The sequence below is a fragment of the Arabidopsis lyrata genome (genome assembly GCF_000004255.2).
Source record: "Arabidopsis lyrata subsp. lyrata unplaced genomic scaffold ARALYscaffold_1, whole genome shotgun sequence".
In the NCBI taxonomy this organism is placed as follows: domain Eukaryota; kingdom Viridiplantae; phylum Streptophyta; class Magnoliopsida; order Brassicales; family Brassicaceae; genus Arabidopsis; species Arabidopsis lyrata.
This window is the reverse complement of record NW_003302555.1, coordinates 13,671,081-13,796,776: the sequence shown is the minus strand read 5'-3', so window position 1 is coordinate 13,796,776 and position 125,696 is coordinate 13,671,081. Positions and strand designations below refer to the sequence as shown.

At 35.3% G+C, this 125,696-nt stretch overlaps 23 protein-coding genes and 4 long non-coding RNA genes across 49 annotated transcripts in view; 14 read left to right on the top strand and 13 right to left on the bottom strand.

Moving 5' to 3' along the window:
• Nucleotides 1-926: 926 nt before the first annotated feature.
• On the bottom strand, nucleotides 927-2,490 carry LOC110225117. 2 transcript variants are annotated; one of them, XM_021013952.1, is made up of 3 exons: nucleotides 2,223-2,490; nucleotides 1,561-2,102; nucleotides 927-1,448 (listed from the first exon to the last, which is right to left on the bottom strand). In XM_021013952.1, the coding sequence occupies exons 1-3, from the start codon at nucleotides 2,341-2,343 to the stop codon at nucleotides 972-974; spliced, it is 1,140 nt and encodes a 379-aa protein (XP_020869611.1). In that variant the 5' UTR covers nucleotides 2,344-2,490; the 3' UTR covers nucleotides 927-971. The 2 variants fall into 2 exon arrangements, with proteins under 2 accessions (XP_020869611.1, XP_020869612.1); XM_021013953.1 differs by having other exon boundaries at nucleotides 2,247-2,490.
• A 3,425-nt stretch (nucleotides 2,491-5,915) lies between these two features.
• LOC9326947 (probable WRKY transcription factor 14) lies at nucleotides 5,916-8,777 on the bottom strand. Its single transcript, XM_002890839.2, has 3 exons — nucleotides 8,016-8,777; nucleotides 7,211-7,351; nucleotides 5,916-6,661 (listed from the first exon to the last, which is right to left on the bottom strand). The coding sequence occupies exons 1-3, from the start codon at nucleotides 8,573-8,575 to the stop codon at nucleotides 6,085-6,087; spliced, it is 1,278 nt and encodes a 425-aa protein (XP_002890885.1). The 5' UTR covers nucleotides 8,576-8,777; the 3' UTR covers nucleotides 5,916-6,084.
• A 3,153-nt stretch (nucleotides 8,778-11,930) lies between these two features.
• Nucleotides 11,931-16,002, bottom strand: LOC9329700 (serine/threonine-protein kinase tricorner). Of its 2 annotated transcripts, none has more exons than XM_002890838.2 (14): nucleotides 15,889-16,002; nucleotides 15,238-15,506; nucleotides 14,884-15,058; nucleotides 14,714-14,797; nucleotides 14,355-14,596; nucleotides 13,905-14,136; nucleotides 13,566-13,645; nucleotides 13,400-13,484; nucleotides 13,043-13,174; nucleotides 12,831-12,944; nucleotides 12,682-12,729; nucleotides 12,512-12,596; nucleotides 12,363-12,419; nucleotides 11,931-12,260 (listed from the first exon to the last, which is right to left on the bottom strand). In XM_002890838.2, the coding sequence occupies exons 2-14, from the start codon at nucleotides 15,459-15,461 to the stop codon at nucleotides 12,124-12,126; spliced, it is 1,695 nt and encodes a 564-aa protein (XP_002890884.1). In that variant the 5' UTR covers nucleotides 15,462-15,506; nucleotides 15,889-16,002; the 3' UTR covers nucleotides 11,931-12,123. The 2 variants fall into 2 exon arrangements, with proteins under 2 accessions (XP_002890884.1, XP_020867388.1); XM_021011729.1 differs by lacking the exon at nucleotides 15,889-16,002 and adding an exon at nucleotides 15,756-15,852.
• A 459-nt stretch (nucleotides 16,003-16,461) lies between these two features.
• On the top strand, nucleotides 16,462-18,435 carry LOC9326946 (coatomer subunit epsilon-1). The gene is made up of 7 exons (XM_002893592.2): nucleotides 16,462-16,769; nucleotides 16,860-16,949; nucleotides 17,142-17,293; nucleotides 17,399-17,534; nucleotides 17,628-17,783; nucleotides 17,969-18,048; nucleotides 18,135-18,435. The coding sequence occupies exons 1-7, from the start codon at nucleotides 16,599-16,601 to the stop codon at nucleotides 18,226-18,228; spliced, it is 879 nt and encodes a 292-aa protein (XP_002893638.1). The 5' UTR covers nucleotides 16,462-16,598; the 3' UTR covers nucleotides 18,229-18,435.
• Nucleotides 18,436-19,251: 816 nt separating this feature from the next.
• Nucleotides 19,252-23,025, bottom strand: LOC9326945 (UDP-arabinose 4-epimerase 1). 3 transcript variants are annotated; one of them, XM_021013570.1, is made up of 10 exons: nucleotides 22,665-23,025; nucleotides 21,970-22,096; nucleotides 21,598-21,722; nucleotides 21,363-21,476; nucleotides 21,068-21,267; nucleotides 20,832-20,973; nucleotides 20,659-20,753; nucleotides 20,436-20,565; nucleotides 19,881-20,025; nucleotides 19,252-19,768 (listed from the first exon to the last, which is right to left on the bottom strand). In XM_021013570.1, exons 2-10 carry the CDS (start codon nucleotides 22,028-22,030, stop codon nucleotides 19,524-19,526), a joined length of 1,257 nt encoding a protein of 418 aa, XP_020869229.1. In that variant the 5' UTR covers nucleotides 22,031-22,096; nucleotides 22,665-23,025; the 3' UTR covers nucleotides 19,252-19,523. The 3 variants fall into 3 exon arrangements, with proteins under 3 accessions (XP_020869229.1, XP_020869230.1, XP_002890883.1); XM_021013571.1 differs by lacking the exon at nucleotides 22,665-23,025 and adding an exon at nucleotides 22,185-22,604; XM_002890837.2 differs by lacking the exon at nucleotides 22,665-23,025 and adding an exon at nucleotides 22,475-22,604.
• Nucleotides 23,026-33,660: 10,635 nt separating this feature from the next.
• Nucleotides 33,661-35,435, top strand: LOC9326944. Of its 2 annotated transcripts, none has more exons than XR_002329450.1 (4): nucleotides 33,661-34,015; nucleotides 34,467-34,822; nucleotides 34,904-34,962; nucleotides 35,163-35,435. It is a non-coding gene; the product is annotated as an uncharacterized LOC9326944 (long non-coding RNA). The 2 variants fall into 2 exon arrangements; XR_002329451.1 differs by having other exon boundaries at nucleotides 34,459-34,822.
• A 2,374-nt stretch (nucleotides 35,436-37,809) lies between these two features.
• On the bottom strand, nucleotides 37,810-41,536 carry LOC9326943 (pentatricopeptide repeat-containing protein At1g30610, chloroplastic). Its single transcript, XM_021013747.1, has 9 exons — nucleotides 40,403-41,536; nucleotides 40,009-40,200; nucleotides 39,789-39,870; nucleotides 39,516-39,707; nucleotides 39,295-39,408; nucleotides 39,122-39,212; nucleotides 38,870-39,027; nucleotides 38,354-38,785; nucleotides 37,810-38,249 (listed from the first exon to the last, which is right to left on the bottom strand). The coding sequence occupies exons 1-9, from the start codon at nucleotides 41,497-41,499 to the stop codon at nucleotides 37,896-37,898; spliced, it is 2,712 nt and encodes a 903-aa protein (XP_020869406.1). The 5' UTR covers nucleotides 41,500-41,536; the 3' UTR covers nucleotides 37,810-37,895.
• A 156-nt stretch (nucleotides 41,537-41,692) lies between these two features.
• On the top strand, nucleotides 41,693-43,452 carry LOC110225139. The gene is made up of 2 exons (XR_002329551.1): nucleotides 41,693-42,813; nucleotides 42,976-43,452. It is a non-coding gene; the product is annotated as an uncharacterized LOC110225139 (long non-coding RNA).
• Nucleotides 43,453-44,464: 1,012 nt separating this feature from the next.
• LOC9329698 lies at nucleotides 44,465-45,531 on the bottom strand. 2 transcript variants are annotated; one of them, XR_002329500.1, is made up of 3 exons: nucleotides 45,457-45,490; nucleotides 45,035-45,370; nucleotides 44,465-44,957 (listed from the first exon to the last, which is right to left on the bottom strand). It is a non-coding gene; the product is annotated as an uncharacterized LOC9329698 (long non-coding RNA). The 2 variants fall into 2 exon arrangements; XR_002329499.1 differs by having other exon boundaries at nucleotides 45,035-45,531.
• A 669-nt stretch (nucleotides 45,532-46,200) lies between these two features.
• Nucleotides 46,201-50,321, top strand: LOC9329697 (subtilisin-like protease SBT2.1). Its single transcript, XM_021013835.1, has 10 exons — nucleotides 46,201-46,757; nucleotides 47,135-47,267; nucleotides 47,369-47,766; nucleotides 47,849-47,944; nucleotides 48,022-48,094; nucleotides 48,183-48,465; nucleotides 48,552-48,877; nucleotides 48,963-49,233; nucleotides 49,319-49,600; nucleotides 49,699-50,321. The coding sequence occupies exons 1-10, from the start codon at nucleotides 46,543-46,545 to the stop codon at nucleotides 50,118-50,120; spliced, it is 2,499 nt and encodes an 832-aa protein (XP_020869494.1). The 5' UTR covers nucleotides 46,201-46,542; the 3' UTR covers nucleotides 50,121-50,321.
• A 226-nt stretch (nucleotides 50,322-50,547) lies between these two features.
• On the top strand, nucleotides 50,548-54,773 carry LOC9329696 (RNA polymerase I-specific transcription initiation factor RRN3). Of its 3 annotated transcripts, none has more exons than XM_021010413.1 (16): nucleotides 50,548-50,772; nucleotides 50,985-51,104; nucleotides 51,219-51,326; nucleotides 51,417-51,488; nucleotides 51,596-51,667; nucleotides 51,762-51,995; nucleotides 52,082-52,192; nucleotides 52,274-52,378; nucleotides 52,559-52,684; nucleotides 52,778-52,846; nucleotides 52,957-53,063; nucleotides 53,173-53,256; nucleotides 53,352-53,439; nucleotides 53,627-53,740; nucleotides 53,856-54,040; nucleotides 54,281-54,773. In XM_021010413.1, exons 2-16 carry the CDS (start codon nucleotides 50,988-50,990, stop codon nucleotides 54,543-54,545), a joined length of 1,857 nt encoding a protein of 618 aa, XP_020866072.1. In that variant the 5' UTR covers nucleotides 50,548-50,772; nucleotides 50,985-50,987; the 3' UTR covers nucleotides 54,546-54,773. The 3 variants fall into 3 exon arrangements, with proteins under 3 accessions (XP_020866072.1, XP_020866071.1, XP_020866070.1); XM_021010412.1 differs by having other exon boundaries at nucleotides 50,934-51,104; XM_021010411.1 differs by having other exon boundaries at nucleotides 50,931-51,104.
• Nucleotides 54,774-55,005: 232 nt separating this feature from the next.
• On the top strand, nucleotides 55,006-58,890 carry LOC9326942 (obg-like ATPase 1). Its single transcript, XM_002893588.2, has 12 exons — nucleotides 55,006-55,179; nucleotides 55,533-55,700; nucleotides 55,808-55,931; nucleotides 56,266-56,357; nucleotides 56,525-56,623; nucleotides 56,725-56,838; nucleotides 57,160-57,224; nucleotides 57,384-57,500; nucleotides 57,613-57,688; nucleotides 57,861-57,953; nucleotides 58,284-58,334; nucleotides 58,532-58,890. Exons 1-12 carry the CDS (start codon nucleotides 55,093-55,095, stop codon nucleotides 58,628-58,630), a joined length of 1,185 nt encoding a protein of 394 aa, XP_002893634.1. The 5' UTR covers nucleotides 55,006-55,092; the 3' UTR covers nucleotides 58,631-58,890.
• Nucleotides 58,891-59,004: 114 nt separating this feature from the next.
• On the bottom strand, nucleotides 59,005-62,259 carry LOC9326941 (probable receptor-like protein kinase At1g30570). The gene is given in 2 exon segments (XM_021010410.1): nucleotides 59,005-61,044; nucleotides 61,046-62,259. Coding segments are annotated over 2 exon segments (2,550 nt in total). The 5' UTR covers nucleotides 61,706-62,259; the 3' UTR covers nucleotides 59,005-59,154.
• A 3,908-nt stretch (nucleotides 62,260-66,167) lies between these two features.
• LOC9329695 (putative glycerol-3-phosphate transporter 3) lies at nucleotides 66,168-70,046 on the bottom strand. 4 transcript variants are annotated; one of them, XM_021011274.1, is made up of 3 exons: nucleotides 69,910-70,046; nucleotides 69,137-69,210; nucleotides 66,168-67,904 (listed from the first exon to the last, which is right to left on the bottom strand). In XM_021011274.1, the coding sequence occupies exon 3, from the start codon at nucleotides 67,870-67,872 to the stop codon at nucleotides 66,343-66,345; it is 1,530 nt and encodes a 509-aa protein (XP_020866933.1). In that variant the 5' UTR covers nucleotides 67,873-67,904; nucleotides 69,137-69,210; nucleotides 69,910-70,046; the 3' UTR covers nucleotides 66,168-66,342. The 4 variants fall into 4 exon arrangements, with proteins under 4 accessions (XP_020866933.1, XP_002890878.1, XP_020866935.1 ...); XM_002890832.2 differs by lacking the exon at nucleotides 69,910-70,046 and having other exon boundaries at nucleotides 69,137-69,343; XM_021011276.1 differs by lacking the exons at nucleotides 69,137-69,210; nucleotides 69,910-70,046 and adding an exon at nucleotides 68,401-68,847.
• Nucleotides 70,047-70,228: 182 nt separating this feature from the next.
• On the top strand, nucleotides 70,229-71,682 carry LOC9329694 (trimethylguanosine synthase). 2 transcript variants are annotated; one of them, XM_002893587.2, is made up of 6 exons: nucleotides 70,229-70,312; nucleotides 70,410-70,644; nucleotides 70,757-70,892; nucleotides 70,989-71,080; nucleotides 71,218-71,341; nucleotides 71,428-71,662. In XM_002893587.2, the coding sequence occupies exons 1-6, from the start codon at nucleotides 70,267-70,269 to the stop codon at nucleotides 71,494-71,496; spliced, it is 702 nt and encodes a 233-aa protein (XP_002893633.1). In that variant the 5' UTR covers nucleotides 70,229-70,266; the 3' UTR covers nucleotides 71,497-71,662. The 2 variants fall into 2 exon arrangements, with proteins under 2 accessions (XP_002893633.1, XP_020866939.1); XM_021011280.1 differs by lacking the exon at nucleotides 70,229-70,312 and having other exon boundaries at nucleotides 70,567-70,644; nucleotides 70,798-70,892; nucleotides 71,428-71,682.
• A 1,220-nt stretch (nucleotides 71,683-72,902) lies between these two features.
• LOC9326940 (N-acetyl-D-glucosamine kinase) lies at nucleotides 72,903-75,624 on the top strand. 2 transcript variants are annotated; one of them, XM_021011278.1, is made up of 7 exons: nucleotides 72,903-73,385; nucleotides 73,802-73,949; nucleotides 74,041-74,232; nucleotides 74,529-74,657; nucleotides 74,842-75,011; nucleotides 75,098-75,228; nucleotides 75,311-75,624. In XM_021011278.1, the coding sequence occupies exons 1-7, from the start codon at nucleotides 73,154-73,156 to the stop codon at nucleotides 75,362-75,364; spliced, it is 1,056 nt and encodes a 351-aa protein (XP_020866937.1). In that variant the 5' UTR covers nucleotides 72,903-73,153; the 3' UTR covers nucleotides 75,365-75,624. The 2 variants fall into 2 exon arrangements, with proteins under 2 accessions (XP_020866937.1, XP_020866938.1); XM_021011279.1 differs by having other exon boundaries at nucleotides 73,732-73,949.
• Nucleotides 75,625-76,469: 845 nt separating this feature from the next.
• On the bottom strand, nucleotides 76,470-78,238 carry LOC9326939 (UDP-glycosyltransferase 78D1). The gene is made up of 2 exons (XM_021011277.1): nucleotides 77,651-78,238; nucleotides 76,470-77,498 (listed from the first exon to the last, which is right to left on the bottom strand). The coding sequence occupies exons 1-2, from the start codon at nucleotides 78,144-78,146 to the stop codon at nucleotides 76,633-76,635; spliced, it is 1,362 nt and encodes a 453-aa protein (XP_020866936.1). The 5' UTR covers nucleotides 78,147-78,238; the 3' UTR covers nucleotides 76,470-76,632.
• Nucleotides 78,239-80,964: 2,726 nt separating this feature from the next.
• LOC9326938 (2-succinylbenzoate--CoA ligase, chloroplastic/peroxisomal) lies at nucleotides 80,965-84,193 on the bottom strand. Of its 5 annotated transcripts, none has more exons than XM_021014256.1 (10): nucleotides 83,922-84,193; nucleotides 83,731-83,803; nucleotides 83,444-83,615; nucleotides 83,259-83,357; nucleotides 83,070-83,167; nucleotides 82,781-82,974; nucleotides 82,566-82,693; nucleotides 82,097-82,482; nucleotides 81,812-82,014; nucleotides 80,965-81,254 (listed from the first exon to the last, which is right to left on the bottom strand). In XM_021014256.1, exons 1-10 carry the CDS (start codon nucleotides 84,173-84,175, stop codon nucleotides 81,125-81,127), a joined length of 1,737 nt encoding a protein of 578 aa, XP_020869915.1. In that variant the 5' UTR covers nucleotides 84,176-84,193; the 3' UTR covers nucleotides 80,965-81,124. The 5 variants fall into 5 exon arrangements, with proteins under 5 accessions (XP_020869915.1, XP_020869914.1, XP_020869912.1 ...); XM_021014255.1 differs by having other exon boundaries at nucleotides 82,566-82,696; nucleotides 83,922-84,188; XM_021014253.1 differs by lacking the exon at nucleotides 80,965-81,254 and adding an exon at nucleotides 81,583-81,738 and having other exon boundaries at nucleotides 82,566-82,696.
• A 1,705-nt stretch (nucleotides 84,194-85,898) lies between these two features.
• On the top strand, nucleotides 85,899-86,960 carry LOC9329692. The gene is made up of 2 exons (XR_002329590.1): nucleotides 85,899-86,381; nucleotides 86,637-86,960. It is a non-coding gene; the product is annotated as an uncharacterized LOC9329692 (long non-coding RNA).
• A 969-nt stretch (nucleotides 86,961-87,929) lies between these two features.
• On the top strand, nucleotides 87,930-88,513 carry LOC9329691. The gene has a single exon (XM_021013692.1). The coding sequence runs from the start codon at nucleotides 87,991-87,993 to the stop codon at nucleotides 88,435-88,437; it is 447 nt and encodes a 148-aa protein (XP_020869351.1). The 5' UTR covers nucleotides 87,930-87,990; the 3' UTR covers nucleotides 88,438-88,513.
• Nucleotides 88,514-92,000: 3,487 nt separating this feature from the next.
• LOC9329690 (ferredoxin--NADP reductase, root isozyme 2, chloroplastic) lies at nucleotides 92,001-94,181 on the top strand. Of its 2 annotated transcripts, none has more exons than XM_002893583.2 (5): nucleotides 92,001-92,224; nucleotides 92,520-92,579; nucleotides 92,767-93,108; nucleotides 93,202-93,421; nucleotides 93,516-94,181. In XM_002893583.2, the coding sequence occupies exons 1-5, from the start codon at nucleotides 92,201-92,203 to the stop codon at nucleotides 94,013-94,015; spliced, it is 1,146 nt and encodes a 381-aa protein (XP_002893629.2). In that variant the 5' UTR covers nucleotides 92,001-92,200; the 3' UTR covers nucleotides 94,016-94,181. The 2 variants fall into 2 exon arrangements, with proteins under 2 accessions (XP_002893629.2, XP_020867053.1); XM_021011394.1 differs by having other exon boundaries at nucleotides 92,002-92,224; nucleotides 92,764-93,108.
• A 559-nt stretch (nucleotides 94,182-94,740) lies between these two features.
• LOC9329689 (nuclear transcription factor Y subunit A-7) lies at nucleotides 94,741-96,926 on the top strand. Of its 3 annotated transcripts, none has more exons than XM_021011395.1 (6): nucleotides 94,741-94,953; nucleotides 95,248-95,306; nucleotides 95,483-95,625; nucleotides 96,063-96,137; nucleotides 96,216-96,380; nucleotides 96,460-96,926. In XM_021011395.1, the coding sequence occupies exons 2-6, from the start codon at nucleotides 95,279-95,281 to the stop codon at nucleotides 96,631-96,633; spliced, it is 585 nt and encodes a 194-aa protein (XP_020867054.1). In that variant the 5' UTR covers nucleotides 94,741-94,953; nucleotides 95,248-95,278; the 3' UTR covers nucleotides 96,634-96,926. The 3 variants fall into 3 exon arrangements, with proteins under 3 accessions (XP_020867054.1, XP_020867055.1, XP_020867056.1); XM_021011396.1 differs by having other exon boundaries at nucleotides 94,837-94,981; XM_021011397.1 differs by lacking the exon at nucleotides 94,741-94,953 and having other exon boundaries at nucleotides 94,988-95,306.
• A 5,676-nt stretch (nucleotides 96,927-102,602) lies between these two features.
• Nucleotides 102,603-107,621, top strand: LOC9326937 (homeobox-leucine zipper protein ATHB-9). Of its 2 annotated transcripts, none has more exons than XM_021011392.1 (18): nucleotides 102,603-103,147; nucleotides 103,648-103,807; nucleotides 103,988-104,103; nucleotides 104,189-104,279; nucleotides 104,370-104,465; nucleotides 104,552-104,665; nucleotides 104,742-104,825; nucleotides 104,903-105,058; nucleotides 105,142-105,216; nucleotides 105,289-105,395; nucleotides 105,468-105,657; nucleotides 105,749-105,937; nucleotides 106,021-106,101; nucleotides 106,187-106,327; nucleotides 106,409-106,698; nucleotides 106,803-106,920; nucleotides 106,998-107,147; nucleotides 107,235-107,621. In XM_021011392.1, exons 1-18 carry the CDS (start codon nucleotides 102,930-102,932, stop codon nucleotides 107,379-107,381), a joined length of 2,523 nt encoding a protein of 840 aa, XP_020867051.1. In that variant the 5' UTR covers nucleotides 102,603-102,929; the 3' UTR covers nucleotides 107,382-107,621. The 2 variants fall into 2 exon arrangements, with proteins under 2 accessions (XP_020867051.1, XP_020867052.1); XM_021011393.1 differs by lacking the exon at nucleotides 102,603-103,147 and adding an exon at nucleotides 103,496-103,516.
• A 4,937-nt stretch (nucleotides 107,622-112,558) lies between these two features.
• LOC9329688 (DNA-damage-repair/toleration protein DRT111, chloroplastic) lies at nucleotides 112,559-114,831 on the bottom strand. Its single transcript, XM_021011185.1, has 2 exons — nucleotides 113,851-114,831; nucleotides 112,559-113,029 (listed from the first exon to the last, which is right to left on the bottom strand). Exons 1-2 carry the CDS (start codon nucleotides 114,712-114,714, stop codon nucleotides 112,736-112,738), a joined length of 1,158 nt encoding a protein of 385 aa, XP_020866844.1. The 5' UTR covers nucleotides 114,715-114,831; the 3' UTR covers nucleotides 112,559-112,735.
• A 72-nt stretch (nucleotides 114,832-114,903) lies between these two features.
• Nucleotides 114,904-116,699, top strand: LOC9326936. Its single transcript, XM_021011187.1, has 5 exons — nucleotides 114,904-115,019; nucleotides 115,317-115,406; nucleotides 115,620-115,777; nucleotides 115,995-116,070; nucleotides 116,315-116,699. Exons 2-5 carry the CDS (start codon nucleotides 115,319-115,321, stop codon nucleotides 116,494-116,496), a joined length of 504 nt encoding a protein of 167 aa, XP_020866846.1. The 5' UTR covers nucleotides 114,904-115,019; nucleotides 115,317-115,318; the 3' UTR covers nucleotides 116,497-116,699.
• A 673-nt stretch (nucleotides 116,700-117,372) lies between these two features.
• On the bottom strand, nucleotides 117,373-118,408 carry LOC9326935 (protein transport protein SEC31). Its single transcript, XM_021011186.1, has one exon. It carries the CDS (start codon nucleotides 118,241-118,243, stop codon nucleotides 117,569-117,571), a length of 675 nt encoding a protein of 224 aa, XP_020866845.1. The 5' UTR covers nucleotides 118,244-118,408; the 3' UTR covers nucleotides 117,373-117,568.
• Nucleotides 118,409-119,039: 631 nt separating this feature from the next.
• LOC9329687 (serine/threonine-protein phosphatase 6 regulatory subunit 2) overlaps nucleotides 119,040-125,696 on the bottom strand; it is a 7,295-nt gene continuing 638 nt past the window's right edge. Inside the window, exons 3-20 of one of the 2 annotated variants that reach the window (XM_021011184.1) lie at nucleotides 125,235-125,338; nucleotides 124,796-124,882; nucleotides 124,600-124,675; nucleotides 124,429-124,503; nucleotides 124,263-124,316; nucleotides 123,848-123,907; nucleotides 123,357-123,473; nucleotides 123,117-123,211; nucleotides 122,813-123,012; nucleotides 122,542-122,639; nucleotides 122,336-122,439; nucleotides 122,084-122,252; nucleotides 121,881-122,009; nucleotides 121,464-121,546; nucleotides 121,000-121,141; nucleotides 120,408-120,437; nucleotides 120,104-120,186; nucleotides 119,040-119,996 (exon numbers count right to left, since the gene is read on the bottom strand). In XM_021011184.1, the coding sequence (XP_020866843.1) occupies nucleotides 119,267-119,996; nucleotides 120,104-120,186; nucleotides 120,408-120,437; nucleotides 121,000-121,141; nucleotides 121,464-121,546; nucleotides 121,881-122,009; nucleotides 122,084-122,252; nucleotides 122,336-122,439; nucleotides 122,542-122,639; nucleotides 122,813-123,012; nucleotides 123,117-123,211; nucleotides 123,357-123,473; nucleotides 123,848-123,907; nucleotides 124,263-124,316; nucleotides 124,429-124,503; nucleotides 124,600-124,675; nucleotides 124,796-124,882; nucleotides 125,235-125,338 (2,436 nt within the window). In that variant the 3' untranslated portion in view covers nucleotides 119,040-119,266. The remainder of the gene's footprint in view (nucleotides 119,997-120,103; nucleotides 120,187-120,407; nucleotides 120,438-120,999; nucleotides 121,142-121,463; nucleotides 121,547-121,880; nucleotides 122,010-122,083; nucleotides 122,253-122,335; nucleotides 122,440-122,541; nucleotides 122,640-122,812; nucleotides 123,013-123,116; nucleotides 123,212-123,356; nucleotides 123,474-123,847; nucleotides 123,908-124,262; nucleotides 124,317-124,428; nucleotides 124,504-124,599; nucleotides 124,676-124,795; nucleotides 124,883-125,234; nucleotides 125,339-125,696) is intronic. The other variant, XM_002890826.2, reaches the window with a different exon arrangement.

Genomic DNA, 125,696 nt, shown 5'->3' with positions numbered 1-125,696 from the left:
CCACTTGTAAAATAGTATTATATCTACATAAAACCCTTTAAAACCCTTTAAAACCCTTTAAAACCACTTGTAAAACCCTTTAAAACCCTTTAAAACCACTTGTAAAATCCTTATAAAACCCTTGTAAAACATATTAACCCTTGTAAAATCTTTTTAAAACCCTTGTAAAACCCTTTAAAACCCTTTAAAACCACTTGTAAAACCCTTTAAAACCCTTTAAAACCCTTTAAAAACCCTTGTAAAACCCTTTAAAACCCTTTAAAACCACTTGTAAAATCCTTATAAAACCCTTGTAAAACATATTAACCCTTGTAAAACCGTTTAAAACACTTTAAAACCTCTTGTAAAACCATAGGATTAGTACCAAAAATGATACTCAGATATCAAGGACTTTTTAAACAAAAGTAGATCAATATACCTTTGCTGTAGGTTCAGCTGTATCATCTTCAGAACGAATCTTCTGGCTGTTTTCATCATCTCCAGCATAGCTCCCGTCCTCTGTGTTAGGCTCACGAATGGAATCTTCAAATGTACTAGGACCACATTCATCATCTTCTTTGTTATCACCATCGACATCAATTTCACCATCTCTACTTGGACCACATTCATCACCTTCTCTGCTATCACCATCAACACCAATATCACCATCTATATTGGGACAAGCTTTGTCAGACTGCTACAGAATCAAAACAATCATATTCAGTAAACAAAAAACAATATGTAACAAAAAAGTTTGGTTCAAGAGGTGTGTGTGTGAACAGTTAAGAACTTTTTAAAAACTTTGGTTCAAGAGAGTGTTGCCCAGCTATGGATCCTATAATAATAATAATACTTAACGGATCAAAAAAAGTTTGAATACCTTTGTAAGAACTTTTTAAAAAACCTTGTAAATTATTTAAGATGAGTTATAAAAACATTCTGAATACTTGTAAAAAGCTATCCGAATTTTGATTGAAAAGGATTTAATAAAATTATTCACATACCTCTTCTGTTCTGGCACATGTTTCTTCTTGTATATCAGACTGCAGAAAAAAGGATACAGATATCTTAATATATACTATATACACATGTAACTGACAAAAAAAAAAAAAAAAAAAAAAATCCCATTTAGTTACCTCTTTTTTTTTGCATCTCTCAGTCTCATCTTTTTCAAAACGGCTTTTAAGAACATACTCTATTACTGCAATCCTCCTGTTGAAGTCTTGAAGTAAATTTAGGATCTTGTCGAGTTTCTGGCTGTCAGACAAGTTGTTATTCATTGATTGTTCCCCTATTTCTTGTAATACAGTAAAAATATCAACAAATCCAGCACTCCAATCAGTTGCTTTGAGTCTGTATCCATTTTGAACAAGACGAACAATTTCTTCGAAGTCTATGTCGTCTTCATGCGAACTAGCAACTAAATAGCTATATTCGTACGGGTTTCCAATCACTGTATTAACCTTGACCTGGCAAAAGAAAAGAACTTGTAAAACCTTTAAAAACTCTTGTAAAAATATGATATATGTTGAACATCAATCTTAAAACTAAGGCAATTAAAAAAGGGGATTCCACACTTACTGAGTTCATTTTTTTGACGACATCGACAACATGAGAAAATCTTGGTGTTTGAGTTGTTTCCCATTTCAAACACAAAGGATACTCAGATCTCGATGTAACACATTCTGTTGCAAACGCTGAGCCCAAAGATGGAACTGCGCTGAAGGCCCATAGTAGTATCGCCATTGCAAATCCCTTTACTTCATATGTGCCTCTTGCCCAAGTATTCTCATTTATCCGTTGGATGCTTGTAGCAAGAACTCTATATGCATGCTTGCCCCACGGTTGAGATGTGTAGATTGCGAATTCTGAAGCATGTACCAGTCTAGACAAAGGGATTTTCTCCAACGAACCTGGTGTAAAGAGAAAGGCTTCTGTCAAAATTACCATACCTAGACTCAGTTTCTCTTCAGCATCCAGCGGATGCAGCTGATTTGGTTCAAACAAACGTTTTTGGAGTTGTTCCAGCGTAAAATGCTCTTTCTGAGTCCAGAAATATGGAGCTTTTGATGGAGCTTTGCCTTTTCGAAGCATTTCACTATCAATCAGGTCACACTGAACACCTGTAAGTGAATACAAATTTGATATTAGAGTTTTATAAAAACTTGTAAAACACATTGTTAAATGTTTTTAAATACATTGTAAAACTTTTAAAACACATTGTAAATTGATTAAAAACTTACAAAACAAAACTAATTTAGATATACCTGTGGTAAGCAAGAATTCTCTCTCTGAGAATCGCATTGGCTGGGAGTCAAATGTGAACCAGAGATTCTTCTCCTTTAAAAGCAACCTTCGCTGCATCAAGAAGTGGAAAATCTTCCCCGAAAAATTAACTCCACTTCTTTTTGCTAGTTCAATAATAGGACCAAGGAAAGAGGCTTTAATTAGATTAAACTGTTCCTCCCCTAGTGCGAGCTCAACTTTTTTGACCAAATGCGTTTCAAAATGTTGAATAACAACAGCTCCAATGTTTGGTTCAAACCCGGGATTATATATACGGGGCGGTAGGTTAAGCACATCCAATGATTCATTGTTAGACATCTGCGTAAAAACCAAGCATAAAAACCATATCAAGAATGTAAAACATTTAAAACGGTTGTAAAATACAGAAAAGGAATAATTCAGCATTTAAGACCTTTTTAAAACGGTTGTAAATTACAGCAAATGAATAATTCAGCATTAATAACGAACCTTTAAAAAATGTTGTAAAATCCACAATTAACGATTATAAAATCAAGAAATGGAATAAATCAGAGAGGATATACCCTAAATCAAGCATTAAGAAGCATTTACAAGTTAAGAACGAACCTTTAAAAATGTTGTAAAATCTACAGTTCAAAATCAAGCAGTCAAATCAAGCGTTATCAGTCAATAATGAGATAAAAAATAGCTTCAAGAAGACCAAACTTTCACAGAAACACAGAATCTAAACCACATAATCAAACCACAGAATCTAACTTCCAAAAGACAAACCTTTCAAAAAAGCTTCTAAAACATAGTGAGGAATCTAACCTGGAATCGATGTAGGACAGATCGAAATAAAACACAGACGGAGACGGAGACGCTGAGAAATCAAAATCGAACAAAAAGATGTTAACGCCGATCGAAATCGAACAGATCAAATCGAAAACGAACAACGAGATTTTACCACCGATAGAAAGCGAAATCGAAAGGAGACGCCGATTTGATATCGGAATCGAGATAACGGAATCGAGATCGGAAAATCGTCGCCGATCGAAATGAGAGAAAGAGAGAGAATGGTTGAGAGAACCGTGCAGATCTTAGGTTATGAAAGCAAGGGTACTTTGGTCATATTTGAATTAATTAAGTGGTATTTTTAAAAATGGCAAGCAAAAAGGGGCAATGTTAAAAAAGGGTGTGTGAAACAGGACATTATTAACAATTTCTCATTTTTTTATTTTAGATATATCAATTATAATATTTTACATTTTATAACTTAACATTTACAATATCCGGTAAAATTAAACAGTTTAACTAAAAAAATGAATTAAACATATTTGAATGCTTATTAAATAACAAACAATATTGCCTTTTTGAATATTCAGCATTTATTCGAATGATTGAAATTTTAAAAAAGAAAACGAAAAAAAGGTGTGTGGGTTTTTTTTAGTTAGGGTATTCCATCATTACTGTAGTTCATATTACCAAATCTGTATTAAAAATCATAATCTTACTCAAATATTTTTTGTTGAGGGATTTCAAATTTAAGGATATTAAGAAATATTTTTTTAATGTTCTTCCTAAGAATTTTGAAAACGGATATAACTAATTAAGATTTTTTTTGTAGAATATTCAAAATAATTATTATTGTTTTTCTAATTCAAAAATAAATATGGCAATTTGGTTGTTACAATTTTTAGAAATAATTGAAAATACTGACAATAATTAACAATTCCAGAATCTACAAAATCTTTCCAAAAAAACAGTTTCAATGTGATTAAGACAGAATTAATTAATCAATTAATGTATTAACATTTAAAGAAATGGCATTCATCCGTAAATACTTCTGAACTTCAGGATTTATTTGCTAAATGTACTCCAAAAATGTATATATAGATTTTAAAGTTAGGAGTTTGTGATGAATCCTTAATTTTTTTTTTTTTTTTTTTTGGTAAGGTCTTTAAAATTTTCTTTGTCCAATGGTAGAGTCTTTAAGTAGGTTTCTTAAAAAAAAAAAATTAAAATGAAAATTATAAACATTTTTATTTGATAAAACTTAATAAATATTACAATTTCCTAAAAAAATTAACATACAAGATATAAAAACATATAAAAATACAAATAAAAAACCAAAATTTTGCCATATACGCTTAACAAAATCAGCTTTTAATTGTTGATGCATAATCCTATCACGAACTCGAGTTCGAATGTCCATAATGTTACTGAGATTTGAAGGCATATTTTATTTTGTCTTTTATTAGTATTTTTGATCCAATCAGAAAACGACACCTATGGGGCTCTTAACAATCCTTAAACCTCTTAACAATCCTTATATTAGAGCCAACTCTTAACAATCTTTAACTTTTCTTTTTTTCATTTATTTTAATTATTTTTAATTTTAAAGATTTTTTTAAGAAATCCATAAAAAATGGTCATTTTTTAGAGTTGAAACACTTAACTTGGTTGTTGAAGTATGTAATCAGTCCAGTCCACCTAAAAAAGAAATTTATAAGAAGTCACCTACAATAAATTAATTTATAAATGATTTCAAAATTTATATTTATTTAAATTTAATTTTATAATTAAGATAAATCGGTATATTGCTTCTTATAGCTTAGTATTGTTATTGGATGCTTATGGTGATTGAACTGTAGATGAACGAAGTTATTCACTTTGTGTCCCATCCACCAAATATTCCTTAGACCCACTTCTCCTGCTCCCATCCCAGCAGCAAAACTTAGACATATATGACTCCATAACTATAACAATCCAATTGCATGTGTAATGATTTAAATCAATCGATTAATGTTTATGATTTATAAAGAACTTTCGAGTCAACAAATGCATGTAAGTCACAAATCTTTTGCATCGATAAAACATATACAACTAAGATTTGGTGTGTTATAGATTATATAAGTCACATCTTGAAATATTTCTGTATCAAGTGTTTGTATAAGATTGGTTGAAATTTCACTCATGGTTCTAAATTTTGATCAAGCTGTAAATTTGTATATCTTTTAGATATCAGTTTTAACCTAAAAAAATCATTTGATCAACTTTTCCACATTAATACGAAGAGAAAAAAATCCAATTAATTGATATTACGGACGAATATCCATTCTGTCAGTAATAACCAACTATACCAACAGTAGTAATATGTTCACCCCATACATATGTTTATACGTGTAACTTACCGATTTTTTTTTCAAAACATGTTTCGCAACAATTTGTGATGGATTCCCGATAAAATATATCAATAATTCAATCATACTATATTTGTCACAAATTCGTTTTAAATTATTGATAACCTTTTTATTTTTTATTTTTAAACTATCAATAATTATATTAGCGACAAGATTCAATATTAATCGATAATCCATTAATCCGTCAAAAAAATACCGGTAATTACATTCTTTGCTTTTAAATTATTTTCGATATTTAGATTAATTTAAGTGGATAAAATGATTTAAAAAAAAACTAAAAAAAAAAGTTGATAAATGTATATGAGGATTTTGATAAAGAATACGTACTCTCCATTTGAAGTTGAATAGAGTGACACACTACTTTCGAAATATGTGTCTTTTGTCTTTTCACATTAATCTATTAATTAGCTAGTCTTCACAAAATAAAAATTAGAACAACGCATAGAAAAAATGCCGACGTTCTTTTTTTTTTTAAACTACAGACGGATCTTCCGGAAGAAAAAAAACAAATGTATAACAAATGACGATAAATACTGTTTACGGTCTGTCAAGTAACCAGCTCATTACCCCCACATGACCAGACTATACATGATCTTTCATTTTAACAAGCTCAACTTAATTAAAAATAATTTCTTTACCTGTAATTAACACTATATATCTATAACGACCTTGAGTCTTGGTCGTGGTAATTATCATTATTATCTCCCGACCAGCCGAAGAAATTGCTGATCCCATCGGACGCGGTCGTTTTATCTTTACCGTCGCCGGTGCAGCCTTGAGAAAGCAACATGCTTAGAGAATCTCCTTCTAGCTCTTCAAGATCTGCGAAGAAATCATCTGGCTGGTGCTGATGATCATGAAGCTCCGGTATATACGGAGCAATCTGATTATCCTCATCGTCTTCTATGTTTTCTAACTGCATGTCGTCCTCTCGTTCATCTTTAACGGCGGAGGATGAGAGAGAAGGAGGAGGAATGGTGGAGGAAGACAAATATATGGTGTTTTGGGAGCCAATGGATGATGAGGTTATGTTTGCGGTTGAGGGTTTGGAAGGATTAGGGTTAGAGGAGGAGGAGGAGGAGCGTGTGGAGCCAGCGAGAGCGTTGCGTTGAATGGGCCAAGGATGGTTATGTTCGGAGGTATATGTAATCACCAACATGTTAGGATCGGTTCGGCTCCTTTCGACTTGCTTTCTTGCTGAACAACCTTTTGAGCTGCTGCATCTATAGTAACCCCTGAGAGCAATTATATATATATATATATAAGTATTCATTATGATTAGCCAAACAAATCCATTACAATTACATGAATATAATTATTTTGATTGGTAAAAAACCATGAATCATGAAATTCATCAAGCATATATATCATTCTGTATATATACAATATATATAGAAAGATAAATTGAAGGATGGTTAAATGTTTTTGTTTAAATTTTGTTCTTTTTAAAACCAAAAAATGTTAAATTAAGAACGAAATTAATTAGTGAGAATTTTGTTTTGGTTTAATTTTGTCATTAATAAATTTCACCAAAATTAACATAATGGCTGACTTGTAATCGTAATTTTAATATTTGTAACAACTTGTCAAGAGAAATATTATTTTCATTGGTGGGTATATTGTAAACCAAATGTCACAATTATCAAGAGAAATGTTGTTACAAGTTACAACATAACGAATATTTGTAACAACTTGGGAGCCAAGAAAAATGTGGTTGTGAAAGAATCTTTAATAACGAATATTATCATATTTATCATACTATGATTATTTAATGTACGTAGTACCTTGGAAAAGGAGAGCCTTTGATGGGTTTCTGACCGTACTTACGCCAAGCCCATAGATCAGACGGAACCACTTCTCCGCTTGATCGGCTGTTCATTGCAGCCGGCGCCGGTATACACACCACCTTCTTTGCCTGACTCTTCCTGCATATACAAGTATATACATCCATACTTACAAACGTGTGGCTTCTAATCTATATATATATATACGCTACACGTGTGTATATATGTAAGTTGTGAAAGCTAAGTTTGATAGTGGACATTATTATCAGTTGGGTTTGAGATATGATGTAACGCAGTTATATGTTCTTTTAATTTAATTGTGACAGTTCATAGATTCTCCTGCATGTGTCTTCAACCTCAACCCTCCTTCCTCTGATGAATCTAAAACAATCATATATATATATATATATATATATATATAGTGTCTATATACACACAAATTCATGATTATGATATTGATCATGATAAAAGACAAAAAAAAAACCCTATAAAAAACTCAATAAAGGGAAGTGTCACACAAACCATAATGCATATTCTATTATTAGCAAATGCATGCATCCAACTTTTTCCGAATGTTTATAGCGATTGATAGTTTCCTAGAAACCTAGCTACCAAGTGGCCTAGAACCCTAATTCACTCTACTCTATATGATATCATAAAAATAATGTAAATTGGATCCCAATTATTTTATACATATAATAACTCAAAACCATCTTTGATTAATTTAATATAATATATATAAAGCTAACAATTAATGAATGATTAGATCCAAGATCAAGAAAAGTTAATATACTAAATTTTGTACCTTCTTTTAAGGCCTAGATTCCGAGGGGAAGATATCTGAATCTGCGACGAGAACGTGTTACCATCGACCAATAGACAGTTTCTAGGACTGTTTGTGTCTACGTTGATGATCCCTCTCGGCGAGGCGGCAGCTGCGGCTGCGACAACGTGAGCCGACATGGCCGGAGAATTACACGGAGAAGAATCATGGATGATGTTACTATGCGAGATCCGGATTCTTGGGAAGATACTACATTGACTCTTTATATGATCCTCCTCAAATACCTTAGGAACCAAGAAACCATTATTGTTGTTGTTGTTATCTCCGGCGTTCGAGAAATAGCTGGAGTTTGTGACGGAGTTGAGTTCTTGGAGGAGAGGATCGTTCATGCTCACAAAGGGATCTCCAAAGGGGTTTATGTGAAGATCTGACGGCGATGGTGGTGGATGCGGCAGAGGAAGAGGCCAGATGTTCGGAGGAGGAGTTTCCGGTGATAACACGTGGCCTCCGATTCCTCGTACAACGTCGGTTAAGTCTCCTTGAAAGTTTTCCATGTCAAGAAGCTCAGAGACGCTGCACATAATCTATAAATGACGACGATTTGGTGTGTATATACAACTATACGAAAGAAACCGATCGAAAATCAAGATAATATGATCATAAAGAGGGAGAGGGAGATAAGCGATAAAAAGAGGAGATTATGTTTCTTGCATAGTATTTGTGAGTGTTTTCTTGGGAAATTTTTTTATTTTCTTGTGAAAAGATTGAGAAGAAGAAGAAGAAAAAAGCTTGATGATGAAGAGAGAGACGCTGACTTTTCGTGATGAGAAGAACATCTTCTACCCCTTCTACATGTTGATGAGAGAGAGAGAGAGATGGAGAGATTTCATAAATATAATATCAACGGATATTAATGTTTAAATTTATGGACGGAAATATATAAAAGTTAAAGTAAGTGAGATACTCTATTTATTAATCATATAGATAATCGGATCGATGGCCAAGTCTTGTACTTTTTAGTTTAGATTATCTTTTTGAGTTTACTTGAGTTTGTGAAGTTCTAATATAATATTGGTTCTTGATTACTCGGCCCAAATAATTCGTTAGAATAGTAGTAATAAATAAACAATAGTACTTCTTTTCTGCCCGCAAGAAGAATAAAGAGATTCATATTATTGTAAGAGAACAATAGCACACTGTTTTTTGATTATACCCGGTCAAGTTTTACTAATCTTTAATTCATTAACGCAATTTGAAGAGAAAGATCTCTCATTATCTTCCATTTTAGATTACGATTTTTTGTCTTGACATAGTTTCATGACAAGATCACTCCAAAAAGAACTTGATCATTCATGTAAAAAGAGAATCATTTAACATCATATGGGCACACACGTATATTTTACGCATTAAATATGGGTATCACTAGCGGAAAGAGAAGTGATGAGTGATAAATCGAGATAAGAGCAGTTTCATTGGGAGGGGAGTGTTTAGATGAGAAACTTCCCATTAAGCAAAAAAAATAAAAGAGGAGAGAAGACAAAAATGTTTATAGTTTGAAAAACTAAAATACTCATTTTTACAGCTGTTTTATGTTGATTGGTTCAAATAATTAAAAATAATTAAATAATACAAAAATTAATATTATTTTATTTCTCAGATATCCAGTTGAGTATGTTTATTTGTTAACCAATGAGAATCTGTCATCCAAACGTTATGATTACATTTCTTTTTGTTGAATAGTTGAAATATGTTTGTCAGATCTATGAAAAAAATTTCTATTGAAAAATAAAATATTGCAGTTCATTTGTATTCAATTTTTTTTTTTTTTTTGATAAAATGTTCAACGTATTCTATATTTAAATGTTATATGGTATATAATGTGCTTGTCTTTTTCATTGGATTTCGATTTTTTTTTTTTTCTGTATAAAATATAACTAAACACCTTAATTAGATGATCATAATACGTCAACCCATCACAACAATATGTGAGATAATATATTAAAAAAGAGTATATTTAACAACTTCGCACAAGAACAAGTAAATGGCTAGAAAGTATATTAACCGTATAGAGAGGAATCATATCTATACAAATATATGTGGGGATAACATAAAGAAAGTATTAAGATTTGAATATTTTGGTCGACTTCATGATGAACACTTATGCCCACGTTCGTTCATTACAACTCCATCAATAGTTTTAAACTACAATGATCCACTTACAAAAATCTCTCTCTCTCTCTCTCTCACACACACAGACATATACAACTAGAATCTAAATATATAAATTAAAATAAATTATAAATTTGAGTCGAGAAAAATGGTCTCTCTAGGTTCGTCCGATCCATTAGATTGGAAATTCTCATGCGAGTTAAACAGAAACACATCAAAAATAGCACGTCATTAAAAGATACATAATCAATCAAATTTTTAACTATAATCAAATAAATTATGCACGAAGTTAAAACCAGTGGAGCTGGTTCCCAAGAATATATACATTCGAAAAGGGCCGGGGTACAATGTGATGCCTATACACAATAACACAAGCTTTCTATTATTATTATTTGGATATAATCACTTACCTTGAGACTATTGTGCACTCGTTCTCTTTGTAAATTGATTAAGATTAGGCTTTTAGGGTGATAACGATGTTTAAGTAATGAGTTATTGGGCTTCGTAGTTCGTAGCATGTAACCTTCTCTAAACACGTGTGCATAAATACTGACTTTACGTGCAATCTATCCATGGCCCTTTAAATACTCCCCAAGTTCATTACTTAAAAAAAAACCCTAGTCACACTCTTACTTCATGAAATCTTAAGTTACTTCAATTCTGTCGGTTTACTATTAAATATTTGGACAAAAAAAATTCTTAAAACTGTAGGTTAGTGAACTTGATTGTTTTTAAAAGATTTGTAGTTTTAAAGAGAAAACTTTAAAACTTGATTGTTTTAAAGTTCAATATTAAATTATCTAGATGATTATTATTGTCTTTTGTTTACCTTTTTTGTTCAATTTAATTTTCTATAATTTAACTTAATCTTTTGCATTTTATTAAAACAAAATTTCTGTTAATTGTTAGTATTATAAATATAAATAGGTAGCGTTTTAAATAAATTTTAATGTATGATTATTTTAGTTTAGGCGGACACCTTCGAAATAGAGAAAACTCTCTATGTATAGTTGCATTCCAATCTAAAAGGCAAAAAAACCACAAATGAAATTATGGTCTAGCTAGCGTACTATGACTTTGCAACTGAAGTAATCGAAATATAATGGCTTAGATGTCGTAGTAGTTGTGTCTCCCTCGTCTAGTAGAAAATACAAAAGTCAAAGAAAGAAAATATGTGTATAGAACAAAACAAAAAGGCAAAGAGTATTGGATCCATAATGATTGGTAAAATTCAAAAAGAAAAAAACAGATCTCCAGGATTGTCAAAAAGATAAAAGACTAAACGGTGAAACAGAAAAAACAAAGTAATTGCAGAGTGGAAATTAAGAACATGATTTTTTTTTTTTTTTTTTTTTTTTGTCAGATAGCTTTGGTTCTTTCTTCCTTTGTTGTGTCAGTACGTTCCATTACATAACTATTACTTTCACTCTCTTTTGTTTTTTTTTTTTGTTTGTTTTATTAAAAAGAAAATCATAAATAAAGTGTTTTATTCGGATTGACAATTCGAGAAAAGGTGAGGCAACAGTTCAATGGAAAAGAAACGATTTGACTAGTTTTGGATGTTTTCTAAAAATTCGAGAAAAAATGTTCACCGGAGCTCGAATCTCAGCTGGATTATTATTCGATTTCAACTCAACATGTAGTTACCAATCAAGGCAAGTCCAAAGCCACGCTTATGTACATAATGTTTATTTCCACGCTTATGTATGTAAATATTTAGAAATATAAAACAATTATAAAAGAGCAAACAAGGTTAGATAATTGGGATTGTATACCTATAAAGTTTCCTATATGCATTTTGGTTTTAATTCTCTTTTGAATGTTCACTGTTTTTACATTACATAGATACATGTATGAAAAGATGAAAAATTTGCAATTGAAGGACAATGACTACCCTTTTTTTTTTTTTTTAATTTTGCTTGGTTTGTTGTTAATCACTTTAAGTTTTCCCTTTTGATGATCATCTCCGGGAAATATTGTGCGATTGATTCGGATGTGAAAATGGTGATCCGGAAGAGCCTCTAGATCCCTCAGAGTAAATAGGTGAATCAAGCAAATCCTTTAAGGCTTGATTCTCAGGAGAAGGATACGGTGTTTCTGCGAGAAAGAAAAAGAAAAAGAATTGAATCTTCAATAGAAGCTAAGACTAAAGTTTTGAGACAAAGTTGAAGTTTAGCAAAGTCTTTGTTATTTTTTTACCGAACAGTGTCTTGAGAGATGGTTTCTTTGCTGTCTTACTCTTACGCTTCAATTCCGCTGTGTAGATAAAGTTCAATAATGATTAATGAGCCTGGTTAGATATAACCAACTCCGGCCAAATTTGTTCAAATGAGAAAAAAGTAACTAACCCATGCCAGGAATATTGTGTTCATCAACGATCTCAATATTCTTGAATGTATAACCAAGAAAATTTACATCTTTTGATGAGATCATCTGCATATATATAACTTAGTAAGAATGGTAGAACTTGATTGAATGTACTGCGAAGAAAACAAATGAAATGTATATATATATATACCTTTCTCCAAGGGCCAGACTTTGAAGAAGTTTGGCAAGTAGATGGCACCTGTAAATTAAAATATTAATCGATATATCGCAAAGACAGAAAAGCAAAAAAAAAAGGGCTGAGAATTATTAGAAGAAAGAAGTAGATGGTACTGAACAAACCTCATCAAACTTTTCAAAGTTTTGGGTATCAAGCTCATGCTTCACTTGTGGTATATATGGAGCATTTGACTCATATAGCCGTTCCCATTCGATTCCTCTAAACCAAGGGTGTGCCTTTTTGATGGGAAACAAATCAGACATCTTACGTGCAAAAACCATTTTAGAATTAAGCAACTTTGTCTTGAAAGGAATGAGAATAATGGTTTAAGTACTTTGATTTCATGAACTCCTTTGGTTCCAAGCCTCTGTTCAACATTGCAGAGAAGTCTTTGGATGAGATCTTTTACCTCGATGGAAAGCTTAGCTTCATCAGGGAATTTCAAGCAGGTTTTCCAGTTTACAATCTGCAGAGATAAACTGAGCAATTGTTTGATAAATATTATACTAGTCAAACGTAGTAGGGATAGGTCTTGGATCATATGCCATACCAAAAGATGGCTCACAACTATACTCTAGTCCAGTTAAATGATAGGCTAATTTTGAGGTAAATCATCAGGACTCATGAATATTCTCATGAATAAACTGGGCAACAATGTACTAGCAGGATATTTAAGCCAATTTATGCATACCTTTCTACAAGTTGCCAAAGGCTCTTCGGAATAGAATGGCGGAAACCCTACGAGCATCTCAAACATGATTGCTCCAAGAGACCACCTATTGCAAAACAGTTTTTAGAATATCAACTGAATAAATTATTTTGTAGAGTGTAAAAGAGAAGGGTTCTGGTTCACTAACCAATCGCACTCCATTCCATACCCTTTCTTCAGCAGCACCTCAGGGGCAATGTAATCAGGAGTGCCTACGGTAGAAAAAGCCTGAACAGTACACGAAACAGCCATCTTATTATGCACGGACTATATGGAAAGGTCACATAAATAACTAAAATAGGACACTTCCAAGGAGATTAAGGCACAAAAATAAAGTAGTTATATAATTTACTTCTCTAAGTAACAGAAAAACATGCCATTACACTTCATTCTAAGTTGGAAAAGAATCGTTCTTTATGGAATACTTCAGATGAACTTCAGGTCAGCATCCACCGAAGATAGAGATATAAGTGAATCTAGTCCATACCAGGGTCCTTCTGTTTTGTTGCCAATGTAAAAGCTGTTCCTGCTGAGTTCGCCTAGGTGCAGAAGGAGGCTTGGAGAGTCTGTCATATTCTGCTGCAGGCTTTGCATTCCTGTCAACAAGCTCCGCCTTAAAATCTGGAAAATTTTTGCTCTCCAGAGACTTGCTCAATCCAAAATCTGAAAGCTTGATATGGCCGTTACGAGTAATCAATAGATTATCAGGCTTTATATCCCTAAAAAATCAAAGGAAGAAACTAGAGTTAAACTATCACCACATATCAAGTGAAAGCTAATTTACAAGCACTGTACGAAAAGATACAAAAGGAAGCAAAAATAGAAGATTGTCTACAAAGATTCAACATTGTAAGGAATTTGATTAAATGTCAAGTAAGATGCAAACACGGAAAAAAAAGAACAATGTGAAAAAGCTTCAAATGCCAGTTGTTAGAACCTGTGGACGTAATTATGCTTATGGATAGACTCAATAGCCAGAATTGTCTGTGCAACATAAAAACGAGTCTCATCTTCTCGTAAGGTATCCTTTCGCATCAGCAGTGTCATCATATCACCTCCAGGGAGGTATTCCATAATAAGGTACAAATGCTCATCATCTTGGAAGGAGTAGCAAAGCTTGACGATGAAAGGACTATCCACTTCTGCAAGCACATTTCTTTCAGCCTTAACATGTTCCACCTAATAGTTACCGCACAAAAGAGGGGATTATTGTATTTACACGGATGTCAATGAATTGCCAATTTAATCACAAATGAACTCTTGGATTTATAGAAATGCTAACGGACAGTGCATTACCTGCCCTCGTCGAAGCATCTCGGATTTCTTTAGCTTTTTCATTGCATACACACTGCCAGTAGATTTTTCTCTACAAATTCTCACCTGGACAGAAATGACATATATTATTAAATCAACACCACGTAAGATTAATAAGATAGGCAACCACAAAAACAAGTGAAGAGATATACCTCACCGAAAGCACCTCGGCCAATGATACTCAGCAATTCAAAGTCATCAACCCCCATTTTCTGTCTTTGTAGACGCATATACTCCATTTCCTTTTTCTCAAAATTCTTTAATATATTCATCTTGTCTTCAACAGGAACATCAGCATCAGCTAAGTTTTGCTCCAAGATGCTCCGACTGTATTCAAGAGCGAGCTGATATCAGAAGGTTCAATCTAAACCAGTAACAGATTAATTCCGGTGTCTAGAAAACAAAGTCGGAAATCACAGCAGAAAAATAAAACTAGTCTCAAGTTCCACTAGTAACAACCAAAGCACAAGAGTACATAAACGAGTCACAGGAAGAATCGAACATACCGCTCTTTTCTTTCCTGGAGACTCTTCTTCTGAGTTTTATAATGATTCTCGATATATTGCTTCGCCGCAGCAACTTTCTGTTTAGTAGCATTAGATGGTGCATCATTCATAGGAGGTCTGCCAATATTCTTCACATTTCCCTCCTGTCCCCTTTTAGTAGGACTGGATTTATCGGGTTTCTGCTGCCGTATCTGGAACCAACTCCTCGTAGGTTCCGTTGTCATTTCAATCCAATATAATAAAATCGATACAGATCACTTCATAAAAACCTGCATAAAATCAAAACGAAATTCCTACGGCTTACTGATTGGTACATCACTCCAAATCCAAAAACCCAAATCTCACCGTAAATTCCGGAAACAAGATAAAACTTTCACTTCGAGTTAACGAATCCTACACACGAATCGAGTCTAATCACTCTAACATAGATACACATAAATCAAGTTCTGGATCACACACGCATGCATTCGAATCAAAACTTGTTTATAATCAAATAGTTACAAAATCAAATTCCAAACCAGATATGAACGAACAACGAAACCTCCATGCGAGATTGGAGAAGAAGAAAACGAAAAGTCAAATTATTCGCAAAGAAAAAGTAACTCGATCGGAGAAGATGACAAATTTCGCGAAAGGATCAAAGAAACTTACATCAACGAAACAACAAAATCAGAGATTTGATTTTTAGCACTCGCTCGAATTCGAACTCTTGCTTACACGCATTCACTTGAAAACGGAAAATTTATTTAATTAAAAAGATCTCAAAAAGGAGAGCAAAACGGATTACGAACTAATAACGTTTTTGGTGTAAAGGGTATTTTAGTCAATAGTTATTTTATCTGGAAGCAGTAAACGCCGTTAAAGTTACAGTCACGATGACTCGGTGGCTGATTAAAAATTTAAAACCAATACCGGTAAACCGGTTTTTAACTATTCCCGGATAGTAATCGGCTCATTTAGAGGAAAGCTAAGTGACACATGTCAGTAATTTGTTGGATTTGTTTGTCGACAAACGTGACAGCACGATCGCACGGAGTGGTTTTCAACGGGGTTGTTAACGTCATTAGAACAACTCCCGCGCGAATTGGATAAAAACGCGTTTTATTGGTAAGACAACATAGTCACCGTTCGTATGTAGGACACGTGTAAAGAGAAGCACAGTGCGAACTATTGGGTCACCGAAAAGCCCATTGGGCCGAAAATAGATCACAATGGGTGTCAATTGTAACATTCAAAATGTATGGGGCTTTATGTACAGTACATTTTTTTTTATTTTTCTCCACACTTCAGTTTTCTCTATTTTGGAGTTAGACACGGATCTGTGAGATCTAGAGGAAGAAGAAGAAGAAGAAGCTGAGACAATGGCATCCATGGCAGGACCAGATCATCTCTTTAACCTGAGAAACCATTTTTACTTGGGAGCTTATCAAGCGGCGATCAACAACAGCGAAATCCCTAATCTTTCGCAGGAAGATATCGTCGAGCGAGACTGTCTCGTCCATCGCGCTTACATCGCTCTCGGAAGCTATCAGGTTTTGCCTCTAATCTCGAGTTTTTCGATTTGGATTTCAATTTGTTTTGATCATTTGGTGATTTACGTTTTTCAAATTTCGTCTTCGTAGCTTGTCATCAGTGAGATCGATGAAGCGGCTGCTACTCCTCTACAGGCAGTGAAACTCCTTGCTATGTATCTAGCGAGTCCTGGAAACAAGGTAATTCTGGAGATTTTGAAATGTTCGATTCATGTTTTGTAACGTTTGCTTAGCGGAATTTCAGATAACTTTTCTATAAATCTAGGATTCTTTTGATTGTGTAGCTTTAGAGATCTGAAATTGAATTGTTCTTCATCTTAAGTTTGTGGTATGCATTGTTGAATACAGAGTTGTTTCTGTGATTTTGGTTAGGAATCAACCATTTCGAGCTTGAGAGAATGGTTGGCAGATCCAACTGTAGGAAACAATGCTATTATTCGGTTGATTGCTGGTACTATATTCATGCATGAGGAAGACTATAACGAGGCTCTGAAGCACACTCATTCTGGAGGAACCATGGATCTGTGAGCCTTTCGATTTGTGTTGTTAGATCTTGTCACAGTGATTGTTTTTATGTCTAAGTTCTTTTCGATTACTCGATAATTGATTGTTGTTTCTGCATATTTTAGGCATGCTTTGAATGTCCAGATATTCATAAAGATGCATAGATCAGATTATGCAGAGAAACAGCTAAGAGTGATGCAACAGATTGATGAAGACCACACACTCACTCAACTCGCGAGCGCTTGGTTGAACCTGGCAGTAGTATGATATGAATATCCATATCGTTTTTCTATATAGTGTAGAGAATATTTGTTAATGTGTTTCTTAATATTAAATTGTTGCGTATGATCTCAGGGTGGTTCCAAAATACAGGAAGCTTATCTAATCTTCCAGGATTTCTCTGAGAAGTACCCAATGACAAGTTTGATCTTGAACGGCAAAGCAGTTTGCTGCATGCATATGGGTAATTTTGAAGAAGCTGAGACTCTACTACTTGAAGCACTCAACAAGGTGAGTGATGAACCTACTCTTTCTTACCTGAAATCTGTATCGACGCAATCCATTCTCAATATCGTGTCATCGGATATCCGCCACTCGCTTTATCAACTATGTGTTTACCATATCTAAATTATTCAACTATTCGTATATTGGAAAATGGATAAGTTTGAAAACATAGATGTTTATGCTCATTGCAGGATGCTAAAGACCCAGAAACTCTTGCAAACCTAGTTGTATGCAGCCTTCATGTCGGGAAATCATCTTCGCGATACCTAAAGTAAAAATATTTATGACCTTGTGCAATTTTTTCATAACGGTGCATCAGTAAGCTGACTTATTCCTCCATTTCTGATCCATTTGCAGCCAGCTGAAACTTTCACATCCAGAACACGTCCTTGTGAAGCGAGTAGCATCAGCTGAAGATAACTTCGAGAGAGCTCTTCAATCTTTCGCCTGAAGGACCTCAAAATCCATGGAATCAATTTGCTTTATAATCTACCAGCAGAACATCATATTCTTACCAGCCCTGTCTTGAAATTATCATATATGAACAGTTTTTTTTTTTTTCCATCGGATATGTTGCATTTGAATTTGATTTCTCACTGAAGCTTTTGTTGTCATTGAGTTTCGAATCCAACAAAACTAGAGATCTTGTTCCTTAATATCCAGAATCTCCATAACTGATGAGACAAAAGCCAGACTTGTGCAAACGAAACATTCACTAATGCATGTAACATTAGAGCTTAGATCTAGTTTTTGCCCATGTTTTAAAAATCGCTAGGCGCTAGTCGGGCGCTCGGGGTGGGCCTAGCGCCTAGCAAAAAAATCGGAGATTAAACGGGGATTAATCGGGGATTAGTTTTATGATTTTTTAATCATATATATAACATTTATGCAAAATTTATTAATATGTTGGTGTGTTCAATATTATAGTTTGAAGAAATTCTACTCAAAATTTAGTAGTTTTATTAACAATATTTTAAATATCTAAATTACACTTTTTGGTTTATTAACAAGATATTTTTTATTATTTTTTCAAAATAAAATGAGGCAAGGTAAGAGATTATGCACTCAAAACAAAATAATATAATTAAAAATAATAATGGGAGAAAGAAACCGTAAGCATGTAATGTTGGAAGAAGAAAAAGACAAAAGCATGTAATATAAAAGTCCCACATCGGTAAGGTGAGTAGGAGTTGTGAAAACTTTGCTTATATAAATAGAAGTTGAGGGTTCACCTTTTAAACAATCAATGGGCTTCGAGTAATTAAAGCCCACAACGATTTTAAAGAAGTCCAGTTTTTTTTTTTTTTTTTCCATTCATCCGTTGATTTTCCGATTTTCAACGATTAATGGTTAATTAATCGGTCAACGATTAAAACAGCCGATTTGGCTATAATCGCGGCGGTTGAGCTGCGCCCAGCGCCTAGGCGGGCGATTAATCGCCTAGGCGTCCGCGTTTTTGAACAGGGGTTTTTGCTAACAAATAAAAGCCAGGATAGCTATATTATTGGACTAATGAATAAATATTGTGAGAGGTACATATACTAATGAATGGCTGCTTCCTAAAAGAACCTAAAGCCATTACAAAATGAATATCAATAAAAAATCTCGTCATGTGATCTCATTTTTTTGTATCATATGGATAATATATCTTATGTTATATTTATATATAAAACCATCTTCTACGCTTCTCTCCTCAATACCATCTGGAATCAAAATCTCCATCCATCACTATAGCAATGAACAAAGTCAGTAAACCGAGACCGATGAGGTTAACCCGTAGCCATTACGGTGCAGCTTCTGCCATCTCCATGCAGTCTCAAGACTCTCTTTGAGATTAGTGTGCTTAGCTGTCCAATTAAGTTCCTTCCTGATCTTGCTCGGGTCACTGTAAACCTCAGCGTAATCACCTGCACGCCTAGGCAAGTATTCGATCTTGATCTCAACACCAGTTGCTTTCTTGCACGCCTCAACAAACTCTTTCACCGAGCTACCTACTCCGCACACAACAAAAAGTCAAAAACACAGTATTTAATAAATCCATTTGCTAAATAGCAAGAGTTTTTCTTCGGTACAGTACTAAGGTATGCCAGAAGTCAATAGTACCTTTCCCGGTGCCAACATTGTAGATTCCAACTTTACGGGGTTTTGCCTTCTGAAGAGCTTTAACATGAGCATCAACCAAGTCAGTGACATCAATGTAATCACGTACGCAAGTTCCATCAGCGGTTTTGTAGTCTGTTCCTTTGATCTGGGGATAAACCAACGAAAAAGAAAAGTTCAATGAAGATCAATGATTAGAGAAGCTTGAAAGCTTATACCCACGTGAATGTAAAAGTAGACTAATTTAATCTTTACTTTAATAAAGGAAACTCAAGAATAAGTTGTCTCAATTATGTATTTTGCTCAGCTGTAAACTACTTATCAGCTTTTTTGCAAACATTTTTGAACATGTTCTACAGCATGTGCCAGCCCCAAGTTATAAACAAAAACAAAAGACACAACTTTTAGGAAATGGATTAAGAATCTAATAGTGTGCCAATCTGTGATGACTTGTCCAAGGAATAATAGTCAAGACCCTGACAAAAACTGAAAGTGAAGCTCTGGGAAAAACCTGACAGAAGTTCAGAAAAAGTTCATGAACTCAAAGAAAATGATTACCTGTAGGCCAGGCATGATGCCACGTGCTGCATCAAAGCAAGCACCGGAGATGCGTCCATGCTCACGCAGCTCAGGCCTTGGGGCTTCACCCAATCTGCCCTCTGGATCGGACCCAATCACATTGAAATATCTGGAAGAAAGCGAACCTTGTCAATTTCATGGGAAGTAAAAAAAATCCATTGAAACACTTGATAGAACTTAAAGGAGTATCAATAAAACAAACCTTAGGATCATAACTGCCATATTTGAGTTTTTCGAGAAATCCAAAATGATATCTTCTGCCATCTTCTTGGCCTTACCATATGGATTGATTGGCACCTGAAATGACGTGTATTGGGGTTAGAGCGCATAAAAGAAGAACCGTGGCTATTAAACAATTGACAAACCAAATTTCACCTGAGGAGTTTCCTCTGTAATTGGCATAGTATCAGGCTCCCCATACGTTGCACAAGTGCTTGAATATATCAAAGTCTTTACTCCATGAGCGGCCATTGTCTCTAATACGACCAAAGTGTTCGATGTAATATTGTGATAATACCTGTAATAGACAGAAAACAAAGTTACTTGTCTCGAATTCACACAACAGAAAAGATCATACATTTCCACAAGGGGAAATAGTTCAATATACTCACTTAAGAGGGAATTGTGTGCTTTCCCCAACATATGCAACAGCGGCGAAATGCATTACAGCGTCAAAGGCGTTCTCTGTGAATATCTTGTTGACAGCCTTTGCATCTCCAAGATCAGCATAAATAAATTGAAGCCTTCCAGGTTCAGGAAACAGTTCTTGCAAAATCTTGACTGCGCCAAGATTCCCACGTGATAGATTGTCCTGTTAAACAGAAAGAGATTTACTTAATTGTGATATCGACATTCAAAATAATGCTGGACAAAGGAACTTAAATCCATGTAAGCCAAAGAAGATACCACAATGGTCACTCGGTATGATTCCTTTAGAAGCCTTAGAGCTGCATGTGAACCAATATAACCAGCACCACCAGTGACTAAAACATGTGTAACCCCTGGCTCATGTCGAGAAAACTGCAAAAAGTAAACACAGAACAACAAAAATGAAGAAACCATTAAAAAACTTGAGCAGTGCTTCACCAGTAACATCCTTCTTTCTCTAAAAACTCGATCAAAGGACAATAAGAAGTTGTACCACGCTCGGAGTATTGAACGTTGGAGATTGCTTTAGCATGAAAATGCACAAGGCTGTAAGAGAGGCTGTCAAAAGAATCTTTCCCAAGTAATTGTTTTTCTTCTTCGGGTCTGCATAATCCAATCCTACATTCCCAAAATCACCAAGATCTGTTACATTTTGCATCCACATTGAAAAAACCACAAAAGCTTCACCCTTAAAAGCTCCAAACCCCAAAAAACTTCAAGTTTATCATCAACCAACCTAAATTTCCAAACTAAATTCTCAAAAACCACTCAAAATTTCAGAGCTAACTGAAAACTTACACACAATCACACTAGATAAACTATTTCCTCAGTGAAACCAATTGCAGTAATCAAGATAATTTCTCACCTCCAAGAGACATAGATCTGTTTTGCCTCCCTTGGCTTCTTGCTCGACCAAAATTAAACATTTTGATTCACTTCAGCTCGCGGAAACAAACACTAGATGTAATTTGATCAGCACCACCCTAAATCAGCTGCAAAAGACCAAACTTTGAATTATTTTCTACAAAACCCCAAAAAGTGAGAACTTTCTCAAGATTAAATTATCTCTACAAAAACAACCTTAGCCACAGAACTCAAACAGAGAAATGCACAAAGAAGAGTTAAGATGGCATTGACAAGAACCAAATAATGAAATTTTTATCCGAAAACCTTAGAAATTAACTGAGTTACATAGCAATTTAAAGATGAAAACTTTCAAAATTTTGCCGGAAAACATATTTGAATTAAAAGACTTGGAAACATATAAAAAAGAAACCCAGATTGGGAAACTCTTGTCGGAGCAATGTCGGTCCCATGACAAAATGACAAATGCAAAAAACATAAATATCTAAAATGAAAATAAGACTAACCCGAATAAATTAAAAAGTGAAATTCAGTAAGAAAGATCCTGATTTCAGAGTTAATAGAAAACCCTAGAAGAGAAAGGTAATGGGAAGAAGAATTCTCAGAAGAAGCAGAAACGGAAGAAGGAAAGAAAACGCAGAGACTATGCATAAAAAAACGCCAAAATAAAAGAAAACCCAATAAGAAGAAACGTACCTGGAAGAAGAAAACAAAAAGAGGGGCATTAATGGCGGCTCACGTGTATCAACAGCAGCAGGGTTTGTGTACAGAAAACAGAGACGAACCAACCACAAGTCGAGGAGATAGATGATCGAAAGCGTGACTAAGAAAGAGAAAGGGTTCGAATTTTCTTGTGGGTTGTGAGAAAGATTCAATTTTGTTCACTTTAAAGGTGAAGAATTTAGAGAGAGAGGAAACGTACGATGTGGAAAGAGAGTAGTGCGACCTCGTAGACGCGTTCCGGTGAGAGCGATGAAAGAGAGAAGAGGAGATGGCGGAAATTCCTCGGTCTTTTAAGAAAAATAAAATTAAAGAAATGAGGAATTTTTTGTAAAAATAAATACTACTAATAAGATAAAAATATATTTGACTTTTTTGTCAGCTTTTTTTTGGCTTTTAGATTCTTTTGATATGAACATGACATGTAGCAAGAATGATGGCGCAGTCTGCAGATTAATTTATATTTTATAATCAAGATTATTAATTCAACCGGCTAATTTTCTATTAACATTTCAATCACATATTTTAAAGAAAATATTGTGTGTGCATAGTGACATTTTTTTATTGATACCGGTGTTCTAGTGACCCTGCTAATCAGAAATAAATATTTGGTGTATTTGATAAAATATTTCGGACCAAAATCTAATAGTTCAAGTGGTCATACTCATACATCGTGTTACGATATTTATGTTTTGAACTTGATTTTTCAAATTCATAGTTGATTTTTATGGTGTGGATTGTGGAATGTTCTTAGAGTTATGTTGACCGTTCTTCATATTCTTGGTTGAATATTCATTGCATTTTTTTTAGTATAAATTGTTTTATCTTGGGTAAATGTGGCATATTGGTATGGTTAAGTTGAGATGTTTTTTCAATAAAATGTGTTTTGATACTCCTGAGTGATTGTGGCATGATTACTAATGCGTCTATGCAAGATATTTAAGTGAATGAATGGTTAAACTGTAAAAATGGACTAAGTAAACAGCAGATTGAAACTGAATAAGCTAGTTAATGATGTATAACATGATCATGAGATGGTGAAAGTGGTAAGTGATGGGTTTTGGACTTTGGACATTGCGATGTGTTGAACTACGGGTTTGAAAATTATGAAAATCGAGCTTTATCAAACTATCCCTTCAAAGATTTTTATTATCGAAATTTGCCAGAAAAAGTTGAAAAACTGTGAGTCTTCTTGGTCCTCTTTCTTGTACAAGATCAAAGAGTCTGTCAGTTGAAAGCTAGTGGAACTACCAGAGAAGGGTAGATGACTAGATTCCCCATTTTATAGCTCAACTTCTTAAATTATGTACAAGGAATTCATGTTTTCTTCACTTATTATATTACATGTTCAAAATTGTATTTTAATTCTAAAATGAATTCTAATAAAATACTAATTTGTATTCTAAAAAAAATCGATGGCTAGACATAATAATAGTACTAGGTTTTGTGGGAGATAACATAATTTTTTTTTAGTTGGGAGCTTTGTACGTACTAATGAAAATACTCCAATAGTAAGTACATTATTAAGTAATTGAGGTTATTTTCTAGGGAAGAGCCTTTATAGGGAGGGGAAAAGCACGATTAGCCAATAGAATTGCCGCACTTGTCATTGCGACGATTACTGGGCGTGGAGACCAACACCATCGAGCTGACATGTCGGCCAGAATTTCATTTAAGTGCTTTTGTCATCACAAATGATTGTAATGGCAAAATGAAAAACATTTTTATTTTTGATATACTGTATTCTTTATGTTTCTGTTTATAGTTTTTATTTACTTACTTACTTCATTAAAAAAATTAAATGCGTTTAGAACCAAATAATTTGTTTTCAATAATCATTTTTTATTATGTTTAAAATAATACTCAATCTGTTTCGAAATATAGGATGATTTTTTAGTATTTTTATTTTGTTTTAAAACATATGATGTTTTATAACTATAAACATATGAGTATATTTGATTAAAAGCTGTTGACAAAAAAAAAACATATGGGTATATTTGATATTTTGTGGCTGTTTATATTCTGCGATATTTTTTCTAATTGGTTAAAATTTTTAAATCATATATTAAATGATAGTTTTAAAAGAAAAACTAAACTTTATTAAAATGTGTGCTTTTAACCAAAACATCATATATTGTGAAACAGATGGAGTAACTTTTATAGCAGCATTTGAATTTTTGATCATCAATGAACTAAAAAATTTATTCGGTGTTTAATGAATATTATTAAGTAAATGTAATTTGTAAAATATAATATGCTTTAGATTTATATATTGAGAAATATTTTGTATATGATTTGATAAAACATGCCAATTTGAATTTAGATAAACTAATTTTAGAACTTGTTTTCACTAATTTGTAGTTAAAAAAAGCTTGTTAATTTGGCTTTTGGGAGCTAGGAAGCACGGAAGCTCCGTCCGTAGTCCGATTCCCGCTTCGGAAGCTAAAACGGAATCGGAAGCTTCAGGAAGCGCCCGGAAGCGTGGTGGAAGCGCGATTCCGAAAAAAAAGAAATCGGAAGCGTTTTGGAAGCTATGATTCCGTTTAGGAAGCGTTCTATTTTTATGCGATTCTGATTTTGGAATCATTATTAAGGAAATATTTAGGAAGCGTGATATATTTTTTGTATTTCTTAATTAAATATGAAATTAGAAAACCCTAATTACAGTTTACTAAACAAGAGAATACCAATCGTGGCTAAATTTCGTCTTTGGCAAAACTCTTGTTGGGATTGACCCATTTGATTGGCCCTGCAAAAGAGAAAGCTAGGTTAGTGATGATGAAGAACAAGGAAGTTCTGAAGTAGAACAAGAAGAAGAAGTTGTCATGGTTGAAGAAGAAGAGAGGTCAACTAAAGAAGAAGGAGTCAACGTAAAAAGAAGATGTGTTTTGAGTTAAGAGATGGAGTGGGCCTAAGTGGTTAAGGTGTGGCCCAACAAAAGAAAGGTATTGTCTAATGGGTCTAACTAAAGCTCATTCGTAGAAGTAATTATAATGTCCAAGTATAACTAAGCGTTAAGTGAGTTGTTGAGAGTGTTTGCTAATGGTGATGAAAATGAAAAGGAAGACAAATCTTTGACTTATGCGTTATGTTTTTTTTTTTTAATCTCTAATCAACTTAATTAAGTATTGGATCTCTTTTATTTAAGACAAGAGTTATTTAATCACATTTGATTATATATATATATTACACGCTTCCAAAACGTACCCATATCATAAATTTTTGAAAAAATCGCTTCCACGTTTCCAAACGCTTCGCTTCCCCGCACCCGCTTCTGATTCCATGCAACTTAGTTGGGAGTGAGATGTGTAATAGTGACCTTTTTTTTGTAATAAATAGCAAAACAAAGCAGGTGTAACTTATAAGAATTGATGACATTTTTTTTTAATGCCAAACTTAGTAACTTGGGGTTGAGTCAAAGAAAAAGAATATAGTATGCATTACCCATATTTAAATTTTAGTGGTGATATTGGTAGAGGGAAAAAACCCGAAAAAACCGCCATCTATTTTTTTTTTGGCCGTTTAATACGTGTGTTTTTAAACTTGGAATAAAAATACCTCATTTAATTTCGATTACCTTTTAAAACTATCGTTTTTTGAAACTCGGTAATTTCAAACCCGAGACTTAACAGTCGTTACTGGACGTAACAGTATTATTTAACAGCGTTAAAATTTAATCCCGTGTGTTTATATAAATATATACCATCTGTTTGCAATACTTACAGCTATACTTAATGTGGCCTGGTGGTAGCAGGTCTCTTTTGGAAAACCACCTGACCTGGGTTCGAGTCGTGAACCTGTTTTTTTTTTTTTTTTTTCTTCACTTCTTCTTCTCAGATCTCTAATGTCCAAAGAATCAAAAAAACATTTCTAAGAATCACATCGGATTTGAAAACAAAATCATGATCTTGTGGGTATTGTGATAACCCATGAACAATTCGGAAAACAACTTTCAATCTGAAAAAAATGAGAGATTTTTGATATTGAAAATTGGAAATCAAATTACAAATCTCTCTCCTTTGCATCATCGGACACCTCTTGGATCTCTTTATTCAATGAAATCTGCTTCGAAACAGCAGATTTCACATCTTCAAACAACACAAATGATCCCAAAACATTCTCCGATTGATTAAGAGAAGGATTCACCAACGTACCATTCCAAAGAGAGAGAAGCGAAAGATGTTGTTGTCTCAGAAGATAAAAAGCACGAAGCTCAGATTCCTTGACACGATTCGACAATGGATCCAGCTTAAAACTCGAGAAATTCGCAGAAAATAGTTCACGAGGACCGGTGAAGAAGACGAAGAACAAAAATAAAAAATAAAAATAAAATAAAATAAGAGGTTGAAGAGTCGAACCCAGCAGCTAAGGTTTGTAAAACCAACGCGCAACCACCAGGCCACATTAACGAACACTGGAAATATTGCAAACAAATGGTATATATTTATATGAACACGTGGAGTTAAAATTTAACGCTGTTAGATAATTCCGTTAAACCCAGTAACGACGGTTAAGTCTCGGGTTCGAAATTATCAAGTTTTAAAAAACGATAGTTTTAAAAGGCAATCGAAATTAAATGAGGTATTTTTATTCCAAGTTTAAAAACACACGTATTAAACGGCCAAAAAAAAAAAAATGGCGATTTTTTCGGGTTTTTTCCCTATTGGTAGATATAATTACAATACAATAATACTTAACCCTTTATTTTCATTGGTTTGAATTCAAATGTTAGGAAATAAACGACAGAAGCTCTCAATAAAAGCAACAAAAACAAAACCTATTTATAATGAAAAAACTGTAATGTGACTGTCAGGTGGGGTTCACATAAACATGGCATAAATCCATGAGATAGCGCCACGTAAGTGTATTGGTGTCTTTAAAAATCTTAAACGACATCGTACGATTGGAATTGGCCTCCCTTACGTAAACTCTTGTAAATGCGATGTCTCCTCTCCTATCCCCTCCTCCTATTGTCGGTTACAAACTTCAAATTCAGAATCTCACGATTTTTTTTTTCGTATAAAGATACCACGAAATTTAAACGCAGAAATCCCAAAGAATTACTAATTACTGAGGTGGTAATTAAGAACTATCGGTACAACCTACTAAGAGTATCTCCAATGTCCATCTCTATAATTTTCTCTATTTTAGAGTAACTCTATTTAATTAAGAGGAGATTTTGCTCTAATGTATGTCTCTAAAATAGAGTTTCTTCTAAAATAGAGGAGAGAAACATTGAATTACTCTATATATAGAGGTATACATTGTCTCTTTCCTCTATTTTAGAGGTATACATTAGAGCAAAATCTCTTCTAAAATAGAATTTCTCTAAAATAGAAGAAATAATAGAGTTAGGCATTGGAGATGGTCTAATACAAGGCTTACGACTATAGTTGGTAATTGTAATTTTTATAGTTGGGCTTCGCGCAATCGTTAGTTTTTTTTTTTTTTTTAATTTATGGAAAAACCTCTGAAATAATTTCTATGATCCTCATTCTGTAAAAGATTCTTTACAATTACTTTTAACAATTACAATTGAATGGAATTCTTGTTATCACTTTGTGGATAGAAGGATAATCAATAATTATTGTTCATTCAATAATTACAAATCATATTATGGTGTCTTTTACATTACGTTATTGTTTTACTACTATTCATATAGTACATTTTTAAATTAAAAAAAAAAAGGTTTTAGTATTTGTTGCTTAGTGCTGATGAGTGATGATTGATAATTTACCCACCTGTTCTAACATGCTCAGTTACTCGCATTTATATTGTTTGGTATCGCTTTTATTTTATTACACTCGTCTCTTTGTCATACAAACTTTTAATTATTCTACTATCCATTAGGATTAGTTATAATCAGTCCGAAAATTATCGAATCATCACAAACATGCATTGTTAATAGCTGCATGTAATGATTATTCAAAAATAAAAAGTATGATCTATTTAAAAGCTGGTTTTTCTAAATTATTACTAGATCCTGACCCGCACGTATGTGCGGGATTTCATATTTTATATTTTTTTTTAACAAATTTTAATTCAATATAGATTATTTTGTTATTTTTGTGATATATATTTTAGTGTATTAGATCAGGATCTACACGGACGTGCAAAAATATTTTTTTAGAAATTGTTATATATATATTTTAAAAATAGAAAATATTTTGTTGTGTTAGTGACCTTTGTAATAGTATAGATATTATAAAATTAGAGTAATGAACGAACTTCAGTTGCGTTAGTACATAGTTACATTTTAAGATCCAGACATACACGTACGTGCAAAATTATATTTAAAATAAAATTAAGATATAATTTAGTTGCAAAAGTTAAGTGATGTTACCATTTTATTTTCTAAACTATATATAATTAAAATATTTCTAACATTTTGGTTACATGTGTTAAATAGGATATGGATTCGGTTTTAGTTTGAGTTATTTCATGTATATTAGTTAGGCGTAACTATTTTGGAACGGGAAACCTATCTCGTCCTATATCTGTCATATATTTTTGGTCTCATAACCCGTCTCGTATACGTGAAATAAAAATATTACGGTCCTGTATTCGTAATAAATAGAATATGTGTAACTGAAAACGTACGTACAGAGTTATGTGTGTAAACAAATTTATTTTATATAGTGCTCATAATCCGAACTCATACCAGTTTGGTATTTAGTTTGATTTTTAGTTTATGTTTCCCTCCCATCCCGTCTAGTAATTCATATTCTCATTTTAAAATCTTGTTCCAAATTCTTGTTTGCTTACCTTTAAATATCATACAATATATAATGTGAGTTTTGCGGATTAATATGTATGCTGTTAATATTTATTAATGTATATTTAACAAATTTATTAATGTTTCTTTCCTTTGCTAAATTTTGCATATTCTTCTTTTCATTGTTTAATCATCATTAATTCGATTTTTGGACTAAAAATAAAAATTTGAGATACATCTATAAAAGAAATATGCTATTGCTGCATAATTTGTTTTGAATACAAAATATATAATTAGTTTACATTATTTCAAAAACTGTGTGCAGTATATTATGGATTTATTTAAGGAAGATTCGGTTGAAAAGTAAAAAATAAAACACAAAATATTTCAAAATTAATATGTACAATTTATTGTTTAGATATTTCCGAAACTTGCTTTAAACGAAGATCAAAATGATAATTACTTTAAATTTATTATTATTTGAGTTTATTTCATAGTTACTATAAATATTTGTTAATATCTAATATCGTTTTTTAGAAATTGTGAATAAAATTTCGTTTTATATTTCAAAATTTGTGAAAATATTTTAACAAAACTGAATCTTAAAAATATTTGTATTTGAGTTTTTTACGAAATTTCAAATTCAAACTTAAAATCTTCCATTGATAAAATGTTTTAAACGATAGTATTTTTAATTTTGAACTAAAATAATATTACTTTTTTTTTTTTTATAGAATAGTGTAATGGGATTGGTTTAGATAAAATCTTAGTTGGATATCAAATCTTAGTTTTTCGATTCTCATTGGTTAACAATTTTTTAGAAATTAATTGCAAATTTTCGTCTATAATTAATAAGAGAAAGAATGTGAATATAATTCTTTGGAAACTAATAATTACTTAAAAAGAATTTTACTATTTTTATTTAAATATATTAATTTTGTGATTACTATTATATCCTTAATGAATTTATTTAAAAACACTAAAAACCAATGGCATCTTATGTAATATTTTACCCTTCATAAAGTTATTTAATATCTAATGATTCCCAATTAATAGTATAGATCAAAATCAGATATATATTTAAAAGAAAGTTATATAGGTTTATGTGTGTTTGACTTCATTACATTAGACAAATTTGCAATTGCATTGTTATGAAGCAAGGCTACCAACGACTCCATGCACGTTGACTCTCTTGTACTATCGTTCTTCCACCATTGATCATCCATATACTGATATACATTCCCACGCGACATGCAGCTTATCTATTTTATTCACGTCTCTTTTTAGGTGGCTTGAGTGAGATAGACGCACCTTAATTATATAGCCCCTTCACAGTCCAAACTTACACATTTGTTTGCTTGCAAGAACCTTATGTTTAATCTAGTTAGATTAAGAAATAGACTAGATCATCACCCGTGCTATACAGCACGGATTTTAATATTTTGTACGGTTTAACGGTTTAAAAAATATTAATCCGCGGTACACCGCGGACCTATATTTTTATTAAATATAAAATTGATTTTTAAGACCTTTCTTTTACATATATGCTATTATTTTGTTTGTTTTAAACGTATATATATTATACATTGTAGGATTAATATGTTTTAGGTTTCATTGAAAATATAGAGATATAGAAAATTATATAGTTCATTACGTACTAATGTATAGGGTATTTAAATATGAATTTATTTTCTTGTTTACATAATATATATATGTGAAGAATATATGAGATTAGAATGGGTTTATAAATTTTTATTGAGCAAATAAATATTTAAAATTGCAGTGTATATATATATATATGTTGTGCAAATAAAATTAAAGTACACTATGTGTATATTTGTTTATCCATTATAAGTAAAATCGATATTGTATATGCATGTTGTTATATATAAGGAAAAAATGTGTATTTCGAATTAACATATGAAAATTTTAAATTTTAAATTATATATGTCTTGTGAAATTTTTTTTTTTTTGTTTAGTGTTTAAGATTGTATGATTGTATTTTAATTGTTAATTCTAGGATTTTTCACCCGTTGTATACCTTCCCATTTTAATGTCGACTCAAATCCGTCCCACCATATAACCTCGTCCCGTAAAATTAAACATCATTTTGTAATTTTTTTAATAATAATTTTATTTAAAATATATAATTCGAGTAAATTTAAAAGTTTGCTTTAAATAGTTCTCATAAGATATAAATTTTTAATTTGTATAGAGTTAAAATATCATTAATATTATAAAAAAAGTTAGTTTGAAAAATGAAAGACAATCAATAAGAAGACACATTACATAACTATATTTGTATATAGTATAAAAAAAGGGTATAGATAATGTTTTTTGCTTTCTTTATTTTTTTGGTAAAATGTCAATCTTTTTTTTCACTTGAAAAAAAGAGTCGATCCAATTGTTCATACAAAAAATCTTTATCCCCTCTGATTATCTTACTGATTCAGCACAGATCTTTTTTTCGATTACAGCTATGAATTGAAGATTTGAAAAAAACATGTTCAATAACATCCTGATTCAACCCATGGATTTCGATTCAGTAACTTATCCCACAATTAATTAGGATTAAATATTTAGAGACTAAACCAAGCCCATTTAATAAGAAACAACTTACAACCACGTGACCTTAACCCAAGGTCCACAATTCCGGTTTAATAATCAAATTCCAAAACCCAAACAAACAATCGCACAAACCACCACCACTACACATGACCATCATCACAAGTCATCTCACGATTCCAAGTTTTGATTCTGGATTTCAATTACACAAGTCATCTCTTGGTTTAGCTTGGTTTAGTTTCACGGTTTAATAATCGCAACAACACCAAGCAACACATACACTAAGACATGGATTTGCAGAATATCTTTCTCGGCAAGTTTTCTCGATGGTTTGATATGACGGTTTGAACGGCAAAGTGGATCTGCGATGGTCTAGATCCAAACCTAATTTCAAAGAGATCCGAGTTCTACACCACCAAGCAAAAGCTCTATTACCCACCGTTGAACCAACATCTCACCGACGGTCGCCGTCACAGCCACTAATTCCCTACCCGTACACAGCATCAGCTAAAGCTCGATGACAAACCGTTGCAACAATCTCTCCATTCGACATCTATCTTCACCATAGACTCAAAAGTAGCAGCCATGTGAAGAGGAAAAAGGTGTGTTAAATGTTTTTCTTGCAAATCGTGACCTTTTTTTGTTTGATGATAAAGATCCACATTTAGGTGTAGAGTATTTTATAGGGTCAAAATTAGGTCACTAATCCCTATCACTTCACGCAAAAAATATTCGAAGTAGCAACAAATTGGAGAAAAAATCTTTGGATTCGTTAATATTTTGGAATATGCCGAGATTTTAATATATTAGAGTCATAATTTTGTTTCTTTAAATGGATTTTGTTGAGATACTGGAGAAAGAAAATCTCCGAAAATAAAGGTGGTGATTAATTAGTTGAAAGATTAGTTGGAATTAGGTAGAATTGAAAACGTTAAATCGAGAATATACACTCGAATATAGCAACATACTCTGAGATTTAGTTTGCTTAATATCTTTATTAATTTTGCAAATTTAAATAATAAATTCTAATGGCATGCCGATAAATGTGGGAATAAATTAAGGAAATAGTGTTAAATGGGTAATTAAAGATTACAAATAGGATCCGAACAAATTAAAACCGGGTCAAAACCCGATCCATTTGAATTAAAAACCAAAATCCCCTCTAAAAATGTATATGTAGATATAATGTAATTTCTTACACTTCTCAAACAAAATATACAATTTTCAATGATATATCACTTTCATTAACATTTTCAATGACATTTTTGATAACATGTTCGAATAATGGATTACTATATAACATTTTCAATAACATTTTCGATCATATTTTCGAATAATATATTAGTATATAACATTTTTACTAATTGTGTTACATTTTCGAATTGATTAGTATATAATTTTCAATTGTGTAATCGTTTGAAGAATTTTTTTCAGAATTATCTGTATTATATAAACAAAATCTTTTAATATCTTTAAACCCGTTGACCCGTTTATATATATTAGTGACATGAAATAAATTTTATGATTAGAATTATATAATGGCATATATTGTAATTTCTTACAAAATCTAAGTTATGACTCTTAGGATGTACTTCCCGTTGTATACCTTCCCATTTTAATGTCGACTCAAATCCGTCCCACCATATAACCTCGTCCCGTAAAATTAAACATCATTTTCCGATTTCATGAGAGCAAACCGATCGGTGAAATTAGTTTGAGAATTCGGAATTCGGTTTTGTTCGGTTCGGTAATCGGAGCCGATCGGTTTAACCTAGACCGAGAATCTGCAGTCCTATATAAAGATAACCATAAGACATTAACCTAATTACTAGGGTTTCTTCTTCGTATTTGCTCTTTGCGACTGCGCCTCTCTCTTGCGATAGCGAAAGAGAAATCTTTCTCTGTTTCTTCAACCTAATCAATAATCTTTAATTCGTCTCTTCTCATTCATCATCTTCCAAGCTTCTTTCATTCTCTGTAATCTCAACCGGTGTTAAGACTAACCCTTTGCTCAGAGATTCAACCCGCAACCTCGACTTTGTTAGGGGTAAACACTTCTTCTTTCTCTTTAATGGCTTTTCGTTTTAGTCTTTGGTCTCTAACCTCTTCCTTTGTCTCGATAATCTCTGATTTGGAAATGAAAAAGCCTAACCCTAAAATTTCAGATTTCAAAAATAAGAGATTACCATGTCTATTTTCTTTGTTTGTGGTCTATTTCTTGTGTCTCTGTTTCGATTTGGAGCATCTTAATGTTAGGGTTTACTTACAAAGTTCAAAATCCGAAATTCTCTTTGTTCTTCTAGGTTCTTAGCTTTGTTTATGGTCTATTACGTGTGGCTGTGTTTTGATTTGGAGCATTTTAGTGTTAGTGTTTAGTTTCAAAGTTCTAAATCTGAAAATTCTCCTTGGTTCTTCTAGGTTATTAACTTTGTTTATGGTATATTTTGTGTGTTTGTGCTCATTCCTTGTGCTAATACGAAATTGTTTAAGTTTTGTAGATGTCTACAGAGCACAATGAGAACATTGAGGAGCCGATGCTTCAACCTGAAAATGCTGAAGATGTTCAAGCAGAGAAGAGGCGTAAAACACCTGCACCTGCTGCTTCTGCTTCTGTTAATCCACAGAGACCACGTAAGAAGTATGCTAATAGAGCAGTAGTTTGGCAACATTTTCTGCTGCTTCTGCTTTAGTACAAGTGGTCGAGTGTTGGACCCTTATAGGAGTTCTTTAACTCCTTACATGATTGAGGTTTTGCTATGCACCCAACAGTGGCTAAGGTGTTCATTTAAATCTGAAGCACAAGTAGCAAACTTAGTGCAAATGTTGGAAGAAGTTGAGTTTTTTGAATCTCTTGGTAAGTACACTTAACTCTTTTATTCTGTGATTGTGTATTTTTAATCTCTTTCCTACTTTGACTTTGTTTTTCTTTTTACAGATTCTCAGAATTCAACTCCAGCTCCTCCATGAATCTTCAAAGTATGACAGGTAGTTAAGGTAAAGTGAACTACTCTGTCCTAATTTAGTAGTTAAAGTAAAGTGAACTACTTTGTCTTCAGTTCTTGTTTTCTATAGATTGTTAACTGCTTCTCTTTAGACTGTTAATTGCTGAAGTTTGCTTTAGAGTTTAGATTGTTAGCTTAGATACTTAAATACTTAAGTTTCTGATCAATTTTTGTTATTATTTTCATGTGTAGGTAGGAAGCTGCACTTTTGTTCTTTTTGACGTGGATATGCAGCCTTAACAATGGACGGGATAGTACTGACTTTGAAGCTTCTTTTTATCTACTTTTTGATGCGATAAGCATGCTTTTGTATAACAAACAACTTTGCTATGAGTTACTAATTACTCTAGTGTTTGTATGGTTCTGTAATATGGTGATTTGATACAATGCTAGCTTGCTAGCTTAGCAGCTTCTGTAATGGTCTGTAATGGTTATTTTTTGATGTATTGTCTGATATTTGTGCTTGATACAGGTTTAATTCGGGTTAAAAAAACCGAATCTCAAAATTTCCGGTTTAATTTCGGATGTGAAATAAATCTTGATAACCGACCCGAAAAACCCGAGTACCGACCGAACCGAACCGAAATTAATTTCGGTTCAATTCGGGAGCTTTTCTCAAAAACCGAATTTTCCCATAACCGAACAACCCGACCCGAATAACCCGTTTTCGCCGAAGACCCAGGGCTATGTATACCTTCCCATTTTAATGTCGACTCAAATCCGTCCCACCATATAACCTCGTCCCGTAAAATTAAACATCATTTTGTAATTTTTTTAATAATAATTTTATTTAAAATATATAATTCGAGTAAATTTAAAAGTTTGCTTTAAATAGTTCTCATAAGATATAAATTTTTAATTTGTATAGAGTTAAAATATCATTAATATTATAAAAAAAGTTAGTTTGAAAAATGAAAGACAATCAATAAGAAGACACATTACATAACTATATTTGTATATAGTATAAAAAAAGGGTATAGATAATGTTTTTTGCTTTCTTTATTTTTTTGGTAAAATGTCAATCTTTTTTTTCACTTGAAAAAAAGAGTCGATCCAATTGTTCATACAAAAAATCTTTATCCCCTCTGATTATCTTACTGATTCAGCACAGATCTTTTTTTCGATTACAGCTATGAATTGAAGATTTGAAAAAAACATGTTCAATAACATCCTGATTCAACCCATGGATTTCGATTCAGTAACTTATCCCACAATTAATTAGGATTAAATATTTAGAGACTAAACCAAGCCCATTTAATAAGAAACAACTTACAACCACGTGACCTTAACCCAAGGTCCACAATTCCGGTTTAATAATCAAATTCCAAAACCCAAACAAACAATCGCACAAACCACCACCACTACACATGACCATCATCACAAGTCATCTCACGATTCCAAGTTTTGATTCTGGATTTCAATTACACAAGTCATCTCTTGGTTTAGCTTGGTTTAGTTTCACGGTTTAATAATCGCAACAACACCAAGCAACACATACACTAAGACATGGATTTGCAGAATATCTTTCTCGGCAAGTTTTCTCGATGGTTTGATATGACGGTTTGAACGGCAAAGTGGATCTGCGATGGTCTAGATCCAAACCTAATTTCAAAGAGATCCGAGTTCTACACCACCAAGCAAAAGCTCTATTACCCACCGTTGAACCAACATCTCACCGACGGTCGCCGTCACAGCCACTAATTCCCTACCCGTACACAGCATCAGCTAAAGCTCGATGACAAACCGTTGCAACAATCTCTCCATTCGACATCTATCTTCACCATAGACTCAAAAGTAGCAGCCATGTGAAGAGGAAAAAGGTGTGTTAAATGTTTTTCTTGCAAATCGTGACCTTTTTTTGTTTGATGATAAAGATCCACATTTAGGTGTAGAGTATTTTATAGGGTCAAAATTAGGTCACTAATCCCTATCACTTCACGCAAAAAATATTCGAAGTAGCAACAAATTGGAGAAAAAATCTTTGGATTCGTTAATATTTTGGAATATGCCGAGATTTTAATATATTAGAGTCATAATTTTGTTTCTTTAAATGGATTTTGTTGAGATACTGGAGAAAGAAAATCTCCGAAAATAAAGGTGGTGATTAATTAGTTGAAAGATTAGTTGGAATTAGGTAGAATTGAAAACGTTAAATCGAGAATATACACTCGAATATAGCAACATACTCTGAGATTTAGTTTGCTTAATATCTTTATTAATTTTGCAAATTTAAATAATAAATTCTAATGGCATGCCGATAAATGTGGGAATAAATTAAGGAAATAGTGTTAAATGGGTAATTAAAGATTACAAATAGGATCCGAACAAATTAAACCCGGGTCAAAACCCGATCCATTTGAATTAAAAACCAAAATCCCCTCTAAAAATGTATATGTAGATATAATGTAATTTCTTACACTTCTCAAACAAAATATACAATTTTCAATGATATATCACTTTCATTAACATTTTCAATGACATTTTTGATAACATGTTCGAATAATGGATTACTATATAACATTTTCATAACATTTTCGATCATATTTTCGAATAATATATTAGTATATAACATTTTTACTAATTGTGTTACATTTTCGAATTGATTAGTATATAATTTTCAATTGTGTAATCGTTTGAAGAATTTTTTTCAGAATTATCTGTATTATATAAATAAAATCTTTTAATATCTTTAAACCCGTTGACCCGTTTATATATATTAGTGACATGGAATAAATTTTATGATTAGAATTATATAATGGCATATATTGTAATATCTTACAAAATCTAAGTTATGACTCTTAGGATGTACTTCCCAAATATTAGTATAGATGTAATCACATTATATTACCCTTCTTCTAATTATTTTCTATTTATAAGGAATCAGAACATTACAGCCTTTGCTTTTTAACTTTAGATTCGCAATACTTAACTTACAACGCCTTGTGTTCTGTTCTTGAGAAACTCTTTACAAGAACTCAATAGATTCCCCAAAACCGAATCCGAAGACTCATTTCTTGAACCCACGCGTCTCTTCACATCGTCCATTAACCTCAAAACTGAATCTTGCTCGAATTGGGACAAGACCCTGGACCATGCGGAAGTCGAAAATGCTCGTAACTCAGTCTCCTCAATTTTTCCATCAAGATCAGCAAGAGACGAGATAGCCGAAATATGATCGCCTTTCTCGAGTTTCCTGAAGAATCTTTCTTTGATTAGAGGCGATGGCGGAATTCTATTACTTCGTCTCATGTGTTCCCATGTCGCTTCCATCACTTCCTCCTGATCACAAACACACACACACACACGACAGATTGTTTAGACAAGATGATAACATAAGAATTCCAACCAAAATGTATAAATTTGTCTCATTTTTATTTTTTTACCTTTCCTGCTCTGCTAGCTTCAAGTACCATTCTGAGATGCCGTTTCGCATTGAAATGGTATCCATGATGCAACATCTCCCGATACGCATAACCAAAATCATCCCACTTTTTTTGTTCAGCACACACGTCTAGCATCGTGTTAAACGTGTACATGTCTGGCAATACTCTTGATTCGAAATCCGAGCTGATTTTTATATGATTTCCATCTTCGGACATCTTCTGGAAAAGTTCCCTTGCTTCTTCAAAGAACCCACCTTGTAAATAAGCTTTTATCATTATGTTGCAAGTGACCAAGTTCGGGCTGCAGACCTTCTTCATGTGATCGAAGATGTAAGCTGCATTCTTGATGTTTCCCGAGTCGAGGCATGCTTGGATCAGGCCAGTGTAAGTCACCACGAGAGGTTTATTTGCAACTCTACATATCTTATTAAGCTGACATTGGATGGTATGATCAAGATCAGCCTTTTAAATCAAATTCTCGATAAGCTTAAGGACTACTGGATTCACAAAATTTACCATATTGAGAGCTTCATTACACCTTCCTGCGCTACAAAGACAGCGAGCAAGGTCGTAGTAAAGAGCAGCTGATCCAACAATACCACGGCTTTCCATATCCTCAACCGTATGTATGGCCTCATCGCTTTTACCTTCTTTCCAAAGAGTATTAACAAGAACTGATCACAGATACAAATGGTTACTCTTCAGTGAGAAGTGAGAAATTCAAATACTAATAATCTAAAGAAAAAGAACAAGGAGTTCACAAAATACCTCTATATGCTAGAGCATTAGGGATAGAAGATTTCTGCATCTTCCTGAAGAATTCATGAACTAAATTGTACTTCTCACATGCTAACATCACCTACTTAGACACAAATACAAATCCACTACTCAATAGCGTTGATATGCAACATTAACTGTTACGAGAAGAAGAGATATTTCACCTCCATGACAAGACCATAGGTTACAGGAGAAGGTTTTTGCCCACGTTGCTTCAACTGTTGCAATACCCAGAATGCTCCTTCCCATTGCTTTCGTTGAACACATGCGTTGAGCACCTGTGGTCAGATGTCCAGCATTTGCATCAGGCGAGTGACTTAATGTTTCCCAGAATAAGTGTAGGCTATATATAATCATAAGAATGAGATAATTATAAATTACTGACTGCATTATAAACAACAACATCTGGTTCAAGCCGGGGATCCCATTTTTCAAGTGTTGTTGGCTTGAACTTCTTTTTAGGTGGAGATCGCATTGTATCAATCACATGGAAGAGTTCCTTGATATGCCCAGCTTGTCCAAGTGTGACTGCAATTGAACGGTATGCTACCATATCTGGATATGATGAAATTTGTAACTGGCGAAGAAAGCAAAAAGATTAACTCAAATTATATCAAAAGCAACACGAACATATACAAGTATGGCACAAGGGTTTTACCAGCATAGCGTGGAATACATTGAGGGCTTCCACAGGCCTCCTTGATTTACCAAGAACGTTTAGTGCAGTTGTATAGATGATTCTGGATCCAAAATGGTAAATTTTTGTTGTCAGCATTACGTTTTTAAAAACAGATTCTGGACTTCTATAAGTGAAATCAAACAGGCTCCCAATGTAGTATATCCACAGCTCACTTTTAGAATAGTCAGTAAATATATACCTTAGCTTGTTCGATTTGTAACGGTCTTGCCTTTGAAGCCACTCGATGACTTGAAGAACTCGTCTCCAGTTTCCTAGTTTCCCTAGAAAGTGGATCAGTCTCATTACGGTGTAATCTGTGTATCTGATTTTTGCACTCCGGATCGCCTTGGAAAACTGCCACTCAGGCATATTGATGTCTGCACCATTCAACCTAGCGAAATAAACTACCTTAACATAAAATTCAGCTGAATATGATAATAATTTCATGAGAAATGTACTGATATCACCCCCTAATTTCATCTGCACTACAGCACTAGCACATAACCAAATCAAATCATTATTTACTCCTAAGTTTTTTCTTCCATATAATCTAGGAACTTGAACCAAATCTAGATAATATCATAAACACATACACTTTTGCTAACTTCTCGATTCTATCTTCCATTTCGACTCGTGAAGTAGCAGGCTTGTCCACTATGTCACTGGACTCATCAGAAAACCTAAAGGCAGGAGTTTCCATGGCAAACAAGCTATCATCATCATCATCATTTCTCTTAGCACCAATTCTCCTGGTTCCACTCAATTTGCTACTTCTTATCTCATGCCTCTCGTTAGCTAATCTCTCAATTCGCCTTTCTTCAGCAAGGAGATCCAATCCATATCCTTTGGAACCTCTCTCAATCCCTCTCGGTGTATCAGAGACACGCTGATACCTCACCATCTCCTGCTTCGGATTCCGTCTCCTGAAACTCTCATCTTCTGACAAAGTCACTAAAGATTCACCACTCTTACTCCATCTTGCATCTTTGGCTATTCTCGGAAATCTCCTTTCTTCAACAACAAGATCCAATTCATCAACTTTGGAACCTCTCGATGTTTCAGAGGAACGGTGATGCTCCTGCTTCGAGTAGCTTCTCCTAAAGCTCTCATCTTCTTGCACAGTCACTGAAGACTCACCACTCTTACTCCATTTCACATCTTTGTTTATTCTCTGAATTCCAATTTCTGCACTCCTATTGACACCTCTCACATTACGTTTATCACTTACAATCTCCTGCCTTGTGTATCTCCTCCTGAAACTTTCATCTTTTGCCTCACCACTCTTAATCTTCACATCTTTATCCAATCCTAATCGCCTCGAGGAAACACCGTCTTTCACTTCCGAATCAACACTATCACTATTTCCAACTCCACCATCATCATCCTCTACTTTAAATCTGTCGAATTTCTTCTTCTTCCTCGCTGTTTTAACCGATTCCATGATTTGCAAGTACTGATCAAAACTGGGTTTGAATTCAAAACCTTTATCACCCGACGTTTGCATCCCAACCTCCTTCGTGTTCAAATTCAAGCAGAACATTACCTTAGTCTTCGATTTCCTCGAATTCAGACGAACGACTCGTCGGCAGTTATAGGAAGGCTGAGGGAACAATGGTTTCCAGAAAAAATTCCGACTTTCATCTAAAAAAGATGCATTTACGAAAGTATTCGTCGAAATCGTCACCGCCATTTTTGTATCTTCACTAAAGCAAATTTCGAAATTATCAGAGACAATCGTCGTTGAACCCTATCGGCTATCGTCAACGGCCGACGTGGCTAGACGAATAAAACTACTTGACGTTTCTTTCTAGTCAAAACTAACGCGGCGTAGTTTTATGTAAGTAGAAACGGGATGTTGTTTTTTTGATATGTGACAGCTATTATTGGGCTTAAGCCTGGTGATCTAAACCCATTATCCTAGTTTGTTATCTTAATAGGTCCAAGTCCAACCCGAAAACGGTTCGAATCGTAAAATGACGAATCACTAACCTAGAAATTCCAAAATGCAAATTAATAACCTTGCGTTTGAGGCCATTGCAATTTTTCACTCATCATCTTTGGCTTAGGTTTTTCTTTTCTTTTTTTGTTTAACCATGGTAGTTTTGTGTCTTCTGTCCATAATCCGTGAATCCAGCATGAACGTTGTCCGGTTCGATGAGTGAAAAATAAACAAGATTTTGAGTTAACCGGTTTGGTTGAATTACTGGATCATTGGTAAGTGGTAACCATAAAAGGAGATGGTTTTTTAGTGTTAGTACGAGTTAAAACCAACGCAAAAGATGATGGTGATAATAGAATCCATTATTTCGGTCTTCAACGGTTAAAATACAAGAGAAGTGATGTAAAGTGAGTATAATGAGTCATGACTCGTGTTAATTAAAAGGTTAAAAAGTATAAGTTGGACCTACTTCTTTTGATGTGGTAATAATTATTGCTTTATAGCTTTTTTCCTCATCTCATGCATTTCTAGAATAAAGCACATCTTATTCTCATGGTCGTAGATTGCTAGCAAATAGGTTTAATCTTGGTTTTTATTTGGTACATATGCTGCCAGTGCCAGGGATGATTATTTTAGTCTTAACCGGATAAATCCGTTATGGTGTGATCGGGTTTTGGTGTTTTGGCTGAAAATGGAGACCAAGGCTTGTTTGCCACTGAACCGGAAATGAGAATCACGACTGCCACTTTAGAGTCTCAATGCCATCCATATAGTGGATAATACTATTATACCCTTAGTTGGTTATATGTGGTTTAAGTCTGGTTAAGACATCAGCTGGTTTGTTTGAAGAGTGAAGAATAAGACAATTCAAAGACTCTTTTTGGTTTAGAGAGTTCTCTTCTTCTTCTTCTTCTCTTTTGACCCGAAACTTTCTCTTCTTCCTGTGAAAGCTTAAGCTCTGATTCTCGTTGTTGCTCTTGAGTGTAACAATGATCTTTCATAATGGTTTTCTGGATAGAATCTCTCCCTAGACGTAGATCTCTTCACATCGACGAATTGAACTAGGTTTAACAATTTCTTATATCTCTTGTTTTTACTTCGTTTGATTTCTTGTTCGATTGATTGTGAGATTGAGAGATTTGAGCTGCAAAAAGTTGAGATTTTGAACCATACTCGCCATAGAAACGAATCAAAAATCAAACCTTTGTTTTTTTCTTTTATGCATAGAAGCTGTTCGACAGATTGCCCAAGAGAGATATCAATCTGCTAATGCATACAAGGTGTTTGATAAAATGCTTGAGAGAGATCTTGTGGCTTGAAATTTTGTGATTAATGGTGTTGCAGAAAACGGTAAACTAAACGAAGTTTTGGCGCTTTATACTTAAATGGATTATAAGGGTATCAAGTCTAATGGGTTCACAATCGTTAGCTTGTTGTCTACTTGTGAAAAGTTTGGTGCTTTGATAGTAAGTAAGAGAGTTTATGTATATATTATGATCAAAGTGGGTTTGACACGAACTTACATTCCAACAATGTACTTTTGAACTTGTATGTCAGATGTAGAAGAGTCGAAGAAGCCAAAACACTTAAGCGATTGAGCTTTTTAGGAATATGGAATTAGGTTCGACTGAGTACAACTAAGACCATAAATGTATATGTATTTCTATACAACAAATATGAAAATGATAAATTAGAGTTAATAAAGATTCCAAAAACATCCTGAACTCTAATAAAATAATTTTAAATAAATAAAAATCGAATTAATTATTTTCCTAATATATACTATTAGTTCAACTAGTTCAACTACGTTTATTGTATTATGATTTTTATTAAATTATAATAAATTGTAAATTAAGATTTATATGAAAAATTCTCCAAAAACATCTTCAAATATAAAAATAGACTATTTGAACCAGAATTTATCAATTTCGTAACTATTTTTTTCATTTTCACATAACATACTTTTTCTAATATAAGGAAGATTTAGTAAGTGATCATCTCATATGAAGCAAAAGAGGTGAAATCTAAGTTTTTCTGAACATTGTATTCTGAAAACCTCTTAAACGATAATTAATAGTGTAACATCATGTGTCCAACTAGAAATTACTAATTTTCATTTAAGTCCAACTGGAAATACATAAAAATCGCAAAAGTCCAACTATGAATATGACAGTACAACTGGACAACTAGGTACAACTATGTTTAAAACAAAACAATTTTTTATTAATATCATGCTGTTTTTGGCCCACCTTACCACACGTGTTACCATTCCGCCGCCAAAAATCATGCTTACGTCATCTTTAATTTTTTTTTTTACTTCGTTTAAATTTATTTAATACCAATTTTAATTAACTTTTTATTTTTTAAAAAGTTATTTTTAATTGTCTCAGTTGTACCTAAATGATCTAGTTGTACTTTTTTATAAGTTGTACCTTTACGTAGTTGTACCTAAATATACCAGTTGTACCTTTACGTAGTTATACCTAAATATACCAGTTGTACCTAAATATACCAGTTGTACCTTTACGTAGTTGTACCTAAATATATCAGTTGTACTTAAATAAACGATTGCATACAGTATGATAAGTATCCATCTGCTTTGTGAGAAATAGATTACATCCGTAGTTGTGTGAAAATAAACAACAAATGAAAAGCTTAATCGAAAACATAAGGCATGGGTTACCATGGACATTGGTGCATTTTACCACACATTGGATGATTTTAAAACATTTTAAATTGTATACCTTAAATAATTTTAATTTCTATTTACAGTTGTACCTAATAATTACAGTTGTACCAAAATATCACCAAAGTACATAAACAAAAGACCCACTTTACTATACATAAACAAAGATTCGATTTCAATTTCTCCGGCGTATGCTACCAAAACATGACTTGGTTTTAAAAACCCTTGGAGAGAACCAACCTAAGCGTACCAAATACATATGTTCCTTTCAAGAAGCATATCAACCTAACCAAGAGGAATTAAGCTACAAATCCACTTATACCAGAAACTTAACTCATCAAGGAATCACGCAGAAGTAGAACTGGTTCAAAAGCTTTCCACATGATGAAGATATTCAAGCTACAAGTCAGCAGACTTCCCATGAACCCGATGGAGACCAACATCTATTACAACTAGAGAATCCTAAGGGAAACTCAAGCTTTATCCTAGCTATTGGATCAGGTGGATTAAATCTCCGTTTATCCTGCCACCAAACAATATTCACGATCACGAAAAGTACCGAGGCAATCTTAAATTTGCAATAAGAATGTGTAGACAAACCTCTTATCCATGTATTGATTAAGCTGGTCCTGAAAATCGAGAGGGAATGCTTCCAGTGCTACAGATATTTGACGCTGGCTCTCAACGCATCTCTTCCTCAAGTTTCTAACGATTTCGAGTTCAAGCTCTTTGTCGTCTTTGGTAGGCACTTGCTCCGCCTCACCGAGGTACACAGCTCTCGCATTCATCAGCTTTTGCAGTTTCTTCAACAAAGCTTGAAACTTTCTTGGTTTTCTTTTACAAACTTCAAAGCTTTCCTCAAAACATGAGGCTCTGATACCACTTGTTACGAATCTATGCTCGATTTCACATTAAACCTAACATGGACTCACGAATCTGCATCAAACAATAAGCATAAAGAAAGAACACACAAGCTGCATCAAACAATAAGGATAAGATTTAGAAGAGAGAGTGAGGCATACCTGATTGAGAGATGAAGAATAGAGAAGTCGAGAAGAGACGAGAGAGAGAAGCGGAGACAGCGAAAGAGAGAGAAGAGGAAGCGGAGGGAGAAGAGGAAGCGGAGAGAGCGAGTGTGGATCTGGAAGAGGAGGAGGAGCGGAGGAGACGAGAAGCAGCGGTGATTGTGCGGAGAGACGTAGACATGGTTGTGGTGGAGAAGTTTTTGGGGGAATAATTGGAGAGGATTGGAAGTGTTTGGTAGTTGAGATAGTGAATTCTAGGTTGGATTTTGTAATTGTTGATTTCTCAAAAGGGCTTTTGGACATTTCCTTAGCTTTTGATTTTAAAAAAAATGTTAAATGAAATTACAAATTCGAAGGTGGCATACTAGAACATTTTTTCTCAGAAAGTGGCTTTCTAGCCATTGATTCCTGAAAATGGTCAAAGAAGAGTCACGGATGCTAATCAAGGAGAGAACAAAAGCTACTTCTCATAGAATCTTACCGTTGGAAAATACAACAAAACGTCACCTAAATGATAAAAGACAAATAAAGAATTTAAAGTACCAAAAGACTCAAAGACATGACCACTTTCCTTTGTTTCACCCATTTAGCATAACAACATCAACATGCAACATTTGATTAATGTAAAATCAGCAAGAGTTTAGGAATTTGTTTTCATATAAAAACATTTAAAGATTGATGAATATTGAATGGGCCAAAAATGAAATAAAAGACAACAAAGATGATCATTTTTTTATGTTAGTAAAGGCTACACAGATGCATTGTAAAGCATAATCACACTTGAAACAATATAGGAAACTACAAGTGAGAACAAGTTAAAAGTCTTCCACCGATCTTTGCATTTTGCATTAATAAAACATTCAGAAACCGAGAACGCCTTTACTTCTTTCTTCCAGCTAAAAGTACTCTCAGACCATTGTACTCTAAAACCCTCTTAACTCTCTCTTTCTCTTTCCTCTTTCTTCTTCATTCTCTGCTTCTTCTGAGATTACGTTTCTCTACTCTACTTCCATGGAGCTCTAATGGGTCTCTGCAATTTCCATTCTTTTCCTCTTTTCTTCTGAGAATTTCAGCTCAAGAACCATGGAGGAGTCTTCTCTTGTTCGTTTTGTGTTCCTGCTCTGTTTGGTTGCGTCGTCTGTGTTCTGTTTGGATGAGTCTGACCAAAACCCAACCACGTCTTCCGCTGTTTACATTGTTACTCTCAAGGACCGTCCATTAGTTCATTTCTCCGGCAGAGAATCGAGTGACTCCAAACACGTCCTTACCCCTACTTCATCCCAAATTTACAGAACATTGTATGTAGCAAAAGTTTACCTTTTTGTCTTCAAAGTTTTAATCTTTATCCAGGGTTTGAATTCGTCTCTCAAAAGTTCTTGGAATCGCTGTTGATTTATCCGGGAGGGTTTGGTCTTTTTGTCAATCTTCATAAGCCGACATTAGTTGAAATTGAAATTTGTCAATTTTGTCTTTGGGTCTAATGGGTCTTGTGTCTTTGGTCTTTTCCTGAAAGTCTAAACGGATATATAGGCATGCTTGTTAAATTGGTGCTCCAAGTTGAAACCTTTATGTTGTTAAACGAAGCTATTAACATTAATGTCTGATGAATTTTTTTCCTTAAAGCTGGAACCTTTATGCTATAGTATGATCCTAATCTCTTTGTTTATACATATAGGAACAGAAGTGCTTCTATCATTAGAGTTCACGATTCTTTGCTGAGAAAAGTATTGAGAAAGGAGAATTATCTTAAGCTGTACAGTTACCACTATCTCATCAATGGGTTTTCCGCGGTTCTTACTCGAAAGCAGGTACTTATATTGTCTTAGAAACAGTATATGTATGTCTAAATGTTAGTGTTTGTTCATTGTTTTGAGCTCATGAGTTTGAAAACTGTTTTTTTTTTCTTTAGGCTGATAGACTTGCGGCTAGAGAAGAAGTGGACAATGTGGTTTTGGATTTTCCGGTTGAGAAAGCAACTACTCACACACCGCAGTTCTTAGGTTTGCCTCGTGGAGCTTGGCTCCGTGATGGAGGCTCTGAATATGCAGGAGAAGGAGTTGTTATAGGGTTTATTGATACTGGAATTGATCCCACTCATCCTAGTTTTAGTGACAAAATCCCGGGGCATACATATTCGATCCCTCCTCGGTTTACTGGCGTCTGCGAAGTTACCATTGGTTTCCCGCCCGGTTCTTGCAATAGGAAGCTCATTGGAGCACGCCATTTTGCTGAGTCTGCTCTCAGTAGAGGAGTCTTGAATTCATCTCAGGACGATGCTTCGCCATTTGATGGTGAAGGGCATGGCACGTAAGTGTATATAAGCCACTCAGATGCTGATTAACTAATTAACTACCAAATGGTTAAGTCTGATATTGGTTGATTTGTTCAGGCACACAGCTTCTGTTGCAGCTGGGAATCACGGGATCCCGGTGGTAGTTGCCGGTCATCACCTTGGAAATGCTAGCGGGATGTCTCCTCGTGCTCAGTAAGTCGATACCACGAAATGATATTCATTTGGAAACAATTCATAGAGAATCTAAAAGTCTTGTCTTTTCTTGTTAGTATTGCTATTTACAAGGCATTGTATAAGAGGTTTGGAGGTTTTGCAGCAGATATCATTGCAGCCATAGATCAGGTAACTAAAAATGTTACCTTTGAAACCGGAACTTATATGAAACAGTTTTTCTTATGCTTGACATGGTTATGGATGTTTTCTTTTGAAGGCGGCTCAAGATGGAGTTGACATAATAAACTTATCAATCACACCAAATAGACGTCCTCCTGGTATTGCTACGTTCTTCAACCCGATCGATATGGCATTGCTTTCAGCTGTGAAAGCAGGGATCTTTGTAGTGCAAGCAGCTGGAAACACAGGACCAGCTCCTAAGAGCATGTCTTCCTTTAGTCCATGGATCTTCACAGTAGGAGCTACATCTCATGATAGAGTATATAGTAACTCGATAATCCTCGGAAATAATGTCACTATTCCTGGAGTTGGACTCGCATGTAAGTTCACTTTTGATTATAGCTTAGCTTCTTCTTTCTTGATTACCACCTCGACCTGACCTAACTGGTTTCTCATGTTTTATTAGCTGGTACAAGAACAATGCACAAACTTGTTTTAGCTACACATGCGCTCCGCAATGGTACAACCATTATGGATGCTATATATGTTGGGGAATGCCAAGATTCAAGTAGCTTTGATCAGAAGCTGGTGCATGGAAAGATCCTTGTCTGTAGCTATACAGTTCGGTTCATCCTCGGTGTCTCAACCATCAAACAAGCCTTAATAACAGCTAAGAACTTAACAGCAGCAGGCCTTGTCTTCTATATAGATCCTTCAGCCACCGGTTTTCAGATGACTTCAACTCCGATGGATATACCGGGAATTTTAATCTCCTCCCCTCAATATTCTCAGGTATGATCAAAATCTGAAAATGTGAAGTAGTCTATTACATTCTGAACAAGAATGTAACTTAGCTCTTCCTATGGTCTACATGCAGGCTTTACTCCGGTATTACAATTCTTCTCTGTTGAGGGAAAATGGTTCAGGCAAAATAGTTGGGTCTGCATCAGTTGCTAGAATTGTTGGTGGCATGAAGCCTACCTATGGCATTACTGCTCCCAAGGTCATGTATTTCTCTGCTAGAGGACCTGACCCAGAAGATGATTCTTTCGTTGATGCTGATATAATGAAACCCAACTTAGTAGCTCCCGGAAATGCGATATGGGGCGCTTGGAGTCCTCTTGCCATTGGTACAACCGATTTTCAAGGTACAAATATCCTCATTTCTCCTTATAAGATTACCCATTTGTGTTTCTGGTAGTCTTTTTGAGCTCTTGAATTGGCGGTGCTTAGGTGAACGATTTGCAATGGAATCGGGGACAAGCATGTCTGCTCCACATGTAACGGGTATTGCGGCACTCATCAAGCAAAAGTTCCCACATTTCACTCCTGCAGCCATTGCATCTGCACTTTCAACAACAGCTTCTTTATCAGACAGAAAGGGTGAGCATATAATGGCACAACGCACTGTCTTAAACCCCGACATTAGTCAGTCTCCTGCAACACCTTTCGATATGGGTAGCGGATTCGTCAATGCAACTGCAGCTCTTGACCCTGGTTTGATTTTCGACATAGGTAAGTGCTTTATTGAACCCATTGAGCATAAAAAAGAGAAATGATTTCGCTGATACTAAGAGATCAACAACTGATATGAAGTGTTGCTGCAAATGTAGGTTACAATGAATACATGAAGTTTCTCTGTAGCATCAACGGATCATCTCCAGTTGTTCTCAACTTCACCGGTGAAAGCTGCTCGGCGTACAACTCCTCCCTTGCAGCCTCTGACTTGAACCTACCCTCAGTCACAATAGCTAAACTAGTTGGTACTCGAACTGTACTAAGATGGGTGACTAATATCGCAACCACGGCTACAAACGAAACATATACAGTCGGGTGGATGGCACCTGACTCAGTCTCGGTTAAGGTCTCACCTGCCAAGTTTACAATCGGACACGGGCAGACACGGGTCTTGAGTCTTGTCTTTCGAGCGATGAAGAATGTTTCGATAGCGAGTTTTGGGAGAATTGAGCTGTTTGGAGATAGAGGTCACATTGTTAAAATTCCAGTTGCAGTCATCTACAAGATTGCTGTCTGAAAAATAGGTTTGTTATACGCAGAGTTTTGGTGTGATGATGAAACAAACTTGAGAGAGTTATAAATTCTTTTCCTTTTTTTGGGGTTAGTTAATGAATGTTTTTGTGCATTGCTTAAAAAGCTTTAGAGAGATTTGTAGTTTGTAAATGTGTTTGGAATGATGAAGTTGATTGAATTAATCTAAAATCCAACCTTTTGATCTTTTGTTGTTTTTGAGTCTTTTAAAGTGGTCTTAATCTTGAATCTTGAGCTTTGTTTCCCAATGTGGGGTGCTGAGAGTACCAATTAACAAACAATAGTTAAATACCCAAACACAACGAAACAAAAAGTACAAGGTCCAAATAAAGAAATATTAAAAATAAACTGAAGGGGTATTTTCGTCATTAGCTTTAAATATGTAAAGAAGAGTTAAAACTAAATTTGAGGGTTTCGCGGATCCATCGAACTTCTCTGTTCTTCCTCTGCCTCATTAGCCGACGACACAGAGAAGAAGAAGAAGAAGAAGACGTTGGAGAATCACAAAAAGCTTAAACCTTTCACGTTTTCCTTCTAATCTTTCCAGGGTTCGGATAAATTTCTGAAATTTCGGAGAAATTTGCTATCTTCTGGTGACTGAGCTAAGTGAAGCAGAGCGAGTAAAATTGTTCATCGTTGTGAGTTCTCTAACCTTTGTTTAATTTTGGTTCTAGGCGTTGTTTCCTTGGTTAGAAGCAAGCTGTTAGGGTTTCGTATAGGCTTATGCATAATTCTTTATCCCCAATCTGGTTACTTTCCTGCTCCTTGCATTATGATGGATTGTTTTGTTCTTTAGTAGGTGAAATTAAGGAGATTCTTGGCAATACCAGCTGTGTTTTTTTGTTGATAGAGAATGGGAGCAGAAGAAGTTCCGAGTGTTCCTTTCAGCTCAAATGCAATGGACAACGCTGATTATACCGACACAGAATTGGTGCATGCTGTTAGAAAGGCCCTTGCATCTGTCCAAAATGTGAGTGTTGCACATACGTTACTTCTTCCAAGTACACTATGTATATATATTTGTGTGTGCTATTGTTTTGTAGTAGCTGTGTTCTTTAAAAGTGTTTTCTTTTATCAAATCCAGGGAGATACCGACGATTATAGTCAGCTTAAAACAGTGATGTGCCATAAAGACTATTCTGATTTCGATGCAGTGGCAAACTATGATTTCGATGCAGTGGCACAGCTTGAGGTGTGTCCTTTTCCTCCCTCATATGACAATCAATTATTGTTTTGAATTTGTTGTTATACTAAAATATCTTTATTTTCTTTCGTTTTGCAGACAGTCTTGAGAATTCTATCAGTTTCTGTTGCTTGCATAGATGTAGTTCACCATGAAGATCTTCTTAGAACTGTACGTTTTTATTGAATGAATGAGCTCACAGTTGAATCCATATATACTTGTCAAAAGACAGGCCCTTCTATCATTCCTCTGAGTTTCATCCCATTTATTGTGATTAGATTTTTGGGATGAGCTTGTGGTTTCAAAAACCTAATGTCATGGATGCATTGGTGGGCCTAATCATATCACTGGTACACAGCGTAGCAACTACCCCCAATGTCAATGAATATATAATCTTGTTGAAGAGAATAACATTTTGTGTTTCTGTTGTTTCCCCATCATTAGGCCGTTATTAGTGGAAAATACCTGGATCCTTGTTTGAATATGCTCATAAGTAATTTCATACAACCTAATTTTAAGCATGAAGTTTCACAAACCCAGTTAGTCAAAAAGAAGCAGGAAGTTCTTCCACGGGTGCATGTAGCCCTTCACAAGATTTCTTATTTAATTCCTCTTGCTCCCTCGAAATTAGTGCCTATACTTGCGCAGAACATGCCTAGTATTTACGAAAAGGGCCCTGTAAGTTTTTTTGGTTATAATTTAGACAATGTAACAGTGAGGTTATATGGTGGTAAACAAATTGAAACTATCTTATTATCTTCTAGTCTGTAGTGACATATGTGGATAACCTGTTGAAGTTGGAGAATAGCTCAATCGGAAAAGTTGTTGGCAGTGTGATTCTCATGATGGTGATGGAGAGGATGCGAGATTTGGATGTAAGTAGATGTAAATTGTTTATACAAATGTAGCTACTAAGTAAAATGGTAAGTGAATGATATGCTGGAGCATATTTGTAGTTGGAAATTGGATGCGATGATATTCTCCAAGATGACTCTAATAGAGGCATGTTTGATATGGAACTTGAAGATGCAGTTGAAAGCACTATGAATGAAGGAGACGAGGTATGGTTAGTGTAATTTTTTGCTATCTTTGCAGAATCCCGAAACTTACTCTGTTTAGTAATGATCGAAAGTTTCTTGATTACAAGATACCATTTTCTCTTGCTGTGAAATGTTGGACATAACCTCTGGTTTCCTGGAGAAGAATGTGCCATCATTCATAAATTTGATACCTTTTTGCAGTTTCCAGTGGGGGATCTAAAACAAAATACTTCAGGTGGAAATGTAGTCTCTGAGCTGTTGGACAAATTGATGGTCCTATTTTTTGATCATCTTGAATCCTGTCAAAACTCTGGTCGTTTGGATGAGGTATGACACCAAATTGTTCATCAACATATTTTTCCTTTCCTTTGTGGTAGATTCATCAATCTTTTGGTGTTTCTGTTTTTCATTTTGACGTAGGTATTTGAAATCCTCTTTCAGTCGTTTGAGAACTATATTCTGAACACGTACAGATCAAAATTTTCACAGGTAGGCATCACCTTACATACTACAAAATTTGTCATTGTAGGCTTCTAGCACTCTAGTTCATTATCGGCATGTGATGTCTTGGCTTAGATTCACTTTACTTTAATCTGCAGTTTCTGATGTTCTATGCGTGCTCACTAGATCCTGAATATTGTGGTGTGAGATTTGCCAGTAAGCTGTTGGACATATATCTCTCCAGAAACAAACCTCGACTTACTAGGCGAGTTTAATCTTATCCTTCGTGGTGAAGATTTCTCTGCATGATATTAAGCTGATACTGTTCTAATCACCACTTGTATATGCTTTTGTTTTCTCCCCATACTAAACAGGATGAGTGCAGTGGCTTATCTAGCTAGCTACTTGTCTCGTGGAAAGTTTTTGCCTGCTTCTTTTGTGGCTAGCATGTTGAAAAGGTACAAATATATTGTTAAAAACGGAAAATGTAATTGTTTGATCTGATTCAAGTTTCACTTTTTGTAACATAGTTTCTCTTTTGCTGAAATCCTAGATTGGTGGACGATTGTGCGGAATATTGCAAAACATGCAACGATGATGTGAAGCCAGAAGCACATCAAGTGTTCTATTCTGGATGTCAGGTATACTCCAAGTTTAAGACCATCTTATGGCTTTTTATTCCTTAAGAACTCTTCTGTGAAATCATTGTTGTCTCTAGTAATCAATCATTGTTAATGTTCTCACCCTTACCAGAAGCTTATTGGTGTTTGGGATCATATGCTATTATGTCATGTATCGCTTAAAGTTGTTACTTTTCTGTGACTGTAGGCAATCTTGTATGTGCTATGCTTCCAGATGAGATCTATACTGGACATTCCTCGCTTTCAGTTGCAGCTCACATCGTTGGAGTCAATTTTATCTCACAAACTAAACCCACTGATGGTGGGTGACTTACACTAATCATTTTCTTCTCATAGCTCAACTGTTATTTTAAGTGGTCTTCACTCCAAGTATCAAATGCATTATGCTTGTTGCACCATTTGTTTTGTGTGAACAGGTGTGCCTTCCATCTGTAGTTTCCGAGTTCCTTAAACAAGCCAAAGCTGGTGGTCTGTTCATTGTCTCAGAAGCCTTCATTTTCGATGACCTACACGAGTCTGAGCTCTCTCGTGCTTTTGGTGGCTTTGAAAGGCTTGACACATTCTTCCCGTTTGACCCGTGCTTGTTGAAAATGTCTAGCAGGTTTGCTATCTTTACTCTTGATAATTTTTCTCTTCCAAAGTAAGCACAAATCAATGTCACTGGATGAATTTACTCGACCTGCATTTTTGATACAAATTCTACTGCATATATCTTAATTGTAGTCTTGAAATGACATTGAAAATTATGTTCAATATGATAAAATGTCCGATGAATCAAAGTAGTTGCATTGCACAGGCTTTACTCTCTTTCTGACACGTTTTTTCTTGTCAATTCTTGAAGCTATATCTCCCCGAACTTCAACTTCTGGTTAATGGAGAAAACGACTTATGAGGAAGATGATGACGATGAGCTTTGTGATGAGGTCATAGTGAATGGAGATGCAGACAGTGAGGAGGACTGTGACGATGACGTGGAACTTGATAGCGAGATGAATAAGATGTTTGTAACTCCGAAACACTCTTTCATGCAAGAAACGGAGAGGCTCTTGAAGATGCCTTCAAGAATCAGACCATCCACTAGTCCTCCTGAATCCTTCTTAATCTAATAGAGAGAGGGAATGCAATTTTGCAAATTAGGTTTCTTATTGCAATCTCTTAGCAAGTGTGTGAAGTCTAAAAAAAAGAAGTTGACATTATTATGAAACATGAGTTTTGTGCGAGTCTGTGGTATTACCTGATCGCATGTGGTGTTGTAGCAAAATTTTGAAGAACTATCTATGAAGAATAATTTAGTCAGTTGGTTAAGTAGAACTCTAAACGGATTATACTTTTAATACGGTTATAATTTGGTTAAGTTGAGTTGCTGAATGATTTTTCTCTTTGATCTCTCGGTTTAGTGTTCAATTTTGGTTTACTTTGTCCACAATTGGTAATACATAGCTCTTTATTTTGGTAAATGTACCGCAAATGGTTCAAGGTAAACCGGGAAATGACCCTCCGATTTAAACCGGTCAGTAAACCAGGTGACCCAATCTCTCCTCTTTAACCTCAGCGTCGGCGTCTTGTGTAGCTTCTTCTGCTAGCTTTTGTTAATCAGCAAAAACCCTAGAATTTCTGCTTCGCTTCACTTTCAAGCTCGACACTTTGAGAAAGATGCCTCCGAAAGCCAAAGCTAAAGATGCAGGTCCCGTAGAGAGGCCTATTCTTGGCCGTTTCTCTTCTCACCTCAAGATCGGAATTGTAATTCTTCTCTTCATCTCTCTTATCTTGCTTTTTTCGGAAAAAAAAAGAAAATTAGTATCCAAGTTGATTCATTTCGAATGGTGAATGGAAGATTTGTTCATCGCAATACTTTCATCGATAAAAGTGTGTGTTTTTATTAGTTTTTCCGGAGGAGATCTATTAACTCATACAGAGGAAATGGTCATTAGTGATGCATGATGAAATTGTGTGTCACTGTGCTCTTTTAGATGGTTAATACATGTTTTAGAAACTGCTTCTTTGATACCGTGATTAAGGTTGATTGTAGAATTCATGGTTGATGTGATGATGTAGAGAAGTATTCATCATGGGCTTTGTTTGTGGCATCGCAGGTTGGGTTACCAAATGTTGGAAAATCTACTCTTTTCAACACTCTTACAAAGCTTTCTATTCCAGCTGAGAATTTTCCCTTTTGTACCATTGAGCCTAATGAGGCACGTGTGAATATCCCCGATGAGAGGTTCGATTGGCTTTGCCAAACTTACAAGCCTAAGAGTGAGGTAAGTTTGTAACTTTATTTCATGACTTGCTGTTATAGAGGAGATTACTACTATCTGAATTACTCCATGAATGAGGAGGCTGACTTCTGTCTATTGTGGTGTCTCAGATTCCAGCTTTCTTGGAAATTCATGACATTGCTGGGCTTGTTAGAGGAGCTCATGAAGGACAGGGTCTTGGAAACAACTTCTTGTCTCATATTCGTGCAGTTGATGGAATTTTCCATGTTTTACGTATGGTTCTTCCTTCTCCCCTTCTCCTAGTGCCAGCTTATTTTTAGTGTGATACGTGGTTGAAATGGTGATTTGATGAATAAATTGGACTGTACATGCGACTTGTACTGGATTGAATTCCTAGTAGGCTTTTCAATGAGAGACTACCGTTGTATTTTTTTCTTCTCATTTGCTGCCTATATGACCATTGCGATAATTATTTTATGTTTTCTCCTCGAATGCATCTTCTGTATATCTGTTATTGAACAACGGAGATATTTTTTAGTAGTTGTTTATAATAAGGTATCATGCCAGTTATATTCGGGTTAGTGACTTTTCGATTGAACATATGCAGGTGCTTTCGAAGATGCTGATATTATCCATGTTGATGATGTCGTGGATCCTGTTAGAGATTTGGAGACCATTACTGAAGAGTTGCGGCTAAAGGTGAATCAAATATCTAAACCGATATTGACTGCTATAACTCCGAACTCATGAAATCCTTTCTGTGTATATTAAATACAGTAGTCTGTTGTTTGTATTAGTTGGATCTTGTTATTCATTTCATCCATTGTTGTTTTGGTTTCATACTGAATTCTTTCCTGGAACTTTAGGATATTGAATTCGTTGGAAAGAAGATTGATGATGTCGAGAAGAGCATGAAGAGGAGCAATGACAAGCAGCTAAAAATAGAACTTGAGCTCTTGCAAAAGGTATGCTTATGAAATCGACAAGCATGCAGTCTTGTTCAGTGAATGTAATTGGTCATTTATTTTTAATTGGCCGAAAAAATGATTGTACCTCTCTGGTATAGGTAAAAGCTTGGCTAGAAGATGGAAAGGATGTCCGTTTTGGGGACTGGAAAACAGCTGATATCGAGATTTTGAACACTTTCCAATTGCTTTCTGCAAAGCCCGTTGTTTACTTGGTGAGTAGTCTTGAATGTTCATCTCTTTTTGTAACCATTGTTTCTATCAAGATAAATGCTTTTGCTTCTTTGATATTAATAGTCTGACAGTTTTGTTCCATCAAAAAATTTCGGGTCATTTTACAAAATATAGAGGCATACTGTATATTTTTGTGACACTATTTGCTCCCAAATTTAACCATGATGTGTTCCTTAGCCTTTTCTGATCTCTATGCTTTTCATGTTTGTTTCAACTATATGTTTCATCTCAGTGTAAGAACTATTAAGGCATGTTGGTTGGACTTTTTGTGATCACTGATTACTCTGAAATTTAAATGACAGATTAACATGAATGAGAGAGACTATCAGAGGAAGAAAAACAAGTTCTTGCCAAAGATTCATGCCTGGTACTAATATATATCCCTTCACAAACTATGCTGAATAATAAGTAAAACATTTTGCCCCTCGGTTGCTGCAAAAGTTTCGTCTACGGCTATGTGCTGACGCATTTACTTACCTGATTATACTTCTCCTAAACTTAAACTATCTGTTTCATCTCTACGTAGGGTTCAAGAACACGGTGGTGATACTATGATTCCCTTCAGTGGTGTGTTTGAAAGGAGTCTTGCTGATATGGCCCCAGATGAAGCAGCAAAGTATTGTGAGGAGAACAAACTGCAAAGGTTAGGAATAAAAGAACGGCATAGCGTTCTAGCAAATGAAGTGTTGCTCCTGAAGATGATTTTCTTTATGAATCTGTTAATTTGAATCTTATGGCCATTGCTGCTTTGACAGTGCTCTTCCGAGGATCATCAAAACTGGATTTTCAGCGATTAACCTCATATATTTCTTTACAGCAGGGCCTGATGAGGTATTCACAATCCCACTTTACTAGTAATTTACTTGGCTTCACCACACGCTCTAGTCTCTATTCCTCTACTATTTAGTAGTGTATATGGTCAGTGTAAAGTGTCAAGTAGTGCATTTTTGCTGGAATTTGATGGTTTATAAAATAAATCCATCAATGATATTTTGATTTGCAGGTGAAGTGCTGGCAAATACGACGGCAGTCAAAGGCTCCTCAAGCTGCAGGGGCCATTCATACTGATTTCGAGAGAGGATTTATTTGTGCTGAGGTTTGCCTTTTTCTCATTTCTCTTGAATCTTGGTCAATTCACTAGTTTATTCCTACCCTAAAATTTACTGCGCAAAGCCTTTTGCCCCCAGGTTTTGATGATTTGTTCTGTTAAAGAGTTTATATAATCTTCTTATGTTTTCACCGACATAAATAATGCTTGCGTATTCTCATATTCATCTTGGTGTTGATTTTCCTAGTATCTATGCAGTCCTGTAAATAATGCTTGCATATTCTCATATTCATCAGTTTCACAAAGAAATCAATATTTAACCTGATTTTTCTCTTTTGAAATTCGAGGTGATTTATTCCAATGTTGGTGATGTCACAGGTCATGAAATTTGAGGATCTCAAGGAACTTGGCAATGAACCTGCAGTCAAGGTACTTGTCTATAACTCCTTCTCCTACTCCCATCTCTTAAGGTTTCTGTGGAGTAAGTAGCCTCTAAAAACAGACATGAAAATGTTAAGGAAGCTCTCCATCGTGCAAGATATCCTCATTAAAGATAGCATGGTTAAATTTATATTGTTCATGGCGTTGACACTTGGTCTAATTTGTAATCCCTTCAAATAATGCAGGCCGCAGGAAAATACAGACAGGAGGGGAAGACATATGTTGTTCAGGATGGAGATATCATTTTCTTCAAGTTCAATGTTTCCGGTGGTGGGAAGAAATGAGATCCATCTGTCTACCTATCCGCGGTGTCCTCTCTGGATCTTAAAGCTTTATCCATTTCCGAGAAAGGAACCAAACTGTATTTTCCGTTTTTGAAAGTTGCAGTTTTTGAGTGGCTTTACCAAACACAAGTATTTGTAACTCTTTACTTTATGCAGTTAGCTAAGACATGTCTTTGCCTTGAGACAGAGCATTAAGCCTGCTGTATCTTTTAGAACTCTTTTCAATAAGCTTTTCTCTATTTGGATAGAACTTCAAGTGATTGTGAGTGAGAATTTTTAAAATTGGGAACTAAGTTTCTTCTGATGCAAGTGGAATGAGTTCAAGAAACCCTAAGCAAACAACTTCTGGTGCACGTATTAGCGAAGGCAACAAATGTAAAGAAAGATAAATCGAATACTTCTAAGAAATTATATTTGCACTGTATATTACAAGCTCTGTAAGAGCTTCTGGATAGATCACAATCAATAATTATAACAAAAGAACAAAAGAATTATTTTGGCGCTGGTCAATCCAATTGCTTCCTCTAGGCCAAGTTGTGAAGAGCTGATCCTGTTTGGCTCTTCTCAGTTTCTGAGGAATCTTGATTGGAACAACCTTGAAGAGTATAGCTCTCTGGCGCTTCTTCTACCGCTTGGCTACTCGAAAACGAGTTTTCTCCATTCTGTTTGCGCAGCCAAGCTTCATGAAGCTGCAAAACATACTCCAAGCTCCATAAAACTTCTCCCATCATTGGCCTGTTCTTCCCTTCATCCGCTAAGCACTTCTCTGCTATCTCCCCATACTTCTCCAACGATTCAGGACTGTAGTTTCCCCTCAGATTTGGGTCGATGATAGACTCGAGAGATCTCTGTTTTTGCCAGCTTAAAGCCCATTCCGCAAGGTTGATCTGGTCTTTAGGCAAAGTCGGGTTTATAACAGCTCGAGCACAAACAGCTTCGAACAACACAACACCAAAAGAGTAAACATCTGACTTCTCTGTTAACTGTTGCCTTCTAAAGTATTCAGGATCAAGATACCCGAAACTTCCTTTCACAGCTGTACTGACATGAGTATGGTCCATGGACGGTCCAGCTTTGGACAGCCCAAAATCAGACATCTTTGCTACAAAGTTCTCGTCTAGTAGTATGTTTGTTGTTTTGACATCTCTGTGAATGATTCCTCTCTCAGAGCCTGTGTGAAGGTAATGCAATCCTCGCGCAGAGCCTATACAAGCTTCAAGCCGTTGCTTCCATGATAACGGAGGAAGGTTGCTTCCAAATAGATGACTCCTCAGAGTTCCATTTGCCATGTACTCATAAACCAAGATCATCTCATTGTGCTCATCGCAGAACCCGATCAAAGACACAAGATGCCTATGCCTAAGTCTTGAAAGCATCACGATTTCGGTTTCAAATTCAGCAAGTCCTTGCTGAGAATGTGGGGTGGCTCGTTTTATAGCTATGAGGGTTCCATCTTCAAGCTCTCCTCTGTAGACCTTACCGAACCCTCCAACTCCAATAGCTAAACCATCATCAAAGTTCTTGGTGGCTGCACGAATCTCGGCTAGTGTAAACTTCCTACCCATTGTAGATGCCGCAAGAGTGTTCAGTCTCAGCGAGCCTCCTGTTGCTTTGGCGTTTGCAGTACTGTTATTGACATGCAAGAACAAAGGACGCCACCCGGGAGGATTGTTTTTGGACTCATTTGATTTATTTCGCCTTTTCTTGCATAAACATACTACCAAGATTCCCAAGAACACGAAAAAAATGATAGTTGCTATACCAGCACCAACACTGATCCAAATAATCCGCATCTTCGAGTCATCTACCGAGTGACCAGTGGAATCAAACCTGATGAGATGAGCAAGATTCCCATTTTTGCTGAGCTTGAAAATCTCAAGACCACTCAGAAGAGCATCTCCAGAAGCACCGACAGATGAGTCAGGTCCGAGTTGAATCCAGAGAACGTCGTTCTTAGAGGAGACCGGATCAAAGTAATCTTGATAAATACCTTTGTTCTTCCCGCCCGCATGAGCAAATATATCGAAATTACCAGCAGCCGTCTGGTTGTTTATGTATATCCTGAATATCCTCTGGTTTTGCTTATCAACAAGAAGCTCACAGAAATGAAGCCTGACCAAGTAGTCGAAATTAGGATCCACTTCAAATTTCCAAGAAATGTTGAACCGTTTCTCCAAGACTTCAGTGTTTGACATCATCCTAGCAGTTTCATAAACAAGAAGAGGAGCCACAGGGGAATCATCAGCCATAGCATATGTGATATTTGAGCTGTTCTTGACTTCTACACCGGCGTTCTCAATCACCATGTAGCTTAAATCTGTTTCCCATGTTCTATAAAGCTTAAGATCTTGGCTTGGACCTAGCTTGGGACCACCAACGTTTAGCCTATACATAGTTTCGATCCCGCGTCTGCCCCAAACCAAGCTCCACTTCACTTCCACCAACTTTAGTAACTGATTCCTTGAAAAGCTTATCATCAACAAGAAGTATCTCAATAGCATTGACAAACCCGAAAGACCCTTTCTCTGGCATGAAACTTAAAACCAGTTTTCCTGGTCCCATAGGTAACAGAAACTCTTTAACCAAAGAAGAGGCAGTAGCATTGTGTCCAGTGCTTTCCAAGATGAGATTTTTATGCGCGATTTCTCCCGCGATGTTGATGTCAAGCATCAGTCTCAGACCATCAGCAAAGACGCTGAAAGAAGACTCATTCACATTGTGGTTTTCAATGGGGAAAGGGCTGAAATGGAGCCTAACAAAGTAATTCCCTTGAGTTATACCTTCAAATGTATAGTTCAACACAGCCTCGAAAACACGAGCAGTCTTATATATCTCACCAAAAACCGAACCTCCTTTCGATGTCGAAGCAGTAATGGCATCAAATCCTTGCAAGGTCACACTCTTGTTGGGAGATAAATCCCCAACCCATGTTCTTCCATCTACTTCGGTTGTAGTATTTGAGCCACAATCTATAAGAAAACTCTTGGACTGAGATTCTCCATAGCCAATAACATAAGTAAACAAAATCAACACACATAGAAGAAGTTCCAGAAACTTTTTCCTCAGCTTCGACATAGGCACTCACAGAATCCTAAAATCAACCAGTAAATCGATCACTGCAACTGAATCTCACAAAGAGAGACAGTGTTCTACTACAGAGAAACAGAAATATCCCAAACGTTTTCTAATCTTCTTTGTACATTAGCCTCCACCAGACAATTTCAGAGAAGCAGCAAGAAGAAGAAAGGCTCAAAAACGAGTCTCAAGACAGAAGTTACTTTTTTTCTCTCACAAGCAGAGCTTTTCTTTTCAAGAAGGCAATGCAAAGTTAAGAAAACAAACCAAAAAACCCAACCACCTTTGTGCTCCTTTTAGCTAGTAGATCTGAAACAAGAAGACCCAGAAGAGTCCAGAAGAAGTACAAAGAAGAAAGTAAGATTCTTTCAAAATGGAGAATGAATGAAACGGAGAAAATGAGAAAAAAAAACAAGAAGAAGAAAGATCTGGGTTTAAACAAAAGAGGCAAATTTTGTTAGAGGGAGAAAGAAAACAGAAAAGCTGATAGCGTTATCTGGACAAAGAAATTTATGAACATGGCTTGTTTTGTTGGCACAGATTGGAAAAGTAAGAGAAAGAATAAAACCTTTCCTTGATTTTTTTTTTTTTTTTTTTTTTTTATATATATTTATTATAACAACAAGTAATTTCTTTTTTAAATCATCAAAATTAAATCTGTGTTTGCTGATTGTTTGTTTGTTCTCTTCACCAAATATAAGTCAAGTACGAAGAACAACCGCAGCGCCATTCCTCTCTTTTCTTGTCACTTGAAATTGATTACACTCATGTTGTTACAGGAAAAGTGAAGCGTTGAATAAAGAGTGACGTGGAGGTTTGAGTGAAGATGATTGGTGGATTAAGGAGAAATGACATGGAAAGAAATGATTGGTTGATCTCAAATTAGAAGTGTTGACCGTTGACTTCGCTGGGAACAAAACAACGATGGAAGATTCAGAAGAGGATATCGAATTCATTTTTCTCAATTTCTCTATAAGTCCTTTTCCTCTGTAATTCTCTGGAGACTCACCATTGTTGATCGAGATCTTTTCTCTTGTAAGATCTTTATCTCTTTGGAATTTGGCTCGTGTTTGTAACGAACGTTAGTCCAAGTATATTGAATGGAGTTTGTGTGGATCGTTTGAGTTTTATCTTTAACAAAGGTATCAAAGCTATTCGAATCCTTGGCATCCATGGCAGAAACGGTTCCAGAAGCTATGGTTCATGAAGTCGACGAAATCTTAGGATCGGGAATAGACAAATTGAAAGAAACAATCGCGAACGACGATGAGAAGATCGACAAACGAATTGGTGCTTTGCTCTTGTTGTTGCGATCAAGGAGCAATGTAGAGGAGAATATGCAAGTTGGCGCTCATCCAGCCTCGCCGCAACTTTCAGAGTCACCAGATCTCAATCGTCCTGAGCCTAAACCAAACTATGTGGTCAACGTAACTCCAGATGCACCTAACGCTTCATCACCGTTTTCTAATCGCAGATACAAGCTTCGGCGGAGAGTCTCGTGTGAAGAGATTGACGAGAGAAGGTTGAAGGGGTTATGTGCGTTTTGCGAAGAGCCAGAAACTCCCTATCATTACCTACAACACAAGAACTCAGGTATTCTCATGATTGATAGTGAAGATCATCTCTCTAATGCTATGGAATTAGAAGATATTGAGGTTGAGATATCTAGTGATATGTGGCAGTCCCATGCAATTGGCTGTAAGTTAGAGACTGGTGAAACAGCTTATGATGAAGATCGATTCCCTAGTGATTCAGACTTGGTAATGAATGCGGTTGAGAAGGTGAAGAATGATTTGGTAGAAATTGAGGCTGCTAAGTCTTGTGATGATGAACAATTTTTGGATAATGGGAAAGTGTTTGGATTCAACATGGACGATAGTGAAACAGATTCTTGGATTGAACAGAATCAATTGAGTCAAGAACAAGACGATATTCATCCCACAGATTCAGTTATGGAACCTAGTCTGGAATCTAGTGATCTGTTGTTGTCGAAAGGAAATTATTGTTTAGCCAGTGATGCAGAATTGATCCAGCAGCTAGAACTGAAAGATTGTGTAGATGATTTGCCTCACGTTGTTCTGCAAACGAAACTGGAGTTGATTCACACCAAGATGATGTTGCCATTCTTTCTCATAAACATCACTGGAGTTGCAGGAACTGCTGAGAAGTTTAGGGAATTGCCAACAATCACAAATAAAAGTTATGCAATTCAATGGTTAGATAAAATGTCTCTGCAGCAAGACAGCCAAAACATGAAGAAAAAGAAGGCGTCAAAATCTTGGATGTTTAAATACAAAAATCAGAAACAATGCAAAGGCAGGGCTGTATGGGAAGAGTGGTTTCATCTTACAAGTAGGGTGACAATACAAAGAGATCCCGGCCTTTATTTTCTACTAGTTGCCGCATCAACTTGGTGTACTCGGACACACTTTGGATATGCAAGTTACCATGTGTGGCATCGTTGGAAGGCTCGATATTTGCAGAGTTTTAACAATCGAATATGGGATCCTGGAGGTTCAATTTTCAGAAATTTCTCTTTTAAGCTGAAGTTGTGGTTCTGATTAAGGGGTCAAACATGGATGAAGATGAGGCTACTTGGGAGTTTATGTATGATCGGTTGCAGCAAAATCCTTCTATAGAAGAACATTTCAGAGGTTGACCATGACGATGCACGCATATATGCAATTGTTTGGTAGCAACAGTTGTGTTTCAAGCTTAGCAATTCAAATCAGCATGGGAGTACCTATTCGATCTGCCTGTAGAGGAAGCTACTTGGGAGTACCTATTTGATCTGCTCAAGAAGTTTCCAACATTTGAACCTTGAGGACAAGGTTCTCTCAACAGGGGAGATTTGTTACAGGAAAAGAGAAGCGTTGAATAAAGGGTGACGTGGAGGTTTGAGTGAAGATGATTGGTGGATTAAGGAGAAATGACGTGGAGGTTTGAGTGAAGATGATTGGTGGATTAAGGAGAAATGACATGGAAAGAAATGATTGGTTGATCTCAAATTAGAAGTGTTGACCGTTGACTTCGCTGGGAACAAAACAACGATGGAAGATTCAGAAGAGGATATCGAATTCATTTTTCTCAATTTCTCTATAAGTCCTTTTCCTCTGTAATTCTCTGGAGACTCACCATTGTTGATCGAGATCTTTTCTCTTGTAAGATCTTTATCTCTTTGGAATTTGGCTCGCATTTATAGCGAACGTTAGTCCAAGTATATTGAATGGAATTTGTGTGGATAGTTTGAGTTTTATCTTTAACACATGTGATGGCAACAAAAACAAAAGAGCACTCATGTAGTGTAATGATTATTAATAATTATAATTATGCCTTTTTAATTGCTAAATTAAAAACTACCGGTTTATTTTTATTTAAATTAATACTAACATTTGGCAAAGTTAGTAAAGAAAAAAAAAAGGATGAAAGAAGAGAAAGAGACAAAAGATAAGAGCGGTGGCAATTATAGGGAAGTGGGTCACATGCATCTGTCCGGTTGATCATCAGCATTCATTAATACCCCTCTACTCCAAATTCCTATTTTACCCTTTCGTCAACCTACGCTTGCGTCTAGACATGTTAAGGTCCTTTTTGTCTTTTCGTTATCGTCTGGTCCGTACCTTCCCCTAGAACTAGAAGTACACTAGTCGTAGTAGTAAGGAAAAAAACATTTGTTCACATTTCATATTCATACAATCAAATCACCAATCGTTTTATTTTATTTTATTACATTTCATATGCTTGTCCCTCATTTATTTCCCATTATTTTTTCTAACACACAAAATTTTTAACTGCTCATATAGCAATGTAGGAATTATCTTTATCATCTAACGTCTAATATATAATTAAATTAATTGGTTTGCAAACCATATAAACTCAGATGATATTGCATGAACATTTGTTGTGTTTATTATTGAGATCACATTTAGTTTACAAATAAATTTTTGTTCCTAATATGAAGTTATAAATTACTCTCAAAGGTCTAAAATTTGTAATAGGGTTGGATTAAAGAGAGATGAAAAATAAATGAACAAAAACCAGAGTCCTTGAGAGAGATTGGATTTTCATATCTTTTTGGTTCTCGAACACAGTACAGAATGGGTTTGGAATAAAGCCCATTTATGATTGTAGGCCATTTTGAGATTGTGGTTGTAAAGTTTAATATTACATGACTATTTGATATACGCTATGATTTTAATTTGTCATGTCAGTTTAGGCATAGAAGTTGATGTGTGAACAAAGTGTCTACAATGCAGCTCGGCTTTATCTGACTCAGAATGTTTTGGGTTCGGAAGAAGAAGCAGAGAAGTTCTAAAACCAAAATCACTCCAACAAGTTTTGAAGTTAGAAAAGATGTTTGTTTTTATTTTTTGGGTAAACATTCTTCTTTGCATGCAATGCATTCCATAATGTATCGCAATTGGTTCTTATGTTTGGTTTGGAGATCTTCATCGTTTTCATAAAGATCAATCCATACGAAATTCAGGACACATTTAAACCAAGAGGGATGTTGTTTTAATTCAAACCTTACAAAAGATAATACAATGACAAAGGAACAAAGTCATGTAAGAGAATACAAGTCAGATTGACAAACAAAAGAAACAAAAAAATATATATATCAAAGTCATGATATATCATCATATGAGGACATCAATGGGAGGTCTTGATGTAGAAGCAGCAGCGACTTCATCTTCTTCAGATGATCCATACAACAAAGTTTTCACTTCTTCTATAATAAGCGTAGTGAGCAACAATCCAGAGATCAAAGCCGCAGTCATCAACATGTAAAACACAGCATCCCAGCTAATCGCAGCGATATAACCTGTAAGAACAGGTCCAATAGCTGCACCAACTGATCCTGTTCCATCTATAATAGCAGTCACTGTAGCCAAAGCCCTTGCATTGCCTTTAAGCGACTTGTGAGTACCGAGATCAGCTGCAACCGCAGTTGTGATGAGAGCGTAAGGTCCATTAACAAACAATCCAGCTATGAACATGAGGATGATATTGATTGTCATTGAGACATGACCGTAGATTCTGTAGAGGAACAGAGCTGGGATTGTTAAGTAGATGAATCCTCCGGCTGTAATTGCTCTCCCGTCGAGCTGATCAGAGAAATATCCGGCTAAGATTCCTCCAACAACGCCTCCAACATCGAAGAGTGTCGATAAGTTTCCCGATGTCTCTTGTGACAAATGCTCTCCTCCTATCTCAGTCTGGCTTACATAGAAAGGAAGCCAATAGAGGAAAGTGTAAGAGACCAATTTGGTGAAGAAGAGACAAAAGGCGAAAGGAGCAACACCGGGGATTTTCCATGCGGCTAAGAACCCGACGGCTCTTCTATCGAATCCAGTACTCGTCCTAGAGCTTAAGAAACTCTCTGTAATGGTGTCACCGAGTCTCATTGTGGAATCAACTTCAGTTCCATCTCTCTCAGATTCAACAGCAACTGGATTCACAGGCAAGAATAGGTAAATCACAATGCCAAGAAACGTAATGAGCAAAGCGGGACCAACAAAAGACCATCCCCAACCGAATTTTAAAAGGCCGGTCGCTATTAAAGTCCCAATGATATTCCCTATTGATGTATGAGCACTCCAAATACCCATAATTACTCCTCTCCTCTTCTTATCAAACCAGTTCCCCAAAACCGCCACCACGCAAGGCCATCCAATAGACTGAAACCAACCTGCCAATGTCTGAATCGCAAGGAAATAGTAGAAAGCATGGATATTTGCCCAGAAAGCGACTCCAAATAGAGCGGTACACACTCCTGTCCCGATCATACCTATAGTTAGAAACGTCCTGAGGTCCAGACGATCACCCAAATGACCAGCCACAAACATTCCAACCGCATAAACAGAGAGGAAAGCCAAATCGATTTGTCCAAGCAAAGCTGTTCCATCAGGACCATCGAAAGGAGCCCATCCACCTTTACCTGCCCCCTTGAAATGTCCGGTTGGTTGTTCAGAGAGCGTTCCTTTGACAATACTGTTCGGCTTTCGGGTTGCGTGGAAGGCAATATAAGCGATGAAGGTCAAGACAAAGACCATTGCTTGATATTGCTTGAAAGAGAGTTTGCCTGAACGCTTGAAACGTTCTAGGAAATGAATACCTGGTGGTTTTACTTCTTCATAGAGGAATTCAGATGAAGTCCACGACGCCATGTCTTTAGCTTCTTCTCACGTGACCAAAATACCTGAATAATGATCAAGACAACATAAAATCAAAAGACAAAACCAACTAGAATCACTCTGGACAATTCAAGAAAATTGTCTCTTCCTCATCTCTTACAAACAGCAAAAACAAAATTGTTTTTAAAATTATAGATTCAACACAGAATTTGAATGACCTTTGAAATTTGAAGAGAGGAGGAAAAGATCTCTACTTCTCCCCCTTCCCTCTGTTTTTTTCTGCAACTTAATGCTTGGAAAAACTTTGGAAGGAAAAAGGCACTACTTAATAGTTAAAGAACGTGAGACTAACTAACTTAAATTACTTAATCTCTAGCTCCTTGCTGTACTTTTAAATTGTTTTGACTTTTTTCTCATATGCTTCAAGTTACTATCCTCCCACTTTTTCTAGTTTAAACTTCACAACATGTACAGAACATACAAATCAAGAATTCAGATTCATCTGAGGACAAAAAAAAAAACTAGAGACAACTAATATCCGTTAGTACAAGGGGAATATACCTAAAAGCTTATATGTTTACTCGAATAAAGGAGGCAAATGAACCACAGATATATAGAAGAGATGCTCTTAATTATATAATCTTTGAATCTATCCTGCAACTTTTTTTATCTTATAATTTAGTTTTCTTGTGAGTAAAGATTACCAAACTCAGTCTTTATAATGATTCAAACATGGAAATATTAATGTATTTGACTTTTCTGATATTAGCATATATCTCATGCTGTGTATCTATCTAATCACGTCACGTGAGCTGCCTTTTGCTGTTACGGGATTGCTATGTTGACCATACCAAAGATTATGCAAGCAACCGTATATATTATATCATTAGACTAACACACCTCACAAGAAACCAGAAAAACTTTTTTTTTTTTTTTTTTTTCAGGTAACACAATTTAAATTCATCAAAAACACTATCATGAATTCAAAGACACACAAAATCATCTTCAAGAATAAATCACACTACGACAGTGATTATCATGATGCTTTAAAGATAAAACATTTACTAATATAGACTCAAATGAAATTATCACACATAATGGTTTCAGTTCTATACATATCTCACTAGGCAGTATGTTTAACAGTTGCTTTACATAATTTAATCGTTGAGAACTAACGAATCGAGAGAACATATATATAAACTATACCAAAAAAGAAATAAACAAAGCAATGCAATAAAAACTAAGTGACTTCAGAATGGCAAGTGGTCTTTAGAGATGCACCAATAGAGAAGAGTACCTCGTTGAGTAGTGAGGATATAAGATACGCAATGACATGACGTACGATGCCACAAGTGCACCAAGCAGTATACCCTGAAAAAATGTAACAATTCTTGTTTAAAACAAGAGAATCTCAGCCAAAACTATCTCCTTCGCGGTGCGGATTACACATCAAACACTAATTATCACATATAAAAGTGGACAGGTTGTTGCAAGAAATTGACAAATGAGTTTAAAACACATACATAGGGATTATGGGAGAGTATACGACACAAAATGGCTACCAAAACCTAGTAAAATCTTCTTTTTCTCAAGATTTTTTGAGACGAGCATGTTCTATGTTAGAAGAGTGGAGAGATGTGAAAAACCAAAGCGAAAGTCAAAATAATGAGGACCAGTAACATTGGAAAGAATCATGAGGTGAGGGGTCACCTACTGACCTACTCATATCTTTCAAGAGGGTTCCATTTTCATGTAAAAAAAAATAGATCAATGTGATCACAAAATCCACAAGTAACAAGGCAAAAGTTGCAATATTCTTCTACATACAAGATGGCAATGTCTTCTTAACTATATAACCTACAAGTAAAACCTAAAGGATTTGCACTCTCTCCAAGGGTAGTCAATTCAACAACATAAATCAATCTAAGGAGAATAAACATAAAAAAAGAAAAAAAAAAAAAAAGAGTACTTCCAAAAAACCCACTAAGCACCACAGATATACATGAAAAACAACATAAAATTTCCTCACTGAACTTGGTAATGAGAAGGAGTCCACAAATGTACATTTACCTGAAAAACTTGAACATTCTGGTACTTTAGTTCCTTTGGTGTTTGGTTTCCCTTCTTGTTGGAAAACATAATGAAGGATTTGATTTCTCCACTCTAACTCTTGATCACGTTTTTTGTTGAGTAGTGAATAATGATCCATGGATCATCAAGTCTTCTCTTGATGAATTTGAAAAGGAAGAGATTTGGGTTTAGGAAGGAAATAGCAGCACAAGTGTTCGACGATATTCCTCACTGATCTATTTCTTTCAGTCGGACCGGTTTAGTACAAACCGGTCAAGAATCGAGTTGTGAATCCAACCAAATAAAACCGAAACGGAAATACACGAGTTGACTCTTTTGACTCACGAGTCACACACCATGACGAGATCGATGAAGCTCAAGAAACGATCGCGCTTGAAGAAAGGTAAAATAGACGCTGCCCAAAATCTCTATGAATTTCTCCAATTTTTGAACTTTCTAAAACCTTTTCTGATGAAAATTCCTCTGCAACTTTTCTACAGGAATAAAATCAACGATAAAGAAAGAAAATGGTTCGAGTCATAAGATCACTAAATACTGGATTCAACGATACCATCTCTTCTCAAGATATGACCAAGGTATCGAATTGGATGAAGAAGGATGGTACTCTGTGACTCCTGAAGTAATCGCAATCAAACAAGCTCAGAGATGTCGTGGTAAAGTGGTCATTGATTGTTTCTCAGGCGTTGGTGGTAACACTATTCAATTTGCTAAAGTGTAAACCTTTTCTTTTTCTCTCTCTCTCTCTCAAAATCAACAAGTGTGAGTGATTTTAATGGGTGTGAGATGTTTTCTAAAGCAGTCTTTTTTTTTATATATATATATAAAGATGTTCTTCTGTTGTTGCTATTGACATTGATCCGGTGAAAGTTGAATTGGCGATGAACAATGCAATGGTTTATGGAGTTGCTAATCGTGTTGATTTTGTCATTGGTGATTTCATCCAGTTAGCTCCATCTCTTAAAGTAAATCTTCTTCTTCTCTCTATCAGTTTTATATATATATCTGCAAGTGTAAACATTTCTTTTGACCCTTTTGTTGTTGTTGCGGTGATGTACTAGGGAGATGTAGTGTTTCTTTCACCACCATGGGGAGGACCGATGTATAGAGATGTTGAGAGTTACAAGTTGGACATGCTTCAACCAAGAGACGGGTAACATGAGAGTTACAAGTTGGATATGCTTTCACCACCACTTTACCTATTGATGTTGATTTTGTGTTCAATATACTTATGGAAATACTCACCACTCACCAGTTTAGATCTTGTAATGAGGTTTTGTTTTTGTGTAGGTACTCATTGTTTCAGATTGCTCAGTCCATTACGCCTAACATCATTATGTTTCTACCGCGAAATGTTGATTTAGCGCAAGTGGAAGAACTAGCTTGGCTCTCATCGCCTCCGCTAACTCTTGAGGTAAGACGAACTGTCAAGAAGAATATTAGGAGAGCTAATTTATTGGAAACTTTACTTGACAATTTATTTATATGCTGTGATTTCAGATAGAAGAAAACTTTGTTGGAGGAAGAATGAAAGCTGTAACAGCTTATTTTAGTTGCAATGCAGTTTAGTTGAGAAATAGGAACCCTTGCATCAAGGGAACTGTCTTTTAGCATCAAGCAATAGAGGAACTGAGAATTGACTCTTATCATTCACTATCTGTTCTTACAATTTTTAATTTCTTGAAAAGATTTTTTATTCTACTTCCAACAAAGACACAAAACTGTCATTCGAATTTTGAATTGTCTTCTACCTTAATTTTAGTTTACTTGTGACTAAAAAATAGAAACTTAGAAAACGATTAACCAGATAATGAATGACAAGATGAGGAGGAGTCGGATGTTGAGTCCTCTATAGTAGAGGAGGAACTGTGGGCTCTGCAAGAGGAGGAGCAAAGGGTAGGTTCCTTTTGAGAATTGTAAGGGTGCATAGAGTCATCAACACTTCTCAAACTCAAGCACTTCTCCTAGAGGATTTGATATCTCACTTATGAACTTCTAGCCTCAAGGGTCCTTCCAAAACTGGTTCTGCAGCGCTATCAAAATGCTAGGTATGACATTGATTCCATTGTACATGCTATGTCGTTAATCTCTTGCATTTTCCCGATGTGAAAGGGTTTCCCATCGCTTAACTTGCTTATTTGGTCATGATGTTTTTTGTGGCTACGCCTTGTGGTGATCTTGGCATAATCACACCTAGTGGAGTTTAAATCTTGCCTTGTTTATATTTATTTGCATAGAAAAGCCTAAAAAGCAAAAGGTAGCATAATTTTTCTTTTCACAGTTTTACTTGCACATATTGCATTTGCATTTTTGCATTCCAGGAGTGAGTGGTATGAGTTGCATTTGCACTTTGCATGTTTAAGGAGGAGATGATCTACTCTAAGAGAACAATGTTCACTTTAGGTGAAATAAATTCTAAAAAGATTAGCTGTGCGAATGCTACCCCGAGTGATAGGAAAAGAAAAGTCTTTAAGCCATGTGTAAGTCACTTGGCTCAAGGACTTGCAATGCCACAGAACTAGGATGTTTCTAGGGATATGCTTTCTTAGCGGTTGTAGTGTTTTGTCATTCATGTCTCAGCGTAAGAAGTAGGAAATTTGATTTGGTTAGGAACTTAGGAGTTGTCCTAGCACATGCAACATTTAATCTACATAATGGGCTCTTGATCTAATCGATCACCAGCATTCAGAACCACTCAGGCACTCCTGTTATGATTTGCAGGTTCACAGAGCCGGCTAGATCTTCAACAGCAGTAGTCATGAAACAAGCTTACCCATTACTGGAGGTTTTCCCTCTTGCCAAGATCCAACTCTTCTCTTCCTTTGACAAAACGATTAGAATACTGTATATAAATTTCATCTGAATACTAATTTTCGTGAATATTTTTTACAAATCATTTAACCGAATTCTATAGTTTGTAGATAAATGTATCCAAAAATCTACTCCTCTTAAAAATTTACCTATAAAAAGAAAAATCGTGTATTAAAGATTTTTGCTATAATTGTTAATCCTTTGTCGTTGATAAACCCTTTAAAATATATTTCCTAAAAAAGTCAACAAGGCAGAGAGATATATCTTTAGACGAAATTGAAATTTTGAGGTAATCACAATTCTCGACCTTGATCTCCGATCGAAAGGGCACTAATTTCTCACTGGCGTGTCTCAACTCTCGACGACCCATTTCCCCATTTTCCTTGATCTTATCTGGGTTGGTGTTTATTGGTGAATGAGGAATCCACATAGCAACGGAAACCTTCGGAAGCTTGAAGCTGATGGAGGAGGAGAAGCCACGGAAGAGAACGGCTTCGTAGATGGCGTTATCTTAGGCCTTGACGGTGGCGCCACCTCCACGGTATGCGTTTGCGTTCCATCTTTCCCGTTTGGAGATCGTTTCCCGGAGCCTCTTCCGATCCTCGGTCGTGCCGTCGCCGGTTGCACCAATCGCAACAGCGTTGGAGGTTCCCTTTCATCTTCTCTCCTCAATTTTGAATTTTTTGTTAGCTTGTTGCGTTGGAGGACTTTTCTGAAGTTCGTTGAATTGCGATAACTTTAGCTCTGGGCTATAGATATCTTTGAATGAATGTTTGGCTTTGATAATGATTGATATAAGTGTGTGTGTGTGTGATCTAATTTAACCAAGTTCTGCTGCAATGTGGTATTTGCCTAAGATGATCTTGGTCCTTGTTTGATTCTGGAATTGAAAATGGATTTGTTCTTAGCTGAATATAAGTATTGTGTGTATTTTTGGTTCTAGTTGTGTGGAATTAATCTATTTTGTGTGTGCGGTATTGGTTTTGCTTGCAGCAAATCTGTGGCACCACTTGGATATTTCTACCCTATTAAAGTCACCTTTCAATGTGCATCGTGTATGCAGAAACTGCAGCAAGGGATTCACTAGAGCAAGTGATTTCTGAGGCACTTGTACAATCGGGTTCTGATAAATCAGATGTTCGCGGTGTATGCTTAGGTGTTTCAGGTGTTAATCATCCCTCAGACCAGGAAAAGATAGAAAATTGGATAAGGTGGTAGTAGTCATGTCAAGTGTTATTCACACTACAGGAGTTTCAGGTGTAAATCATCTCGATTTTACCCTCTTCTCGTAATGATTTGCAGGGACATCTTCCCTAGTCACGTCAAGGTATATGTTCAGAATGATGCTATAGTGGCTTTAGCTAGTGGAACCATGGGAAAGCTCCATGGCTGTGTTCTAATCGCTGGTACAGGATGTATAGCCTATGGCTTTGATGGAGATGGCAAGGAGGCTAGGGCTTCTGGTGGTGGACCAATCTTAGGTGATTGGGGAAGGTATTTTTCTTCCCATGTTGTGATTTATGTCAATTTCAATTCTACCATTAACTAAAAAAAAATCACATCACAATGTCTCTGCTTTCACATCCTCATATCCAGTGAGGTTTGTATATTTCCAGTTCCATCTTGCCAGATGACTATTAGTTTTAATTTTACCTCGTATAAGGCTTCCTAGATGCATGAGTCAAAATTATGATTGCAGCTATAGACTTTGTCATCATATATTTGTTGGAAATACGTTTAAAATGTATGGAGATTCCTTAACCTGTGAATGATGATGTGATTATTTACAGTGGCTATGGAATTGCTGCACAGGCCTTAACGGCGGTGATTAGAGCTCATGATGGTCGTGGCGCACAAACGATACTTACAAGTACCATCTTAAAAGCACTTGGACTTTCCTCTCCAGACGAACTCATCGGGTACCTTCTTTTTCAAACTAATGACTGATCTCAAAACATATGCCTTTCTAAAATTTCTTGGTATCCATCACTGCATTCAAAACGCATCAGACATGAAAAGAGGCACTCCCTTTCTTTTTACTGTCTCTTAGGACGAAAACCCCAACACCACTTAAAAATGCTAGTCTAATGTTTCTGGATGTAGGTGGACTTACGCTGATCCATCTTGGGCACGTATCGCTGCTCTTGTTCCTCAAGTAGTATCTTGTGCAGAAGCTGGTGATGAAATTTCAGATAAGATCTTGGTTGATGCAGCTGAGGATTTAGCTCTAAGTGTGAAGGCTGTTGTACAGAGACTTGGTTTATGTGGCAAAGGTGATTTTACATATCCAACTTACTCTGTTTTTTATTCTTTTTCTCGACACCCGGTTCCTTATAGTGTCAGATATTTCTTGTTTCAGATGGGACAGCTTCTTTCCCGGTTGTAATGGTGGGCGGAGTCCTAAACGCTAATCAGAAATGGGACATTGGAAAAGAAGTCTCAAAGCGCATTAACAGATACTTTCCCGGGGCTCAAACAATCATACCAAAGGTTCAGCAATCTAACTTTCATTTATTATCTCTCTCTCCCCCTCAACAACTGAATAAGTGTATACTGCTATATGTATCTTCAGGTAGAGCCAGCTGTTGGAGCAGCATTGTTGGCCATGAACTTCTTATCAAGTTAACGATTAATCGGCCACGTAAAGCTTTATTATTGAAATCAATGTTTCTTGAATCTTCAGAAATGCATAGTGATATAATTTTTTTCTCTTACTGTGGTTGTGGTACATATGTACAATAGTGCATAAGAATCTCGTTGTCAAATTCCAATTCTTGTTATTGATCATCTCTTTGGTTACTCAACAAGAAGAGAAAACATTGACAGAGGATGCGGATTTACAACAGAAATGTAATGAAACTTGAGTGAATTAAAATTGTTTGATCATATGAGACTTGGTCAGAAGACTGATAGTCTCTTCGATTCTCCTCTTAATTCTCTCCGGACAAGCTTCAGAGCTCCAAAATAGCATAGACAAACTCTTGAAAGTTAAATTTTGAAGCTTCTAGTTTCAACATTGTTTTTACAGTTTATATACAAACTTCCTCGATATTTCTTTTGAAATATTATGATATAATAAGCAGGCAAAGCTGCTGAAGAAAAGGGTAAAAATATTGATGAGAAAAAAGAATGATGGAGGCAACGAGAACAATGTATTTGATGTTTTGTTAGTAATTATGGCGAGGATAATTTGGATGCTAGCATGTCGAATCTGGTACTTTTGGTGTTGTTGGTGCATTCAAATGATACTTGAAATTTGTCCCAAGCTTCATTTGCTCACTTACATCGTTGGTTTGGTTCATATGCAAAGGCCCAAACATAGCCGACAGAGCCCTCGAGTTGAATTTGACTTATGACTTCTCTTTAGCAGTTGAATACTTCCTTGGTTTCGAAACACATTCTTCCTTCTCATTTGTAGCCATTGGTGATGTCCATTTGTCTTCAACAGCACCACATGCATCAACATCAATACTCTCAATCAGTTGCGTTATCTGAACCTTATAATACCCATAATTATGGGGATCGAGTTTCAGCGGTTTCGTCACAAATTGGTTCCAATTTTCCATACTTGTCACAAGATCTCACTTGTTGTTGCAGGACAAAACAATTCGTACAAAAGATTTTGTTCTAGATTTTATTATAAGATAATCTTTTACAATGATCACACTTATTCGGAAGTTATTACTCGCACCTAAAATCTTTCCTTAGATTAAAATAAACATTTAGATCGCTATTCAACATTAACATTTTTATTTAAAAAGGTACTTAACAGAGTAAGTATATATCAAGAACAATGAAAATCAACAACCCTTTGAAATAGAAACATTATTACTTAAAATAGAATGGGCACATTTGTTTGACTATAACTGTGTAAATCACATTTATAGTCTTCAATTAGTTTGTAATAATGTGCAACAATACTTTGAAATTCTCAAAGGAGCTCCCTTTCCTAGAGATATCTTCTTGGAGTTTTTCTTTAAGCTTCTTGGCATTAGCCTTCATCGTCTTACCATCATCATGAACCAAAACTTGATGCAAACACTTCTCAAATCCTTCTTTCGTGAAGACTCCATTATCCATCATCATTCCAACCTTCCACACAACCTCCACTGCTTTTCCGTTGAGTCTATTATCAGCCAAAATAGGTCTGCCGATCATCGGTACACCTGCCGACACACTCTCCAACACCGAGTTCCATCCACAATGTGTCACATTCACACCCGTTGCCTCGTGTTTAAGCAGTTCCACTTGGGGAGCCCATGGAACCACTATCCCTTGCTCTCTTGTCCGATCCAAAAACCCTTTTGGTAGATGAACCATGTTCTTCTCCTTAAGCGACCAAACAAACGGCACTTTGCTAGATTCCAACCCTTGTGCTATCGCCACAAGCTCTGCAGGAGGCGGTTCCATGACGGTGCCGAAGCTAATGTACGCTACAGAAGCAGGTGATCTCTTCCCCATCCAAGCTAAGCAGCCATGAGGATCACGCACTAGTGTCGATGTAGAAGAAAATAACGTGAGAGGGGCGATGTTCAAGAAACGTTTAAGTTTGGATCTTAGGTTATGGGTCAATGTAGGTTCTAAATCTTCAAAGGAACTGATGAAAACCGCAGAGGCACGAGGTAAAGCAAGACTCATTTGGTATAGAGCCTTTGGGAAAACAGAGTCCAAATCTTCAAAAACAACTTCCTCTGGTATATCTTTAACTCTGTAATTCTCCATTCCTGGTATAAACCCTAATGTCTCTTCCATACGCACATCTACTAGGAGAGAACCAAAATTAATAACTTATAAATACATATAAAAATATTCAAGTGTGTAGTAGCGGCATTGTTGAATCATTCAAAAGCATATAAATAGCTGAATTTGTGGAATAATAATCACTAAAACGCTAGTTATATATATATTTTACCTTTGACGCCGATGGTTTCTCTGATGAGATCAGTGTAGAGATGAGCACAGAGGGAGTTTGCTCCGCCGGCCCAGAACGCAACCCAAGTGGCCTTCATCTCAGCAGCCATATCCGCTGCGAACCAGAAGAAGGCATCTGTTAGCATGGATGTCACTTTCTTACCGACTTCCGTCTCTGCCGCCGCCATTTCTCTCCGGAAATTCCGTGGAGCCGCTTCGAGAAACAGCTCGACCATCTCCAGTGGACTCCCGGTTGGCATGGTTCCCTCGGGAACACCGTCAGCGACGTCGTGGACCCTGATGTTTTCTGGATGATCTATGTCGGAGAACAAAGAAGCGTTTGATCGTGCGGTGTTGAAGAAAGAAAAGATGGTGGAGGGAGCAGCGGCGGCGAGACGGCGAGTAACGGCTAAGAGAGGACCGGCATGAGCGCCAACGGGGAAGAACGCGAGAACTGCCACGTGGGAGTCTCTGATTGGCTCGGATAATTTGATCATGATTCTAGTGAAGGGAGTGATAATATGAAGGAGAAAACTCAAAGAGAGTCATTAAATAAAGAATACGGAATGGAGCAAGTGGGTAAAGAGCTTTTTTTTTTTTCTCAGTGGGTAAAGAGCTATGGCCAGTGAAGTTAATAGCTCGTGACAGTGGTTGGTACCTCTTCTAGAACGCTTCCCAAATCTAGAGAGATTAATTAAGCTTGAAAACAAATCTAATTAATTAAGCTTGATGAAAACAAATCTAATTTATTTATAAGCGCATTTATACTTTTACTTTATATACTTTTTTTTTTTTTTATCGTTTTATTACATCATCACTAAAGATATTTAATTTAATCCTATTATGATTATATACAACTACATACAGGCTGCAGCATATGCGATTATAATAAACAGCTCCCACGAACAACGATTCTACAACGTAACTTTCCCCGCAACACTCGGATCTTCAACAGACAGTTCTGCATGTATAATATCCATGTGATGGACAGATTCTCCCCGCAACACTCAAACCACTACGAACGGCTCTGCATGCGGCACTTTAGATCTCTGATAAACTTTACACCATTAATTTGCAAGAAACTGCGTTCTTTGAGACTCGAATCCCTACTTATATACTTATTTTCTAGTTTTTATATACTTTTCTTTCTTTCTATTAAGTATAAACATAACGAACAATGCTATCTCAATTACTTTCTTTTTTTCCTTTAAACATACTTTATATCTTAACTGCAACAAGATGTCTCTCTTTGATTTTATTTGAATTCTTCTTCCTTTTTATATTTTAGGTCAAAAGTCTTGGTCAAATGTCATCGAAAGTTTTCAATTTTCTTTAGATTTTTAACGCAATCAAAATGGAGAAATACATTTTAGGTGGCACACGTTGGGGTAACTTACCAAAATTAACTTCTCACCAAAAATAATTTATTAAATATAAGCAATAATATTTTATATATCTCTATGTTATTTTTGAAATACATTGGTGCGTTAAATTACAATCCGACAAATTTGGTATCCGACTCAGATATTCCATATTTAACTTGAATCAGATCAAAACATATTCAAAATTATGAACTGGGTGTTCCTTATTTAATAATATAGATATTTAAAGATTTGATTTAAAATTATGATTCACTTATAATCTTTGTTTGATTTGTTTTTAACTATTTTGTATCATCATACAATAAATAAATTAAGAAAAATCTTACGTATGTTGTGATTCAAAATTTTAAAAACGGATATATATAACCTAATTAATAAACAATGTGTGTACTCAACGTCCCACATCGGCTAAAATAGTTAGAAAATGATTATAAATCATATTTTAAATAAGATCAAAATTAATTGAAATCTGAATGAGCAAGAAGCTTAACCTAACAAGCATCCAAATTTAAAAGTTTGTATACTGTTAATTCAACTTTTTAGTTAAACTGTTTAATTTTACTTGAAATATTAAATTTAAACTTCTAAAAACTTTTAAACATTATAACTGATATATTTAAAATCCATAAAATGTTTATATATTATAAACATTTGAACGTATACAAAACTAAAATAACACGGGACGGGTTATATTGCGGGACGAGGTTATATGGCGGGACGGATTTGAATCAATATTAATAAAAATTTAAAATATCATTAACCCGCTGTAATACATGTTAAATCTTCATTTTATCATTTTTAACACTACCAATATTAGACATATCTAATTAGTCTGTTTTAGATAAGATTGTATAAAACAAAAATTGGGTCTAGTATACCATTACTTAATAACAATCGTAAACTATAAAATATAAATGTCTTATAAAATTATATAATTTACAAATTTTTATATATAATACATAATCATTAAATTTTAAAAATCACTACTTTTAAAAAATAAATGGTTTCGCGGTGTGCAGGTTAAAATCTAATATCTATTATGAGTAAACGGTAAACCTATGTTGACAGTGGTTTTCTTATTACCAACCTAAAACTTTGGCAGAGTAAAGTTATATTAAAAAAATTGTTGAAGATTTGGTAGTAAAAAGGATATGATACCGTAACTATTCATATCAATATTGTGTAAACAGAGCAATTGACTGAATGCCACTGTTGTTGTTGTTGTTGTTGTTGTTGTTGTTGTTGTTGTTGTTGTTGTTTTGCAGAGACGAGTTAAATCAATTAGTTACCAAGGCTCATGGTCCCATGATAAAATTGTGGTTCATGGGAGTTCTCAATTTGTCATGATTCATTAATGTGTCCATTACTTATGGTCCCATCCCATCCCATCCCATCTTTAAAATAGTAACAGATACATAGTTTTGGTAGGTAAAATTAGTGGTTCATGTTTCATTTTACGTTCTTACACGTTTTGAACGTTAGAAAACTCAGATAATATGGATTCTTATATAATTAGGTTGTGTTTCAAAAAAAAAAAAATACGATTAGGTTTGGATCCACTTTATCCGTAAATAAACTTTTTACCAAAGAGATCACTTGATGAATGTTCGAAATTGAGAGACAGTTGAAATACTAAGCTTGAAAACTATAAGATAGAAGGTTAAATCGATAGATAATAATCAGAAAATTCTTCGAGAGAGCTTGATGAAAATGATCGGCTTGAAGTCGATCGACACCACTTGGTCTTGATCCGAGGGTGTTGCGAGTTCTAAATCTGTGTCCATACTCCTTTCACGCTTTATCTTTATGAACTGACTTTTCAGCAGCCTCAGCCTTGACTGCATTTAACATTCCCTGTGTTCACTATCGAATCTTCTTGAAACAGTTAACTCCTCTTGTTTAAATCATCCAAGTAGGAATCTAAATCCTCAAGAAGATCAACATTCGGATTCTCATTATCCTTAACGACACTATTAATAAGGTTTGATATATCATGATCATGAGAACCTAAAATACCATTATCACCCATCATAATAACCTAAAAGATTGTATCAAACAAATAAAGAATGTTTTACGGTTTCAAAATGTAATGATCATAGAGAGCTAGTCAAGATTTGGAAATGAGACATAACTTGTCTTCGAACTTCATCTCTTTTCACTTTCCCAGTTGTTGTCAACGGAAACTGCTTCTCCCATCGGACAAACCTCTTCGGTATCTTAAACCTGTCCAACAAGATCATCCATTTCATCAAACTAATAAGTATATACTGTATATAACAGAACAAAATTTATTAATATTTTATTCGTTTAGAAACTAGAATATAAAAGATATATTAGAACATATGCAAGGGTGCATCGTTGAAGTTTGATATTAAGGGAGAAAAAATATTAAAATATTGTAAGAGCTTTAATTAAGATCTTTTGTAAAGTAAGTGATTATTGGTAGAATATGTTTAGATCATAGGAATTAATAATTTAATAATCAAAAACTTTAAATGTTTTTTAAAAATTAAAAAAAAATTATTTTTAAAATTGAAAACATAAAAACTAAACTTATATTAAAATTGATTTGAAAATAAAAAGAAACACAAAATACAATTCCAAATAATTATTAAACAAAAATCGCAACCAATCCGCGGGTGCCACGTCGCCACAAGAACAGCCCAAAAACAGTTCTAGCCCAAGATCACTTTCCATGTTCCAAAACCTGTTCTAAGAGATTTTAATATTTTTTTAACATAAGAACAGTCCAATAGATGGCCCGATAATTATGGTCTTACCCGGTTAGGTTCTGTGTTCTACAATGATGTTTGAGTGTCTCACTTGACAGTTGGAAACTTTGTTTGCGGTTTTCAACATCAGACCATATCCAATTCTCATGTAAACGAACACAAGCAACGACCATCTCTCCAAGACGAGCATCAATGACACCTATAACCACGGCAGAAACAATCCCAGGATGCTCTACTAGAACAGCTTCGACCTGCGCAAATTATCGATTCAATCCATGTAAAAATACACAATTTGAGGCTAATATCGAGCAGTTTCTTGTGTTGGAAGCTGACCTCTTCGGGGTAAACATTCTCGCCTCCAGTTTTGATTCGGCCATTGGACCGGCCTATAAGGCATAAGTTCCCAAACTCATCAAAGGTCCCGATATCACCTGTGTCAAGCCAAGCTTCATTGCTTCTGGATTCTGATGATGCAACATTTTCTTGAACTAGTTGATGACCCCAATATCCAAGCATTGTGTGTGGTCCGCGAGTTAGAATTTTCCCGACCCTCGATGAATTTTCGTCGAGTTTAATCATCAGTTCGATATGAGGCGCAGGCTTGCCAACACATGTGCCTTGCTTCGGTTGATTAACCAAAGAATATGTCACCTTAAAAGACTCTTGTGTTGGATCATGGAGAGTCATGAAGGTCAGCGAAGAGCATGCCTCTGTCATCCCTTTAATACCAACATCTCAAAGAGTTTAGGGTCAAAAGATTAATAAAAACGGTTGATTTAGAAGCCAGATGAGAATGACTCACCATATGCTGAAAGTATTTTCGCACATGGGAATATTTTTACAGCTTCTTGAAGAAGTTGGGTTGATAAAGATCCACCTCCATTTAGTATCTTTCTCACGCAGCGGTTTTCAGCTCCATTCTTCGTTGTCCTTTTGAGTTAAATTATTTTAGCCAACCAACGGTTTTAAAGACAAATTTTTATTTCAAGCAAGAAAAAAGTTCATTTCTCTTTTTACCTGTTGACACGAATAAGATCAGCCATCATAGCTGGGACGGTGATGAAGCAAGTTATACGGTTATGTTCCATAACTTGAAGGGCTGTTTTGGCATCAAACTTGGGCAGCAGAACATGGCAAGCTCCAACCATTAGCATGGCCATAGCTGATGACAGACCGCCGATATGAACTAATGGTGATGTATGCAAATACACCTGCAGAGAAATTAAAGAGACTCTGTACTTACGGAAGTATTCAGCTCTGCAGAGTTCATTGAGGACAAACAGATAAGTGGAGGTGAAAAGCGTACATCATCCTCACCATATCCAACAATAGCAATCTTAGCTAGAGACTGTGTGATGAAAGCCAAGTGGCTTATGGTGACACCCTTGGGTCTTCCCGTTGTACCTAATCCCAATAAGAAACAAAAAAAAGAGATCTCAAGTAAACTGACGATTATTATGGAAAATACAAGAAGCAGAAGTCAAACATGGTGTACCAGAAGTGAAGCATATCACAACGGCATCATCAGGAGCCCAAGCGTACATTGGTAAGGAAGGCACCAACGTACGCTGTTTAATCATCTCGGTTGTCAAAACTGGCCAGTAACAAAAAAAACAAATGAAGTCACAATTGCATCTCCTAACTCTTGTTGAGTTTTAAGGTTCATAGAACAAATCATACACTGATTATCATCATTCGCTAATTCTGTAGAGGTAGACTCCATCAACACACGCCATTTCAAGGAAGGTATATCTCCATTCTGAACATGAATGCACCAAGAGACACATGTTTCATCAGTAACCAAAAGCACAGGTTCTACTAGCAGCATTGCCATTTTTGCTTCTTTCAAGCTCTGCCCTTTCACAAAAATAAATAATGAAGAACACCAAATATGTGTCAGGAACTTTCTTCTACATATACACAATCTACTAAAAGGCAGATACTGGACTCTTAAAACAGAGACTGACCCATCTGTAATTCAAAGGAGCAACTATTCCTCCAACTAATGCAACAGCCAATAACCACTCCAAGAACAAATCACTGAAACCATAAAATAACAAAAACCAAACTTTCAACGGTTCAGATTCAAAAATCGAATCTAAAAAAAAAAACAAATTTTAAGTCCTAACTCCTTAGAGAATTTTCGTAGATAATTTACGTGTTAAGAGCAGCAACAGAAACGACATCGCCGTTGCGGAGGCCGAAACGAATCAGTCCGGCGGCGAGGCTCAGTACGCCGTCGACGAACTCCCGGCCGGTGCGCTTCCGGTTTCCGTAGACTGTAACGACGGCGTTCCGTTTGACGGAGGCTAGCTGAGTCAAACACTGACAGATGTGAGGCCGAGAGTGATTAGCCATTCCGGAGAAGGGTATAATTTTGAAAATTAAAAATGTTTTGAATAATAGTATCATCCAAGTTTACTGGAGGAAGAAGAAGAGGGAGACCCAAGAGATTCGTTTCATTGATGACGTGGCGACTTCTCCTTATCCTTTTTTTTTTGGGCAAATCTTATCTGTTACCGTTTGCGTTTGAATTTTGGTAGGGCCAGGCCCAATTGAAAACGGGCTTTAGTATCAGATTAGTAACTGACCAATATCCAAGCTTGCTTCCCCAAGGTCTTCATCTTAATTAGTTTACCTTGTAACCAGAATATTGAACCATAAATAAAAATTCCTTAGAGAATCTATCTATTTTTCTCCAACCGGTACGTGCAAAATGCAAATTGAAAACAATCAACTAAAAGTGTTTCAAGTAAACAATCAACCGGTACGTATATCTTTCCTTCCACGGCATCGATTCTCCAATCATACGCTAAGCTTATGTTAATGTCAGGAATCATCGGTAGGTTTCTCCAAGTCTGACTCGTTATATCGAACATTTCGAACCAACTTGAGTTCCCGTAACAAGTAGTACATCCTCCCATAACATAAATCTTGTCATCAATAAGACATGCAAACGCGTTTATCCTCTTCAACTTCATGTTAGGGACTTCGCGCGGCATAGAGCTCTGGAGAAGAGATGAGAGAACGAAAAGTTTTGGAAACGAGGGAGAGTGAAGGGTAATACATTTTAGAGATACGTGCGAAGCAGTTCACAATGATTTCGTTTGGGAGAGACGAAAACGACTCACATGGTAGATGCTGAAGCTGTGGAAGCGGTGGCTCAACTTCTTCTTCAGGGATCATCATCGTCGGTGTAGCCAAAAATCTTAAATTAGGTTAATATATAAGGGTATATTGTATATAGAGATTATTGCTTTATTAGGTCAACAGAATCAGCATGTAAAGGAAAATATTTCTATTTTTTCAAAAAAATTAAAAAATGGAAAATATTTATGCTGCCAAAAAAAAGTAAAGGATGTTTTTTTTTTCGTCTAGATTTATTATTAATTGCAAATTATGATAACTGTTACATAGACGATTTTACAACTGACAATTCTTTCCGATCCTTACTAGATTCACGACAGACAACACTTCCTTCTTCGTGATTTTGATGAATACCCTTCAATGATCCACGACCTGGCGACACTTCCTTCTCTGTGTAGAATCCTGTCGAACGGCTATAATTGTACATTGCTGGAGATCTCTTGCACACTTGCCCCCATTAATCTGCAAATTTGTTAATAAATCGCAATATCTGGGACACAAACCCCAGACCTCTTGGTGTAGAAGCATTAATCAACCCTTGATCAACTAATGGCCAAGGGGGCTTCCACAAGTAAAGGATGTTAATTAACACGTTTTCATTTGAAAAAATAAGATATTTTTACAATAGATTTTTTTGAATATATACAAGTAGCATATAAGGAGTTTTTATTTTTTAAATTACAATCAAAAAGATTTTACAACAGAGTTAATCATTGAAAATCTGTATAGTTTTTTATTCAAAAAAAATACAAAGTGCAGTTGTTGAAAATAGTTAAAGGAGTACATTCTATTTTCAAAACATGTAGTTTAATTTGTAATATATAATGTTTAAATAATACCCTAAATTTCCTAAAAGAGTTTTATTCCTCATAAAACTTTTTTTTTTGTTGTCAAACATTCCTCATAGAACTCAAAGCTGTAAAATAGATATTCAACTTTTTAAAAATATGTTTATTTTGGAGTTCGACAATAGTTTCATCAACATGTTGAAACAGCGTTAAATTTCGCTAAGAAAAGCCTGATGTTGCAGCCAAAACTTGCAGTATAATCTATTCAAATTAAACAAAACAAAAAATAAGATGAACTCTATAAGTATAACCATCAGTAAACCAAAGAGAGTACTCTCATTCTTTTTTACTCAAATCACGGAAATTGAATATATATAGAGATAATTGGGTGTGAAGTATCAGATCTGAGTCTAATTAAATTTTCGGTTTTATCTTTTTGATCACATGACAATGATAATTTCAACCCCATTTTCTGCCTTCTTTACCCTCACTCGCCAGAATAGAGCAATCCAAACTTATCATCATTTATCTTCATTTTTGTCTCATATTTTCTCTCTCTCAAAACCTTTCTCTCAGTCTCGTCTTCCTCTCATCGAAAACTTGTTTTTGCTCCAACGAAGTACATGATTCCCATCGTTGTCACTATTAAGTCGCCGTCTCAAAGCGTCTTCCTCTCTAATTCGGTAAGCCGGAGCGTAGAATTTACATAAAGTTTTGTTTCCTGATTTCTTTTGTTTTTCTGATCTTACCATCCGTCGTTTCAATTGTTTCACTCTAATTTCGACTGGTGTTTTCCAATCTTAAACTCTATCTTTTCTGTTAGGCCTCTCCGGATCCACTTGAATCTCTACTTATTTTACTTAGATCTACATATAGATACTCATAATTTTCCGTGGATCTCCATTTTTAACTTGCATGTTGTCATCTCCCCTTCGTAGATCTAAATTTCTTGCAGGATGACTCCAACGGAGCTTCCTTCTTGTTTATTTGCCGAGAGAGAAGAACTTGCCGGTGATACGGAGCAGTTGGTGATAGAACTAAACCAGAATCCGACGATGAAGATGTGTTCCCTCTAATTTCTTTGAAATTAGATAAAGTGTGAGAATTAGATGTAGGAGATCAAGTATGTTAGACCTCTATGCGTTTATATAAATGTCCATTCAGTTTTTGTCAAGCGACATTTGTTTAGATATACAACTACATCCTTTTTTAATTTCTATAAATTGTTGTTATAGATAACTATATTTATAAATACATAAATACTTGGTTATGTACAACTATATATTCAATTAGTTTTACTTTGGTTGTTAACTATGTAGACGTGTATATATATATATATTAAAATGTGTATGTCTAAGCAGATCTTATGTTGGATATGCACAGATAAACCGCATAAAGATCAGTTTAACTTGACAAGCATTTAATACATATCAGTTCAATTGTACTTTTGTGTTAAAAGTCAAACCCGCTTCTCTCACGCGCAAGACCAAAAATGAAACTGGTTTTCTTGTAAATATTTTGAAATCTATACCCAATTGTATGTTTTATTTGACCATTGTTCCCTACAAAAAGCCACTAATATCTATTACCTAATTTACTACCCCAATAATACATTTGCACAAATTCACTCATATATATATATATATATATATATATATATATATTTAGCTATAAGTTAAAGCTTTACTTCTTTTGTTTTATCTTTAAATTGATGAAAAAACAACTTTCAAGGATTCTTCTTTGCTTTCACGACATAGAACCTTGGATACCACTCAACTATAACTGCTACTGCTAGTTACTTGTTATTTTACCTTTTTCACGCCATTTTTTAAAAAAGTTATAGCTATTTTCTAAATTGGTGACCAAAATACTCTCGATATACAGTATATGGATTTTGAACAAAAAATAATAAAAATACAGTATATGGAAAACTCAAACTGGAAAATTAAAAATAAAATTTTACAACAAACAATCGGTGGTTTTTTCTTTCTTAAATTGTGTTAGATCCCCGTGAATTTAGGGCTAATCTCCGACAAGGAAACTCACGAGAATTATTTATACCAAATTCAGACAAAAGCACAAGAGTCGAGAGACATTGTTCTTAGCCAACGTGGAATAAAAATATACTATGTTTTGACGTTTTGTCGAATGTAGTGGCAATTGAAGTAACATAAAACGGAGTCGTTTCGTGTTGTTTGGATTCTCGTATAAAGCCTTCCTTCACGGGAAGGTCTTGTAAGTTGTTGTACCTCTTTAAGAATTAAGCCTAAGACAAAAACTTCAACAAGAAAAATGGCTGCACACAAAACCAGTGAGTTTCCACCGTTGATTTCAATGATGATCGTGTTCATCGTCCTAGAATCAACAAGTATCAATGCAAGAGAATTACGACCCTCCGATCACGGTCTTGAGTATTACTACGAACCAGGCGAGTCATCGGAAATGACGTCATTCTTCGGACCACCTTCTTCAAATGAGCTTACCTCGTCGTCATCACCGTCTAGCTCGATATTACCGAGTGCGGTGAAATCTCCAATGAAGAAGATGTCGTCATCAAAAGATCAGGATGATGATCACGTGATGAATCACGTGCTGGTTGTGGGCAGCTTGGTGTGTGGAGTCTCCGGCGTAGCTTTGATGGTCGCTTCTGCTCTCATTTATTTTCTTGGATACCCGAAAACACAAAATTCCTCTGTTAATTGTGATCACATTCATAACAACGTCAATAATACCAAGTAAAATCGTGTTGTTTTTTTTTATTATTATTTGGTTTTGTCTATAACTTGCTGAATCGATTCAAAAAATAAAGATGTTATCATCTGATTTAGAAAACAGATACTAATCTTTTGGTTGGTTATTGATTATGTTTGGACCAGTTTGGTGTGTAACGTATGTTCGGTTCAGAAAACAAGTTTGAATAGGTTCGGTTTGGAAACATTTTGTCACTTTGGTTTGGTTTTTATGCTTAATCTATATATAATAGCAATCTAATAAATACCATTTACACATCTGAACGGTTGCGTCTTTTTATCGCAACCTTTCGTTTAAATCGGTTATTTTTTTACGGTTATTTTGGTTGCGTCTTTTTATCGCAATTTTCGTTTTAATCGGTTATTTTTTTACGGTTATGTCGTTTCCAATAAATACCATTTGCACATCTGAACGGTTGCGTCTTTTCATCTAAACTTTCTGTTAAAATATTGACGGTTATCTTTTCGGTTGTTTTTATCGCAACTTTTTGTTAAAATATTGACGGTTATTTTTTTTGTTGAAGGTTATTTTTCGGTTGTGTCTTTTTATCGTAACTTTCCGTTAAATATTGACGGTTACTTTTTCGTTTGTGTCTTTTTATCGCAACTTTCTGTTAAAATATTGACGGTTATTTTTTCTCGGTTGTGTCTTTTTATCGTAACTTTCCGTTACAATATTGACGGTTATTTTTCTCGGTTGTGTCTTTTTATCGCAACTTTCCGCTAAAATATTGACGGTATTTTTTTTCGATTGTGTCTTTTTATCGTAACTTTCCGTTAAAATATTGGCGGTTACTTTTTTTTGTTTGTGTCTTTTTATCGCAACTTTCCGTTAAAATATTGACGGTTATTTTTTCTCGGTTGTGTCTTTTTATCACAACTTTCCGTTAAAATATTGGCGGTTATTTTTCTCGGTTATATCTTTTTATCGTAACTTTCCGTTAAAATATTGACAGTTATTTTTTCGGTTTTGTCTTTTTATCATAACTTTCCGTTAAAATATTGGAGGTTACTTTTTTCGTTTGTGTCTTTTTATCGCAATTTTCTGTTAAAATATTGACGGTTATTTTTACTCGGTTGTGTCTTTTTATCACAACTTTCCGTTAAAATATTGACGGTTATTTTTACTCGGTTGTGTCTTTTTATCACAACTTTCCGTTAAAATATTGACGGTTATTTTTTCGGTCGTGTGTTTTTATCGCAACTCTTCGTTAAAATATTGATGATTACTTTTTTGTTGACGGTTATTCTTTCGGTTGTGTATTTTTTATCGCAACTTTCCGTTAAAATATTGACGGTTACTTTTTATGTTTGTGTTTTTTTATCGCAATTTCCCGTTAAAATATTGACGGTTATTTTTTTTCGGTTGTGTCTTTTTTATCGCAACTCTTCGTTAAAATAATTACGGTTACTTTTTTTTTTACGGTTATTTTTTTGGTTGTCTTTTTATCGTAACTTTCCGTTAAAATATTGATGGTTGCTTTTTTGGTTGTGTCTTTCTATCGCAACATTCTGTTAAAATATTGACTGTTATTTTTTTACGGTTGTGTCTTTTAATCGCAACTTTCCGTTAAAATATTGACGGTTACTTTTTACGTGTGTGTCTTTTTATCGCAACTTTCTGTTAAAATATTGACGGTTATTTTTTCTCGGTTGTATCTTTTTGATTGCAACTCTTCGTTTAAATAATTACGATTACGTTTTTCGGTGACGGTTATTTTTTCGGTTGTGTCTTTTTATCATCACTTTTCGATAAATATTGATGGTTACATTTTTCGGTTGTATCTTTCTATCGCAACTTTCCGTTCAAATATTGACCGTTATTTTTTTTCGGTTGTGTTTTTTTTATCGCACTTTCCGGTTAAATATTGACGGTTATTTTTTCTCGGTCGTATAATTTTATCGCAACACTTCGTTAAAATATTGACGGTTACCTTTTTCGTTGATGGTTATTTTTTTGGTTGGGTGTTTTTATCGCAACTTTCCGTTAAAATATTGACGGTAACTTTTTTCGTTTGTGTCTTTTTATCGCAACTTTCTGTTAAAATATTGACTGTTATTTTTTCTAAGTTGTGTTTTTTGTCGCATATTTTCGTTATAATATTGACGGTTATTTTTTTAGAGAGTTCTATTTGTTCAATTTATAGTCATATTTTTTTTTTTAGTTTACGGTTGTGTCTTTATAGTTGCATCTATTCATTTAAAGTTACGTCTCTTCACTATATTTCATTGCATTTTTTCATCACAACTTTTTGTATGAATAGTTGTATATTTAAATGTTCGTGACTTTTGAACTCTATATATTTGTCCTTCTTCCTAAGTAGTTCCAAAATTTTTGTTCTTTAACATAGATTATTTATTTCATGATGAATCCAAAAAAAAATCTGTAAATGGTTCCAAATTATTTATTCTCTAAACTATTTCTAAACATACATCATTTGAATATTAAAAAAATTCTTCTCATTTTGATTTAACCAAAGGTTTTTGGAATGATTATATAAATAGAGAAGTTTTAATCAACTTTAAAGATAGAATTCTAATGAAGATACCAATAATTGTTTTCTTAGAATTGGACGGATTATACAGTAAAAAATTATATTTAACTATTTTATATGGTAACAATGATGCTTTCTATCTTAATGCAATATATATGGATTATATACAACGAAATATTGATGCTGAGTTAGAACTATTACAAAGTCCGAATATGAGAAGACATCCTCATGTGACGCTTGTGATTGGGCGCTTTAAATATAGTAAGCATCAAATAAATCGTTTGAAATGGTATAGTAATCAATAAATCATCTCCATTTTTAGTAAAAAACAATGATTCCAATTCGTCACATGAATATTCAAGGAAGAAGTTTTTTTACTCAGTTAATTTATCAATACAAATAGAAATTTATGAGATCTTGTAAATGTTTATTTGTTTGTTATAGATGTAATTTACGTCATCAAATTTTATATTTTCTCTAATATATATAATAGAATAAATATTAATTTTATATTTAAAGAACAGTGGACAAACAAAAAACATCAATTTTCGGGCGAAGTTCTTAGTCACCCACAAGTCGTGCTGAGTACCGACTCCTTCCGAATTTTTGGGTTTTGACCCGCTACAATTTCTCATCTCAACATTATAACTCTTCGTTATGTATTTGTCACTTATAAATAATTTTACATTCATAAAAATTGTTTGAGTCTGAAGTTTTTTTTGTAGACACTACTCCTCCTAATTGGGCAACCAAACTAGGAGTTACTTATTAATTAATGTCTGGTTGACAAAAAAAAAAAATTGTTTCAAAAGTGTTTTTAATCATAATTCTTATTTTTTACATTTTTATTCATAAGTTGTTATAACTTTAAGACATAGTTAATTTTATGTAATAATTCAAATTTTTGAATATATTATCATAATAATTTAATACATAAACATAATCAATTATATTTGTTTAAAATGAGTTCCCCGCGACATTGCGAGGGTTCATAACCTAGTTATTAATAAGAGTGACGATAACAATTAATTAATTTAAAAGCTTAACTATAAGAAAAATTAATTAAGAAGAGACAGAGAGCGTCAGTTGGAGGAGTCCAAAAGAGAGGAGAAACGAGAAGCTTGGCCTTTGACGAGTATCAAAGGATCGTCTTGCTTACTGTATTTATAAACCCTAGTTCTTCCTCCAATCCATTATATTGATTGCTCTAATCAGATTCCGACGGAAACTAACTGATCCTCTCTCCGATCGATAACAATGTCTCACTCTGCTGTTTCTCAGGTCAGATCCTCGCACTTGTTCCTTACTTTTTAGTCAACGATTGTTTCTATGTCGGATTTTTTTGTTTGTTTAGGGATTTGATTTGGGTTTTATGTGTTCCCTTGTCTGTTTTCGGAGAAAACGAGGGAAAGTTTTTGAATTTATTTTATCATCTTTGATCTGTGTTTAGGCTTTTTTTTTTTTAACTCGATTAACGATTTTGGAGTAGTGATCCTGTATTTGAGTTAAATTCGTTTCATTTCTTATCAGAAGAGAGTTTTTTTTTTATCTGATGGGTTTTGAATTTTCTATTCAGGCTGGTGCTGTCTCAGTTTCAATTGGAAACGAACGTTCTCTTAGAAGATCTGTCTTCAAGGTGATGCATCTAATCACTCATATATAACATAAAGATTCAAGATTTAGCTGTGTTTTTAAATAGAACCTTTGATTCAGATTGTTTCTTCATCATGTCTATTTCACATTCCTTGAGATTGTGTTTGTTTGAGTTTGATCTTAAACCATCGCTTGCTTTGTGTTGTACCCTATTTTTCATTCTGCAGCAGAACAATAGCATAAGCTTCAAGGGCAAGTCTTGGTCATCTTCCTTGGCACTGAACCAGAAGACAACAGGCATAAGAGATGCAAAACGGTACACCAACACGACAATATGCATGTCGGTTCAACAGACAAGTAGTTCCAAGGTTACTGTCTCTCCTATAGACTTGGAAGACGCTAAGGATCCTCCTTTGAACTTGTACAAACCCAAGGATTCTTATACCGCTAAGATTGTCTCCGTGGAGCGAGTGGTTGGCCCAAAAGCCCCTGGAGAAACTTGTCATATCGTAATCGATCATGACGGTAACCTTCCTTACTGGGAAGGGCAGAGTTACGGTGTGATTCCTCCCGTAAGTCATGTCCCTTGTACTTTTATATGGTTTCATTGTCTTCAAATTGTTGCCATCATTCTTCTATTAATGAACTGGATTCTGTGCGTGTAGGGTGAGAACCCGAAGAAACCGGGAGCTCCACACAATGTGCGCCTTTACTCGATTGCATCAACAAGGTATGGAGATTTCTTTGATGGTAAAACAGCGAGTTTGTGTGTACGTAGAGCTGTTTATTATGATCCCGAGACTGGAAAAGAAGATCCTTCAAAGAACGGAGTCTGCAGCAACTTCCTATGTGATTCAAAGCCCGGAGACAAGATTCAAATCACCGGTATGTAAACTAAATGACCCAACATACTATATCACATACTTAAAGACCCTGTGGACTAAGTGTTTTTTTGACTTAATATACATTTTGAAACCAGGTCCATCTGGGAAGGTAATGCTTTTACCCGAGTCTGATCCAAACGCGACGCATATAATGATAGCCACGGGAACAGGAGTGGCTCCTTACAGAGGCTACCTACGTCGAATGTTCATGGAAAACGTCCCAAACAAGACATTTAGCGGCTTAGCTTGGCTCTTCTTAGGTGTGGCCAACACCGATAGCCTTCTCTATGACGATGAGTTTACAAAGTACTTAAAAGACCATCCAGAGAACTTTAGGTTCGACAAGGCATTGAGCAGAGAGGAGAAGAACAAGAAAGGTGGAAAGATGTATGTGCAAGACAAGATTGAAGAATATAGTGATGAGATCTTCAAGCTATTGGATAATGGAGCTCATATTTACTTCTGTGGGCTCAAAGGAATGATGCCTGGGATTCAGGATACACTTAAGAGAGTTGCAGAGGAGAGAGGTGAGAGCTGGGACTTGAAGCTTTCTCAGCTTAGGAAGAACAAGCAGTGGCACGTTGAAGTCTATTAAGCTCTTTATTTGTTTTTGCTGTTTTTGATTTTTGATTTAAGAATCGTAATAAATTGAATTGATGTTGTTCTACTTTTCGAACATGATAATATCTGAAATTTGTTGGTCTGAGTAGAGAGATTCTTTGGAATATTCTCAGAGAATAATCAATGGATCATTTACGTAATGACATGAGACATCAAGAAAACGACGAAAGGTATTAAAAAGTTGAGTATAATCTTATCTTTCATGTGCTACACAATAAACCCAACAAAAGGTTATAGAATATTACATATCTATTCGAATCGGTATGAGTCACAGCCTAAAGTCATTTTTTATGAAATTTAGAGAGTTTATATAATAATAAGATAATAATATCATCGGTTTAATTATCAAAACGTAAGGATTTTCAATTTCTGGCTTTAGTTTCGGTTATGTAGCTGAACAATTCGAATTAGTGTAGTGTAAACCGAGTCTGTATCAAACCAAACCGAGATTAGTTTCTTGTCTCTAGAATTCGAACCAGTTCGCTTTCGATGACTCGCAACAGAAATACCAATAAGTATCGGGCAACGGGTAGAGGTTAGGTCCCCGTGGACTTAATCAGTTAAGTGAGCTGCTTCGGTCAGAAAATAATAGATCTGCCCGTAATCTGCTACGTGCAATCTAAAACGCCTCTCTAATTCTCCACTTGTACGATCCATATTGCGTCCGCATCAATTGTTACAAATCCTGCCGTTTCTTTACTTGCTGAAGACCAAAAACGTCATGATGTTTTAGACTGATGGAGAAGGACGCTCTGAAGTTTGGGGATATAAAAAGTACGGAATAACTTGAGGAACAGAGGAAGGGGAAGAAAACGACACTCTCTCGTTCTCTCTCTCTCTCTCTCTCTCTGTTCTTCATTTTCTTCTCTTCTTCAAGAATAGGCTCTAATCGTCATTGAAAATTGCAGAGAGGTCAATTCAAGATAGAAATGTTATTTTGGTTCTGAAATTCTGAACTTTTGACTTGTTTTGCTTTGCTGTTTTAGAATTATAGGTTTATGGTTTATCAGCTTTTGTTGTTAATTATGAATTTGTGGGTTGTGATTATGTTCTGATTTGGTTCCGTGATTTTTCTAAGTAGCTTGACTTGTTTAGTTTAAATATGAGGTTAATGATTTGTGGGGATTTGATAATTCTGGTTCTTGAATTTATTTAATGGGTTTTTTCAAGAATCATGTACTGACTCTGTTCTTTGGAACTTTTCAGAATTCTGCTTCGGACATTAAGCTCATGAGTCATGACTTCTTCAATCCATGAGCTTTCTGGTTTTTGCTCTCTCTCTTCCTTGTTTATATATTTGTCTTATTTCAAGATGGTTCTGCTTTCAGAAGCTTTGTTGAAACATAGATTTTAACCTAAGCTTGTTCTATAGTTCATGTTGTTTTCCTATTACTGATTCGTGGTGGTGCTCTCTTGTTAAGTTTGGTGTGTTCTTGTCCAGATAACGTTGGAAGTCATGAGAAGCAAGAACAGATAGATTCTCATTTCCAACCACCAATTCCTCCTGGAAGAAATTATGAATCAATTGCTACAAGTTTAGTCTACTCGGAACCGGTTCCTCACCCGGGGAGTACACATTCCATGGTAGAAAACATCTCTCAACTACCAAAAACCAAACTTCATTTCTTGAAACTCGCTGTAAAAAGAAATGTTTTATCACACATCTCTTGATTATTATTACTAATGAGTTTCGTCGATTGTTAAAATCCAAATCTTTGATTGCCTTGCCTTTGAAGCTAATTCGAGTTTGCTAATTGGTTTTACTATATGTTTTGTTTCATTTCTTGCAACTCTCTTACTCTCTGTAAAAAAGAAATGTTTTTTTATTACACCTCTCCTGGTTATTGCTAATGCTTATTGCATCGTTGTAGTGTAATTAACCTTAGACCTTCTAGTTGATAATTTGTAGGTTTAACTACTTCTTGGCACCATTAATATCACCTTTCTGCATTTTCAGACGATATAGAAGTAACAAAACTTTGTTTTCTTTTGTGTGTGTGTATGTATTCTTAAAACTGAAGGCACCTGGACAATATCCATATCCAGATCCTTACTACAGAAGCATCTTTGCACCGCCTCCACAACCGTATACCGGGGTATGGTGTATTATTCAGTTCACTACGACAATGCTTCTGATCGTCTATATGTTAACAGCTTATTACAAATTATTTCAGGTACATCTACAGTTGATGGGAATACAGCAACAAGGTGTTCCTTTACCATCTGATGCAGTCGAGGAACCTGTTTTTGTTAACGCAAAGCAATACCACGGTATACTAAGGCGAAGGCAATCTAGAGCAAGACTTGAGTCTCAAAATAAAGTCATCAAGTCACGTAAGGTAAAAACACTTTATACAATCGCGTTTTTGTTATGATATCTTACTTCATTTGGGTAATTCTTGAGAGTGTATGTTGCAGCCATATTTGCATGAATCTCGGCATTTGCATGCGATAAGACGACCAAGAGGATGTGGCGGTCGGTTTCTAAATGCCAAGAAGGACGACGAGCATCACGAAGACAGTACTCATGAAGAAAATTCCAACCTCAGCTCTGATAAATCCGCCATGGCTGCTTCTAGTGGTACATCTTGAGAAGGTCATCCAAGTAGCTTTGTTGTATTTTGGCTCTGTTTGGTCTCAGATCATCTATGTCTTTAGTCTATGATATATACAAATCTTTGTAGAAAGGTATAGATAGGTTCTTCGGAGCAATTAGGTAAACGTGAAGTGGGTTTTAGACTTGTGATTATTAAATAAACCCCACTGAGGAAGAAAGGAAATAAATAAATGTCATAAAGTTTAGTTAAATAGTACAATGCTACTTATATTGTTTTGTTGTAAGAAATTTTGGTAATAAAACGAAAAATGGAAGAATCCACAAACAATGACACCAAGTTTGTGCAATTTTTAGATATTTTTTTATAATTTTTGAAAAGCAAAACATCAAAGAACACTAGGATTGAAATCAGGCCCGGCCCGTGGCAGAAGCTCATGAAGCTAGGGTTTTAGGACATCACATGTCATAAAGAAATTTAGGGGCATCATTTACAAAGTTGTTCATTAGGTCTAGTGGTTAAGCTTGGTTTCTCTCTACTAATGAGTCAGAGTTCAAAACCCAAAATATGCATTTTTTTAAAACGATTTTTTTCCTTTTCAGTCGGGCATCAATTATCTGGCTTGATTTAGGCAGCCCATACATTCGGGCCGGCACTGATTGAAATAATCACTAATCAGGGATGGAGAAGAATTATGATGTTGAAGAAAAAACAATGTTGACTTTAAAGATCAACATCGTCCCAAAAGGTTTGACATTAGTCTTTTTTGTAGGTGAAAAAAATCCGATTTCTTCTTTTACAGATTTTTTTCCTTATCAGTAAAATCATCCAAAAACATTTTTAACAAATTATGAATGTGTACTTTTCTGTTTGTGTTTATGATAATTAATAATAAGTTATGATGTTCTATTTAGCTTTAAACACACTAAAGATCATGTCTAGTAGTACTATCTTTTTAGTTCTTGATACATGTCGTGAGTTTTATTAAGAGAACCGTGGTTTGTAGTTTCCACTTCCAAGAAACAAAACACACATAAAAAGGTAAGAGACACTCACAAACACGTCAAATAATCTCAATCGAGCTATTAATGAAAATGAAAGAATAATCAACTCAAATATTGTAAAAAGCTCTCTATATGTTGCTTTTTAGTGGCGCGAGATATACTCTCGTACGTAAAGTATGCTAATTATTTAATTAGCGTGTTGTTCTTTATTAACAGAAAGGAAGAATTTTATTTAAGAAAGAGCTTTAGTAACACGATTTCTATGTTTATTATTTTTGATTAAGATAACAATTACTGATTAAGTAGTGTAAATTTGAAATACAAATTAAAATGCAAAAGACAGGGTAAAGTGGGTATATCTGCGAAACTGCCATGTAGAAAATCGAAGCGCATGCACAAAGTAAGAACTCATGATGAGACTTCACATGACCTTCTACTTCCCTTTATTATTTACACTTTTTTTTTTTCATATGAAAATTTGTTTTGGAGTTTTCTCGCCCAATATATCAAGAGTTTCATTTTTCTTAGTAATATATATTTTCACTGTTTTGACGATGTTATTACATTCATCAATAGTATTTCCATTTAATATCGTACAGATTTTTTTTTCTTGCAGTGACATTTACTAATCAACTAAAAACGAAAGAAACTTACAAGTTATATATATACTCATCTCAAATATAATGACATTTATAAACAGACAATGCAACATGCATGTATTTCATGATGTCGTTTTCGCCAAGATAACAAAAATATTAATTAGTGATGATAGATTTGGTTCTTGCTCGTACATGTTGAATATTAATATTGGATGTAATATGTTTAGCTTGTTTTCTTATGTTTTGTAGGATCGACTCGAGGCGTCAGAGCAAACCTTCTGAGTAAACCAGAGACATTAGAGGAGCAAAGCACATCCACATGTGTTGCTTCTGCCTCCATTTTGTATTTATCGTTGGAAATCTATTTGGAAGGCAGAAAGTTTTGGATTTAGTTTACTCGGTTTTCGACGAAATAGTTACCCTATCTGAGCAGAAAAATGTGCAGAGATATATATGAATGTAAAATATGATCCTCATAATTAAGAGCTTCTACTTGTATAGTATTTCGATGGATCTACTTCTCCATAGTTCTCTACTTCAACTATCAAATTAACTATATAAGTAAACAGTTTCGTACTACTTGGTCATGTATGATGATCGAAATCCTTCATACTAGGTGATGAATCTTGTATTTTGTGCATATATCCCTATATTTAATTTAGTTTAAATTTCTATCCAAAAACCATAGAAAGTTATAAGAAAACCAAAAAGTATACAAAAGAAACAATGTTTGGACAAATGGATACAAACCAATTGAAAAATACAGGTTGTACCCCCAGCAACGGCAGACCTGTCTTTGTTTTCTCATAATTTATTATTCAAAACTTTTAAAACAAGTTAAAGAACAAAAACTAAAATACTTAACGTTAATTAAAAAAGGTGAATTAAATCAATAACCATATGATAATTTAATGAAGAATATAGCACTATAATGTGTAATATTAAGAAAGTAACAGGTGGTCTCTCTACAATGACATTTCTGTCCCTGTTTTCTCTGAACGCGCGGTGAGAAGAAAAGTGATGAGAACAATAGAATAGACTTAACTTAGATAGTAACTCCTCTTTTTAATTCCATACCCAGCTGCTTCGGTCACACAATTATCTTTATCCCGTTCAGCATTACCATGTAACTCCTCTTGCTGTTCAGCATTTCCATGTAACTCCTCTTTTTGTTCTTCTGCACCATCAATCTCAACATCGTCCATAATTGCTTCTTCTGTTGGCTCATCATTAGAGGATTCTACAGCCTCAGACGCATCAACGCCACCAACCCAACTGTTGTGTTCAAACGGGTGCTCATCTAATATCAGGTTAACCATATGGGATACTTCCTCATCATCCTCCTCATCGGAGAAAGATAAGCCAATCCCTTCCTCGTTCAGCAACGAAGTCACATGGTCCTATAATAAAAAATTGGAAACAATGAATGAATTTACATATTCAAAGACTATATGCGTTTTAAAATAACTATAAATAAGATAACAAGTTTTACTATTTTCAACATACATAGTTCTAAACCATAAAAATAAAAAAATAAAAAAGTCAAGATTACCATGCCACTTTGGTCAATCGTCCGTGCATCTTGGACGTTGATGTTCAAACTCCTATGCACAACGTTTTGCACCACAGCTTCAATAGGATGAGTTATATCCAGAATGTTAAAGGCATCATCTTGAGTATAAATGATGGCTGGACAACAGATGACAGTTACAAGGACTAATGCGTGTGGGAACCCTTGAATTGCTGTGGTTTTTTGTTTTAGTTCTTTCCATGTTCTCTGCTTAGCACTTCGAACTGTTGTTAGGAACGAGTTTCGCCCCCACGGATAGCTGAGAAACACATCAATATTCTTAACCATTTCAACATGTTCAGGACTGATTATAGTGTTGGCACATGTTGGACATAGGATGCCATCAACTAGAAGCAACAAAGCTAACCGAAAACGTGTAATCGCGTCTTTATATTTTTTCCCAAGGGTCAGCTTTCCAACAATCCATTTCGTAGTTGGTTTTGACTCATTACCAAACAAAGACTTGAAAAAACGACTAGGACGCTGCCCCCCTCTCCGTTTACTTCTCCCTTTCTCATCCTCCTTTTTGAATCCAGTTTTACTACAGTTAAGACCCGTCGCAAGAGCAAAATCATCAACAGCAAATCTAATTGGCTTCCCAGCAAAAAGCCACCACATCTCATACTTCTTCTCCGTCACCAACTGCCTAGAAAGTATGTAGTGAAGGAACATCACAGAAAACTGGTGTGTGCCCATATGCATTACATTTCCAAACTGGGAATCCAACAATTTCTTCAAATGCTCATCATCGAGTGCTCCTTTTATTATCTCTATCCACCTCAATGTAAAATAGTTATTGATCCTTTTTCTGCCTTCAGGTTCAGCGCCAAGCCGGAACATACGATGCGGCAAACCAACTTCTCCCATTGACGGTGTTCTTGCAATACAAAAGTAAAAACCTTATTACGTACTCCAAACATGTAAAAATACATAGTGGAATGCTTTCAAAAGTAGAGTGAATACAAACAATAGAATAGACTTAACTTAGATAGTACATATTAGCTTGACTTAAAAGATTGGTTATTTAAAAATATTACTTTGCTCGTTCTCTACAAAATTGCTATAACATAAAAAGGCCTCACCATAAGACATCCAAACAGACAGCTCCTATGTAAGACTTTGCACAGAAAATCTCAATAATTCCCAAACTGAAGCAACTTTCTTTTTTAAAAACACAAGTTCTCTTAACCTCAACAACACAAATAAAAGGAAAATCATATGTCGCCAAACAACAATTCCAAGCTTTAAACAAGTGATTCGATCCTTTGATAAAGAAGATGAAGTAGACAAACTAAACTCAATTTGAGAGAAATTAATCACTTCCAAATCAATAAAATCAGTTTGCCGAATTTGCTAAATAAACCGCCGGCGATGTACGGTAGTCAATCGTATAACCATAAAACATGGTCGGAGAACTAAGGGTTGGGCAATTGGGGTTTCGAAGGTAATTAAAACTACATCCTAAATTCAAAGTCTTTCTCCCCGAAAATCAAATGAAAGCCAGTCACCGAATTACCAAAATTAGGAAAAGAGATCGGAGGCTAACCTTGTTTTGTTCGTCGGAATATTCGTTGGCAAAGATGAAAAATTGCAAAAGGGTTTTTAAATTTTGATCTCTCTCTGCAGAAAACAGTAACTATGGTGAAGATAAGTTTTTACATGTACTAAGAAAAGATGAGAAATTACGCAAAAGAAAGAAGACTCACGTCAAGGTGCGTGAACTTCACATAAGGTTAAAAAAGTCAGATATATAGAAAATACAGACAATATCAATGGACTTTTTTTTGTTTTGGTCATTTACTTAATTAAAGTTTTTTTTGTGTGTTATAGCTGCCAATTTCTCAATTAAAAAAGAAAACATATTTCACGCGCATAGTGACATTGTACATACTTGTCATGCATCATCTCTTCCGCATGGATACAAAAGATAGACATAGAAGAACAACACCATCATCATGGAGATATGTACATGCACATACATACATACATCATCATTAGCATCATCTTAGTGAGCAAGAGGGTAGAGAAAATTTGATGCTATGTTTGGGTAGGCCACTGTCACAGAGCTCAAAGAGAACTGCTTTATTTCCCTAAGTTAGCAAATTACCCCATTTCGTCAAAATTCCGTTTCTTCTGACAACAACACTTACGTTTTACGAATAGAAATAGTTGTAGTATGAATATATTTATCTTACCAGTAAATAAACAAATTTCTCCTTGTTTATTAACATTAGTAGGGATTCTAATAATAATTGATAGTATGTCTTAAAACTTGCAGAGACAACTTTGCGTGTTGGTTTTCTCATCTATCTGTGTTTAGCCTGCCTTACTCTGAAATCTGAATGCATTTAAGTTTTCAAAACTAATCACTTTCAATCCTTTTATTTTGTCAACATCCTTTTAATCTAATCCAAGAATATTGAATACAGAAACATGTTTACACGGATAATTAGGTGATAATTAATGATATGAAATTGGACAAGTAATTAAGTGATTCCATCTCATAGTAAACCTATTTAAATAGATGTAAGAAACAAAAAAAAGTACAAACAAATCAAATTTTTAAAAATGAATTGTTAATCTAATTCAATATTACAAATATTTATTTAACTAATGATATTCACATGTAGTTGGCATTATAAAAACACTAAAACAGTTTGCATAAAATTCAAGCTTTCTCATTTTTTTTTTTTTTACTTTTCCTCAACAGTAAAAGCTTTTAACCAAAAACATTGAATTCAACCTACTCTAAAAAATTTCACCTTTTAAAAATAAAAAAAATAATATTTACCCGTTTAGTGCTTCTTGTTGTGAATTCTTGCTGTCCTTTCTTTCTCAGAAAGATCTCTACTTTACTTTATCTCAGTATTTTCCTCTCTCTTCTCTCCTCTAGTCTCTCTACTTAGCTGCCTCGCTTTTGCTCCTTTACCTCTTTCCATCTTTCATCTCCTTTGAGCAAATGAAAAATACCCAAAAAACTCTTTTCCCCAACCATTACCATCTCATGAACACTCTCAAAGGAGGCTCTCTCTTCTCAGAGAGCCTACCCATCTAATTTCTTCATCTGGGTCTCATTTCTTTCCCTCAAAGTATCGATCTTTACTCTTCTCGTTTGTAACCCTCTCTCTCTCTCTCTGATTTCTACGACTTGTTGGAAGCTATGATGGCTCACTCCATGGACGATAGAGACTCTCCTGACAAAGGATTTGATTCCGGCAAGTACGTTAGATACACGCCGGAACAAGTTGAAGCTCTTGAGAGAGTTTATGCTGAGTGTCCTAAACCTAGCTCTCTCAGAAGACAACAGCTTATTCGTGAATGTCCGATTCTCTGTAACATCGAGCCTCGACAGATCAAAGTTTGGTTCCAGAATCGCAGGTCAAAATGTTTTTGTGTTCTTTGATTGTTTCTGAAATTAAATATTGAATATCTTTTGTTTGTATTTGAAGACAAAAATGATTCCTTTCAATAATTTAAAACGCCTGTTCTTCTCTGACAATGTTTTTTGGTAATCTTCTTGTTTTTGGTCTAAATGGTGTTTTAAAGCTTTTGAATTTCAGATCTATGTCTATTGTTTTTTTTCTCTCTTTTTTGCTTACAGGCTTTGTTGACACAGTTGAAAGTTAAAATTACAAGGAAAAGTGACAGCTAATCAAAAATGTCTTCGATGAGTCTTTTTTTCTTAAAAAATATTCTGCAGAGAATATGTTGGAAATTACATTAGCTTTTGTTCTTTATGTCATTCTGGTATAATTTCTAAAGCAAAAAGTTTGTGTTCTTCTGTTCATTTCCCTATTATTTTCAACACATTTATCATACTAGTACTATAGTTTGTCTTTAACTTTTCTTGTTTCTTTTGTTTGTTTGTTGACTTTTAGATGTCGAGAGAAGCAGAGGAAAGAGTCAGCTCGTCTTCAGACAGTGAACAGGAAGCTGAGTGCCATGAATAAGCTTTTGATGGAAGAGAATGATCGTTTGCAGAAGCAAGTCTCCAACTTGGTTTATGAGAATGGATTCATGAAACATCGAATCCACACTGTAAGTCTTGAAACCCCATTCTAAATGCATTGTAAAGAATCTAAACTACATTCGAATTTGTAGAGACTTAGTTCGATGGTGTTTTGACTTGGTTTTAAAGTTGTTATCTTTTGGTATTTGTTCTTTAAGAATTCTCTGTTGTTAGAAAGTGACTGGTGAAGTCTCTGTGTTGTGCCTTAGGCTTCTGGGACGACCACAGACAACAGCTGTGAGTCTGTGGTCGTGATTGGTCAGCAACGTCAGCAGCAAAACCCAACACATCAGCATCCACAGCGTGATGCTAACAACCCAGCTAAGTAAGGAAGGCTCTTGTTTTTTGTTTGTGAATTTCTCTTTGTGAGATTATGAGAAGAGACTAAATATGGAATGTTTTTTTGGTAGTCTTCTCTCGATTGCGGAGGAGACCTTGGCGGAGTTCCTTTGCAAGGCTACAGGAACTGCTGTCGACTGGGTTCAGATGATTGGGATGAAGGTAGATAAGTTGTGGTATTTTCAGGTTTTCATATGAATGAAGTGGTTTGTAAAAATGTTTTAATATGTATTTTCATGGTGATGTATGTAGCCTGGTCCGGATTCTATTGGCATCGTAGCTGTTTCACGCAACTGCAGTGGAATAGCAGCACGTGCCTGCGGCCTCGTGAGTTTAGAACCCATGAAGGTAATGGTGTTTCGGTTTTACTTTAATCTTGTGTTGTAAGAAGGGGTTATTCTGTGAAGGCACTCTAAACTTTAAGTACTGTGTAGGTCGCTGAAATCCTCAAAGATCGTCCATCTTGGTTCCGTGACTGTCGATGTGTCGAGACTCTCAATGTTATACCCACCGGAAATGGTGGTACTATTGAGCTTGTCAACACTCAGGTCTGTTTCATAAATCAATCATTCTTGTTTATTGCCATTTACAATGTTTTAATCGAAGTTCATGGTGCATTATCAGATTTATGCTCCTACAACATTAGCAGCAGCTCGTGACTTTTGGACGCTGAGATATAGTACAAGTCTAGAAGATGGAAGCTATGTGGTGAGTTGGAGGAACTGGTTTGTTTCATCTATGATCCTGTTTATTAGATGTGCCTTATATTTGCTTTTTGCCTTCAGGTTTGTGAGAGGTCACTCACTTCTGCAACTGGTGGCCCCAATGGTCCGCTTTCTTCAAGCTTCGTGAGAGCCAAAATGCTGTCAAGCGGGTTTCTTATCCGTCCTTGTGATGGTGGTGGTTCCATTATTCACATTGTTGATCATGTCGACTTGGATGTAAGCATTAGATAGAAAAACACATCAAGTCTCTTAGAAGCCTCCTCTTTTGTCTTGATTGCTAAGTTCATTTGGTTTCGTAGGTCTCAAGTGTTCCTGAAGTCCTGAGGCCTCTTTATGAGTCTTCCAAAATTCTTGCTCAGAAAATGACCGTCGCTGTAAGTTCCATATAAATCTGACCCACTCATGAGTCGATTTTTCTATTTCTGAAATTTACCTCTACATTTCAGGCTTTGAGACATGTGAGGCAAATTGCTCAAGAGACTAGTGGAGAAGTCCAGTATAGTGGTGGACGACAGCCTGCAGTTTTAAGAACTTTCAGCCAAAGACTCTGCCGGTAATATATTTCCTTGATAAGCTTAGTTGTATTGTCCGGATCATTCTTCTAATTGCTTTGCACGAAATTCAGGGGTTTCAATGATGCTGTTAATGGTTTTGTTGATGATGGATGGTCTCCAATGAGTAGTGATGGAGCAGAGGATATTACGATCATGATTAACTCTTCCTCTGCTAAGTTTGCTGGCTCCCAATACGGTAGCTCATTTCTTCCAAGTTTTGGAAGTGGTGTCCTGTGTGCCAAAGCTTCTATGCTGTTGCAGGTGCTTATATCATGATTTGATATTTATAAATACCCAAATGAGTCGGTTTCTTTAACTTCTAACTCCATTCTCTAATTTTCTTCCCTTGAAGAATGTTCCACCCCTTGTACTGATTCGTTTCCTGAGAGAACACCGAGCCGAATGGGCAGACTATGGTGTTGATGCCTATTCTGCTGCATCTCTCAGGGCAACACCATTCACTGTTCCATGTGTTAGAACCGGTGGGTTCCCGAGTAACCAAGTCATTCTTCCTCTCGCACAGACACTTGAACATGAAGAGGTAAAAAGAATCTCAAGAACTGTGTCCTTGTTGTCTCTTCTTTGGCCATGTCTGTAATCCTATTTTGTTTACTTGTTTCTCAGTTTCTCGAAGTGGTTAGACTCGGAGGTCATGCTTACTCACCCGAAGACATGGGTTTATCCCGGGATATGTATTTACTGCAGGTTTGCTTCATACTAAAGACTCACGGATTCTTTAAGCTATGTTATTGAAAATTGAATTCGTATTTTTTTTTTTGCCTTTGTCCAGCTTTGCAGCGGCGTTGATGAAAATGTGGTTGGAGGTTGTGCTCAGCTTGTCTTTGCCCCAATCGATGAATCATTTGCTGATGATGCACCTTTGCTTCCTTCTGGTTTCCGTGTCATACCGCTCGACCAGAAAACAAATCCGGTAAAAAGAAAACTGTTTGTGAAAAGACAATTGATATCCTGGAATAGTCAATTGATATTCCTTTTTTTTTGTATGTAACAGAATGATCATCAGTCTGCAAGTCGAACACGGGATCTAGCATCATCTCTAGATGGTTCCACGAAAACCGATTCAGAGACAAACTCCAGATTGGTCTTAACAATAGCCTTCCAGTTCACATTTGATAATCATTCAAGAGACAATGTTGCTACAATGGCGAGACAGTATGTGAGGAATGTTGTTGGTTCGATTCAGAGAGTGGCTTTAGCCATTACGCCTCGTCCTGGCTCAATGCAACTTCCCACTTCCCCTGAAGCTCTCACCCTTGTCCGTTGGATCACCCGTAGTTACAGGTACTCTTCTTAGAACGTTTATCCAAGAACTAGCAACAACAGTGTGTTAATCTCTAGTACTTACTTCAATGAAATTTTTTCTTTCCTATTTTTCGTTGTTTCAGCATTCACACAGGTGCTGACCTGTTTGGAGCTGATTCTCAGTCCTGTGGAGGAGACACATTGCTTAAGCAACTCTGGAACCATTCTGATGCCATATTGTGCTGCTCCCTCAAAACTAATGTAAGAATTTGGTTTATGAGAGCTGCCCAATCCGGTGTTTTTTTTTTGGTTATTGTCTGATTATTTTTGGTTATCAGGCATCACCGGTATTCACATTTGCAAACCAAGCCGGTTTAGACATGCTTGAAACAACGCTCGTGGCACTTCAGGATATAATGCTCGACAAAACGCTTGATGACTCTGGTCGTAAAGCTCTTTGCTCCGAATTCGCCAAGATCATGCAGCAGGTTAAACATTTTCTAGCTAGTTTTTTTCCCGGTTAAGTTTGACATATTCTTTACCTTGAAAATATTAAGTTTGGATTGAATCTTCAGGGCTATGCGAATCTTCCGGCGGGAATATGCGTGTCGAGCATGGGCAGACCGGTTTCGTATGAGCAAGCGACGGTGTGGAAAGTTGTCGACGACAACGAATCAAACCACTGCTTGGCTTTTATTCTCGTGAATTGGTCGTTCGTCTGATGAAGTGAAAAGGTTGGTTATGTTAGATATTAAAGTTAGGATGCTGTTTTGGCTAAGGTTTGTTAAATTAGAGGGTCCATAACTCAATATGTAGTATGGAAAAAATGTGATAATCGGTTATGACATTATGTATGGCAAAATATTTATTTTGTGCTTATGTTATTTATGTTTGACTTGTTTCGTTTTTTCCTTCCTTTTGAGTTTGTAAGGTTATTGATATATGTTACTATGTTAGATGAATTATTTATTAGTAATTTATAAGTACATTCAATATTTATTATCCTTATAAGGTACAAAACAAACACAAAGATTGGCCTCAAAAGCGTTTGTCGAATAAACTATTTAGTCATTATTGTTTTGGTTATTATGGATGTGGTAGCATCATTTGGTATGTGTAAATAACTAAATACATAATTAAAAAAATGTGGGACTTGCGTGATTGGTGAGTGTATATCATATGCAACATGAAAAATGCATGCGCAGTATTTATGTAATAAATTGAAATAGTCATCCAAAAGATTAGATTTGAATGAATCTTTGACATTAAATGAGCTATAATCATTACTAGTATTTATCTAATAAATTGAAATAGTATCTATCACAAGAAAACTAGTCATGATGATGCTGTTCTTTGACTTTATAGGCAGGAGGAAACCTATAAACTTTTCTTTTGGGTAGTCTAGTTAGTAATGGAAGTTGATAAATAGCTTTCCTTTTGGGCAGAAACCTATCAACTCTTATGAAAGTTTTATACCGACAAAAAATGCAAGTTTAATGTGTGTTGCAGCAAAATTGAAAGAAAATGGTGGGATATTTTGATATGATCAATAACATAATTATGTAAGTCTAAGGACAACTATTTTAATCAGCAGTCTGTCTACAAGAGTTAAATCGATGGAGGCTTTTCCATTTACGGATGAATGAGACACACCAACCATAATCAAAGAGTAAAACTATTGAAAACCAGAACTAGGCACTACATTAACCACTATAATGAGTAAATTAACTAAAAAACGTTAATATATGGAGTACTATATAACAGCTCAATAAATGAAAATGTGGGGCGGGTGATTTGACCGCTGCGTGATGAATGTGAATGTGGGGCTCATGCAAAAAACATACAAGTTGAATTTTGTGTGGCATTAACAAAAAAAATAAAAAGAGAGAGAGAGAGAGAACGGTGAAAAGACACAAGTGATTCTGTTTGGGACAGATCTGGCTTTGTGTAAGGAAATGCCTTACCCGATTCTGCCTTCTTCCTTCTTAGTCAACATTGCTGATGTCACCCTCTCACATCATTTAGGGTCTAGATGGTAACCGAGGAATCTGGCTGAATCCGGCTGAATCCTTGAATATGGCTGAATTTTTAGTGATTTTTAGCTGAATTTTTACATTTTCAAATGGTAACCGCTGAATCTAGCTGAATTTTTTTGTGATTTTCAGCAGAATCTGTCAAAATAATTAAAACTTTGACTGAAATATCGTCAAATAATTACGAATAACTAAAGAAAAATATCTAAATAAAATAGATAAAATTATCTAATTGTCTAATTAACTCTTATACCAATAAATAAATACTAGAATTAATATCTTTTTAGCAAAATTGAGTTGTTCTTCCAAATCTAATTTTTAAACTATTAAAAAGATATAATTAATTAATAGAAAGCTTTGTCAAAGTTTTATTGAAAAATTAATTTAAAAATAAACATGATAATATAGTATAGATTATCTTATTGATTTTTCATTGTTCTCTAGTAGTTTAAATCCTTAATATGATTAGGATGATTATCAATTTTTTTTAATTTGATATTTTAAATATTATTTTAGCATAAGTATTAGTTATTTTTGCAAAAATTTGGAAAATTATATTTAAGTATCTAAAATTTATTAAAATTATCTAAAATTATCTATAGATATCTGAACATAAATACGTCTCTTGTCTATTCTGGTAATGATTTTATGTGTATGAATTATTCATATGTGGTATTTGTATGATCTAACTTATTTTAAAATACAAATTTGATGTGTAATTTTTAATAGCCAAAAATATTTTAATTCGAGTTGTGAATCGCTATAATCCAAATTTTTATCTGAAATGAACATACTATGTATCTGTTGATGTTGGAAAAACTGTTGAATCTGGCTGAATTTAGTTTTATGCAAATGGTAACTGCGGAATTGCTGAATCTGGCTGAATCTGGCTGAATCTAGCTGAATATTTTTTTCATGTTACCATTTACACTCTTAATCCTAATACTCAAATATTCAATTTTTTTTTTCCTATATGATGTAAAATCTGTGTATGTACAAACTTATAAAAGAATATTGAATATTTGAGTATATTAAATGAAAGACTGAGATAATTGATATATAAGGAAAAGATCATTATCATTAATTAGCATGAATACGATGAATTCATTTAGTTTTTGTTTTTGTTTTCGGTTATAGCTCAATATTGACTTTCTGGTTTTATTTATTTGAAACCAAAGGCAGTAGTACTAAACCTCGGTAAACAGTCCCGGTTTAGAGAGGTTGAGTGGAAGCACGACGGCCTGGAGTTTTTTTGTTTTTTTATAATTTACATGTAAAAAATTCTCAAATATTTTTTAAAAATATTATTAATATGAGAATTATATTTCAAGAGGTCTAATTCTTTATAAGAAAATATATTAAAAAGCCTAAAATTTTTAAAATAACAATTTTCAATATAAAAATCTGCAAATTTTTGAAAAATTAAATAAATTTTCTCTTTATATATAATAATAGGCAAAAAAAAAAATTTTGCCCTAAGACTCCCAATTATATTGGACCGGGGCTGTCGGTAAAGGAAACGCTCTGGTGCATATATATTTTAGAGCAATTTTTGGTTTTTATTTGTACAAGAAAGTTTTCTTAGAGCAGTTGATTTTTCTTTTAGCTTGCAGAGTTTTATAGCCCATATTTTCTAATTTTCTTTAAGAGCAGTTGGTTTTTTCTTTCTTGTTGCTAGTTGATACTAAAGAAGTGAAGGTTCAGTCACCCAAAAACCGAAACCATATACTAATTGAATTTATTGAATTTGTGAACGGCATTTTAAAATTTGTTTGATTATAATTTTAAATACAATTGTATATCCGATGGGAAGCTTTATCAAACATTACTTACTGACGTGAACTTTTTAAAGTCGTTTTTTTTTGGGGCCAAAAAGTCGTTTGTTTTTTGTTTTACAAAACGAATGGCACAAATTGGGATATGGAAATCTGGTTTTCTATACTTAAACAAAATAGATTTTAAATAAACGAATAATTAGAAACTGACTCAAAATTTAAAATCTAGAAAACCTATAAATCTAGAAACTTTAAGATTACCAACATCCAATATCCCTACATATACGTAATCCAGCGTTGCATGAGCATGTTGCATGTACATACAAGTATAGTAGTATACAACTCATATGCACATGGCTGCCACATGCATGCATGCATAGTTTTGTCTTGGTCACTACTTGGACTCACTAGGTATGACACTAGAGCACAAATATACATACATGTATGCATCTGCCTATGTTTTGTTTTTTCCCAAATTCCGTATTTATTGAATTTCGCTCTGTCCTCTGTGGTTGCGTATTTAAACTCTCGTGGAAAGCCTATATGAGCTAATTTGGGTTGTTTCTTTTTACAATTAAATTTGTATTATTTCAAAACAATGTTGTTATTATGTAGTAGTATATACTTCACTATAATTCGACATAAAATAAGCCACATACTCACCGAACTCATAACATGTGTTGTTTATTTTATAGGTGAAGACTTGTAATTTATTAGTTCGACTTCGATACGATTGAACCGGTCATGAAGAATATGGCGTTTTTATGTAAATCGAAATTAGGGAATAATAGATAGCTATATAGTTTAATAAGTGCAATTATGCATACAAGTATAAAACAGAACCCTACAGGATCTACTATAATTTTCTTGTAATGTCTTTTGTGTTTTGTCTTTTGTCTTTTTCTCTCCTTTTTCTTTTCTCTTTTCTTTTTGTTATATTCACAATACTCAGAACTCGGAAGAAATAAACTAAAAGAAATTTAATACTCCAGAGTGTTGAGTTGAGACTAGGGTAACACTATTTCAGCATTTTCGTATTTTTTTTGGTAAGCAGTAACAAAAACTGTTGGGTAATGCAGTGATATCTTATTGGCTAAAATGTCAGTTTGACCCATTTAATTTCTTTTAGTTTACTTGACCCATTCAATTTCATTTCATGTTTCTGAATAGTTTTTATCAGTGCTCTGGTTCATTTGCATTTTTGTTTTTGTTTTCTGGTAGTTGTTGTAATTATTAAGGGAAGATATCAAGATAGTGACTTTGAAAGTGTGTAAATGCACGAGGGGTCTAATATAGGTCCAAAATTATTCATAAATTTGAACTTTGAATTAAAGTATATTTTGATGTTGAAAATGTAAATGTAGGTTTCATGATTGAGAGCTTTAGCACATTGAATTTTGTGCAGCACCAAAACAAGCAATACTTTTGATTTTTCATGATACGGTGCTCCGTTTCCTGGAGGTTAATGATACATTGTCGTTTTACCTTTTCTAAGCGGTACATATTGTAACATTGACAAATTAACCAGTACAATGATTTCGATTTTTGTTTTGAGTAATGGTAAATTTTAACTCTTATAAGCGTTTATGTTGACCGATATATATTTTGTTAACTTACAAGGTTTATTTTTCAACATTTAAGATACATAAATATTTCTTCTCATATTTGATAAAAAAAAAAATTACTTCTCATACAGTTAGTGTTTGAGAAATTAGATGCCAATAAAAATGATGATCATTACTAATTTTACAATTAACAAAATGAAATTAAAATATGTCTAGACGTTTTTATTTATGTAATTTAAAATATTCCATACGCATGAGTTCTTTCCAACAACAATATATATTTCTCATCTCGTTAAAAGTTTGTACATTTCTGTGTCCTGAAATGATTGAAATCAACGATTTTGGGCCTAGTAGCCCAACTTCTACTAACAAGAAACGTGTACCCCTCGGCCCACTTAAGTCTTTTTTTGGTTAGTATTGTCGCGTGATGTCAGTCAAAACTCGAATTCTTGCCTACAGTTACTACTTACTACATAGTCGAAGAAATGTACTTGATTGTGACTAATTCATATGCAAAATCCAACCATGACAAAAAAAACAGGAACATTTCTTGATCCTTATGAAGCTATTTTGAACAACAATAAACAGAATCCCAAGAGTTTTCTAAGTACTCTACAAATGTTTTTAAAACATCATCTATGGTTTCTTTCTCTAACAAGAATCTTATACAGGATGCAGTTTCATTTTTTTGTCTTAGGATTTGTTAATAGCCAGGGATTTCACCTGGAACTGGAGCCAACTCGTTCTTACTGAATTTCTCCTCATCATAGAATGTTGCACGTACGGTTCTTCCTCCAAAGTATCGCCCATCGAGGTCTACAAGGGCTTTAGTTGTTTCCTCGGGTCTTGAAAACTGAACAAAGATTCTTACTGCTTCGTGTACAGGGAAGTTCGGTTCAGTGATCTCGAATATCAGTACACGAGTGACTGTACCGTATTTGCCACACTCGCCTCCCACCTCGTCTTCTAGCTCATCATCTACTTCTCCTGGTCCAACCTTCAGGCGCAGAAAAAAGATTTGATGGGTCAATCAGAGTGTAATACACGAGAAAAGAAAAATACGATCTTTGCAACAAGTACTTGTTATGATGAACAACAATCAGAATCACATGAGTGATGCCAACATTATGACAAGCGATATGAAGATGCATTCACATACCTATAATTCTATCACACATTAGTCAAGAAATGCTCACAAATCAGAAATAATAGATCATCTGAGTTAATACAGTAATCCAAGAACCATAATTACATCATCATATGCCAACTCCTCAGGATTCATTTGTCAACTCTCTAGTATTTGGCAATCCAAAGTTTAAAGGCTCAGGTTCCAGATGCTTATTTGACTATTTGAGGGGAAGATACTGTAACTTAAACGGTTCCAAGACACTGTAAATTCTATAACAATCCAGCATTTTAGTAGGCTAATTTTCACTAACATAAGTAACACTAAAAGCTACAAACTTCACCAACAAAGAATTACCATCACAAAAGTGCCAAAGCTTTTAAAATTCAAGCTAGCTTGAAAGAATCAACATAATCACAAAAGCTCCTACTTTCCCATGGCATCCCATTACTCAATTCCATTTCCACACAGACATCTTTTTCAACAGTATTCCAATACGCCCTCAAATTCAATCCCCGGAAGATCAAGTAAAGGTTTAGGTTCATTAATATATCATGATTCTAACAACTAGCAGTAACTATTTTCAAACTAAGACCACATCAAATGCTGGAATACAACAATATCATTCTAACAGACCGTTCTAAATCATTGTAGCAAAAATGTATCAGCTGAGATGTTACTGAAACGCATACCATGTTTCTAAGAAGCAAAACCCTGGTTGGTTCACCATTGATATTAACACTCTTAACCTTCTTCTCCGCCGAAGAAGATTTATTCTCACTAGCATTCACAATCACACCAGCTCTACGATCAGTCTTCTTAGCCATCAACGGCGTGGTAATCCCTTGCTCTGATTTCCCAAGCCCTTGTCCTTGTTTCCATCCCATCTTCGCCATCATCCTCTGAGCAGCTGTCATCTGCCCACCTGCTCCAACTCCTAACCCACTCGTCTCCGATTTCCCGATACTAAACCCATCAACATTCCCCGGCGGAGACGAAGATCTCCGCTTCCCACCACTTCCACCACCACTCATAGCAGCGCGTCTCTTCCACGCTTCCTCACCGGAGATATTCAATCGAGACGGATCACTGTTATCTCTCTCTCTTTCCTTGTCCCTCTCTTCTCTTTCTCTCTTCTCTCTTTCCTCTTCCTCTTGCCTTCTCTTATCAAGCTCTCGCTTCATCTCAGCTTCCATAGCTTTCCTCTTCTGCTCCCTTTTATACTCCTCGTAATCGTTAGGTCTCGCTGGATCGTACTCTTCAATCACCGATGCAACTAATGCTGGCTGATGCGAAGGTGCTGATTCGTTCGCCGGAGTAAGCACCGATTGCGATGAATTAGTAGAAGAAGGAGGAGGAGGCTTGTACTGCGAGGACACGATAGGTTTTGGTTTGTTCTGAGGTCTAAGGATTGTTTGCGGCGGAGCAAAAGCAGGTGGTTTGCGAAGCGTAGGTGGAGCCATTTTGGTACTGCTTGACCAGACGGAGGAGGAGTTACCGCTGGGTTTCTCATCATCGGACGGTGGAGGAAGATCTCCGTATAATCCACCAAGCATTTTTCGCCGTTGGTAAGAAAATTTCCTCTCTCAGCTTCTGATTCACGGTTCGCTTTCAATGGAAAGATCTGCTCAAATTAGGGTTTTCCGATCAGCCTTCCGAAAATAAAGACCAAATAAATAAAAGTTACTATGTTTTTTTCGATTTTCATAAAATTCATAAAAAATAAGAAAAATAAAAAAAAAAACCGACTAACAAAGGAGAAATATGTTGGCTATTTATTTATAATTCTTGCAATAGAAGCCAACGTTCTTAAATTGATTTGTGCGAGAGAATTTTACATAAACCCTAGAAAAGTCTTCAGGTGCGATTCTCGTTCCTAATCTTTTATGCTGCTATACTATTTGCGTTTCGTCTTCTATGATCGAGAAACTTCGAGGAGCAACCAAATCCCAGATTTTTCTCGACAAAAAATCTACCTGCTTTTGATCCAAATCTTTATGGGTTTTTTTTTTTTTTTCCGGAAATTTCAAAATTGATGAATCCGTAGAGTCCATAATTTCTCTATTCGATTTATGAGAAATTGATTCGTTTGTTTTCCCCTGGGTTGTGAAATTTGGATAAAGATTGAATATTTTTGGTTGATTGTTGTTTATTGTAGTTATGCCGGTAATGAATCCATCATTGTGTATTGGTACACAACCATCGGTGTACCTCGCTCCTCGTGGAATTCATCATTTTACGACTAATGGTATCTTTCTTCTTCTTCTTCTTGGCGTTGAAGTTGTTATTGATGTCTGAAATTGAAGAAACTAGAGTTGTTGTTATTGATGTCGGAGGATTGAAGTTTTGTTCTTTTACTTTTTTATCATCACCTAGTGGCTAGTGTTGTAGCATTGTTTCTTGGTTATCATGAATAAACAATGAAGTCTAAAGCTCTTCTTCTACTTATTGTCTGTGATAGGAAACTCTCATAGGCGTTCTCCTACAAGCGTTTCTATGCAACGTCAGCGGTCGAGCCAGAGTAAATTTCCTTCTCTCCAGGCTCTTGGAACGCGCCCAGTGCAATCAGTTGTTGTCTCTAAGGATAAACGATCTGTCTTTGCGTGTAACTCTGCTCTGGTAGGTTCTATACGTGACTTTGCAATCTTAAGTTTTAAGTGTTTTAACTCTTTAGCTGTTGTGTTAGCTTCATGATTTGCATGTCCTCATACACCATTTTCTTGTTTTATGAACAAGATCCTTTCGCTCTTATAGCCAATAGTTTATTTTCCGGTTTTCTCTTCCTAGATGTCTCTGAAACGGTAGCTGTTTACTTATTCTGATTTATTTCCTGCAGAATTCAAAATGCAGTCAAGGGCAAACACAGACCGTTACGCGGCAATCACCAACAATCACCCAAGTTCCTACTCATGGTAAATTGTTGCATCTTTCTCTTTGTTGACTCTATTGATGTGCATAGTCATGTTGAGAAAACTGTTTTGCGTTTCTGGCAAACAAGAGGGGCTTAAAACCATATGATCTGTTAGATTCCTAGCTAAGTTCAAACAGTTATTTTGATCTCAATTTGTGGTTTGCTATGGTTCTTATTCTTGTAGGACTGGTCTATTCTAGTTTGTATATTCAGAATTTAATTTTTAGCCTTTGCTTAAATATCAGGAAAAGAGAAATCACCAAAGCTTGATGACGGTGGAAACGGATTCCCGCCTCGAGATGATGGTGGGGGTGGTGGTGGCGGAGGTGGTGGAGGGAGCTCTTCAGGTGGATTCTTCCTCTTCGGGTTTCTTTTGTTCATGGGATACTTGAAAGATTTGGAGGGCGAACATGAAAACAACCATTAAAGGGGGAAAAGATGATACACAACACACAAATCTCAAGACAAGTATTCGCCAAAAGAAATCGTGTATCAGAGACAATATATTCTAGTACTAGCAATAGGCACAGATCTTATGTTTTCTCAGTTGGGTTATGGAATAAGATTCTTGTTCTGTGACACAAACAAAGCTCATCTTATCCAAAAATGTTTATGGAACCAGGTTTGGGAGATGCAGAGAATTAGGGGTGTCAAAATGGGTTAATACCCATGGGTTACCCGAACCCGTCCATGATTTTAGTGGGTTTGAGTAGAATTTTTTTACCCATATATATAAATGAGTTACTTTATTAGGGTTATGGGTTTAATGGGTAAAATCCATTAGGGTCATGGGTTACCCATGAGTTTCATAACCAAAACTAAAAAGTAAAATTTATATATATCTATATTGATATATTATGTAAAATTTATATAAATATATGTAAAATATCTAAAATAACTATTAAAGTTTACATTTTACCTAAAAATAAAAGTAAAAAGTAAAATATATGTATAATATTATTTTAATTTATTTATTATTAAAAGTAAAAAGTAAAATATATGTAAAATATATGTAAAGTAAAAAGTAAAATAACTAGATTTTTTTAATTTATTATTTAAAAACTTTTGTTGGTTTACAATTTTATGTTATTTTTTTGGATTTTTATTATTTATATATTTTATTATACATATATATGGGTACCCATATAACCCATTAAGCCAATGGATTTCTACAATAATGGGTTTGGGTATGTAAATTCAACCCATATAAATATATGGGTCGGGTCAAACCCGTCCATTAAACACTCGAACCCATATGAGTTTGGGTCGGGTCGGGTTACCCATTTTGACACCCCTACAGAGAATCACACTTGAAGGACTTAGAAATTTACTCTTCTTCTTTTGTTTTAAAAGTTTGCCAGACTTGAGAAAATGTTCATTACCGGCAATTGGCAAAAGAGACAACACTTAAAAACAATTCTTTTGCTTAGTATATGTATCAGAGACATCATCAACAAAACAAGTAGCTTAGGTGGGAAATAAAATCAAAGCGGTTCGAGTCACTTCTTCTTCTCCTCCGTGTAATGCAACTTAGGGTTCATCTTGAGCTTTGACATAAAATAAGGCTGGGGTGCTGGCTGGAACATGTTAACATTAGGTGGCATTGAAACTCCCGTCATTGGAACTTGTGCTTGTTGCTGCATCATAGGTGGTGGTTGTTGCTGCATCATCATAGGTGGTGGTTGTTGCTGCATCATTGGTTGCATCGTTGGTGGATAGGGCATCATTGGATGCGGAGGCCGCAACTGCGATGATGTAGTAGAATTGCCAAAAGGAAGGCCAAAAACAGGAGGACCATTCTCAAACTTTGATGGGACATGCCAGTTTCGGTTTCGCATCGGTAAAGGCTGAACAACGTTTGATTTACTGCTGCAACACCCTCCTAAAAAAGAGGTTAGTAGCCCAGTCTTCTTCTTCTGCTGCATCATCTTCTCTTGGAATTCACGTTCCATGGGTTTAGGATCATAATATGAACTAGTAGAGTCAGAAGAAGTGCCGTCTTCATCATCACTGTTTAGATCATCATCATCAAGCTGGTACTTGACTGAGAAAAGCTCTGTTTTTATGCGATATTTAGTAAGTTTACGAACCAGAGCCATCGGTTCTACGTCACCTGTGACTGTCATGAGCCGTTTTTCGCTGTTATACTCCACTTCGTCGACACCTATTTCCATTGGAAACAAAGTATTAGAAATCTCATGTTTAAAGACTTATGAGTCACGCAATTAAAAGTTTTGAATTCTTTTACCAGAGATTCTCCGCAATTTCATGCTTGCTTTTTTTTGGCAACCGGTGCAACACTTTAGATCGACTTTTAGTATGCAAGTCTGTAAATATATACACAGAATCATTAGCAATTGAAAATAGAGAGAGATATATAGATTGAGAGACGGGAAGAAGTACCCGGACGGATTGGTTTGGGTTCGCCATTGAAGGAAGCTTGGTGAAAAGAAGAAGAAGAAAACCCTAAACTGTGTAACTCGATGGAGAAAAAGAAAATTGTACATAGGCAACGTTAAATCTTTATATGCAAGGGAGAATCCATAAACCTTCCATATTTAGCAGAATTTTCCATTAATAGGTTAAGGTAATGATACATTTATTGGCGTAGATGTTACGGTTAGTTTTCATATCTTGATTCTGGAGGATAATGAAAAGCAGAGGAAATCTGCCTTAGTATTTCAATTCTCCACAATGGAGATTTGCCAACGCCAATATCCAAACTCACAAGTAAAGATTCTGAGAGCTTTTCATGATGCAAATTTTTGTGCCTGATTTTTCTTCTAGACCAAGCTCTCTATTCTTTTGAGTTTTGGTATGAAGATCTCCGAAATATACAATGTCTAGATCGAGACTCGAAAGGGCTCTTGTTGCGATTACAGAATCGATTTCTACACGACAGAAGCATCAAAGAAGGAACAAGTGAAGAATTAATAGCAGCAACTTTACAAGACACTTGATGAGTCTAGCTGAGGTAAAAGATTATACTGATAGATATGAAAAGCTACTAACATTTTGGACGACAATAATGTTGAATAAAAAATACCGGATTTGGAGATGATACAATCAAGTAAACAAACAAGGAAAAGAAAAAAAGAATAATAAATTGTACCCAAAACAGACGAAGCCCTTAATCAAACTAAACCAGAAGAAATTTTGTTTTATCAGTCAAAGAGACCCCCGATTAAGTAAAAAGCTCACACTACCTTCTCTGGTTCCTTCACAGCTTCTTCTTTCTCTTTGGTATCTGCTTCTGCTGCAACCTCTGTTTCTTTTGTCTCATGGGGGCTTTCAGGTTCAGAGCTTTTCGCATCTGCATGCGATTCAGCAGGATCAGAATCTCTCAAGTTCTCAGTTACTTCAGCTCCACTCGCTTTAGGTGACCTCTCCGTGGGTTCAATGCCACTAGCTTTGGGCGAAATCTCAGTGGGTTCAATGCCACTCGCTTTTGATGAGCTCTCAGTGGGTTCAACACCACTCTCATCTGGTAACTTCTCTGTGGTTTCATCGCCAGATACACCTGGTGTTTTCACTGCACTTTTGTTATCGGTATCATCATCATCATTATCCTCTTTCTCAATCTGAACATCACCATTGGACAATATGGTAGTTTCATCTGGGTTGGAAGAAGGTGCAGTGGACTCAGAGGTCTCTCTCCACTCAACCCAAGCAGGTGATTTTTCAGGTTCTGGTTCACTCGGATTTTCAGAAGGATGCTTTGATGTAGAATCTTCTGTTTCCATATCACCAGGTGGGGAAGAAGCTGCAGTGTCGTTGAATTCATCGGCTTCGCCTATGACGACATCATCATCGTCACCATCTCCATCAGCATTGGGTGAAGGGGAAGCAGCTGAGCTCATTGAGCGCTCATTTGCAGCTTTATCATCATCGAATGCAAACCAGTTTGAATTTGTGAAGAGAGAATCGCTGCAAAGACACCATATTATACTTCGTAAGTTAAGGGACCGCATCAACCATATGATGTGAATCAACGGATTAATTTCTACCAAAAAAACAAAAGTTGAACCCATTACCTCTCCTGATCATCTCCAAGGCGCAAGGAAGATATGACGACTTCTGCAGATTCATCATCAAAGTAGACATCCTGCAACATAGACTTCATAGATTTTCATATCTACCATATATATCACTAAACATCCATATTGGCTGCTTAGAAAAATAGGCACAGGAGCCGCAAAAGAAATTTGAGCGAGTTCTCCAGCAATAAATAGCACAGAAAGGAGGAAAGGAAAGAAGTTAAAAATTTGTTCCTACTTTTTCCACAAATGAAAGTCAAGTCTCAATTCGTAAAGATGAGGAAATAAAGACTAACAATACCTCATCATCACGTTCCATAGAGCCTTGGGCCTGCAATGGATAAATTACATATGTTAATGGTAGAACAAATGTGTTATGAGGAAAAGAATGCAATGAAATCAAAAGCTCTGACAGAATTTAGTTGCTCAGATAAACCGACTTTATCCAAGCTACTTCTAGGCTATAGTTAAAAATAATAAAGGTAGAGAAGATGGTCGGAAACCCCTCGATGCTATAGCTATCCAGAGGTCAACCAAGCATAATGATTGAAGAAAGAAATGACGGTTTAGCCATCCACCAAATACAGAGATTGGTAACTGGATCCACTCCAGTGGTCCAATACCGATACATTAGCAAAACTTTAGACAGTATTGCATCAGATTTCAATATGTATTTCAGGACCTATCTATTACAGGATTATAGGCCAACGTTAATTAAAATGAATTCCTACAAATTCCTGAATCAATTTCCTCCTTTGACTAAACAGTCTATACCCATTATACCCATGACATTCCAAAACTTATTGAAAATATGCGGCCAGAATCTTTGACAATAATAATCCAAAGAAAAGATCACACGTAGCAGCTATGACAAGGAAACACGAGAACATCACCTCATCCATGTCATCATTGCTGTAAATTCCATACCGAAAGGCCTGGCTCAAATTGTTTGCTAGGGCTGCCACATCATAATCTCTATCGTGGTAATCATCATCATCACTATCTCTACTACGATCATGGAGTGAAGTTGGCCTCCTGTTAAGAACAATATCAGAAAAAGAATTAATCTATACACTACACCAACCATCACTACTGCCTCTCGTAAATAAAATTCATCACCCCCATAAAGAACTTCCCAAAAGCAAGCTCTTATTACCACCAAGTGGGAACGTGCAATCACATTTAACTTATCATATATCTTGATTGCTATTAAATCAAAAGAAAATTACACAAATGTGACGAAATTTTATATGAAAAATACTTTTTAAGGCCTTTGATAATTATTTGAAAACAGAAGCGGGTGTCACAAGGTTTCTTTAAGTCTAGAAAAACTCCCTATAAGAGTAAAAATGCATACCCGCAGGCCCAAGAGTAGACATTTTCCAATGTATTACGCTTTGACAATACATCTGTCTGCCAGTCCACCCATTTGCTATTTTCCTGGTAAAAAATGTAGCAAAAAAAAAAAAATTCAAGATATGATGGCTAGAACCCCTGTCAATATTTCACACGCAAACAAGCTATCAAGGAAATATCTTTGGGAGAAGTCAAACAGGGATAAAGCCCTGAGAAAATTATTTTTGACCATCTAATCTATAACATTTATACAGAAAATGTAAAGAAATACCATACTCTCATCCAAAACTCAAGAAAACTAGGAATTGCAACTATATTTAATTATATTGAATATTTTCAAGCCCAATAAATGAACCAGTTCTGTTTCATATCTACATGAGTACATGGATGTGTGTCATAAGACCGAATTGTGGTATACCTGCAAATGTGACTGAATTTCGACATTGCTATTAGCTAGCTGAAGAAGTTTGTTCGAGATACGAGTCATATGACCAATGTTTCCAATCCTGAGTGGCTTTCTACCCTCTGCAGGGACTGTCGGCTGAAGCTGATACATCACATGTAAACCAAGTTAATAAATAATGATGCCAACCCCAGACATGAGCAATTAAGTATCTTCACCTTATCAGAATCACTAGCAGTTAATGTGAAGTCTTTTTCCGCCTCTAGTATACTCCCAATAAGATTGCACTCACTGAAAAGATGGTCAACAAGTTGAGAGTTTTTGCTCTCCAAACATGAGAGAATTACATTCTCCACATGGTGATGCAAAAAATTGTTGTAGGGATACCTGAGACACAATTGCATCACAATTTAGCATGGCAGTCTGCATATCATCAACTAAGGAAATGAAATTTCCCAATTCCCACTTACTCGAAGAACAAGTCCAACACTCTTTTCACCGCTCCAAGTCGAATTACTTCCTTCTCTGCTGCTTCACTTCCGACAGTGAGTAAGACTGAAATAAACTCTACAATCTAGGAAAAAGAAACAAATTCAAATTTTAAATTATAAAACATAGCAGAGAGAGATACATTATAATTAGATAACAAATCATACAAATGAGAGCACAAAAGTACCTTTAATCTGTGTTTTCCAAGAGGTGGTTGCAACTTGCCATACGTTGTCAACAAAACATCCTCAGCAGATGAAACATTCAAAAGCATAAGTAAATCACCTGCACAATAAACGCATAATTAGTTATCCCACAAAAAAAAACCCAATAGTTTTCCATTCCCAACCCAACTACATCCCTCACAATAGGGAATATAGCATTCGAGAAGTCAACACACAACAACACCCAAGCAAAACTACATATGAACATTTAATAATCATACTGTATTTTCTCACCTAGGCTTCCAAGCATTCCCTCCACTGTCTCAGGATTAGTTACCATGCTTCCATGGGTTAATTGACGGCCATATATATGATAAGTCCCCAATGTAAACCTCTTAGGATCCAGCAGAGATATGCATACAGATAATGAATTAACCAAAACAGACTTAGGCCGTGAATCTTCTAAAGTATGTTTTAACAACCTTCCAGTACAACTGCATAAAATTGTACAGGAATCAAAGCAATGTCAATTAATTAGAAATTTTCAACAGTAATAATGACTTAATGGAAACAATAGCCAAGGCTGAGAACAATTTACCTGGGGCTAGAAAGTTTTGTAGCAAGACCAGGGGGTGCGTATCTTGCTACAGTACAAAGAATTTCAGCTGCATTGGCATGTACCTCGGGAGAATCCTACAAATCATAACAAAAAATTATCTGGGATATCAGTAGATAGCAACGCCTGGGATGATAGAATAAATCTGAAATAAAGGAGGAGAGACCATAAGACTAGCCCATATTGAAAGAAAAGTTATCCATGCAACTGAATGAAACTTACCGAGGAGCCAAACTTGTCCACAATCATCTCTAACACATCTGTATCCTCTACCCACTGCATTGCACTTGTGTAGTTTGAATATAGGTGCTCATCAGTACCAACCAGACGTTTTAAAACCTGAGCACCAAGCAATATGTTAGAGTCTAGGGAACAAGTATTTTAAAGAAAATTTAATATTCTACCACCTCTCAGTATCTCCTATAAGAATTACGACCATTGTTTACAGACAATAATAATTAAAAAAGTTCCTTGTGTAACAATAATACCCACCATGACATTGATGAGAGCAATATCAGAGGTAGTTATTATTTTTCTCATCATCATTACGGGGTCTGTTACTATTGTTGTCGTAACAAGAATCATAAGTTCTTTGAAGGAGGGGGAAACATGACATTAATCTCAAACTATTCAGTATGTTCTCAAGTAGATGTGTGATAAACAAAGAGCCTAGATCAGGAGTTCCAATAACACATATAAAAAAGTAAACCCACCTCCATTATAGATGTAATACCAATCAAATCAACAAGCTGCTTCAGTATTTCTTGATGATCCTGGTAGCACAAGAAAGCCAAGGTCAATCATAATGTGAAACTTTAATATGAATTTTCAGATGGTTCAATGGTATTTAAAACAATTGTGTACCAATTATCAAAATTTGATCAACAGGGAATATTGTTGATTAGTAAAAAGCTATTTCAATAATCAAATAGCAATACAGATCTTCATCAATATCTCTGACTATTTAACAGCATTATCTCACGTTACACAGAAGATCCACAGTGTAAAAGAAAGCACCTAGCTAATGGTTCAATAATCTCTACAAAGATAAGAAAAAAAAACTAATTCTAGCTAAGTTCAAGTCATTCTTAAACGAAAATCTTAATCTAGGAAACAGAACCAACTTACTTTTATAAATTGCATGAAAGGGATCGTCTTCCGCACCAGCAGACAAATGACAACCTGTAATAGAAGATGTAAGAGAGTATACGTCGAATAAACTCTATAGAGCTCTATAAAAGCAAGCGAAAGTCCTCAGTTTTCTGACAATAAAAAATTGTTGAGTGCTAAATACCTTACTGAAGTACCCGGCAAGCAATGAGTTATGGGTTTCTTTAGCTTCTAAGAACGAAAACAGCAATAGCATCAACTGCAGAAAGAAGAGATCACAAGAGGTAAGAAACACGAAATCCTTAACCATTAACAAAATATAAGTATAGAAGAAAGTAACAGAGTTAATGCATACCTCCTCATCCTCAACTAGTGTTTTCAGTATCATTTCAATCTCACATGTGAAAATTTCACAGGCAACGAAAGGAAACCTACAACAGAAAAGAATATTGATTGTTTATTCATCAAATACAATAATAAAAAAACAATAAATAATTTCGATTTTTTTTTCTTTTTCTAATGATTCTATTTGGATCATTTATGACACTTACTTGAATGTTCGCTTCTTTTCCACATCCTCAAGAGGCTCCTCTATTATGTACCTAATAAGTTGTTCCACTTGCACTCTTTCTCTCAAGCTGAAAAAAAAAAAAAAATCCAGTGGTCAAGAACGAGTGAGCATTGCCAGCGCAAGTGAATATAATTTAAGACAGGAGATCTGTAATATCATATGTGATGCAAAAAAAGAACTGGCATATGTCATAAATTAATGTGTGAAAGTAGAAATGTTTTAGTGGTTGTATATATAATTAGCCAAGCTATTGAGGTGGACATCAAAATAAGTGACAGCATTGTCAGGTAATATATCCAACACCCAAAGCCAATGCATTGTCACTTCCACCCTTTCCACATAAACAATTGCATTTCTTTTCCTCTTCCAAAAAGGTAATGAAGCATGAAATGGTAAGAAAATGTGGTTACAGAGCATACAAATTTAAGAGTCGTCCGTTCAGGGCTTTGCATTCTTGAATAATTTCATCCTCGTCAAGAAGGTCCTCTAATGTGAAACTATCTTTATCCAAAATTGCTTCAACCTGCAAACAAAATTCGAAATTTCAGAAAGCACATAAGACTATGAATAGCAAGCAGCCAGCAAAATATTGTAGAATATGAATGAAGTCCCAATATATGAGATACACACAAGTTAGATGAAACTCCACAAAACTATCCCCTAGGAAACACCAGAAAGAACCCAAAATTAGTGTTTACCTCCTCACCCTCTACTAATGTATTCAGTATCATTTCAATAACACAGACCCATGCATATTTTGATGGTTATGGGTTATCACTAGAGTATTGGTGAGGAATGAGGATTTCCATCAATTTAAAAACATTCTCTAATCACATAAAAAAAGTTCTCGTCACTCAACATTCACCTCCCTTGTCTATGAA

Bases quoted from the DNA above. Each gene is read 5' to 3' on its own strand.
- LOC9329691 (XM_021013692.1), top strand. From the start codon at position 87,991: ATGGCTGCACACAAAACCAGTGAGTTTCCACCGTTGATTTCAATGATG.
- LOC9326943 (XM_021013747.1), bottom strand. From the start codon at position 41,499: ATGGCGGTGACGATTTCGACGAATACTTTCGTAAATGCATCTTTTTTA. The intron at 39,028-39,121 runs GTATTTTGTGAA...ATCTGTGATCAG, and splicing joins TAATGCTCTAGCATATAGAG to TTCTTGTTAATACTCTTTGG. The intron at 38,250-38,353 runs GTAAAAAAATAA...GTTTGTGATCAG, and splicing joins AAGCTAGCAGAGCAGGAAAG to GAGGAAGTGATGGAAGCGAC.
- LOC110225117 (XM_021013952.1), bottom strand. From the start codon at position 2,343: ATGCAGCGAAGGTTGCTTTTAAAGGAGAAGAATCTCTGGTTCACATTT. The intron at 2,103-2,222 runs GTAAGTTTTTAA...ATTCACTTACAG, and splicing joins ATCTAAATTAGTTTTGTTTT to GTGTTCAGTGTGACCTGATT. The intron at 1,449-1,560 runs GTAAGTGTGGAA...TTCTTTTGCCAG, and splicing joins TCGTCAAAAAAATGAACTCA to GTCAAGGTTAATACAGTGAT.
- LOC9329700 (XM_002890838.2), bottom strand. From the start codon at position 15,461: ATGACAACGGAACCTACGAGGAGTTGGTTCCAGATACGGCAGCAGAAA. The intron at 14,597-14,713 runs GTAATGCACTGT...GGTAACTATTAG, and splicing joins AGATGCTTCGACGAGGGCAG to GTGGAACATGTTAAGGCTGA. The intron at 12,945-13,042 runs GTACTTAAACCA...CCCATCAAAAAG, and splicing joins AAGGAGTTCATGAAATCAAA to GCACACCCTTGGTTTAGAGG.
- LOC9326942 (XM_002893588.2), top strand. From the start codon at position 55,093: ATGCCTCCGAAAGCCAAAGCTAAAGATGCAGGTCCCGTAGAGAGGCCT. The intron at 56,839-57,159 runs GTGAGTAGTCTT...TTTAAATGACAG, and splicing joins CAAAGCCCGTTGTTTACTTG to ATTAACATGAATGAGAGAGA. The intron at 57,225-57,383 runs GTACTAATATAT...ATCTCTACGTAG, and splicing joins TTGCCAAAGATTCATGCCTG to GGTTCAAGAACACGGTGGTG.
- LOC9326936 (XM_021011187.1), top strand. From the start codon at position 115,319: ATGCCGGTAATGAATCCATCATTGTGTATTGGTACACAACCATCGGTG. The intron at 115,407-115,619 runs GTATCTTTCTTC...TGTCTGTGATAG, and splicing joins TCATCATTTTACGACTAATG to GAAACTCTCATAGGCGTTCT. The intron at 115,778-115,994 runs GTAGGTTCTATA...TATTTCCTGCAG, and splicing joins TTGCGTGTAACTCTGCTCTG to AATTCAAAATGCAGTCAAGG.
- LOC9326938 (XM_021014253.1), bottom strand. From the start codon at position 84,175: ATGATACTATTATTCAAAACATTTTTAATTTTCAAAATTATACCCTTC. The intron at 83,616-83,730 runs GTCAGTCTCTGT...GTGAAAGGGCAG, and splicing joins CTCCTTTGAATTACAGATGG to AGCTTGAAAGAAGCAAAAAT. The intron at 82,975-83,069 runs GTACGCTTTTCA...ATTTCTCTGCAG, and splicing joins TTGGATATGGTGAGGATGAT to GTGTATTTGCATACATCACC.
- LOC9326935 (XM_021011186.1), bottom strand. From the start codon at position 118,243: ATGGAAATAGGTGTCGACGAAGTGGAGTATAACAGCGAAAAACGGCTC.
- LOC9329696 (XM_021010413.1), top strand. From the start codon at position 50,988: ATGGGAGCAGAAGAAGTTCCGAGTGTTCCTTTCAGCTCAAATGCAATG. The intron at 51,105-51,218 runs GTGAGTGTTGCA...TATCAAATCCAG, and splicing joins CCCTTGCATCTGTCCAAAAT to GGAGATACCGACGATTATAG. The intron at 53,257-53,351 runs GTACAAATATAT...CTGAAATCCTAG, and splicing joins GTGGCTAGCATGTTGAAAAG to ATTGGTGGACGATTGTGCGG.
- LOC9326937 (XM_021011392.1), top strand. From the start codon at position 102,930: ATGATGGCTCACTCCATGGACGATAGAGACTCTCCTGACAAAGGATTT. The intron at 104,666-104,741 runs GTCTGTTTCATA...GTGCATTATCAG, and splicing joins TTGAGCTTGTCAACACTCAG to ATTTATGCTCCTACAACATT. The intron at 104,826-104,902 runs GTGAGTTGGAGG...TTTTGCCTTCAG, and splicing joins TAGAAGATGGAAGCTATGTG to GTTTGTGAGAGGTCACTCAC.
- LOC9326946 (XM_002893592.2), top strand. From the start codon at position 16,599: ATGGCATCCATGGCAGGACCAGATCATCTCTTTAACCTGAGAAACCAT. The intron at 16,770-16,859 runs GTTTTGCCTCTA...TCGTCTTCGTAG, and splicing joins TCGCTCTCGGAAGCTATCAG to CTTGTCATCAGTGAGATCGA. The intron at 17,535-17,627 runs GTATGATATGAA...GTATGATCTCAG, and splicing joins CTTGGTTGAACCTGGCAGTA to GGTGGTTCCAAAATACAGGA.
- LOC9329689 (XM_021011395.1), top strand. From the start codon at position 95,279: ATGACTTCTTCAATCCATGAGCTTTCTG. The intron at 95,626-96,062 runs GTAGAAAACATC...TTAAAACTGAAG, and splicing joins CGGGGAGTACACATTCCATG to GCACCTGGACAATATCCATA. The intron at 96,381-96,459 runs GTAAAAACACTT...TGTATGTTGCAG, and splicing joins AAGTCATCAAGTCACGTAAG to CCATATTTGCATGAATCTCG.
- LOC9326945 (XM_021013570.1), bottom strand. From the start codon at position 22,030: ATGTTTAATTTTGGTCGAGCAAGAAGCCAAGGGAGGCAAAACAGATCT. The intron at 21,723-21,969 runs GTGAGAAATTAT...TTGGGAATGTAG, and splicing joins CAGATCTATGTCTCTTGGAG to GATTGGATTATGCAGACCCG. The intron at 21,477-21,597 runs GTACAACTTCTT...TACTTTTTGCAG, and splicing joins CGTTCAATACTCCGAGCGTG to TTTTCTCGACATGAGCCAGG.
- LOC9329697 (XM_021013835.1), top strand. From the start codon at position 46,543: ATGGAGGAGTCTTCTCTTGTTCGTTTTGTGTTCCTGCTCTGTTTGGTT. The intron at 48,466-48,551 runs GTAAGTTCACTT...ATGTTTTATTAG, and splicing joins TCCTGGAGTTGGACTCGCAT to CTGGTACAAGAACAATGCAC. The intron at 49,234-49,318 runs GTACAAATATCC...GGCGGTGCTTAG, and splicing joins TGGTACAACCGATTTTCAAG to GTGAACGATTTGCAATGGAA.
- LOC9329695 (XM_021011274.1), bottom strand. From the start codon at position 67,872: ATGGCGTCGTGGACTTCATCTGAATTCCTCTATGAAGAAGTAAAACCA.
- LOC9326947 (XM_002890839.2), bottom strand. From the start codon at position 8,575: ATGTGCAGCGTCTCTGAGCTTCTTGACATGGAAAACTTTCAAGGAGAC. The intron at 7,352-8,015 runs GTACAAAATTTA...TTGTATATGCAG, and splicing joins AATCTAGGCCTTAAAAGAAG to GAAGAGTCAGGCAAAGAAGG. The intron at 6,662-7,210 runs GTACTACGTACA...AATTGCTCTCAG, and splicing joins AAAGGCTCTCCTTTTCCAAG to GGGTTACTATAGATGCAGCA.
- LOC9326939 (XM_021011277.1), bottom strand. From the start codon at position 78,146: ATGATCAAATTATCCGAGCCAATCAGAGACTCCCACGTGGCAGTTCTC. The intron at 77,499-77,650 runs GTAAAATATATA...CTCTCCTAGTAG, and splicing joins AGAAACCATCGGCGTCAAAG to ATGTGCGTATGGAAGAGACA.
- LOC9329688 (XM_021011185.1), bottom strand. From the start codon at position 114,714: ATGCTTGGTGGATTATACGGAGATCTTCCTCCACCGTCCGATGATGAG. The intron at 113,030-113,850 runs GTATGCGTTTCA...CTGCGCCTGAAG, and splicing joins TTTTGCTTCTTAGAAACATG to GTTGGACCAGGAGAAGTAGA.
- LOC9329694 (XM_002893587.2), top strand. From the start codon at position 70,267: ATGACGAGATCGATGAAGCTCAAGAAACGATCGCGCTTGAAGAAAG. The intron at 70,313-70,409 runs GTAAAATAGACG...ACTTTTCTACAG, and splicing joins ACGATCGCGCTTGAAGAAAG to GAATAAAATCAACGATAAAG. The intron at 70,893-70,988 runs GTAAATCTTCTT...GTGATGTACTAG, and splicing joins AGTTAGCTCCATCTCTTAAA to GGAGATGTAGTGTTTCTTTC.
- LOC9329690 (XM_021011394.1), top strand. From the start codon at position 92,201: ATGTCTCACTCTGCTGTTTCTCAG. The intron at 93,109-93,201 runs GTAAGTCATGTC...CTGTGCGTGTAG, and splicing joins GTTACGGTGTGATTCCTCCC to GGTGAGAACCCGAAGAAACC. The intron at 93,422-93,515 runs GTATGTAAACTA...TTTTGAAACCAG, and splicing joins AGACAAGATTCAAATCACCG to GTCCATCTGGGAAGGTAATG.
- LOC9326940 (XM_021011278.1), top strand. From the start codon at position 73,154: ATGAGGAATCCACATAGCAACGGAAACCTTCGGAAGCTTGAAGCTGAT. The intron at 73,950-74,040 runs GTGGTAGTAGTC...AATGATTTGCAG, and splicing joins AAGATAGAAAATTGGATAAG to GGACATCTTCCCTAGTCACG. The intron at 74,658-74,841 runs GTACCTTCTTTT...TTCTGGATGTAG, and splicing joins TCTCCAGACGAACTCATCGG to GTGGACTTACGCTGATCCAT.